Source organism: Erpetoichthys calabaricus, chromosome 2 (genome assembly GCF_900747795.2).
Source record: "Erpetoichthys calabaricus chromosome 2, fErpCal1.3, whole genome shotgun sequence".
Classification (NCBI taxonomy): Eukaryota; Metazoa; Chordata; class Cladistia; order Polypteriformes; family Polypteridae; genus Erpetoichthys; species Erpetoichthys calabaricus.
Window position 1 is genome coordinate 206,270,108 of NC_041395.2, and position 144,179 is coordinate 206,414,286.

At 40.0% G+C, this 144,179-nt stretch overlaps 2 protein-coding genes across 2 annotated transcripts; both read left to right on the plus strand.

The window, feature by feature from the left end:
* Positions 1–22,059: 22,059 nt before the first annotated feature.
* them4 (thioesterase superfamily member 4) lies at positions 22,060–69,051 on the plus strand. Its single transcript, XM_051922262.1, has 6 exons — positions 22,060–22,546; positions 31,428–31,584; positions 32,062–32,224; positions 62,094–62,204; positions 64,492–64,616; positions 66,525–69,051. The coding sequence occupies exons 1-6, from the start codon at positions 22,424–22,426 to the stop codon at positions 66,566–66,568; spliced, it is 723 nt and encodes a 240-aa protein (XP_051778222.1). The 5' UTR covers positions 22,060–22,423; the 3' UTR covers positions 66,569–69,051.
* A 10,226-nt stretch (positions 69,052–79,277) lies between these two features.
* On the plus strand, positions 79,278–83,615 carry LOC127526540 (C2 calcium-dependent domain-containing protein 4C-like). The gene is made up of 2 exons (XM_051922246.1): positions 79,278–79,583; positions 80,927–83,615. Exon 2 carries the CDS (start codon positions 80,968–80,970, stop codon positions 82,336–82,338), a length of 1,371 nt encoding a protein of 456 aa, XP_051778206.1. The 5' UTR covers positions 79,278–79,583; positions 80,927–80,967; the 3' UTR covers positions 82,339–83,615.
* The last annotated feature ends 60,564 nt before the right edge of the window (positions 83,616–144,179 follow it).

Genomic DNA, 144,179 nt, shown 5'->3' on the forward strand with positions numbered 1-144,179 from the left:
TTTATGGGCTGCAGTGACATTGACAACAGCCTTCAGATGATGGCTCAGTGATAGCAATCTATCACCATGAAGAAAAGTTGGATTGGTGGAGTTTATTTTTTACCCTTGTTCTGGAGTATTGCATTCCTGTTCATAGGATTTTAATCTTCATGACTTAGACTCTTTTGTTTGGTTTTCAGTATACAATCCCATGTAAAGTACAGTACAGTATTCCCCCAGTATAGTGATTTCAAAACACTGCCACAAAAAAACACCACCCCGACTCTCTGTGGTCATAAAGGATTGCTGGGCATCATTCATAAAGAGTAAGATGTATCATGATGTTCTGGCTAAAGTGCCTACCATGGCATGGTCATTCTCGCCTCCTACTCATCCACTTTCTCTAACTGGCTAACTATCTCTCACCACTTCACCACCTAATAACTAATGTGTGGTGAGCTTACTGACACAAAAAATGGCTGCTGCACATTGGTGACGATTGAAGTGGCTCCCTACTCTATGTAAGCACTTTAAGTATCTTGAACAGTTCTACATAGATGCAATGTCTTCTTTTTCTAGAGAGAAGGAAGAAGCAACTTAAAATCTGCCACAGTCTATAGCAGTCTCAAGTTGAGGTTCACGATATGGCTTACCACAAGCAGAGCTGGAGAGACAGGCGAAGGAATGGATCAGACAGCGAAGGTGGAAGCGAAAAAGGAAATGTGGTGGGCACTGAAAATTCAATGCTCTTGAGTGGCACATCTGAACCAGGAAGGGCCTCATCCACAACACGGCCTGTCCTGTATGAAAGGTGCCATATGAAAGAAAAAAAATGCAGAAAGTGAGAAAGAAATGAGAGTAAAGGAGAATGGTGATGACAAACAACAGAAGACAAAGTTCATATCATGTAGCTCTCTTGTGGTTGAAATACAAAGATGCAGTTCATAAATACTGTAAAAAGATGTACCTATGGTAAAAAAAAAAGTCTCTCAAATACTCAGCATATCATTGTGTGCTACAACTATACAATAGTGTCCACTTTGATATGCACTATATGAAAAAGAACAAAAGTAAAAAAGAATGATAGAAAGGACATTTAGTGTTATATAATAGTATCCAGTATAAAAGATACTATATGAAGGAAAGAAATATTAACAGTAATTAAGAGATAAATAATAGTGTCCAATATGAAAGGCAATATATTTAGAAAGAAAGAAAGAACGGCAAATGGAGATGATAAATAACAAAAGGTAAAGTTGGCGTCTTTTCGCCCTCTTCTGGTAGCCGTAGAAAGTTCCAGTATATAAATATTATTTTTAGAAGATACGCTTCTGGTCAAAAAATACGTCTCTGTCTAACTAAATATAACTGCATGCGATACAAGTGTCATACATTAGTGTCCACACTAACAGGTAACATACTGAAAAAAAGAAAGTAATGAAGAATGATGGAACAGTAATTAAGTGCTATATAGTAGTATCCAGTGAGAAAGAATCTATAAAGAACAAAAGAAATACGGATTTTTTTTAGAGCGCCATAAAATTGTCCAATATCTAAGACGCTATATGAATGAAAAAAAGAACGACTATGCCTTCATTAAGTAGTATATAATACAGTAATAATAATGTCAGTGTGCCAAATTTGCATTATGTGGGAATAAACCCTGATTGCGGCTCTGTGCAGAAAGAAGCCTCATTATGTAATATTGCACTGTTTAACTCGAGGTCTCTTAATGGCAAAGCATTGGTGTTGTCAGAACTCATCACTGACACCAAACTTGATATTCTGTGTTTAACGGAGACTTGGCAAAAAACCAAACGAATTTGCGTCTCTCACAGAGGCGACTCCAATTGGTTTCACTTTCCACTCAGAGCCTCGCAGCTCAAGACATGGCGGCGGGCTGGCAGTAATTATCAGAGAAGACCTAAACGTTAAAAGAATCCCAATTGACTGCCCATTGTCTTTTGAGTGCCTGGCTCTTAAACTAACAACGGAATCAGGTCCTGTCTCACTCATTGTTCTTTATCGTCCCCAAAATACAATGCATCCTTCTTATCAGATCTGATTGAACTTTTGACCCACCTAAGCTCTTACTCTCAGAGAATTATCCTTCTTGGTGATTTCAACATCCATATTGACACCCCCACATCTAAACTGAGAAATGAATTCCTGTCCGTACTGGACTGTTTTGACTTGACACAACATGTTGATTTTCCAACCCATTGTGGCGGTCATATATTGGACCTGATCTGCACTTCTGGACTATCTGTTGCCAACATTTACAGCACTGATTTGGGACTCTCTGACCATAAAGCAGTATTTTTCACTGTCTCATTACCTCTCCCACCTCTTACCTGTAAACGACAAATTTCTTACAGAAACCTTAAAAATATCTGTCCCTCTATCCTTTCTGGATCCATTTCTGATCTTTTACTGTCTGCACCTATTCCATCAACACTAGATAGTTTTGTTCACCACTATAACACAGCCCTTCACTCAGCATTAGATAAAACAGCTCCTTTAAAACATAAGGAGGTTTCCTTTAAACGTTCAGCTCCTTGGTATAACTCAGAATTGCGATCTATGAAAGCAGCTGGCCGACGCCTTGAGAGAATGTCACGTAAGACTGGCCTCACCGTGCACATCCAGGCTTTCTCTGACCACCAAAGAGCTTACAGAGAAGCACTAACTTCTGCCAAGAACACCCATTATGGCAGAATAATAGAAAGTAGCCATGATAACCCAAGGGTTTTGTTCTCTGTAGTTAATAAACTACTCGAACCAGCATCTGGTCCAACTACCTCTTCTACTGAAGTCTGTGAGGAATTCCTCCACTTTTTTCCGTAACAAAATTAAAGATCTAAATAATTCAACCAACATAAATACATCATCTGTTTATATCTCTCCCTGTTTTCCCACTCCATCCAGCTCCTTCTCTAAGTTCTCACCAGTCACATCTGCGTTTGTTAATGACCTGCTTTATAAGATGAGGCCGACTACTTGTGTACTGGACCCCATCCCCACCACACTACTTAAATCCTGCCTTCATGCCATAATCCCGACTGTTACAACAATAATAAAACTCATCCCTTGACACTGGCTCTGTGCCGCTCACTTTTAAAATTGCTTCTGTAACCCCAACATTAAAAAAGTCTGGCCTTGATGCTGACAATCTTAACAATTTCCGGCCTATTTCCCACTTACCTTTCCTGTCAAAAGTTCTTGAGCGTGTTGTAGCTTCCCAACTCACCAATTACCTAACCTCTAATAATTTGATGGAACCCTTTCAGTCTGGTTTCAGGGCGCGGCACAGCTGTGAAACTGCTCTGCTACGGGTAACCAATGATTTGCTTATGGCAGCAGACTCTGGACAAACCAGCATATTAATTCTGTTAGACCTCAGTGCAGCATTTTGACACTGTCAGACATGACATCCTACTGTTCAGAATGGAGAACATGCTGGGTATCTCTGGCACTGCCCTCCAGTGGTTCAAGTCCTATCTGACTGATAGGCAAGAGTTTGTTAGTCTTGGCAACAGTAGATCCAGCTCAGCGCCAGTCACACAAGGAGTCCCTCAGGGCTCTGTCCTCGGTCCTCTGCTTTTCTGTATTTATATGCTTCCCCTTGGCCATATTATCCGTAGTTATGGATTGGGTTATCATTTTTATGCAGATGATACTCAGCTCTACTTCAATGTTAAAAGTGGAACTTCATCAGAGCTTTCTCAGCTCACAACCTGCCTTAGTGAAATTAAAACCTGGATGGAGCAGAACTCTTTAAAATTAAATTGCAATAAAACTGAACTCCTGCAAATTGGGACTAAAATGCAACTTAATAAAATGAGCTCCTTCCCAGTCCATCTTGGCAGTGATCTCATCAGACCTGCCTCTACTGTAAAAAATCTTGGTGTCATTTTTTGATTCCTCCCTCACTTATTCCACCCACATAAATCACATTAAGAAACTTTCTTACTTTCACCTCCGTAACATATCCCGTGTTCGCTCCTTCCTCTCCTTCTCTAATGCTGAGAAACTTGTCCATGCTTTTATCACATCCCGCATCGATTATTGTAATTCCCTACTGGCAGGTGCCCCTTCTAATCTTATATCACAGCTCCAGCTTATTCAAAACTCAGCTGCAAGAGTCCTTACTCGAGCCAGCAGCAGCGAGCACATCACACCCATCCTGCTCCGCCTTCACTGGCTCCCTGTGTCCTACAGAATCGAATATAAAATCCTACTAATAACCTACAAAGCTTTAAATAACCTCGCGCCAAACTACATCAGTGACCTTCTCCATCACTATGTGCCTGCCCGCCCACTAAGGTCCTCGGATTCTGGTAATCTTGTTGTGCCCGTCACTAATCTACACTCCATGGGTGACAGGGCCTTCAGCTGTATAGCGCCCAGACTCTGGAATGACCTACCAAAATTAATCAGGTCAGCTGACTCCATGAATTCCTTTAAAAAACAACTCAAAACTCATCTGTTCAGGAAGGCTTTTAGCTCTACTTGACTTTATTACCTTTCTCTCAGTTTACTTCTCTGTCAAGATGCTCATGTAACCTGTATGTGTGTGCGAGACCATCAATTATGTTGTCTGTTTTTTTTTTTTCAGAATTTACTGTCTTAATCTTCTTTGTTTATTTATCTGGTTTGTACAATGCTATATACTGTATATTCTGCCGTTCTTTATTTATTCTGTAAGTGCCTTGAGCATGGGAAAGGCGCTATATAAATAAAATGTATTATTATTATTATTATAAATGATGATAAACAACAAAAGGCAAAATTGCCATATTGTTGCCCTCTTGTGGTAGAAATACAACATTGCAATACATAAATAACAGTTTTTCGTTTTGTTTGTTCATTTGAAGATGCGCCTGTGGTCAAAGCCTACTGTACATCTCTCTCATTGACTTGGCATACCTGTAAGAGATGTTCAGTATTTTATGTACATGGAATGGTTTTAGAAATACAATGTGGAAAAACTGTCACCTTTATCTCTGCTATTATTGTTAGCACAGTTCAAGTAGTGACTTCAACGGTATTTAAAAAAAAAAAAAAAGCAAAACAAGAAATCCATGAAAAAATACACTTTTAAAGTTTTAGAATGGATAGATTAAGTACAGTCTACATCAGGTCTAAAAAAATCTAAAATAAGAGTTTGTGTGGACGGTGATCTTATGTTTCCAAATGATAGCTCAAAAAAAAAAAGTCTGCCAGGCCACATACTTGCTGGTGTCTCCAGCTATAACATCTTTGCCAGTTCGAAGTACTGCGATAAAAGACACAGAGAGAAGGTGGGAGCCTAAGAGATGAACAGAGACCATCCATCGTCTACACCTGCTTTATCCTGGCCAGAGGAGCTGGTGCCGATTGCAGCAAGCATGGGGAGCAGAACCATCACAGGGTAGGATGGGGGACCTAAAAGGCAAAATTTAAAAATCTGTGAAAGTGCCCCATTCGAATGCAGGACCCCCCTTTACAGCACGTGATACACTCACTCACGTCATTAAATAGAAAATAAATCACCCATCCACGAGCTCATAAAAAAAAAATAATAATAAATCAACAACACGTCACAAGTTGTGGCAACGCTTTTGTCGGAACACTGAACGGGCCTGTTAAAAGAAGATGGTCCTGGGGGATCCAGGTGAAGTGACACCCCTGACGGCCGGCCCAGAATGCATCATCTAAAAGGAGATGTGAATTCAGCCGAGTGTCAGCCGCGCGGAGTCTTTAAGGGGCTTTAGCTCAGGTATGGTGGCGTAGGGGCTTTGACAGAACGACCCCCGACAATGAGCTGTACCTGCAATGGAGCTCGAGTCGAGGGGGGTCCAGAAGAATGATGGTAAGGATTAAACGCTTTTTTATTTGCGTCAACAAATAGTTCTTAAAAGTGTTGCACCTCCAGTGTAACGGGGGTCCAAGGAGCAGCTCTGCACCAGACCACCAGCCAGGACGGAAGAAGCGTTGGACTCAAATCTCACCTTTAAGCCTCATCAAAAGAAAAGCTGCTTGCGTCCTTTATTGGAAGAAAGAACAGATACCAATTGCTTACTTTTAATAATAATAATAATAGTAATAATAATAAAGAAAACTGACTATTCTGCATTATAAAGGGAAGCAAAATACTTTAATAATAACAATAATACATTTTATTGATATAGTGCCTTTCCCATGCTCAAAGTGCTTTACAAAATAAACAGTAAGAAATATATAAAATGGGATACAAAACAACATCCACACAAAATACTAAATAAACATAAATATATGAAACACAAAGATGAACAATGGATTAAAAACAAAAGCGCCAGGCTACTGTTCTTCAATCATTATTAAATCATTAAATTATTAATATTTACTGAACTCTTGTAGGCGAGACTCCATTGGCTCCTTATCTTTGTTTCAGTTGCAGCACAGGTGTATGTAGTAAAAGACCACTTATTTAAGGGGTCCGCTGACCTATCGCTGGTTATAAAGCATGACTGGCCGCCAGCGTGGTGTGTCAGCGGCGGTAGCTCAACCAGGAGGACCACTGACAAAACACTTCAGTGCACGAGATGTGCAAGTTCGTATCCCAACCCGATTAGATAGGTGTTAATATAGAAGGTTTGTTACTTTATTTGAAGGGGTTGACGATAAAAATAATTTATAGTGTACGCCACTAAAGGGCCCGGCAGTGCGACATCGTTAAAAGACAGCGACCCGATGCCGGCTAAGCGGTTCAAACAGACCGACCACCCCCGGTCAAAAAGGGGCAGACCCGAGCCGAAGGAGTCCGTGAGCTCAAGGTCCAGGATTTACCTCATACAAACTGCCGGTTATTTGCAGCGCACTCCACTCTGTCAATGATATAAGAGATTTCTGATTACTTCCAGCCGGAGGATTAGCTCACCGGGATCGCCGAGCCGATTCAGTTCTCCCACTAAACAGCGGAAGTGCAGGGTTCGAGCACTGTCCTCTCCAGTCGTGGTAAGGGGCCAAAAACTCGTGTAAAGTAGAAGAGTGCGGGTTCGCGTCTGCCCCCAAGTCATAGGAGCCATTACAATAGAGAGCACCCTCTTTATTTGCTGTGGCCATCGACGAGTTAACGGTATAAATGACTTCTATACCATTCTTCTAGCGAAGACTCCGTGGTGGCGTAGCGGAACAAACAAGTGAGCCTATATCAGCCAAAACCAAGCCAGTCCCGCGATCGAAAACGACCAACCCCGAGCTGAGGCGCGCCCGACGAAGGATCTGCTGCCAAAAGTGTAAACTGTCCGTTTATTTATAGCGCCCTCCATTCTGCCAATGATATAGAAGATTTCTTGTACAGTACAACAGGAGGATTAGCTCACCGAGCTAGACATGCCGATTCAGATCTCCCGGTGAAAAGGTTCAGGGTTCGAGCACCGTCCTCTCCAGCCGTGATAAAGGGCCAACCCATTTATTTAAGGGGTCCGCAGACCTGTTGCTAACATTAAATGCGTCTGGTCGGCTTACTCGATAGGCAGACTCGGTAGCTCAACTGGGTGGACCACTCGTGTAAGGTTGAAGAGTGCGGGTTCGCGTCTGCTTCCCCGAATCATAGGAGCCATTACAATAGAGAGCAGCCTCTTTATTTGCTGTGGGTATCGACGAGTTAACGGTATAAATGATTACTACACCCGTCTTCTAAAGGGGACCCCCGTGGTGGCACAGTGAAACAAGCAGCACGACCCCATAAGCCAAGACCGAGTCGGCCCCGTGATCACATCCGAAGGGGCGCCCCGAGTCGAGGAGAACCCAGAGGAATTGACAAACAAAAAGACTCTTTTATTTGAAACGTGGAAGGAGAGACGAGTTGCTAAAAGTGCTGAAACTCCGAGGTGAAAAGGGCTCAAAAAGTAGCTCTTTGGAATAAACACCTTCAGACCCAACAGGCAGTGGGTTCGAATCTCCCTCCTACCATCAGAAGAAAATATGACCTGCAAAGGAAACAGAAACCAATAATTAGTTTTAATAGTCAGTCATAATAACAAAACAGCATTATGCATTTGTAAAGCGAGGTAAATACTAAGAACTACAAAAATATAATTATAATAGTACGTTTTTAATTATATAGCGCCTTTCTCAACCTCAAAGAGCATTACATGAATTCAGAAAAAGCACAGGGAATATACAATATTAGATACAAAATTATATCCACATAAACGCTAAATAAAAGATAAATACGTAAAACAAGCTGTTTGCTGAACAAACGCGTTTGGAGGACTGAGTGTTCTCTTCTTGTTCTTCTCTTCAGTATGATCAGGCGGCCCGGTCTTAGGTATTATGGGGCCCTAGGCGAAAGGGGGGGTCCAGGAGCCCCCCTGGAAGGTCTGCGAAATGCGTGAAAATTTGACCAAGGAGACGTTTTTCTTGTAACGTTACGAGGTCATCACCCTGCGTCCCTTTTTCGCCTGGAGTAGTTAGCTGCTACAATTTAGTCAGTTTGAACTGTTAAACATGAGAGGGGAGGGGCGGGCCGGGGCCCTGGCCGCCGTCGATCCGGGGCCCCCCGGACGCCTGGGCCCTAGGCGGTCGCCTACTTCGCCAATGCCTAAGGCCGGGCCTGGTATGATTAATTAACAAAACATAACATCCAGCTCGATACTTCTCAATTTGCTCATCCTTGTTAACTTACTCATTACAATATGTTTTTGTAAAACGAATATCAACAGCCGCCCGATTGAAACATTTGTTCAAATCCCAGCGTTTCGCTGTTTTTCGCCTTTTTTTTCCGTCGCTTAAAAGCAAAGGGGAGGTGGTGCAGTCAGCGGTTTACTGACTGCTAAAAGAGGCGGAGCAGAAACGCCCATTAGTCCAGTATCCAATAGAATTTAGAAGCGGGCGGAAGGAAACGCCCATTACTCGAATCTCCAATAGGCTTAGCCGATGGACGTACACAAACGCCCCTTTCTGCACCAACATCCAATTAATCTTTGACATAGCACGCCGGGCTGAGGTCCATTATAGGCCCCTAATGGCGCAGAACACTCATTACAACAGGTAGGAGCCATTACGTAGGTACAGTTGCCGTTGTAACATTTTTTTTTCTTCTTCTAAATTTAAACAGCATCACACCACAATATGTGTTTTTTGTTTGCAATGTTTGAATAATAAGTAGTGCCATGTATTGCGTGTTAGTTCTATATGGCAGGTAATTCAATTGTAATTTTTTACCATAAAGCTTTCTTTTTTGCCCCTAATTTTTCCAATACTTTTGCAATAATTTCTCCCTCTTTAAAAGTGTTTTTTGAGCTCTGAGCGCAGTACTGTACTGTTACGTTTGACTCTCACGGGCAGGTGCCCCTAATTTAAAAATAATAGCATATATAAAGTTCATATCGCAGTTTTATAAGTTCTTAATATTCTGGTGTAAGTCTTTTTAATAGGCCAAAAATGCTTTTACGTGATCAAACGAAGATGCAAGGTAATAATGAGGACACTTCATTTAAAACCCCATCGGAAGGCCATTTAACTTACAATTCTTGCCATTCATCATTTGCTACTTCTGTAAACTTCAGAAAACATGAAAGACATTATTCTTACAACTGAAATGAACCCATATGTTGCATTGATGTAGCAAATGCTATCTTTTTCACTTCAAAACCAAACAAAGGTGTCAGGGTTCCAATTCATCAACCTCACAGATAATTTGCCTGTGAAGTGGCAGACTGCAAAGATTTCATGGCTCTAGCAAAGCCAAGTGGGCAACCTGGTGTGGAGTGTGAGCACTGCCTTGAGTTCCCTTTGCAGATGCTTATGTTGAGGCCATAGAGTATGCTTTGGAGGAAGGGCTCATTTCTAGGCTCAGAAGAAATGAGTGTAGTGAGTTAAATAATGCAGCATCCAGGGAAGGTGCAGGTATAGTGTAACCGGTTTTCTACAAAAAGTAGGGCTATTCTTAGTATTTACAGGAAAAAAAAGGAAGCCTGGACTTATTTGGTGCGGACAATGGTCACATTTGACATGAAGACAGAGAAGTGGTGGTGTCTTTATAAATGTTCAAAACAGCTGCATCGCTGCCCTCACATTTATTTGTTAATGTGGTGGCTTTCCCAGGCCCCTAATCCTTGACTACCCTACTCTTATCCTTCTTCAAAATATCGATACACCTTCTGTCCAAATGTAAGCCATGACAGTGGGACAGGTGCCATCTTTTCCAGAAAAAGTCCCAATGTCCCATTAACCTATTCCTGTCTATCCTACTCCAAGGTGTTACCTGGATGGCTGTGCAGTACAGGAAGACCTTCAGTGTAGTCCACCTTGTCAATTCTACATTCAAATGCAGAACAGATAACCTACCTTCATTCATGTCATTTGTTCCAACATGGACAATGACATCTAGATCTATCTCCACTCTGGCCAAGAGCCTATCCACCCTTATGGGGCATTCCTCCACCTGTGGACCCAGAAGACAATACACCGTACTGCAGTGTCTGCTCCCGGAGGAAACCTGCATATCAATACCTCTACAGACTAAGCCCACAAATAGTGGCCTACCACCTCAGAGTTTTCAGAGTCACTGTCCAGTTCCACAAGTTGCTGAAAATGGTTTGACATCTCAAATTCTGGGGCCTCATAATCCAAATTTGCATTAGCTCCCTTTTTAATTAAAAAATAAATCTTGATTCAAATTAAGTATTGCCGTTACTTAAAACCTGTAATATTTTCTTCCCTTGTCTGCCTGTGTCTTTATTTAGAATTTCTTTCCCTTTGTCCAGATTTCCTACGTAGATGTCTGAATTCCAAACATGATGCCCCTTTTTAGTTTCACCCCCAGTGCTGCCCCATAGGCTGTATTTAAAGAATATGTTCCTCGTTATGAATGGATGCTTCTGCTCTCAGTCTTATACGACCTTTACATAGAATCTCTGTGTTGTACTTTATTTAAAAAGGATTTCGATGGAGAAGGACTGTTTTGCCTATGTCCTCTGCGACTCTTTTGTACTCTTTATTATGTAGACTTTACCAGAAGGCCTCAAATCCCACAGACTTCCACTGTTTATCAGGTATTGTACTTTAGCATTTCTCCCCCTTCTTTGACTTTTTGTCCATCCTGAAAAGAGCTGACCAGAAACGATTAATTGACCAGAGACATTTGTGCGTTGCCTGAAACTACACATCTAACATTTATTTATCAGGTCGTACGTTTATGGTTTGCCAACATTCATATTATACTTTGATTCCATATTATTTTTATGAATAGCTTTTTATATAATACGCCACCGTGGCTGTCCATTTATCTGTCCAGGATTTTAAATCGCCTGTAGCTCATAAACAGTTTGAACTATTGACCTGAAATTTGGTACACATATACTACGTGATGTTTACTGTCCACTTTCCGGGTGATGATTGACCTACAAGGTTGTTCCTCATTTTATGTTCATTTTATTTTATTGTAGAATCAACTCTCAGCAGCGGCCAGCAGGGTGTACAGGCACCGTTCTCATCCCTACCACCTTCGCTGTCACTTCCCCTACCTCTTCATATCTTAAATCATTCTTGAGGCAGATTGAAGACTTAAGTGCCAGCTTAAGTTAAAATTTAAGGAAAACGTACTAAGTAATTGCAACCAAACACTGACTTAATCAGTTTTAACGCAAAAAAATGCCAATGAAAGAAGAGAAGAAGCGGGCCGCTAGGGTAGAGAAAAGAGCTGCTCAGGAAGCAGCAAGCACATCAACCTCTGAGCAAACGAATGCTAAACGTACAGAGAAAGAAGATGAAAACTAGGAATGCTCAAGTCAAGTGTATTCACTGCACGTTATTGTGCAGTGCGCCCTTACTGGGTATCAATAATACATTATTAAATGTGCAAGTTGACTCCTGCTTGTTCTTTTATTGTGTAGATTGCCTGAGGTTATAGACATACAAGTGAAGCGAGAAGTGCTAAAGTACAATACCTGATAAAAGTGCTGAAGTGTTTGTGGAATTTTTTAAAGTCTACACAATAAACATTTTGGGAATGTGTCAAATTAACATCATTGTTGACCAAAACTCTGTGAATGTTTACCAGACAGCACCGGGGTCTCAGTCTTTCCTAACCCATCATCGGCTGCATTTGGAGGACTCAAAGGTGGGCTTACAGTGGAGGATTCAAATGGATCGTACCAGCCTATACCACACTACTAGCATGTACAATTATCTTGCGTAACTGATAGACTCCCAACCCACCTTGTATAACTGAGAAACTAATATTATTGGAAATTGGAAAAAAATCAAATTCTTGCCTAGACGGTCTGTCCAAAACGTCTTTAAAACATCGCAGCACTTCATTTAAAAAATCTTAGAATAAGCATACATACTGTGTATGGGATCCGGTGTAAAATTTTGCCAAATCAATATTCAGAGATTATTCGCTGTGGCAACCCCCAACGGGAACAGCGGAAAGAAGAAGATTGTGTATGGGAAAATATAGGGGGGCTTTCCTCCCTTTCTCTTGGGTGGGAGTTGAATTTTTGTTCAAGTTTTGTTTCTTCTCTGTCCTGTTATATAATTACAATTTTCTGTTTGTTCTTCTGGATTAATTTTGAAATTATTTGGTGTACAAATTGTACCTGTTTTATTGTACAGTGTTACTTTTTGAAATAACTTCAATTAACAAAAGATATCTAAAATCTATTATTTCTACACCCTAATTCCTCCTCAATAACAAAACATGCCTATTCTTATTAGTCCTTAGCTAAATGGTTATTTTCTGGCTGTCCTGAAGTCTCTTACCGCTTTCGCCCTTCCGCGCCGCCAACATGCTGCAAAATGTAAACCCAATTCGCTTTTCATAATACAGGCATGAAAAAATAAATAACAGCAAAAACTTTTTAGATGCGCATTGGTCCGGGATAGGAAACAGCACTGACGGGTTCTGTAACCCTCTTTATTTTTTATTTTTGCTTTTGTCTTGTGTCCAGTTTAATTGCAAACGTTATGTATTGTGGTGTAATGCTGTTTACGTTCAGAAGAAGAACGAGAAAGAAAGGTTACATGTTAACAACGGCAACTGCACTGGTGCATTAATACCCCCTGGGTATTGTAATGATCGTCCTGTGTCATTAGGGGGTCTCTACTGCACCTCAGCCCGGAGTACTACGAAGTGCGAGAAGGCACCTCGGTGACCAGTAATGCAAGGCGAGGAGGCATTGACTCGCAGAACCGACACACCGACGTCTGAGCGCGCGCAAAATCCAGGTAAAAAAAAAAACATTTAATACTCTCTGGTACAGGACAACAAAGGCACTAGAGCATGACAGGGGGGCTATAAAATTGTTGTTTATGTCAATAGCGGTTGATCATGAACATTCGACATTGTAAACATTGTTTACCATCCATGAGACCCATTCAAAGAAAACAGTCACTTAAACTTATTAACATTCTAAACAGTCCCGTTATTTAAAGTTCCTAACGCGGCGAAGCAAGTTGAATAGAAACAAGTCCAGGGGATCTCGAAGGATGCAGAACTCATGGGGTCTTGACTCGAACACACCGTGTGATCCGACTGCAGTCCGCATGTTCTCCCGTAACTTCGTGGTGTGCTTCACAAATCTAAAGACGAGCGGTGAGCTCAACTGAGGAGTCCCAGTTCGTGGTGACTGTCCTCCCCTTCGGTGTGGGACCTCAAAACGGGAGATGTCGCATGTCGATTGGATTACTACCTTGCAACAATAAATTAACTACAGTTTTTAAGGCAGTAAGTAACCTCGGCCTCTGCCCTCGTATGCCAAATTGGGAACTGTGGGTACAAACCTACCTTAAGTGTCTCGTACAGCAAAGCAGGGTTACTGGAATCTGGAAAGATCACTTCAAAAACACAACTCGAGATCTAACAGCTCGACTTGTCCACTGACACACACCTATCTTTTGGGCAGCGTCATCACGATTATAACTCTGAATTTCAGACTTCGGCATCGTTACCAAAAAGAAGCCTTCCTTACAAACACAGTGGGTACGCAGATACCTCACTTCAAAACTAAACGACATGCCTGCCATGCACATCACATACGTCCAAGTAAATGAAACAATGCGTGCCAGTCAGAAGACTCCACATTTGTCCACTTGTTCCAGTTTTACATTTTAAGCTGAGTTGCAGCTTTGTGTGGTCTGTCACCTGATCTTCCCTGCTGATGGCTCATTCGGAGGATGCCTATTCTTTTAGCTTCAACAACCACAGTAGCACAGGCGACGATGCAGAATTCCATCTGACTCACTTACTGTAATAATACAAAATAATACAAATAATAATAATAACAGCAATTACCTGATTCGCGGTGCAGATGTAACCCGAATTCTTTTTGCTTCTGGCTTAGGTTTAAAAATTAGGAAAGTAAGCCTCTCCTTAACTAAACTTTAATAATTTTGTAAACCCACGAACGTTCATCGCAAAAACATTAAAAAAAACTCCTAGCGTTTCTTCTGACCGGTCAGCCTGAAAGGACGAAGGCGACGCCCCCACACAGGTGAGCCCGTTTTCCACTAATTTTCCAGATAGACATGACTGCACCCAATGGACGAAGAGGGGGCGGACTACACCGCCAGTACTAGAACCCGATAGGCTGCTAAGACTATCCAATAGGATTTAGAGGAGGTGGAGAACGCTGCCTGTCATCTGCCGCTGGTATAGACAACGGGATTCGCATATGCCATATGGGAAGCCTTTTCAGAATTGAATCGTCTTTTTTGAATCAAATTTTTGATATTGTATGTCTTTGAAATTTGATAATGACAAGATATCGGCGTTTTAAAAATTGGTATTAAGTTTCTCAATTCTGATATCTGCATTTTAAAATGTGACATCCGGGCTGACAAGACAGCACACTGGCGCAGTGGTTGCGCTGCTGCCTCACACTAAGGAATTTACCTGTTCTTCCCGTGCCTGCATGTGTTTGCTCCGGGTGCTGCGGTTTCCTCCCAATTTCCAAAAACATACAGGTTAGGTGAACTGCCGACTCTACGTTAGCCCCAGTGTGTGTGTTTGTTAGCCATCAGAGCACAGCAATCCGTGTCGCATATATTGTATATGTCAGTGGTTACTACACTACTTAACCTACATCTGATCACTGAAAAATTCCTTAACTTTTTCCGTGGTAAAATTATCCACCCACTCTTTGATTTTCTGCAGCGAATCTGGTCTGGGTCATTGGGGCAGCAGACTAAGCAAAGACACACAGAATTCTCTTTTCCTGCTAGCTGCTCCAAATCCCCCAAGGGGAAACCGACTCATTCCCACCCAGTTTGGTCTTCCCTAAGGTCTCCTCCCGGTTGGACATGGCTGAAACATCTCCCCAGACTGGCGTCCAGAATGCATCCTATCAGATACATCTCGTCTGCGCTCCTCACCCCTTCTCGAAGGCTGAGTCCAGACCCATTGAAACTGATTTTCACCGCTCGTATCTGCGATCTAGTGCTTCGGTCACTACGTACAGCTCATGGCCATAGGTGACGGCTCAGCACCCTCTCATAAATAAACGAAACTGTTTTTGAAATGTACAAATTGCTCATATTGGGATAATATTTGGAGGTTTTGTTTTCAGAATTGTGATATACTTAGAAATGAAATTAACATGCCCTCAGTCCTCTATAACCAATTGATATTACATACTAAATGGAACCCCAAGTTAATAAAAAGCAATACATCATAATGAAATCCCATAATAATACATGTACATATATCTTCTTGTTAAACTTTGGGTACACCTTCCTGAAAATAACTAACAGAACATGGACTCCTCTATGGTGCTGTAGAGAATAAACCGGATCTACTGCCGCCTCGTGGTCACTGTCTGTTCAGACTGGTGTATGACAATAACCTCTCATTGCCAGGTGTGTCACCACCGACCTCTCTAAGCCTCACAACAAGTCGTTCTCATGTCCCATACCACCCTGGTGCCCCCTCACCAGCCGGTCAAATCTCTTCAAGAGAAAACCCAGTAAAGCTCTTTCAGAGAAAACCAGCAAATGGAAATGCAAACAGCAGAGGCTACGATTGGTCAGAAATTAGTTGTGCCAAGGGTTCAACACAGCATTAATGTTTAAAAAGACTGGAAAAGGACTAAAGAATGCAAGATTTTTTTAAATTAAAATTGCCTATGAGACCACAAGAGGGCAGCATTTACACATATCCAGTGTCGGAGGTTTTTCATTTGCATATTGACTGTCCTTTTTCTTAAACTATTTGTATAAATATGTTTAGATTTAGATAATGTTATTGTAGATGTCAGTGCAGATGAGGATGACCACTGTGTGCTGGATGGTCACTGCCTGCAGGTTCTGACTCGATATCCAGTGTGATGGAATAGAAAGTGGCGACCTGAGCTGAAGCAATAAGCTCTCAGCAGTGAAGTGACTCTTGATGCTGTGAGTCTTGAAACGCGAGTGTCAATTGCTTTTTCGCAGAGTCTAGAACGGCCCACAAAACCCCGGAGATGACGCGTTTTGTTTCATTTCGAAGCCAGTCATGCCTGGTTTAAGTCGAACGCAAATATATGTTTGTAGCTGTTTCGTTTCACCAGCAGGATGAGACTATAGGGGCCTATTTTGTTTCGCACACTCCTGTCACATGCCATCCTGTTTAAAGCTTTAATGGCCGCGTTGACTCTAAAGAGGTAGGACCCAGAGCTAAACAAACTAATTCCTGCTCTTCAGCAGCAAGCCTCCTCTCAATTAATGTCTTTGTTTTAACTGTGAAGTCGATTCTCCCTCTTCGGCCAACAGTAGCTCAATTTCCACCAGCACCCTGTTGGCTAACAGTACTGTTGGTGGCCGTTGTTAACCCGGGCCTCTACTAATCCGGTATGGAAATTTGTATTGTTGTTCGCATATTGATCTGGCAAAAGTTTACACTGGATGCCCTTCCTGACGTAACCCTCCCCATTTATCCAGGCTTGGGACTGGCACGAAGAAACAGACTGGTTTGTGCATCCCCTGTGGCTGGGTTGATTTAACCCTTTGCACCACAGTTTAATATTATAAATCAAACAACTCAGACATTGCAGACTGTAATAATTTAAGGGCATTTGCATACATTTCAGTTATACCATGTAAAAATTACAACACATTTTCTACATGATCCCCCCATTTCAGGGCACCATAATGTCTGGGACATAGCACTGACAAATATATTAAAGCAGACATATTTAATATTTTGTTGCAGATCCCTTGAATGACTGCTTAAAGTCTTCGATTCATAGGCACCACCAGGTGCTGAGTATCTTCTCTGGCAATGCTCTGCCAAGACCCTAATGCAGCCATCTTCAGCTCCTGCTTATTTTGGGGGGTTGTCCCCTTAAGTTTTCTCTTCAGCATATGAAAGACATGCTCAATTTTATTTAAATCGGGTGACTGGTTTGGCCATTCAAGAATTTTCCATTTTTTAGCTTTTAAAAACTCCTGTATTGCTTTAGAAGTACTGTATATTTGGGACCATGATCTTGTTGTAGGAGGAAGTGCTGTTCAATGAGTTTGGAGTAATTTACTGGATATGAGCAAGAGAAGATGTTTCTATATACTGTACCTCAGAATTTATTGTACAACTGTTGTTGGCAGTTACATCATCAATGAAGATAAGTGTGCCAGTGCCTGTGGCAACCATACATGGCCAAGCCATAACACCCCACTACTATGTTTAACAGATGAGGTGGTATGCTTTGGATCTTAAGAAGTTCCTTTTCATATGCACACTTTGCTCTTGCCATCAGTCTAATACAGGTTCATCTTTTTCTCATCTGTCCTGAAACCCTTTTTCCAGAATTCTGTAGGTTCTTTAAAGTACTTTATTGTGAACTGTAATCTGACCATCCCGTTTTTGTGGCAAACTATTGGTTTGCATCTTGCAGTGTGACCACTATATTTTTGTTCATGAAGTCCTCTGTGGGTTGTAATCACTGATAAATACGCATATTTGCCTCCTGAAGACTGCATCTGAGCTGTCGGACAGGTGTTTGGGACTTTTTCTTTACTACAGTGAGCAGTCTTGGCCTACCACTCGCTTTGTGATTACTGAGCTCACCAGACAATTCTTTCTTCTTAATGATATTTCAGACAGCTGATTTAGGTAATCCTAATATTTTACTGATGTCTCTAATGGTTTTATTCTTGTTTTTAGCCTCATAATGGCTTCATTTACTTTCATTGATTTTCTTGTCCTGATGTTGTACAATGACAATTACAGACTCCAAAGGGAAGAAGCAGGCCTAGGTGTCTGATGCCTGCACTAATCCATATTACTAACCGAAGGTTGTAAACCGGATGGTCCACGGGTGCACGGTCACGGACGTAGGATACATTGAAGCGCACGCGCACTGCGACTCAGCTCCCTGCCCCAGGGTCAAACCCAGCGCGCACGCGCACTGCGACTGAAGACGACACAGGCTATAAGTCATAAAGTTTACAACCGCTGGCTGAGATAATATGGAATCCCCAGCGCTGCCCGAGAGAAAGACGAGACAGGCTATACAGTGCATCCGGAAAGTATTCACAGCGCATCACTTTTTCCACATTTTGTTATGTTACAGCCTTATTCCAAAATGGATTAAATTCATTTTTTTCCTCAGAATTCTACACACAACACCCCATAATGACAATGTGAAAAAAGTTTTCTTGAGGTTTTTGCAAATTTATTAAAAATAAAAAAATTGAGAAAGCACATGTACATAAGTATTCACAGCCTTTGCCATGAAGCTCAAAATTGAGCCCAGGTGCATCCTGTTTCCCCTGATCATCCTCAAGATGTTTCTGCAGCTTAATTAGAGTCCACCTGTGGTAAATTCAGTTGACTGGACATGATTTGGAAAGGCACACACCTGTCTATAGAAGGTCCCACAGTAGACAGTTCATGTCAGAGCACAAACCAAACATGAAGTCAAAGGAATTGTCTGCAGACCTCCGAGACAGGATTGTCTCGAGGCACAAATCTGAGGAAGGTTACAGAAAAATTTCTGCTGCTTTGAAGGTCCCAATGAGCACAGTGGCCTCCATCATCCGTAAGTGGAAGAAGTTCGAAACCACCAGGACTCTTCCTAGAGCTGGCCGGACATCTAAACCGAGCAATCGGGGGAGAAGGGCCTTAGTCAGGGAGGTGACCAAGAACCCGGTGGTCACTCTGTCAGAGCTCCAGAGGTCCTCTGTGGAGAGAGGAGAACCGTCTAGAAGGACAACCATCTCTGCAGCAATCCACCAATCAGGCCTGCATAGTAGAGTGGCCAGACGGAAGCCACTCCTTAGTAAAAGGCACATGGCAGCCTGCCTGGAGTTTGCCAAAAGGCACCTGAAGGACTCTCAGACCATGAGAAAGAAAATTCTGTGGTCTGATGAGACAAAGATTGAACTCTTTGGTGTGAATGCCAGGCGTCACGTTTGGAGAAACCAGGTACCGCTCATCACCAGGCCAATACCATCCCTACAGTGAAGCATGGTGGTGGCAGCATCATGCTGTGGGGATGTTTTTCAGCGGCAGGGACTGGGAGACTAGTCAGGATAAAGGGAAAGATGACTGCAGCAATGTACAGAGACATCCTGGATGGAAACCTGCTCCAGAGCGGTCTTGACCTCAGACTGGGGCGACGGTTCATCTTTCAGCAGGACAACGACCCTAAGCACACAGCCAAGACATCAAAGGAGTGACTTCAGGACAACTCTGTGAATGTCCTTGAGTGGCCCAGCCAGAGCCCAGACTTGAATCCGATTGAACATCTCTGGAGAGATCTTAAAATGGCTATGCACCGACGCTTCCCATCCAACCTGATGGAGCTTGAGAGGTGCTGCAAAGAGGAATGGGTCGAAACTGGCCAAGGATAGGTGTGCCAAGCTTGTGGCATCATATTCAACAAGACTTGAGGCTGTAATTGCTGCCAAAGGTGCATCGACAAAGTATTGAGCAAAGGCTGTGAATACTTATGTACATGGGATTTCTCAGTTTTTTTATTTTTAATAAATTTGCAAAAATCTCAAGTAAACTTTTTTCACGTTGTCATTATGGGGTGTTATGTGTAGAATTCTGAGGAAAAAAATGAATTTAATCCATTTTGGAATAAGGCTGTAACATAACAAAATGTGGAAAAATTGATGCGCTGTGAATACTTTCCGGATGCACTGTAAGTAATAAACTTTAACAGGTCCTTTACTAAGATCATTCTCCAGAGTACATGTTACACAGCTCCCCCCGCTGCCCGAGATACTACAGAAAACCCAAAGGTCCAGACTACACAGCATATTTGAATCACATTACAGTAATACATTAACAGTACAGCCACAGAAAACACAGAAACGAGACCAGATGGATAAAAACAATAAACGAACGCTCCGTATTAAAAGTAAGTGCAATATAATTCCTAACAATTAACGATGTATAGCTAACGACACAGCCACAGAAAAAACAAAAACGAGACCAGATGGATCTATATTACTAGCCAAAAGATGTAGATAAAAACAATAAACAAACACTCCTACCACGCGCTTCAGAAACACCACAAGCAAACAAGTCACGGCTCCAAACAAAAACAGCTCAACTAACGGAAATACAAAAACGAGCCCGTATGGATAAATACAATGAACGAAGGCGCCTACAACGCGCTTCTAAAACAGCACAAGCAAAGGACTCACGCCTCCAAAAAGAAACAGTTCAACTAACGGAAATACAAAAACGAGCCCGCATGGATAAATGCAATGAACGCAGGCGCCTACAACACGCTTCTGAAACACCACAAGCAAAGTATATATGCATTTAATTAAATCCATACCTTCCCAAAACCCTCCCACCCTCCATCATTTTTCATCCCTCCAACGATTAAATGGAACACAGAGTGACTGCCATTCGTTCATTTGCGATTCGTTAGAGAATCGGGGGTTTACTGGTGGAACAATGAAACACACTTGAGTAAACACACTATGGCCGCAATTGTCATTAGCCCTGAAATGGGGGCCATGTATTAAAAGTGTTGTAATTTCTACCTGGTGTGACCAAAATGTATGCAAATACCCTTAAATGAAACTCTGTAATGTGTACTTTAATCACGTCTGAATTGTTTGATTTGTAATTTAAATGGTGGAGCAGAAGGGCCAATCAAGGAAAAATGTGTCTTTGGCCGAATCATTATGGAGTTACCTTTTCTCACAAATAACTTACCATACTCCTGTAGCAGCGTGCTCTGCCTGTGCCTATAAAATTAATGGCATCAATAATTTATTAATTATGTAGCCTGACCCAAAGTTCTTTTTGGCATTACGCCTAACCTGTAATATTTAATTAGAGACTGAAAGTCTGTGCTTGTGATTTCTTGGTTTGGTTTTTTTTCCACTTGTATGCTGCCAGTCCATTTTGCGGATTGTTTTAACCACTCTATGGTGGTTTGGGGCGGCGGTTTAAGAACTTTGCCCTTTTATTGCAGCGAGTTAGTTCATGGGTTGCTGTTGCTGAGGGAATTCTGTCTCCGTGAACATCTGGCGCTCCATCCATTTATATCTATACGCTCCTGGTTACCTAGTCCACTGTCGCGCTGCTCACCTTGGCTCAGAATTAGTACTGTCTGCAATACTTTCCTAGCTACCTGAGCTGACTGAATGCCAGGATCTTGCACAAGACTCGCCGATGTGCACATACCAAGTCTATGGACTTGAAAAGCGCTTTCGATTGCACGTAGACAAGTGCTTTCTACCGAGCCCGTTTCTCCCATCACTCTGCGTTGGCTGGTTTCTGCAGAAGGTTTCGCCCACTTTGATAATCCGTGGATACCTCGGCAACGTGTCTCTCTGAGGTCCAATCCACGTTGCCATATTTAGTTAAACTTGAAAATGTGTCAAAAATGGCCTACAGTAAATGATGGGGTCTCTAGACTGATTGTCTGGAATTAGCGAAATAAAGAAGGAATACTTTAGGATTATAAAATAAATGATAAAATTGAAAAATTTTACGGAATCCGAGATAGGACGTGCACTATCGTACAGTTGTGTACCATCTAGGCAGGATTGTTCACAAAAGTCGTTTGCGTGCTTTTTGATCCAATCGCCTTTCCTTAACAGTGTAGAGGCGTGTTCTTACACCTAATCACGGACGTCTTGCCGGTTTTCACTTGGATGATTTTACATTTGTATACAAGCCTCAGTTTGAAAAAGGAAAAGTGAAACTTTTTTTTTTTTTTTTATTCTCGACCTTTATATCGTTACTTGAAGCGCGTCTGAATTGAAGATGTAACAAGGGTTTTAGAAGATTTGCAAAAATAATTAAATTCTATCTTTGAGAATTCATAGATTAATAATCTTAATCCATTATTGACGAGCACAGTCTGGTTAAATGGCTTCAATTAGATGTCTACATTTAAGTAACTACATTTATTCATAGTTAACAGTCGTTTATAATACAGAGAACGTTATACAATCCAATGTTTTTATTGTTCAGTTTTTTATTCTTCGTTCCTGCATACTTTTCGAGTTAATACGAGTCAAAATGCTTAGTAAAATACAGCCAATCGCTAGGGTTATCTGCCAAAATATAACTGGACGTTTTATCCATAACCCATCAGCAAGGAGAACAATGAAGAGTGGTATCCGGTTCTCCAAAACTGCCAAGGTAAGTACACTGACAAGTCCTTTTGTCAAGTCATTTAATGTTGTAATGTATTGTCGTTTCATATTTTTTATTCCAATAATTTCGTTTCTATTTAGTACTATTACATGTTCACATAGGTAATCAAAAAATCGTAGCAGCAGCAGTAGTACTGGCATGCGTGTCGTGCATTGCATAGTGAAATGCTGATAATGCTTTTAGAGTGTGCATTGTTGACCTCGCATCGTGGATTGATGACTTTAAACTTCGAACTTCTGATGTGAGCGAGTTCAGTCCTTCAGTGCAGCGCAATGTTGGCCTAATAATCCCTTCTGTCACATCTCAGTAAAAGCAGCATATTCTGCACCATCCAATGCAGAATATTATTTGTGGAACTGATAAAGGCTTCCCCGATAAGCTCGTTTTTCACACTTGCAGTTATCAAACATTGCTTTAACAAGCTGGCCTATAGCTTCAAATCCTGTTTGTTGTGCAGTGAAAATACGAGGGTAGTTCAAAAAGTTTCCCCACTTTTTTTGACTCTATAATTTCAAAAACATATTACATCACTTTTCCACATACTGTAGTCACTTTCATTTGCGATGCAATTTTCCCAGCGTCGTACCAATTTTTTAATGCCCAATTATAATTCCTCCCGCCATCACCGTTTCCAACAAAAAAATAAAAGTGCGGAAACGTCCCTTGTACAAGGTCCAGCCAGTCCATCATACGCTGTTAATCTTATGTTTAAAAAAACTATTTTTTAAGAATATCTCGTCATCTGGATGTTCCAGTTGTTGAGCAGTGCAGTAGTCACAAATGAAGAGCCTTCTTACACAACACTGATTATTTTCTTTATTAATCTAATTTATTTCCTTACCAACCATACAATGTGCACTTCGGAACAGGTCATCCTCCTGAAGCTGAGCATGTTCGGGCCCACCCAGTACCATCTAGGGCAGTGGTACCTAAACTCGATCCTGGGGACCCACTGTGGCTGCAGGTTTTTGTTCCCACCAGATTCAAAATCTGTGATAATAATCAATAACAACGGATCTCATTTAATTAGCTTGTCTTTTTTATTCTTCTGCATTTAGGAAAACAACATTATGGTTTTTAAATTTATAAGACATTTAGAAATATTTCTATTTTATTTCTAAAGCTATAAATGCTTAACCCTCTTTGTTGTTTTCCTATTATTTCCCCTTTTTCTGTGTAGTTTGCACCCTTCATTTGACCCTAATAGTGACAATTAACAACCAACGCAGCAGACACCCCGATGACGAAAGCAGCAACGACATCAGTGTCAGACCCGCTAATTTGTAAATAATCAATTAAATAACCAGAACACCTGGAAAAGCAGAATGAAAATTAGGTTGAAAATACTGTTAACGACTTAAACCCCCCCCCCCCCCCGACATATTCCCCATATAACTGCTTATTAAATTTTAATAAAAATCTACCAAACTTAGTTTGTAATTTCTACATTGACTCCAAAACACAGCAACTGGGAAATAATGGCTCACTTAATTAGGCTAACAATCCAATGAAAAACAGAAGTTGGTTGGAACAAAAACCTGCAGCCACAGTGGGTCCCCAGGATCAAATTTTGGATCCACTGATCTAGGGAAAACTAGGTTTATTCTTGGAAGAAGTGTTGGTGATACCAGCAGGGGACATTTTCCCTGTGCCTTGTTTGTGAATTCCAATGCCCCAGTGTAGAGACAGGAACACTGTGCTGTAAATATGGTGTCATCTTTCGAATGAGGAAACCGAGGTTCTGACTCTATGCTGTCATTAAAGATCCTTGGGCATCTTTCGAAAACAGTAAGATTTATCCTAATATCCTGGCTAAGAATAATGCAGTACAGCTCCATCATACCTCATCCATCCTGGCCTCTTAATCATCTTGTGTTTCTGTTTGGCTATCTTTCTCTCCCCTTCACCATCTAATAGCTAATTTGTGCTGAGTGTCCTGGCACAATAATAGATGTTGTCTCATCATTCAGGTGGGTGCTGTACACATTGTATATGGTTGAAGTGGTTCCCATCTTTCTATATAACGCGCTTTGAGTAGCAAGAAAGAGCTATATAAATCTAATTGATTATTATTTATTATTATTACCATTTTAAATAATACTATGCTGTGACTTTAGCAAGAACAACTTAGTGTGTCTAAAGCCAAGTGGTTGTTGGGCCTGGCTTCAAAAAAAAAAACATCTGAAATTACCAACAAAATTTGAAAGTAGCTGCATTTCTAATTGGTATCAGGTGAGTTTTGGCCTTCTTCAAAACAGACATACAAACATTAAAGGTTTACTGACAGAGATCTTGTTATATTGAATTTGAATGAACTGCAGCTTATGGGGATACTTTGGTCAGTGCACTGAAATTACTGTGTTCAGAATTAACTGACTAAACTGTGTCAAACTCCACACAGAGTCATAGCAAGGTTTGGGGCAGCCACCCGTATATTTGGTATCCTGGCTACAAAGTCGCAAAATGTTATACAGCACTGATGTGCAGAAAACAGAGTCCAAAACAGAACTGAGGAAATAAGGAAAAGGTGGAGGCTTTTAAAGGGGAAGACAGGAAGTGAATTAGAGGGGTCGGGCTCATAAGGGTCTTCAGCTATAGGCTCGAGGCCGGACGTGACATCAAAGGGGCCGGATCCGACAAGGTCTTCCTCCATAGGCTCAGACCCGGAAGTGACATCAACAGGGCCAGCTGGAATCTTCCATGGATTGTCTGCAGGAAAGCGAGAAAAAGAGTCTGTGCACTCTGCCATATCCCGGTCTGACTCGGTATTGCCCCTACTCAAGCCCTTTAGCTGCCTCCCATGCACACGTGTGTGACAACTGAAACAAAACCATTAAAACAATGACAATCTGGAATGTTGCTGCAGCAGTGAGAACTGTATGTATTGTTGGAGTTTCAAAAGACAGCAAGGGAAACAGCCATAGTGCATTATTCTGGGCTTGATTAAAGTGCCAGAGATACTATTGATTATCATCTTGAAATGGATTACACCCATGGTTCCAATGCAGGGGCTGAGTAGCAGACCACGAACATATATTGCCCGCCTGATGTGTTCCCAAGATAAACAGATAATGCTAACAGCACACACATTTTGTTCAAGTCAGCAAACAAAATAGCAACATTCAACTTCAATAAAGTAAGCATAGAGAGGCTGAAATGTATTACTGAATACTGTATCTTGCCTGAGTTTAATGCTTAAAGAGTTAACATATTGTGAAAACCCACAGTTTGTGGCTTTTTCCTTGACCTTACATTAGAATATCATGCTGTTGTATCTGTAGGTATGTTTATTTTTATATGAATGTTTTATAAATTTTGTGGAATAGTAGTATAAGTGCATCAAACAATCTTTTTTAGTTTGATATGTTTGTCAAGATGTCCATTATGTGCCAACATTGTCCTATTCTTGATAAGTGTGAATTGTACATTAATCCTTGAATAATAATTTACAGTTTGCAGAAATGCTGACATAACATTCTTGCAGTCTCTCTGGGGAATTGCAAATTTATGTCAATTTGAGGAGATGAGAATTCAGTCTGGTATACATGTATATGCTGCACAAAAGCCTCCTAATGCCACTCACAGCTCACTTTTGAAATAATAATTTTGATACAGTCTGCCAGCTAACTGCAAGTGTGGTGGGCAGTTTATAGAGAAATGTTAATTATACAGTATTCTGTGAAGTTTTAATATACCAGTATATTTTTCATCTCATGGCACACACAAACTAATTACTAAAGTTTTGTGGTATACCAAATAATCTATTTTTTGACAATTTGACAAAAAAATTTTATTATTTTGAATGATGTACAAAAATAAAATATAATTATCTAACATTTTTGTTCCAAAGTGGCTTTTTAAAAATCTTTTTGAAACTGTTTGTTTATGATACTTTGTAATAAAAAAAATAATATTCAAAATTATCAGGTGCCTTTACTTGTATTGTGAGCAGGCTACACAGTGGTAGTGCAACTGCTTTGCAGTAAGGTGATCACAGATTTGCATCCTGGGTCCTCCTTGCATGCTTTTTGCAAAGCGCTTTGAGTACTTAGAAAAGATCTATATAAATGTAAAGAATTATTATTATAATACATATGTATGCATGATCAAATTCAGCCTCAGCGTAGTAGGAGATAAATAGGGACACTAGATGTGTTTGACAATAAGACACGTTCATTGGAATAATTACACCGCACAGTGTACATGCAACATAAACATAATGTGTATATTATTGAAGTAAATGATCGTTATATAAATTGATTATACAAAATAATTTTTAGTATACAATTAACAAGTTGAGACATGTAAACTAGCTGTAAGTGCATGAAATTATGCATATATTGCTTTATATATAGTTTGTATATACAGGTGCTGGTCATAAAATTAGAATATCATGACAAAGTTGATTTATTTCAGTAATTCCATTCAAAAAGTGAAACTTGTATATTAGATTCATTCATTACACACAGACTGATGTATTTCAAATGTTTATTTCTTTTAATGTTGATGATTATAACTGACAACTAATGAAAGTCCCAAATTCAGTACTTGGATGGGAGACCATCTAGGGAAAACTAGGGTTGCTACTGAAAGAGGTGTTGATGAGGCCAGCAAGGGACGCTTACCCCATGCCTTGTGCTAGGATCCCAATACCCCTGTTCAGTGACAGGGACAATGTACTGTGAGTATGGCTACATCTTTTGGATAAGATCTTAAACCAAGCTCTTACACTCTGATGTCATTCAAGATCACTGGGCATCTTTTTAAAAGGTTTATTGTGATGTCCTGGCTAAATTGCCCATCATAGCCTTGTCCATTATGTCATCCTAATCATCCCCTTTCTCTAATTGACCTTTTATAAGGCAACATTCACTTTGTACCCTTGTGACGCTCCTTGGCTCCAAAAATAACTGAAAAGTACATGCGTTTTGCTGCTCATTACTATAGATGGAATACATTCTTCTCCAACCATCACTGTAATAGTTAGTTCAATTGGCCCGGCATTACACCCATTAACCATCTGCTAGTGTACTGCTGTGACTCACACCAGGAAGCATAACAGTTTGCAAATTTATAGTTCAGTGAACTGTTGGTGGTCAGCGCAACAATCTCTGGCTTTGAAGCAGTCATCTTACAGCAGGAGCTAATAGAAGAACTCCTTCTGGGCCAGTCATTGCAGGTTTGTGATTGGCCACTGGCAGTTCATCACAGTGCAGTCTTGAAATAGATACGCTTGTTGTGTGAGTCAATGGCGAATGCACGTGGCGACAAGTGCGGTGCACAGGGGGAGGTGTAATGGCAGTATTGCACTTTAAAGGTGTGGGCTGAGCTCAGTTGATATCACCAGGAAGCACTTCACTCACAGTGTTCAGAAGCATTTTCTGCCGGACTGCGACAAGGAGTTCTCATATTAGCTCTTGCTATAAGTAATTATTTTAAAGTTTTTTTTTTTATTCCCAGAAAAAACATAGTGCCAAAAATGCTACAAATAATACATATAATAACTGAACTGAATATAAACAATAAGAGCAAAGCTTAATCTCCTTTCCTAGTCTAGGATATAAACAAATGTTTTTTTTAGGAACACAAGGATATCTGCATTTTCAGGTAGCAACTCTGACCTTTGGGCATTCACAATATCTCCTGCAGTCAAAAAAACACATTCACTAGGAACAGAGATTGCTGGAGTTGAGAGGTATGTTTTGGCCGATGGGGAAATCAGTGGGTACTTTGGAGAATTTTCTCTCCACCATTCAGTGGATGGCATGTGAATGCAACAGGGTACTCTTTTCTGTATGTGTCAATTTCTTGAGGGCAGTGCCATTGATTCAGTGAAGTAATCTCCAAACAGATCTTCCAGAGCTGACTTTTAGGGAGGTGGTTGTTCCAGCTCAGCACCATGTCGTTCTGCTACCCTATCTCCTGTTCACTCTGTTTTCTGGATCTACAAATAGCAATAGTTGCCAGTTTCTTTAATATAAAAAATGACTAATTGCAATTAAATTTTAATATCTTTAAATATTAAAGAGTAGGGAGTTGTACCGTGTTTGCTGTTACGGATGCAATGAGAAGTCGAGCTAAATGACACATTTTATTGGCTAACTAAAAACATCACAATATGCAAGCTTATGAGTCCGCTCAGGCTCCTTCTTCCTCAGAGAAGTCTGAGCTGCCCCAAAAGCTTGCATATTGTAATCTTTTTAGTTAGCCAATGAAAGGTGTAATTTTTGCTTGACTTCTCATAATATCTATAGGTAAACTCTGACTAGTGTGGAACAATTTTTGGTCAGGTTATAAGTCATGATATGTTCAACATTTAATATTTGACAAGCATCAGTTCCATTACATATCAGTATTTGAACTGTCTCTAGTCTGCTTTCTATCTCATATGCTATTGTGAGTAGTACTAGTAGCACTTTATAAAACATACTTTTTATGATGAGCACAGACACAAGCACAAGTACACACGCACCGGGTAAATAAATACTTGGCTATGCTGTAACTGCTTTGCTTTATTCTTCTGCCTGTTGAACACAGAATCGCATTGGTTGAGCTCCAGATGTGGCAGAGTTTTAATTTTTTTTGAATCCATCGCGGTGCTCTCCACACGAAAATCATAGTCCCCACTGTTATCTGCCCGTGAGGTCTTTTAAAATTGCACTCTTTATGCTTGACACAGTGGTTCAGTCTTTCTTGTTTGGTGGCATTCTTTGCTCAATCATGTACTTATGCAGCACAATGAGGGGAAAAGTGGGGATATGTTCATCAAATAGCACTATGGTGGCTGACTTGTGTTTAAGCAGTTGTACAATGTCCTCAGTGTACAAGCTTGCCTGAGTAGCTAAATTCAGTGTATGTGCAAAGCAACTGATGTGACGGCAAAGTCCAGCCTCACTGATTTCTACATCCATGCTATTTGCATTATCAGTAACAACAGTGATGTTGCGATTAGCCCTTTCAAGCTTCCATTCCAAAACAGCCAATTATATATAGCACCTCAGCAATGTTGCATCCAGAGTGGGTTTCAAAAATTTGTCTGAGTTTGAAGCATAAAACTCTACATTTCCCAGTTGCTAGTTAAACCATGGGCTATGATCGTGATATAATTTTGGTTCACCCTAGAGGTCCAGCTGTCTGCCGTTGCTGTGATGTTCTCTGCATTTTTCAGAGATTCCATCACACTCAGCCTCATTGTATAGGGCCGGCAATACAGTGCCTCTAGAATGCATGCGTGAGAGAATGCTGTACTTCGACTCTAGCTTGTTGACAAGCAGCCGAAAACCCTGATTCTCAATGGCTGAAAACGGTCTCATGTCCTTCGCAATTAAAACACCAATACACTTTGTTATTTCTTTGGCCCTTGCATTCGACTGCGGAAGCAGTGCTGCAAATAGAGATGCCTGGCCTTTAGACAATTTCTTCTTTGCAGGTGGCAACTTGTATTTGTTACTGTGAATGTGTTGTACTTGGTTGAACACATGCATAGTGTTTGCTATTAACGTATGTCAAACCTCTCTTGCAGTGCTTGCAAATGGTCTTCGTCTTGTCAACTATTTTCCCGCTGTTTTCTCTTTTAAACGTTAATACAAAATACTGCCAGACAACACACTTAAAAGACAACAGAACATCCTCAATTTCTACTTTGCCTGACTCCATTATTAGTTAGACTATTCCGTGCTTAACCACAGGCACTCGGACTAAGGCCAGGGCTTGTTAATGCATGTATGACATTGACTGCACCCTCTATTGTTAAAAAAGAACATTTAAGACGAAGAGAGAATGCATTACATTTTATTAGTGTTTAGAGAAACAGATTCCACGTCATTCAGATAAAAATCTATATACAGTATCCACTAAGCATATCATCATTTTTTATTTGCAAAATTTGTGGCATGATATATTCCTAGTTTTTATACATCAAGTAGATCAGTAATACAGAAAGGCAGAATATATGGGCTATGCTTGATATTTGACATTTCTCCATTGTGATACAGCACATATACTAATATAACATTTTATTGGGAATCCACAAATGTCATGCTTTTTCATGAGAACTGAAATGTCTTGGTATAGTAAACCAATCTATAATAAAATAATAATTATATTAAAGCGAATATGGCAATTGTGTTGGAGCTGAGAGGCTTGGACAAATAGGGTTAAGGCCATTTTTTGGAATTTTTGGTTTTATTTGGGTTTCCCTACAGATAACAATGTTTAAAAAGCCACTTCTTTTCAAGGAGTAAAGCATTAAAATGCTTATGAAAAGAAGCACACAAGACTTTAGTTGGGTAGTAATATAAAAGCCCACAGTTTAGTGAAACTTACTGCTGAATTGATTCGATGGCAAACCTGCTGGTGTTGCTTCGTTTTTTCCCTTTACGTTTTCTTTGTGTTGTTTTAGTTATTTTATCATCACTTATAATAATGAAGTGAAATATTCTTTAAATTGGGTGCTGTTGTTCACTATCCCATGCATAGGTGACATACAGTTAAACTTTCAGGAAGTATAGTGATGGCAAACCCCTCTGTGAAGTAAGTTTAAATAAGTTAAAAAAATTTCACTTGCACAATCGTAATTGGACAGTAAATTGTGTAGCTGATGTCATAACCAGAATAGCTTTGTTTTTTTTTCCAATGAAATGAAGTTCTGATAATTTTTCTGTTTTTTTCAGTGTATAGTTTTACTGTATTAGAACAAAGACTTTTTGTAATGTTTTGAGTTTCATATTAAATTGTTAAATTTAATGATTTTAATTTTTAAAGATCTTATAACTATTTTGATTCAGACATCTGAAAAATGTTGTATTAATGTTTTACAGTTTAAGCAATTGGTAAGAGAAATAGTTTTTTCTATTATTTTTTGCAGGAATTGCCAAAGGTGGTTGCATCAAAAGATTACAGTGAACCTAATTCCAGCTGGTCTCAGGAAATGATGAAACTATACGAGCAGTACATTGAGAAGACGAAAGATGGCTCTTGGAAGAAATTGCCAAGTTATAACCGATTTCTTGTATTAAATGAAGGTAATGGTTCAATATGCGATATTTGATAACATATTTGGGCCTGGAAACCTCTTCCCTTAGTAAAATTTTGACATTCTCAAACTCATTACTAGTAAAGTTATGGTTAGAGTCCCCCTAATTATACATAATAATGCTTGTATCACAGGTTATTTGTTCATGTATTGCAAAAAAAAAAATCATCCTTTAAAAAAATGCAGATTTCATTCCTGATGGGCTTTTATCAGTCAGACCTGTGATTGTTGCATACATATATTGTACTTTAGAATAGATTAAGTCATTTTTTTTTACCTAAAATTTTCATCTGTAATATTGTGAAATGGATCTTCAGTAAATGGTGCATACAGTATATACAAGTTTTATGGAGTCTAAGATTCAAGAATATGGTCTTTCTTGTAATATTAATTTAAAATTTAATGATAATAATCCTTTTGCCATGCCTTTAATTTTGTTTCAGTTATGCTCTCTTTTTATATACAGATGGGCATTTTATAGACAAATTTCCACCATCTAAAGCAAGACTGTTTACAAGAAACACTGAAGAGGAGGGTTCCATGTTTGAATATGTAGTCTTTGCAAATAAAGTTGAAAAGAAAGCAGTTGGCCTTTTCCAATCCGGAGACCTGCTTGAGGGGCCTTCAGGGTAAGGAATGAGAGCTTTCTTGTGACACAAAGCCTCTCAGTTGTTTTAATGTTGTATGCACTGTATGATATTTCTGTATCGTCTGTGTCTGTATGTAGTAGTAGTTTCTTATGCATGCTGAGCTGTGCCTATTAGATGATATTTCACTTAAATTATATAATTGTTTCCTGAACAAGTTTTTAATCTGAAACTGATCTGACCTGTTACTCTTAACCTTGCAAAGACATTTTTATTTTTTATTTTTTGAAGTTCATGTAATAATAGTTCTAAGTTAGTAAGTATGTTGAAAAGAAAAAAAAGATCCCTAGAACTTGGAAAATTGCAAGTATTTCTTGAAGTCATAAATTTTGAAAAATAATCAAGTACAGTATTACTAAGTCGTAACATCTTTAAGTTAAGCAATTGAGCTGTCAGAATCCACTTAATTCAAATTTATTAAAATAAACAAAGTATGAGAAATCATACCAAGTTTTAGGTTTTCTGTTTGAATAATTAACTGTATTCTGTCTGAAATAGTTTACAAGGTACTATACAAAATAGAAATCAATTCAGTTTACTTAAACAAAACTGTGTACTGGAAGATGTGTGTGATTCGGAAACAGAAACACAATCAGATTTTTTTTTGTGTATAGGTATAGTGACTTGATTATATGAACCAATGGAATGTTTTGTATGATTCTAGCATATTTCAGAAGAAGTGTTTTGTGGTTCACTGTATCACAGGCAGTGAAAAGGTCTGCAGACATTGCCCCTGTAATTAGTTTCTGCTCAAACCCATCTTCAATGTATTTTGTTAGGTTCAAGACTTGACTGCACAAGATCGACTGAGGCAAAAGCCCGCTTGGTCTGGTGACATTTGATCTTCGATGGTCAGGGATATGCATGCCATCCTTTCATATACCTTATATAAGATGCATAACAGTGAAATTGGGTGGTAATTTTTTGCATCTTCTGAGTTTTTTTCAGGTTTCAGTAGTGCCACAACTTTTGCTCTTCTCGAGGTCTTCGGGATGCAGTATGATGCGGCACAGATGTTAAACAATGAGAGAAGCCACTCTTTAGTTTTATCACCAAAGTGCTATATGATCTCTGTTGTAATCCCATCTAATCCAGCAGCTCTACCAGGCTTCAGATGTTTTAAAGCGTCATTCAATTCTTCTATGACAAATGGGTCAAAGTGGTTGTCACTGGTGTTCATAACTCGATCCATGTCTTTTTTCATTTTCTTGAGATGACCTTTTTCCTTACTTGGTGGCTTCCCATTGAGTAACAACTGGTGTGCAACCTCATTAGGTGTTACAGCTGCCGTGCGTTTCGGAGGTTTCTTATCAGAGTTTAGTTCCAAATTGTAGCCCAGGCCTTTTTGCTACTACAGTAATCCCTTGCTATATCGCTCTTCGACTTTTGCAGCTTCACTCTATCGCAGATTTTATATGTAAGCATATGTAAATATATATTGCAGATTTTTTGCTGGTTCGCGGATTTCTGCGGACAATGGGTCTTTTAATTTCGGGTACATGCTTCCTCAGTTGGTTTGCCCAGTTGATTTCATACAAGGGACGCTATTGGCAGATGGCTGAGAAGCTACCCAACCAGAGCACGTATTACGTATTAAATAAAACTCCTCAAATATATTGTGAGCACAGGGGCTGTTCGCACCCCTAGAGGATACGGCCGCTCCTCAAAAAACGCTGAAAGATTACCTTCACATTGCTCTCTTCCTTGCTGGGCTTACTTGTGGCTGCTTTGTCAAGCGATATGCTTCCCACACGGTGCTTTGCATACTTAAAAGATCAAACAGCACGTATTGATTTTTGATTGTTTGCTTTTGTCTCTCTCTCTCTCTCTCTCTCTTGCTCTGACATTCTCTGCTCCTGACGGAGGGGGTGTGAGCAGGGGGGCTGTTCGCACCCCTAGACAATACGGACACTCGTCTAAAAATACTGAAAGATTATCTTCACATTGCTCCCTTCTGTGCAGCTGCTTTGTCAAGTGACATGCTTCCTGCATGGTGCTTCGCATACTTAAAAGCTTGAACGGCACGTATTGATTTTTGATTGTTTGTTGTTCTCTGTCTCTCTCACTCTCTCTGACATTCTCTGCTCCTGACGGAGGGGGTGTGAGCAGAGGGGCTGTTCGCACACTGGCCTAGAGGATACGGACGCTCCTCTAAAAAATGCTGAAAGACTACCTTCACATTGCTCTCTTCCTTGCAGCTGCTTTGTCCGGCAATGCTTCGCATACTTAAAAGCCAAACAGCCCTATTGATTTTTGATTGTTTGCTTTTTTCTCTCTTCTCTCTCTGACATTCTCTGCTCCTGACGCGCACTCCTTTGAAGAGGAAGATATGTTTGCATTCTTTTAATTGTGAGACGGAACTGTCATCTCTTTCTTGTAATGGAGCACAGTTTAAACTTTTGAAAAAGAGACAAATGTTTGTTTGCAGTGTTTGAATAAAGTTCCTGTCTCTCTACAACCTCCTGTGTTTCTGTGCAAATCTGTGACCCAAGCATGACAATATAAAAATAACCATATAAACATATGGTTTCTACTTCGCGGATTTTCACCTTTCGCAGTTTAGGGTCTGGAACGCAACCCCCACGATCGAGGAGGGATTACTGTACTAGTCATATTGATGTTCATTATCACTTCCTTCCAACAATCTTTCCTTTCCCCACTTAACAACGTCATTAGGGTTTCCCCAAGCTCTATGTATTCTCAGCAAAGGGGTCCTCATTACAGAGATTACATCCAAGGATATAAAGAGCCTTGCTTTCTTTGCTGAAGCCTAGGATGTACTCTTTCCTACAGCCCCTAGGGATGCTACTTTTATGCTGGAACTCTGCATAACACTGTGGGACGGGTCTGATATTTAAGATATTAGCTTCTAGGCCTGCTGTAAATTTCTCCCAGTTGGCTTTCCGAAAGTTAAACCTTGGTTTAGATTATGTCTCTCTATGTCTTATTATGGGCTTGATGTCAATTGGGCTGAATTGGTGTTGGGATTTAGGTATGGGATTTGTGGTGGGCTTTTTGAAGTTTGGGTAGTGTCTTGATGAGGCAAAAACCATACCCTCATTTCCAGTGAGCACTTTGGAAGGATAGCTTGTCTTTAGCATTGTAGAGAATTGTGAGGTTATTAGCTAGTGTCCATTCTTCCACAGCTTCACCATCTTTATTGGTCTGACTGTATCCCCAGATGGTATTGTGAGCTATGAGGTGAGCTTTTGGTTCAAGCTGGACTGCCTGAGGCCAATTAAATGGGGTTGGAAGTGGCTTGTACACCGAAAAATCTCTGCTCGTCAGGGTGGTGAATTTGCCCTGGACATATATCACACTTCCATGAACCGAGCTTGGGTGGAAGATGACAAGGTCCATTCCTGGTATTGTGGGAGGTTCAGAGGTCTTATGGGTCTCCTGCAGGCATATAACGTCAGCATTGAGTGATTTAAGGAGTTGCGCTTTGTTGGCAGACATGCCTTCATTATTGAAGGTATGTCTGTGAAGATTCTCAGTCATCCAGGTGAAATTATCTGGTAGTTGAGTCATGGCAACTAGACTTCTTTCTTGTTAGGTAGATATATTTTACTTCTCATCCAAGCAGCTTCGTCAGTCTGAGGAATGTTGTTTGAGACCACAATTTTATCCTCCAGGTTAGTTTCACCTGCCCTGATTAGGCTTGTTGAGTAAAACAAAGGAAGGGGGAGGTGTGGGTAGATGTAACCATCACACCTTTTTAACAGCCCCTCCTACCCCCATAGAGTGGGTTGTTAAGAGTGGTTCACCTGGTGGAGGTGTGAATTGGGCCTGATTTTCCTGGGGATGGATGAAAGGGCAGCATGATAATTTAAAAACAGGTTATGCCTAATTCCTCCACCTCTGTTGAGTGAGGGGTTGTTGATTTGCACATGCAAAGCTTCCCTCACCCCTCTCTCAAACCACTTGTCTTCTCTATCCAATATCTGGACATTAATGTGCTCAAAAGAGTGTCCTTTGTCCTTCAAATAGAGGTACACAGCTGATTCCAGCCCCCAGGTGTTACTCCTTCTGAGCTGGGCCATCCTCCTGTGTAGTGGCAGTTTGGTCTCTCCAATGTATAGTTCAGGACACTCTTCGCTGCATGGAATGGCATATATTACATTGCTCTTCTTCTGTTTTGGTATCCGGTATTTGGGGTGGACGAGTCTCTGTCTCAGTGTCATCCCCAGGAAACTCAGACCCAATTCACACCTCCACCAGGTGGACCACTCTTAACAACCCACTCTATGGGGGTAGGAGGGACTGTTAAAAAGGTGTGATGGTTACATCTACCCACACCTCCCCCTTCCTTTGTTTTACTCAACGAGCCTAATTGGGACAGGTGTGAACTGAAGCTAACCTGGAGGATAAAATTATGGTCTCTAACAACATTCCTCAGACTGATGAAGCTGTTTGGATGAGCAGTGAAACGTATCTACCTAACAACAAAGAAGTCCAGTTGTCATGACTCAACTACCAGGTTATTGAAGGTAACAACTCTAAACTTGGACATCTTCAGGGCCAAGGGTTTATCCTTTTACCACCCCTGGATGAGTGCAGTGGACTGTGTAGTGTAGCAATTCATCTCTGTCTGGTAGGGCAGATTAACAAATATAGGAATAGAAATAGGAAACAAAATGAGAAGGATACAATGTAATATAATTCACCATGTGATTTGGTGTAGTCATTTTGATATTTGAGTTTGTGTGTTGAGTATTTTGTCTATTGCACAATTTCTACTCTGTTAGCGGAGACAGGAGACATAAATTGGCAGATAATAGGTGTTTATTTTCGTTTCCACATCCCAACCATTGGTGCTTTTACTCTAGGTTTTTTTTATACTTATTTTACAGCTCTGTTGTTGCAAATAAATGCTAATAGAATGCATATAGTAAATAGTATACATAATAAAAAATGTAAGTTCAAATATTGGAAATATACAGTAGATAAATAAATCTAAATAAAAAAAATTACTTAGTGAGATGCCAGCAAATATGAAGCTTACAAAGATATAATTCTTTATTCTAACAAACACAAAGTTATGATATGCATACTTTTCAGATTGTGATAAAATAAGGCATGAGCATTTGGATTAAACCATCTTTGTTGGTGATGCTGTGTGAAACCTTTTAAACATTATTTAGCACAAAATGGGGAAAATTCTAAGAGAGAGGTGTGTCATTTTTCAGCCCACTAATTAAAATGATGTATTTCCTTTTTATTTGTAGACATCAGAACAGCTTCTGTGGCCCAAATGCATATCTCTGGGCGGTCTGGTAGCAATAAAGTGACCTGCTATTCACCTGGGTTGAAATGGCATCTTACATAGGTCTGTTGTCTTCTGTTTCACCAATTACTGTAGGTGGACTGACAAAAAATGCAGGATTACTTTATTAGCATAGCTTTAAACATTGGCCAGAAGAAATTATTCTGTGAGAACCTTTTGCAAGACAGTTGGAATCAGGACAACACTCAAGCACTACTGTATTTTTCCACTTCATCACCCGAATAGTAAACCAACACACCAGAAGTATGTCTAGACAAATTAGTTATATTACACACCAAATATATACATCTGTTTCAAGCAGAAGAACTAAACATAATAATAAACATATAACATGTACACCTTGTATCACTTGCCCAGATATTTACAGTCCTATAAGTTCTTACTGCGATCCGTGGTTATGAGTCCCAAGGTGCAATGAGTAATTTAGTTAAAAAAAAAAAAAAAAAAAGAGAACACCTTTTTGAACTGCTTACCAGAAAAGGATAATGCATTGCAGTCCTACCACCAGTGTCCAGATTATTTATGCTGTCTTCTGAGGTGCCCTTCTCCCATGATGAGCATAAAAGGACAGGACTGGTAGAAATGCTTACTGCCAGCCCTGTATCTGATGGCAGTGCCATGCAGTTAAAAAACGGTTTTCATGCTGCTTGAGATATTATGTACAGTATGTAGAAAAGCCAAAAAGTCCCACTGTATTCTTCTCTTGTGGGTTTTATATGCAGTGTCTGCAATCACAAACAATTCCCATAAGCCCCTCCACATCCATGCAATTCTTATTTAAAGCCACAGACTACATATTTACAACCCAATAATCAGTACCATTGTAGCGGATGGCCAGGGCCTTTACCTGACCAGGATGCCTTTATACTGAAAGGACCAGGGAAGAAAACATGCACAGGGCATTACTTCCCCAGGAGTGCTAGATGGCAGCCCCCCTGGGTTGCTCCATGGGAGTTGGTGTTCGGTACAGCCCTGTTGTATTCCATGGGTCCTGCCAGGGGATGCTACAGTGGCTGCAGAGCCCTACCTCGTTGTGTTTCTGGACTTGTGCCTCGTGTTTGTCTGTGTTGGGTTTGCCACAAGAAAATAAAATGCAGGTTCCTGCCTTGCAGATGGCCAGGAATCCTGTCAACTACGCCATGTGTGGCCTGCAGGGAGCGTTCAGCTCCCCTACACCCAACACAGACACAAGTTCAGCACACCATGCGGCTTTTATTTAGCTGTGGGAAACACTTTCCAAATATTTCCCACCTAAACAGCACAGTACACAAGAACAATGAAATAAAGCACACAGCAATTCTCTTTCTTCTTTTCTCTGTCTCTCCTTCATCCCTATCATCCTCCAGCAAGCTTCGTCTCTCTTCCTGCAAATTCTGGCTCCTGCCGCAATGGCAGCTGGCTTCTTTTATGTTGCACCCAGGAGTACTTCCGCTACTTTTGGTGGGGCCTGAGAGCACTTCTGGGTGAGATGGAAGCCCAACAAGGTAGGGCTCTGCAGCTTCTGCAGCACCCCTTGGCAGCACCCACGGAACCTAACCGGGCTGTGCCGAACTCCAACTCCCATGGAGCCCGTTGAGAATCCACAATGTCGTAGCAACCCAGGGGGGCTGCCATCTAGTGCTCCAGGGGAGGTAATGCCCTGTGCGTGTTCTCTCCACCGGTTCTTCCAGTATAAAGACATCAAGGCTAGGTAAGGACCCTGGCTGTCTGCCACACCCTCAGTATTGATAATAACGCATACCTAACATTAAATAGGACATACTAAACAAAAAGAAAACACCATATTCAACAATGCTACAAACTTACATGAGAGTTCTTTGTGAAATTCCTGGTGAATGTTACGTAGGATAGCCTACATACAAGCCATTCTTGGTGACTGGCTCTCTAAACTGGAACTGAAGATCAGAAGTGTAGGGATATCAAGGGCTGCCAATGGAAGTTCTATGGTTGCTAGCTCTTGGGTTTTGATCCAAGGGAGTAGTTTTGCTACCTCCTGCCAGTGACCCTCTTTAGCTTAGAGTTAGTAGGTGAGTTTGGGCAAGGACTACACTAACAAGCATGTAGTGTAGCCAGAAACAGATATATAGAGGTGTGATAAAGAGAGATGATTGGAGGCGAATTACAGATTGTCATTTGTATTTGGAGTGGCAGGAAAATGACCAAGCTACTGCACCTAATAGTGAAGAGGCTGAAACGATGTAGTCAGGCTGAGAGACGCAGCAGGTTTTTTCTATATTGGCTTATTTGATATTTAGTGTACTCCCTGTGATTATGCTTGACTTCTGTGCTTTGTGTAGTTCAAGACTACATTTGACTTTGTACGCATTGTTAAGTGTTAGGGTGACAAACCACCATTATCAGTAAAACTGCCTGAAATTATCAGTTTACTAATGATAGGCCTATGAGAGTGAAGTCATCAAGAATTGCTCATCTTGCACTAGTGTATTGAAAACACATTTTGTCACCAACAGTAATTTTATTCATGCTGTATAAAAGAGAAAAGTTTGAAATTCTGCATTTCATAACCTTTGCTTTGTTTCTGAAAGACCCCGTTTACTCTTTTTGCTTTAATAGGGAAAGATAAATATTTGGTTGCTAGCATTCTTTTGTCTCTGGTGCTTTGTAGCATCACCTCTTTGTCACAATCATGAAGATGTCTCGCTATGAATACTCTTGATTTTTGAAAACCTACAATGATAGGTTTTGTCAGTCTCTGAACTTCTATTAAAACTGCCCTCCAGTATTTAAGTTATGTGAGGGATATTTATTTCACCTTCCACAGAGCTTGAAATTCAGTTCGGGGTTGTGTGTATCCCGCAAAAAGTTAGTAATTCCCATATATTCATATTTTTAATGTGAAGACTACATATTTGCTTGGTAAACACTCTTTCTTACAAGAATAGTCAACATCATTTTTTTAAATCGCTATTTTATAATTATGCCAAATTTGTTATTTGTTATTTGTTACATTGTTTACATTTTGTTAAGGTCATATGCATTGGATGTCACCTTCCTGTTCCCATTGCTCTTGACCGGAAAATGCAGTTCTGGAATACGGTAATCGGCTCCTTAGCAGAGTTGCACAAGTGAGCAGCTGTAGTCCAGGGCACAGGGCTTTTGGCGCCTTTTGTTTAAACTTCCCTTTGTAATTCAGACTATCTAACAGGATTAGTTTTACACAAGGAGATATCTTAAAATAATAATTACAAGAGGACCTCTGTAATTTTTAAGTTGTACTTGTATGGGATTTTTACACCAGAAGGTGGTGTAAAGTCTGTGCTTGAAATGGAGTAGTGACACACCAGTAGTCTGCACTGGCATTTCCCCATTCCCTGTAGTTAATGGCTGTGTACCGTTAGTTCAGAGCTCATTAACAACGTCTTATTTACAAGACCAAAATGTGCATTCACCCCTCCAAGAGGGATGGCCTTGTACCCACCGCTTTTCTATAGAAATTATGTGTGTTAGGGATGAAGGGGAAAAAATCAATTCATTTACAAATCACAGTCCCGAAGTTTGGTGATTATTGAATTGCCAGGCTGATTAAATAATAATTTTTTAAATGTAAAAAAAAAGTTCACATTCCATTTAGCAAAATGTAAATATGTGTGCAAATACATATAAACCAGTGTTTCCCAAACTCGGTCCTGAGAACACCCTGTGGCTGCAGGTTTTTGTTCCAACCAGCTTCTGTTTTTAATTGGACCCCTGGGCTAATTAAGTGATGTGTTATTTCCCAAGTTCTGTGTTTTGGGAACAAAATAGAAATTAGAAAACTAAGCTTGCTAAAAAAAAAATTAAAATGTACCAAGGAGTTATATAAGAATAATGTTTTTTTTTTTTTTCTTTTTAACAGTATTTTCATCTTGATTTTCATTCTACTTTTTAAGGTGTTCTAATTGTTTAATTAATCCATCATTGACTAATTAGTGGGTCTGATGCTAAAGTAGTTGCAGCCTTTGATTATTTAGTGTTGTTTGCCTGGGTGTCTGCTCTGCTCGTTTTAAATTGTCATTAATAAGATTAAACAAAGTGGGAAAATTGCAAAGAGAAAAGGCAAAATATAATGAAATCAACAAAAGAGAGTTAAGCATTTAAATCTATAGCAAAAGCAGAAACATTTATAAATGTCTTATAAATGTAAAAATCATGCTGCTATGCTTTACTGAATGTTGAATAAAAGAAAAATTAAATGAGCTTAGTGCTATCAGGTGTTGTCACTGATTAGGAATCTGGTTGGAACAAAAACCTGCAGCCACAGTGGGTCCCCAGGACCAAGTTTGGGAAACACTGGTATAAACCATACTACAGTATGTAATTAAATACCACACACAGTTAAATATGAGTTGCATACAACCGGCATTTGCTGTTGCCATGATAACAGTTTATTGATGTAGTTATTGTAATCAGAATGCAAAGTACATACATTTATTTATGCTGCTACAATACTGTCCATACGTGGTTGCTGCACACACACATTTTGCTGATGGAATGTGCACTCTGAAAACAGTGGAAAGCAAGAATATGAGTGGTCAAGGTTGTCATCAGATTTATGTGGCGCTATCACAATTTAAATCTAAAGCCTGGACTCGCTTTGGATTTCACAAAGTAACTGGAAATGTTGAGATGACTACAGCCACATGAAAAATTTGCCATAATATGGTCAAGTATTGTTAAAATACTACTAATATGTGTGCAAAACCCATTTGACACCCTCCAAAGTTAAACTCTGATGGTGCCATGCCCACAGCAATGCCAAGTAACCAGCAAACTCTGGACACAACTTTAAATTAATTTCCCAGCAGCTGTGATAAGGTAATGCTGAAAAATGAAGTCAATTGCATATTTTATTTGCAAGGACCTTAATCCTTACATTGCGGAATGCATGATTTCATAACATGATTCATACCCTACAGCCATGGAATGTTATTCCATGTTAAGGCTTTTTCTTATACACAGCAATTCCTTAAATATACCATGAGGCTAAATCGGAATTAAAACAGTCACTTTGTAAAGCAGGGACAGTTGCCCTAACATGTGATCCATGGACTTCAAGTGCCAAATTTTATGTTACAGTAACATCACATCATATAACTGAAGAATGATGCTTATCCTCTTATGTCCTACAAGCCTTGGCAGTGCATGAAAGTGCATGGGGCTAACATGGCTATGCTACTTCGTAATGTCACTGAGCAATGAGGAATTGAAGTAAAACAGCCAGTGTAAGTCGTGGGTAATAAGGCAAATATGCTTGTTGCAATTTCTTAATTTATCTGCTATGAGCACACATTAAACATAGAGTTACTGAGTTTTTCCACAGAAGCACCCAAGGTCTATAAGCTTTGCAGCAAAAGCAGAAATTTTTGGATCTTCCATAGAATAGACTTATTATCGATGTTTCAACCTGAAAGAACATTGCACATGATATGGCACTGCCAGTATGAAATTTCTTAATTCCATACATTTGTACTGTTATGGATACAGTTATGAAGTTTACTTCTTGACTTAATAAAAACATTTTAAAAATATATTTTTATATTTATGTTTCATATGTTTAATTGTATTACTCATAAAGAAAATGTCAAATTGGACAGAAATTCACATTTCAATAAAAAATCAGCAATAAATCACAATATTGAATCGCAATACATAGACAATCGCATTACTATAAGAAACTGCAGCACATATTGAGTTGACAGGCAAAAGTTGTGATATCAAATCAAGAGGTCTTTGCCAATTCCCACCTCTAGTGTATATCAGTGCACTTTCTGGCCCTTAAGGAGATATAACTCCCCCATTATTCAGCATGCACAAAAAGGAGTACAAAAAAGTTCTTTATTTTCCACTTCAACCACTGGGTAAATATTGCTGGAGGACCTCTGTAATTTTAGTCCCATTTGAATCGCTCAAATGACAGATTTACTGGCCTGTCCATTTACAGAGGACTAATCTAACCTGGAGTTATTTTTTACGGACTTTTTATACAAGGTGTCTCTGTAATTTTTACCGACATGAATACGCAGGTCGTGAAAAGATACTGACATGAGCGCTTTAGACTAAAATTGCAGAGGTTTTCCAAGAGTAATTACTTTACTGCACCTCCTGGTGTAAGACCAATCCCTTCCAAATAGGGCTGAAACTAAACTTTGTTAAACTGCAGGCCCAAAACAGGCTGTATTTTTCTGCACCAGTAATGCAGAAATTCAGGAAACTGACTTGGATTGTTTAGTGAATTAGTATGCGGGTTCATTCTTTTTTATTTGACAAGCCAACAGCTGACAGGTTGTGGCTGTGTTGAGGAATTAAAAAAACACACAATCATACTCTTTTAAATGCTTATAGTGGGGTGACTGTCTTTAACCCTGAATCTGAAAAGTAAAAATCAGTGACACATACAAACAAATTACAGACTATGCTCATGGATAATGAGCATTATGAAAATCAACTGTAGAAGGCTGCTGCCTCTCTAACCTTGACAAGAAGGACAATCAAGCAGAAAAATGAGTACTTTGTAAGACACCTTTATCTATTATGCCACAATTCAGTTTTACATTCATCTTATGGTCTTCAAGAAATGTCATTTGGTTTTGGCAACAGTTCATGGTAACCCGAAAGCAAATATGTTCACTGGCAAACTATTAATAGTTATTGTTCTTCTCAAACCCGTTTACTCTAGTTAAAAAAAGCAGAGAGGCACAAGCAGAACATGCAAACTCTATATAGACAATCAGGTGCTGGACTTGAACCTAGTATGCTGGATCAGTAAAATGGTAGTGCTAATCGGTCTGCACTACTCTGCAACCTAAGCTAAAACTGAACTAAATATCTGAAATTTCATAAGTTAACATTCATAATTACAGGTTTATTTTGACTTCTCAGCTTCTGTTAAAGCTGCAGAAAATTATACTCTAACAGGAAAACAGTAGAGTATTGATGAAAAAATACTGTCTGTTTTGCATTCTGTAGTTTTTTTTTAATTGCTCTACTGATGCAGTCTTTTCTCGGTAAGTCTTGGCTAAAACATCAATAGAAATATCTACATGCAAAATTAAAATATTATTTAAAGTTAAAATTGCAGTAATAAGTTATTTGAATGACTGATAACTTTATGTACTGAACATTGGTTATCTATTTCATAAACTACTGTAAAGATCAGAAAGAATTAATTGAAACATTAAAAAAATGCCTGAAATATTAAAATTAAAGTACTTTTTAAACTGTGGGCTTTTGAATCCCTCCTCCAGCACACTTTCACTTCATCCTAGAGTCTGAAATTCCATTTTGTGTTAAATTCCTAACCCTTAAATTCAAAAATGAATTTCAAGTCCTGTTCGAGTTGTGGTTCCAAAAATATGAAGAGATCTATACAGTTTATGAACTAGGTTCATAAAATGGTGAAAGTCTACTTTAAAAAACTTTGTCTTCTACTGTTGTTTTTCAGATGTGGTAATAGTGTTTCTACAAATAGCCCTGAAATAAACCAAATAACGCAATTTATTTATAACATAAAGATAATACGGATTCATCTCTATATACAGGTAAAATTCCGTTACAACGAACTGCCAGGGACCTAAAAAATATTTCATTGTAATGAAAATTTAATTGTAATGAGATTCTGTATTTGTCACTATAGTGCTTTTCTTTCACTTGCGTTCAGGCATTTGGAATTTCTATAGCTTCTTTTGAGTTAATTTTCATCTCCTCCTGTCTACAAGTTATGCTGACGAGAATTTTTCTTGGCATTTCCTTGCGATAATACACTTTCAGGGTGCGAATGATGCCCAAATCCAATGGCTGAAGCACTGCTGTGCAACTGGGTGGGAAGAATTCAACGCGAACATTATCTAAATGTAGAAGTATGTTGTGGGCAGGGCGGCACGGTGGCGCAGTGGTAGCGCTGCTGCCTCGCAGTTAGGAGACCCGGGTTCGCTTCCCGGGTCCACCCTGCGTGGAGTTTGCATGTTCTCCCCGTGTCTGCGTGGGTTTCCTCCGGGCGCTCCGGTTTCCTCCCACAGTCCAAAGACATGCAAGTTAGGTAGATTGGCGATTCTAAATTGGCCCTAGTGTGTGCTTGGTGTGTGGGTGTGTTTGTGTGTGTCCTGTGGTGGGTTGGCACCCTGCCCAGGATTGGTTCCCTGCCTTGTGCCCTGTGTTGGCTGGGATTGGCTCCAGCAGACCCCCGTGACCCTGTGTTCGGATTCAGCGGGTTGGAAAATGGATGGATGGATGGATGTTGTGGGCAACACAGTTATCAATCAGAAGCTGAATCATCCTTTTCTTCTTCATATTATGAGGTTTCTGAACTCTTTTGGGATCCCCACCCACCCAACAGGGCGACACGCCGAAGTGCATCCCGAAGCGTGATTGCCGCGTCAGTGAAAGATTGTTTGTCTGTTGTCGGGGCAGGGCAACAGCAGGCTCACAGCGGTGCAGTGAAGCGCCACAGAAGCAAATCATAAAAGATCGGGGTCGCGCTACAAGTCCCTGTCTTGCACCCTAAAACACGAGGCTTAGTCTCAGTACTTTAGCAAAACCAGCTTTATTCAGCTTAAAAAAAAAAACCAGCACAGTTATTTATTGTAGCAGGATCTGCCCCTCTCCTATACATAGACACAGCAATCAGGCAGGGTCATGGCCAGGTTAGTGGCCAAGTAATCCAGTGCCCTGCATTTACAATGTGCCTTGCATCACCCATCAACTTTTTTGTTTGCTTTGGCAGAGAGATGCAGCAGAGCTGTGAGGCTGCTGTTGCTCCGGCAACAGATAAACAGTCTTCCACAGACTCGGTGATCGCACTTCGGGACGGTCTTCGGCTTGTTGTCCAGTTCGGGGAGGTCCCAAGAGAGTTTAGAAACCTCACCTTTTCTTGAATGAGTGCTGCATTAATAGGAATGTTTCTTGAACAAGCATCACTGAACCACATAAAAATGGCTTTTTCGACGTCTTCAAATGCAGCAGTTTGCATACGTTTGCAACTTGAGATTTTTCTTCTTTTTTAATTGGTCTTTGAAGAAAGTTGACAGTATCGATGGCGAAATTCCGAATTCACTGGCAACATCTTTTTTCATTTTGCCGCAATCGAGAGCTGCAAAAATGTAAAGTTTTTTTTCTTTTTTCTAATATGAACTGTTAACGTTTTTTAGTGTCTGCTGTTTCTATAGGAGGGTGACAATAAGTTAAATTCCAAAGGATGTTTTTCAAATGTTGACGAGCAATAAGCAAAAGGTATCACTGAAAACCACCAAAACAAACAGTACGAGGAAAGTTCAAAGAAAGAAAAAAAAATTACAATGTTTCTGTTTTTTGGATCGCTGTGCACAACTGAGCTGCGACCACAGAACTAACTACTCTGCAGATGATTCATTCACACATTTCAAGGTGTTTTGGGCACTTCGTTGTAATGAAAGTATCTGCTGAATGTATTTCTATAAATTCGTGTCATTTGGGGACACTGTCGGGACCATAAAAATACTTCGTTGTAATGAAAATTTCATTGTAAAGATATTCGTTGTAACGGAATTTTACCTGTATATAAAATCCATCTTCTATCTGTCTGTCTGTATATCTGTCCACTTTTCATGAGAGAAGTACTTAACGGATTTAGATCAAGTTTTTTTCTATAATTTGCTTGAACATTCCCGTTGATTTTGTGACTTCTCTCATTGTGCTATGTATCATACTTCACTTGTGGTACCGATTTATTTGCGTGAATCCAAGTGACACGCTGTAGGCTGAGGGGCGGGGCCATCCTCACTGACGCACCAGCCTCAGGGCATGTACATTACCTCCGCTTAGCTAGCGAACGAGAGAACTACTTAACGGATTTAGATCAGGTCTTTTTCTATGATTTGCTTGAACATTCCAGTTGATTTTGCAACTTCTCTCATCTCACTATGAATCATAGTTTGCTTGCAGAACTATATTTGCTCTAATCTGAGACCGAGGCTGCGGGCCCATAGGAGGGGGAAGCATGATGTCAGGAGTGGGGAGGCAAGCAGGGCCCTCCTCACTGTCCTGTTTCACTGCTACGCAGGCGGAGCCACGGGGGACAGCTAGTGCAAATAAAAATATATAAATGTATACAGATATACAGACAAATGATAATAGCAAACAACAGTATAGTATAGTATAGTTGAACTTTCTTCTCTTCTGTACCATTAGTCACCTACTTTAAGAAATCTGATCCTTAAGTTCTTTATCAAGTTTTAAGGTTTCTAAAGTTCTAAAGTTTGATTTGCTCACAGCTAGTTTACACTGGTTTACCCCCTACATGCAGTTCGTGTGTGTGTGAGTGATACTGCTCTGAATTTTCTACTGGATTTAGGGTGAAAAATCTATAACAGCTAACTTATCCTTCACAAACATATTTATTTTCAGTTACAGTGAAACCAATACCATATCAGCTGGCTTTATCCTAACTACTAAGTTACACTTAATAGTTATCTCAATCAAAGTTGGTATACATATGATTTGGTGTAGGCAATGTTTTGTTCCTTTCTTGTTTTTGCTCTCTGGCACACATAGAAAGATTTTCAGCGTGCTTTTCTTTCTTTGTTCAGGAGATCTTCTCCTTCTTCACATTGGAAGCACCTTCCAGTTGAGGGTGGCACTGCAGTTTTCTCTTTGAGGTTTTACACACACAGTGTCCTCTTCTGCTAGCAAAGTTTACATCTGCTGGGCAACTGGTGATCAGTCATCTCCCGTCTTTATCAAAGACAAATGTGAGGCTTTTATATTCAGTCTCTCTCTTATTCATGTACTTAGTACTCCTTAGCAAAGCTTGGACTAATGGCACTCTCATCTAAATTCATTACACACAAGTCTTTCACTCTTACAGTCCATCACCAGGTTATCCTTCATAGTTAAAGGGATTACTCCAACCTTTGTTCCAATCACGCCCTAGGCAACAGGGTCCCTGCTATAGACCGCAGAAATTACAGCCAGGTAAAAGCAGTGTGTAGAGAGAGTATAGATCTAGTGTTTGCAATGGTTTTTAAAGGAAGGAGTAGACATTTTACCATTGGTTTCTTGGGTGCACACAAGCCCAAACCTTTGGTTGACAATTGGTGAAGTGTTTTTGTCACTGAGTTATGGACCTTTGCCCCACAACAAGTATTTAGATGGCTCATTGAGGAGACATCTCTGGAAGTCACTTTGTGATTGATCATTTTATCAGATAAGGCCTAGAAGTTGTATTCTAAAGAGGCCTTATGGAGAAAAAACTGACACGTGCTGAAATTAAGAGTGTTTGGCAGCTGCTTTTTAAACAAAGGACATGTGTGCCAAGACATAGCAAAATACATCATGCCAGTCTGTCCTACAGTATCCTGCTTTAAAAAAAGCATGTTGTCAAAACATTTTGCTTCCTCTTTCTTTGCAATTTTGATGATCCATGGGTTGCTTCTTCCGTGATTTTTTTGTATCTTTACTTTTTCCTCAGATTATCCAGTCAAACAGGAAATATACCTCTTGGTTACTTTTGTAATTCATTTTGCTCCGGTGCTCCTCAGACTGTTATCCCATGAGTTTATGTTTTAAGACATTCTTTGATGCATTCTTTAAGGCAGTTTTAAGATTATGCTATTATTTTCAATTAAATTGTCACTTACAATGTTACAAGTTTAGCACTGATGCAGTTTAGCAGTGATGTTGACAGCTGCAGTGAAGTTGTTAATGTAAGTTCTTACTTCAAGTTTTGTATCCCAATGATCATTAAGCGCTGATTTACACAATATCATTGTATCTCTTTCATCAAATGTCCGATTATGGTTACAGTGTCAATGTTGGTTCAGTGTTTTATGGGTGATGGTTTATTTTGGATACACCCATAACACTGCTACTTGTGCAGTTGCCTGCAGGAATTAATACAGACATTAATACAGAGACATTTGCACCCACTACAAGCCTCGTTCATCTCTTAAATCTTCAGCCTTATCCCAATTAATCATCTGAACCGCAGTTCAGAGTCAACTTTTGTCACTTGTAGTCAACTTTTTGTCACTTACCTACAGTACTTGCTTTAAATCAGGAGTTGGGAAAACTCTGTCCCGTGGGTCAACTGTGGCTCAAAATTTTTTTGGTATTAGCCTGTGTTTGTGTCATTTCTTCTTTGCCTTTCTCCACAATAGCACAATGTCACATACTGTAATTTACTTTCTCTTTATTGCTGTGTTTTTTTTGTGGTCATTGTTGCTGTAAAAAATGAGTTACATTTGAATGCCCCATTACAGTGAACTGCTCACCTAGCGAATATAGCTTATTTGTGTAGATATTATAGGCATAGTGCATACTGCTAGATTTCTGTCATGTCAAAGAAAAGAAAGATTAAAGCACAGTGTTGGAAATTTCAAGAAAAATGGTCAGAAAAATACTTTCATGTTCCCTGGAAACAAAAATGTAATTTGTCTGATCTGCCAAGAAACTATTGTAGTAGTTAAATAGTACAACATCAAAAAGCATTTTGCGACGAAACATTTTAGCAAAGTTTTCAGAAAAGACGGGAGACAGGAAGAGGGAAAAATTTGAACAACTAACAAATACCAAACTCTATTTAGAAGAAAACATAAAGTATCCCAGCTTATTTCTGTGTCAGGCAAGCCCTTCTTAAGCAGTTACATGCAAGAGACTGAGGAGGAGGAGGTATGCCCAGAGAAACGAGACTTGTTCCAGTCGGTGAGTTTATCTGCAAGAACAGTTAAAAGACAAGTGAAAGAAATGGCAGACAATCTCTTGCAGCAGCTCAAAAGAAAAGCACAGGGATTTGTTAATTATCTTATTGCCTTTGAGAGTACTGACATAATGGTCACAGCACAACTGCTGGTGTTTTTACAGGGCTTAGATGAATCGTTCAGAATTACTGATTAGCTAGCTACACTGCATGGTTTGAAAGGCAATGTAAAGGGAGATGGATTATTCCTATGTGTATGGGAGAACTTAAAATGTGTTAAAAAAGTTTTTTGTCATGTGCACAGTAAGGAAACATGTTTCCCTGTACAATGAAATTCTTTCTTTGCTGTCCACACCAAATGACAAAACCAGCGTATAAAGATAAACATAAATAATAAGTAGCAGATAGATAATAAGTAACAGAGGCAGCATAAAGTATAAAAGCAGAATAGAAATGTAAAGTACAGTGTGCAGGTAAGTGTGTGATGGACAAGTCAAATACAGTTACAGTTATGTGAGGTAGATAGAATGAGATGAACCATGGTTATAAACTCCAGTCAGTTATTTTGGAGTCTAATGGTCTTGGGAAAGAAAGAGTTCTTTAGCCTGGACGTCCTGCATTTCATACTTTTATACCTCCTGCCTGAGGGTAGAAGTGTGAACAGTTCGTGTTGGGGGTGGGTGGGGTCCCTGAGGATCAAGGCAGTTCTCCTGCGGACTCTGCAGTTGTAGATGCTCTGCAAGGAGGGCAGTAGGGTCCTGGTGATCTTCTCATCTGTCTTTACCACTCTCTGCCCTCGTTTGCAGTCCATAGTAGTAGTGTTACCGTACCACACGGTGATGCAGCTGGTCAAGATGCTCTCAACAATGCAGCTGTAAAAGTTGACGAGGATCTTGTTTGACATACCAAACTTTCCCACCTCCTCAGAAAGTACAGCCGCTGTTGAGCCCTCTTGACCAGCTGTGTGGTGTTAAGTGTCCAAGTGAGGTCCTCACTGATGTAGACGCCCAGGTATTTAATGCTGCTCACCTTCTCCACTTCAAGCCCTGAGATGAACAGTGGCTGGTGAGGTCTCCTCTCCTTCCTCATGTCCACTATCATCTCCTTCGTCTTGTCTGTGTTGAGGGTGAGGTTGTTGTCTTCACACCATGGCGCCAGACTGTCCACCTCCCTCCTGTAGGTAGCCTCATCCCCGCCAGTGATGCGTCCAATCACTGCAGTGTCATCTGCAAACTTTAGGATAACGGTATCTTTGTGGGAGGCGACACAGTCATGGGTGAACAGGGTGTAGAGGATGGGGCTGAGGACGCATCCCTGTGGGGTGCCTGTGTTTGTGATAATGGTGGCTGAAATCCTATTACTAGTCCTGAAAGACTGGGGCCTGCCAATCAAAGTCCAGGAACCAGTTACAGAGGGTGGGGTACAGGCCAAGTGCAGACAGTTTACGGGTGAGTTTATGGGGGATAACTGTGTTAAAGGCGGAGCTGTAGTCAACAAAGAGCATCCTGATGTAGGAGTCTTTGTTCTCCAGATGGGAGAGGGAATGATGTAGTATGGCCACAATGGCATCTGAGGTGGATCTGTTGGGCCGGTAGGCATACTGCAGGGGGTCCAGAGTGTTAGGTATGATGGTCTGAATGTGGGCCAGCACCACTCTCTCAAAACACTTCATGATGATTGGAGTGAGTGCTACCGGCCTGTAATCATTCAAGCAGGTGGGTGGGCTTTTTTTAGCAAGGGGACGATGATCGTAGTCTTAAAGCAGGACGGAACAATGTGCTGACTGAGGGAAAGGTTGAAGATGGAGCAGAGAACATCAGCCAGCTCGTTGGCATATGCTTTGAGAGCCCGTCCAGGGATGTTGTCTGGTCCAGCTGCCTTACAGGCGTTGATCTTCCTTAGTGCTTTGTGTACCTGACCTGAAGAGACCATTGGGGGAGGGGAGGGTGATTGTGTGGTCCAGGTGTGTGTGCCTCCACTCTGTGCTTTTGCTGTATGTCTCAAAGCAGGTGTAGAAAGTATTGAGATCATCCGGCAGACTGTCAGTGGAGTTGATTGTGCTGGTGATGGTCCTGTAGTCTGTGATGTGCTGTAGGCCCTGCCACATACGTCCAGAGTCAGCAGTAGAATAGATGCCCTCCAGCTTCTCTCTGTAGTGCCTCTTGGCTGCTGTGATGGCTTTTCTTAGTCCGTACTTTGCAGCTTTGTACTCCGTCTCAGTGCCTGATCTAAATGCAAGAGAGTGGGGATGCAGCATGTGGCGTACCTGACTGTTTTTCCAGGGCTTCTGGTTGGGGAACTTTCTGACTGGTATTGTTGGCACGATGTTGTCAATATAGGTGCTAATGTACCCAGTCACGTACTCGGCATAGTCCTGTATGCTGATAGAAGAGTCCTCTAGAGTGGCTGCAACCTTAAACACATCCCAGTCTATCTGAGCAAAACAGTCCTGCAGGGTGCTCTCAGTCTCTGGGGTCCAAAATATAACTTGCTTAATGATAGGGTTTGTTTGTTTCAGCCTTTGTCTGTAGGCTGAGTACTGAAAGAGAGTGACATGATCTGATTGTCCGAAGTGAGGGGGGGGTGCAGCCCTGTATGCACCGCATATGTTGCTGTAAACTTAATCCAGTGTGTTTTTCTCACGGGTGGGATTGTTCACGTGTTGGTGGTATTTAGGAAGTACAGTCCGTAAATTGCACTGATTAAAGTCGCCAGCTGCAATAAAAACAGCATCGGGATGACCCGTCTCTAAGGCGCCGATGACATCATGGAGTTTGCTGAGTGCTGCCATGGAGTTAGCTCGCGGTGGGATGTAAACAGCGGCCAAAAACACAGCAGTGAATTCCCTCGGTAGATAATGGGGTCAGCATTTCAGCAGTAAAAACTCCCCATCTTGTTAGCAGTGCTTATGAACAGTCCGTACATCTCCACACCATGAGTTGTTAATAAACACAGACACACACCCCCTTTTGACCTTACCGGAGGCTGCGGTGCAATCTCCTCGGTGTACGGAGTGAGTCTCCTCCTGATGAATAATCAGACACAGTGTCTTCATCAAATATTTGACCTTCGTCAATATCTCGTTGGTCAGACACAGGTTCAAGGGATATGACATTCCCTGCAACTGACCCAACAAAAAAGAGGGCTATATGGAACATACCTATGGCACACATGGAGGACAAATATATGCAATGACCATCCTTTACCTGAAATGAAGTGACCACTGCATCCTGCCACTGGTTCTGAGGAGGAGCTTCCCCCTGGAATGCCCTCAGAAACAGGGCGATGGGCATTTTGCTGGAGAGTCAACTCTTCTGCAGGGGTTAGGTCTGGACCGCGTGGACCTCCACCTGTTTTTTGCTTGTCTGCCTTCTTATTAGCTTTAAAATTAACGTTTTTTATATTATATATGATTATTTATATCAACAATTCTTTAAATAGTTATACACCAATATTTACCAGTTTGAAGTCTATTCTTGTACTTCACTTTAACCTGTTCCCATGTTCTCCTTGTGCTCACGTTTGATCTGGAATTATGACATATTAAATAACAATTAATCTGACACATAGGAAATGAAACGCTGCATTCAGTAAGTACAATGCACACTACTTAGCGTTTAATTTGTCGGCCACTTTTTGCCAGCCGTCTTTTCTGGTCTGGGCTGCTTTTGCAGTGTTACCCCTTGTGCATATTAAATCTTGAAATTCTTCATGTCCTTCGAATAAAAGGTCTTGCGCTGCATGTGTAAAAAAAAATGCACCCGTTCTTTCGTCAGCCTATCAAAGACTTGCTGATCATGTTTTGTAGACTCAATGTATATGGGCTTTTCACTCAGAGCGGGCGCGCGCATTCATCTCGTATGATTAGATCCAGCTCGACTAATCTAATACACGGCTGCGTTTGAAAAACCGACCTATCCCAGATGCGTGTCACCGGCATTAACTTATCCAAGATGAGGCACCTGATCTCGGATGATTTAAGCGACGTACGAAAAATACCCCCCACATCTGCCACGGAGGGCGCCATGTTGACAAAAAAGAAAGAAAGAAAACCTCTGGGTCTTGCAGACATAATCACAGTTGTCACATCTACTGTAAATTTAATTCGCTGACGTGCCCTAAATCACCAACAATTTCAAAGTTTATTGGATGAAACTAGTGCACATTACAGTGACATTCCGTATCATACCGAAGTGAGGGGCTGATCAGACGCAGAGTGCTGATGAGATTTTTAAAATTATACTCTGAAATTACCACGTTCATGACAGGAAAAGGAAAGCCGATCAAAGAGATGTACAATTCTGAATGGCTTTGGAAGCTGGTGTTTCTCACCGATCTCACTCAGCATATCAGTGAGCTAAATTCTAGACTATGGGGTCAGGGAAAAACATATATAATTGGTATAGCAGTATCAAGGCATTTGAAATGTGTGTGAAGTTGTTCAAGGAACAGATAACAGAGGGAAAAACTGGAACATTTTCCAGTCTGTGCACAATTTAAAAAAACACATTAGATACATGCTTCCGAGAAGACCTAGTTGTCCAAAAAATTGAATTTTTGTGGGAGCAGTTTGCTCAGAGATTTCAGGATTTTATTGAACTTGCAGATGCCATAAGGCTTTTTGAAAATCCTTTTGACACAGCTGTCAGTTCAGTATTGTCTGCCCTTCAACTGGAGCTCATTGATCTGCAAAAGCCAAATACAAAGAATGTGATCTGAGTACATTTTACAAGGGACTTTCAAGCAAAATTTTACTACTCTGAAAGCAATGGTACATGGTTTTATTACCATATATGTAAGCACATCCACCTGTGAACAGACATTCTCATGTACAAGTTGAGATCCAGTCTTTCTGATGATCATCTGCATGCTAGTCTACAGATTGCTGTCTCCAAATTAACCCCTTAGCAGCTGAGAGGCAAGTACACACATCTCACTAACAGTGTTGTGATGGATCAAGTTTGCTGACTTCTGCTTTAAATGATGTTATCTACACATGATTAGTTGATTTAGTACTTATTTACAGGGGAAGTGTAGATGGACCTAATATAACTGGAATTGTAACCAAGTACATATGCATATCATATTAAGGATGCTTATTAATGCTTTTTAAGAGTATTCTTTGGAAGTTTGTATTTCTGTAATTTTGCATTTATTTAATGCCAACATTTAAAAAAATAATTGTTTTGGCACAAATAAACATAGTAGCTGCAGACATGTTTTTCCCTGCATCTTTTTCTTTGTTATTGTTACTAAATTTGTTGTAGGTTTGTTTGTTTTGTTTTTTTTCAGATTCATTAATTCAAGACGATTAACTGGTATAACTATGTGAATCAACAAAATATTCAGCATTATATTTAAATTACATAATTGCATGTTTAAACTTCTGTTTTATTGATGTGATCTTATTGGTAATGCGTTTCCAAATGAATGACTAAGAATCCCTCAATTCCTCTCTGGTTTCTTCATTTGGATGCATTTGAAACTGCTCTGAGGAAATCTCCAGTGTTTCCCACAGAAATCTGATATAGCAGTGAGGATGCCCCGTTTTTAGGAGGCAAGGTGGAGGAATGGCTAGAAAATGCAACTCTTTTGGTCACATGACCATTTCCACTCTATTTTAATTAAATTTTTATGGTTAATTCATACATATTTTAAATAGTTGCTTAATGGATTTGAGGATAATAACTATTTTGCATAGTGGTAATTGGATTTATTAAAAAAACTAATGAAATTGAACTTTAAGGTTTTTTTATGCTAGTTTTTTTATTCACTTAACAAAAGTGTATCAAGAGTGAAAGAAATCTTTATCTGTTAAGGATTCTGATGTTGTAAAAGGGTCATCTTATTATTATTGCTTAGACTTAGACATAATATCTTGTTACAATTTTTCACGCAGTACAATATAGTATTTCTAAATATTACTTTTCTTAGCTGATTCTCAAAATTCTCAAAAGCATTTTACTTTAGGATGCACTTCATCAAACTTGTATAAAGAAGTGTGGTTATTTTTGGAAAAGTTTTTGTTTATTTTTTAGGACAGTTGTTTTCAACCTTTAGGCTTGGCAAACCCACATTTATGAATTTGATTGCTCCAAAGCACCCAAAAAATATTGTGTTTGATAATTTTTCAAAAGGTATTTTGGATAGTTTTTATGCATGTGTGTGTTTTAATTATGTATACCTAATAAAATACATTTTAATGTCTGAACAATAGTGTAGTTTGGTGTGGAATATAAATCAGAAACCTTAAACATCCATACTTTTAATTTACAAAAAATGTAAAGTTCAGAGCTTGAAATTCATATGTTGTGGAGGGGATTGGGTTCCCCTCAGAGCAACAACAAATGATGGGCTTTTTATTGGCTTTGGAGGAATTTCAGCATGGGGTTATAAACCGTGACATTCTAGTGGACTATCTGATTTATCTTATTATGTGTATATACTAAATTTGATCACTTACAGTTGCTGTCTATTAATTGAAAAATAAGTACAGCATAAAGCTAATACAGGTTGAGTATCCCTGATCTGAAATTTATTTTGGATATTTTTGGAGTTTAGAAAAAATTGCATATAAATAATTAGATATATTGGTGACACGCATACTCAAGTAGGGAAATAAAGCCAAACTAGCTAAATGACAACTCGCACGTATAATAATTCATATCACTGAGCTGTCATTAAAATGCACGTTGATATGACATACATATTAAACCTCAAAAGTGATGAATATGATTTGTAAACTCTATTTCAGTTCCTTTTAAGAGGCCCAGGGCTGCATTTTGTTGCACTGAAGAACTTTTTTGTTTTTTCATCAGGTTAAGTTTCTTCTTGTCATTTCCCAGTGATCTGGCCGACAGGTCAGGAATATCTCAGCCATCCTTCACTCTGTCATGCCAGCTGAGGGGAAGTCATTAACCAGCTGACGAATGCTACATTTTGTTTCCATAGTTTTCATTTTCATTTATAAAACCAACAAAAAAGGGCAATTTGTGGCAGCATCATGTTTTCCTAACATATTAGGAGCAGTTGACAGTACTCATATTGCAAAGAGGTCACTTAGCAAGAGTAAAGCTGCTTTTTTTAACTGTAAGTCATCTGCAATGTCAATATAAGTTTTGAGACGCGTTCATGTACTGTACGCATATTTATGAAATGATTGTTATTATTAAAGATAAACTGTGTAGAAATGTGTGCATGCTGGTTTTATAAATTAGATTTCTTTGGTACATGCATATTTTTACATTGAAATCTAAGCAAAGTTTTAGAAGTAAGACCCCTGGGGTCACAAAAGAGGCTAGAATTGTGCATACACAACTTCCTACACAAATGTTGGGATTTATAAAAGAAAACTTGACGGGAGAGCATGCATATATATACTGTATATGCCAATTCTAACCCATTTGTATGCAACATTTCAGAGAAACTGGGAAATTATGATACCCTTGATCAAGTAAGGAAATATAGTCCAACTAGCTAAATGACAACTTGAGTATAATAATTCATATCACTATGCCTTTATTATAATGTCTGCTGTGCATTGATGTGACAAGTATTACATCTCAGAAGTGATGAATATGATGTACAGACTATATTTTCATTCCCTTTTAAGAAGGCCAGTGCTGTACTTGCAATGAATAACATTTTTGTTGTTTCATTACTTTACAAGTAACCCCGTGATTTGCCAGCGAATTGGAAATCCTAGAATGGCAATCAGTTTCTGTTCCGTCCGATATGTGGATGGATGACATATCATGGAGGGCGGGTGCATCTGGGGAAATGTCATTTAATCCAATAAGCATATCTGTACTAAAGCGGTTTCGTTTTGTGGAGACGTGAGTCTGTTGCCTTCGCTGACACCGACTGCTTGAACAGGTTGTGTTGTTTGGGGGCCACCTACTGACTCTGGGAAGCCGCCGCGTCTGACTGTGGGGCGAGCGAAATATGCACCTCGGTGGGAAGCCGCTGCGTGAAGACATATCATGGAAGGTATATGCGGTGGTGTGGGCGGCTCCTTTCGCAAGCGCGTTGTAGGCGCGCGTGTTGTCACAGCTTCGGTTAGTAAACCTCTGGGGTTTCCGTACTGTAATACAACCTTCGAATCCTCTCGTTTCTTTTTTTGCTCTGTGGCGGGCGGCAGTGCGCGTGCGCCTCGATGTGCCCAGCGCCCTGCGTCCATATCCGGTTTACAACCTTCGGTTAGTAAGATGGATATCAGATACCTGTTGTTACTTCTCAAGAAATTATATCTCAGCCAAACTTTACTCAGTCATGTCCGATTAACCAATCCTTGAGGCACTACGTCCAATTTTCTTATGGTGTGGGTGTACATGTGTGGTGGACTGATTTCTAGCATATAAGTTGATAAATATATTTTTATTTGTAAATTAGACAAAGCAAATATAAAATTAGATAGTGTTTTAGGAAGCATGTTTTATTTCATTGATGAGGAAAAAAAGGTGCTTTGATGTTTTCCTAATCACCTCCCCCACCCCAGTCTTTAGGACGGACACAGAATGTGAAATTTATGGTGAGGGGATGGAGCATCAGACCAGCTTGGAAAAAAGGTGGCTGTGTTTGAATTTAGTCTATAAGCCTTCCACCACAGGAAGGCCATAATCTGACTAAACAAAGCAACTGGGGTATGAGTTGTACCTGAGTATTTTCATTGGTAACTGGCCCAGGATGGCACAGATAAATTCATTCTACATATTTGTCTAAAGTATGGCTGTTTATGATTGGTTCAGAATAGTAAAACATTCTGTACTATGACACCCCACTGGTTTGTGTTTTGTGGTAAGAATGGCATAAGGTGGTCACCTTGCCTTTACCTCTCTCTTTCACCATTTGGCTATGAAGAAAAGACCATGATAAAGACAACTCTGTGTCGGCAACCATATTCAGACAGGCATGTGACCTGTTTCAATACTCCATTTAAATGCCATTAGGTAGCAATGCAGTCTAGACTGAAGGTTAGCCAAGAGCCGCCTATGGATGCAAGATGCACCGCCAGTTATGATGGTGGTTTGTTGTATTAACATAGTATTCTGCTTCTTTAATTTTTTGGGCATTTTATCAACAATACATAATTAAATGTGTAACTTAACTCTTGCTTGTTCCTTACTGTAATTGCCTGAGGATATAGATATAGAAGGGAAGACGGGAGGAAGTGGTAAAGTACCTGATCACAGAGTGGTAAGAATATGGGATTTTAGACATTTTATTAAGGTCTACACAGTAAAGAATATAGAGGGGAAAGTAGGATCACCATAGGGCCTTACATGTTTAAACAACATGCATAAAACATAACATGTTTTTGCCAATATAAAAAGACATTTTGCAGCAGTGTTTGGTTCTCCTAATGTAATCGGAGCAATTTACTCCACTCATATTGCAATAATAGCACCCAGTGAGAATTGTTGCTTTTTTAACCATAGGTAGTCACATTCCATTAATGCACAAGTCGTCTATAATACCAAGAAAGACTGACAGACTTCATGGCACAATGGCCTTGGTCAACCTGTGATTAATTTATTTTGAGGCACAGTAGCTTCGATAGACATGATGATATTGTACATGGTAGCTGGCTTATTGGTAAAGTAACTGGCTGAACCCTCTGTTCTTCATATGGCCTATACTATTCATTGTAACAGCAATCATGTCATTGTAGGTGTCAGGTAATTGCAGCTACCTGCTCAGACACTGGAGCTTTATGCCTTTCTCTGATGTCCAGGATGCAGAGGAGAGGCACTATGATGCTGTTCATGATTTTGCGCTCTCAATTGTGGACTGCAGCCAGATACTCTTGAATGCAGGTTGCAGTGTCCTGAAGGCAGCACTGTAAGTGCATATATATGAAGTTTATTAACCACGTGATTGTGATTTTAAAAAGGTAAATTGCATTAGAATGTGTGTTCACATTGGTTTTTTTTTTTGACATGTGCATATTTTCATGCTTGAATCCATGCAGAGTTTTATACATGAGGCACCTAGACCCATTTTGCTCCGCCCTCACCCCGCACACGGGGTTGATACCTAATGGTTATATGAGTTACAGTGCTTTGTGGCACTTGGTGCTTCAAGGGGGACCAGACACCCTAATTTGTGCCCCCCACAAGCCAACCCAATGCCGAGGTCCACTTTTGAGGCTTACCAGCAACCTTGCTCACAGACTAACAGGCCTCAGCAACAGGAAGATGTTTAATAAAGTGTTTCTCACAGTTCCAGATATGCAGTCCCCTCTGCAGATCCCTGGACAAGTCCTCTGGAGATTGTTTCTCTCTCAGGTCTGGACCAGGGTCACTACAGTTTTATTAGTGAAATGTTCATTATTTAAAACAGTGTGTGCAGTGCATTGACTACATTGTGGGTTGACACTGTTTAGTATGACATTTTGCATCACACTTTTCAGAATTACAGCAATGAGGCTTGAACTGGTTTCTCTGTGTCCCTTCATGAAACAAACTTGGAAAAACATTCTATGTGAACTCACACTGTGTCAAAATGGTGTGCTTGTTAACCCTTTGAAATACATTCATCTTAATTTTCCTTATTTTTATTGTAAATACCTTTTCACACCTGTCAAGTTCTGAGCCCTTGGAGGACATTAGGATGAGCAAAGGATAAATGCTTGGAAAGATCTGATGTGTTGCCACCTTTTTGAGATCGTTTGCACTGTAATACTTTCAGGTTTAACTTTTTCATTGGGCTTATAAGCAAATTTTTGCCATATCTCACTTTGATTGCATTGTTTATGTTCTCCATTTTTTTTTTTTTTATTTTTTTTTTTTAAGACAGTGCTTACATTTAAAAAAAGGCAGCGAAAAGCAATTTCAATCATATTTTTCATATATAAGATTACCAAATTTTGCCTAATGCTGGTATACTGTAGTACCATTTTAAAAATATGGTAGTTTTATACTCACAGCACTGCTGGAGACAGCGCCGTAGTCACTTTTATATTATTTAAATAATAAACATTACTTCGTTTTTAGAAAACGCAGTGAACACTATGAATTTAGTGTTTGCTGATTGTTTTCAGTAATGAAGTATACTGTTTCAGTCACCACTCTAAATGCATCTTGTGCATTTTTGTTAACACTTTATGTTGTATGATTGGAAAGATTTGCACTGTTTCAAAACGTTAAGGAATGTCTGACCAATGTGAAAATTTTGCAACACATTTCATTTTGGAATAATGTGTACCATAGTCAGATGTGTGCGATTTTGGCTCCCCATCCAAGATTTAATTCCTATTTTGCAACCAGTGCAGCGATTCTGAATTGGATGTGCAACTCATTGTGGTTGAATGGACAACTGTGGCCTTGTTCATAAACAAACCGAGAATGAGTGCAAAACTTTAGTGGTTGTGTATGATGCTGTATTAAAAAGTGAATACTCTTGCTGTTCACTAAACAGACAGTTGACTTTTTCTCAACATCGCACTCTCAAAGCATGCACAACTTTGTGTATTTTTATTTCTAATTCTGTAATGGTATCAAAAATTGAAGGCCTTTTTTTGCTGTGAAAGCGTAGCAGGACTCTCCCGCTTTAATAAGTGAAACCATGTGGGGTTTTTATGTACTAGAAGGGATATCAGTAATCTTGCAACAAAATTCAAACCCTGGAAGCACTTCTTGAGGTGTAACTGCAATTGAGACAGCTCCTTTCTTTTTCTTGTATACAGTGCATCTCTCTCTCTTTGCCACTGTTCACAGTTATCACTGTTGTCTCATGTCCCCTGAGTGACACCCAGTAATTCTTCACGTAATGCCACCGGTATGCATACCAAAGGTTGAGAGCCACTATCCTAATGTGCATTTCTTGATTGTCTGCAATAATGTTTATATAGGTATGTTTCTGTTTTTGTCCTTATGTTTTGTTTTGTTTTTTTCTAGTTTTGTTCATGGGGGAGCAATTGCCACAATAGTTGATGCAGTGTCAGGAACATTAGCCACATATGTTGCAGGCTTTGTCATGACTGCCAGCCTGAACCTTGACTACAAGAAGTGAGTTACTTTTTACTACATCAGATGTTTGAATGTATCAGCGTAACAACTTACATCCCTGCATTTTGAGCTTAATTTTAAAGTTAGCAGTTATGCACTTTTCTTACAAATGATACTGATCACAGGTACAAGAAGCTAGGAGCATGAGAAAGCACTGATATTCCATCCTCCTCATGAATGCAGTATTATAGAGTGTATAATCTATAATACATAGATTATACAATCTATCACTATTGACCAATGTTAACAAAGTAATATAGGCTGATGGAAATTAAGCATATTTAAATACTTGAAGCAAAAGTCTCCATGCCTTAAGCACCTACCCTCAATTTCTATCACCAGTGTCACACCTTCAAGCAACCCAGTAATAAAATATTGAAGCCTCAAAATGATGACATAACACACTTAAAATTAAATGGCAAAAATATTTGTATATATACCAAACTAAATTATTAATACCAAACACTCATAAGTATTCCTTGGGGTTAGAATTCTCAAATAATGTATAACAAAGGAATGGAAATATTTAATTTGGCTCAAACTTTCTGACTTGTTCCTGTTTTCATTTCGGGCCCTTTATAATATGCAGTGGAATTCATATTTACTACGTTAGAAATTACTTGTGCTGTAGCCTATTCTAAAATGCAAAATAGAAGAAAACATAAAAAAATAATGTTTCTTTTTGAAAATAAATTGAACTCGTGTACCTCTCAGAGGGGAATTGCAGTTCAGTCAAGTCACAGGTTTATTGTTTGGCTCGGTTAGGATCATATTCTTTAAAACTCATAACACATCATAATTATATGTACTTCAGTACATTGAGACTGTTTAGAAACGGCACACAACACATGCATGGCACACAGGTGGCATCAGCTACCTCCCAATAAGCCTGTCATCATGCAGCCACTGCTACATTGATTGCTGAAATTGGAAATGGAAAAAATATGAATATATATAATACTGAATATTACGCCTTGCCAGCAAACAGTATGTCAAATTAGCATCCCAGATATAAAACATCCTTCATTCTTCTGGGATTTTGGAGTATGCCTGTTTGAATTTGTACCCTTTCAGGCAAAAGAGCATTTCTGAGGTCAGGTACTGATATTGGATGAGACAACCTGGTAACATCACAAAGGTGTTCAACAGAGTTCAGGTCAGGGCTCTGTACAAACCAGTTGAGTTCCTCCACAACAAACTTTTCACACCATGCCTTGGCTTGGTACATAAGGGCACAGACGTTCTGGAACAGAAAAGGGCCTTCCCCAAACTGTTACCACAAAGTTGGAAGCACAAAATTGTCTAAAAGTGTTTTTGTTTACTGTAGCATTAACACTATCCTTCATTGGAACCAAGGATCTATGCAGAAGCATTGAAAATCAACCTCAGACTATTGTCCTTCCTCCACCAAACTGTACAATAGGTACTGTGCCGTCTGAAAGGTCGTGTTCTCCCGGCATCTACCAAACCCTGCTTCTTCCATCCGGTTGCCAGGTAGTAAAATGTGGTTCATCATTTCAGAGAACATGCTTCCACTGCTCCAGAGTCCAATGGCGGTGTGCTTTACAGCACTCCAGCTAATGCCTGGTATTGTCCATAGTGAATGTAGCCTTGTGTGCAGCTGCTCAGCCATGGAAACCCATTTCACGAAGATCCCAATGCACAGTTCTTGTGCTGATGCTGTTTCCAGAGGCAGTTTGGAACTCTTTTGTGACTGATGCAGCAGAGGATAGGCAGTGTTAACATGCTATGCACTTCAGCACTTGGTGGCCCTACTCTGAGTTTATGTGGTATACCACTTCATAGCTAAGCTGTTGTTACTTCTAGATGTTTCCACTTCACAATAATAGCACTTACAGTTGATTGGTGTACATCTAGCAGAGCAGATGTTTCATGTACTGACTTGTGGAAAAGGTGGTATCCTATGAAGGTGCCATGTTTAAAGTCAATAAACCCTTCAGTACGACCCATTCTACTGCCAATGTTTGTTAATGGAGTTTGAGTGCCTATATGCTTGATTTTATGAACCTGTTAACAATGGGTGCAGCTGAAATACCTGAGCTTACTTATTTGGAAGGGTGTACACATTCTTTTGTCCATTATGGTGCCTATATTTTTTCAATTTTGTCTTTTGTCAGGGAAACTGACTTTTTTTTGGGAAATTGGAAATCATCTTTCTATAATATTATAAATAATATGCTTCATAATAGTTATATACTTTACTGCAGGCCCTTGAATAATCTATGTTTTTAAGCACTCAGACTTAAGGTTGTATTTTCTGTTTTAGTCCCATTCCTTTAGGAAGCACGGTCATCATAGAATGTCAACTTGAGAAAAAGGAAGAAAGAAAGTCATATGTAAACACTCGAGTAATAAGCCATGATTGTACTAAATTGCACACTGAGTCCACAGGTAAGGTGAAATTTGGAGTGGGATACTCTTCTTGTGTTCATTATCTGAATAATACAGTATAACATCTTTAAAAGACTGCAATATGAATGTCACATTGTTCCTCAGAGCTGGCTGCAGTAAATAAAGGAAAAAGTGTATTGGTGACAATAACAATCATGCCATCTAAAACACAAATAATTTTGCCAGTGATCCAGTGTATTCAGAAAGTATTCAGGCTCCTCACATTTTCACATTTTGTTATGCTAAAATCATTTAAATTCATTTTTCCCACATCAAATAATACTCAATACCTCAGAATGACAAGGCAGATATTTGCAAATGTGTAAAAAATGTAAACCCGAAGGGCTTTTGTAAGACAGATGACAAAGAGTTCAATGGTCACTCTGGCTAAGCCCTAGAGAACCTATGGGGAGATGGCTAAAAACATCCAAGAGGACAACCACCACTACAACACTCCTACTATTCTGGGATTAATGACAGAGTAACAAGATGACACATGGAAGCCCTCTTGGAATTTTCAAAAAGGCGCCTAAAGAATTCTTATATTATGAGAAACAAGATTTTCTGATCTGATGAAACCAAGATTGAATTATATGGCCTCATTTGTAAGTGTCAAGCCTAGAGAAAAGTAGGCACCACCTCTCATCTGCGCAATACCATTGCTGGGGTGAAGCATGGTGGTGGTAGCATCATTTTATAGGGCTATTTTCAGCAGCAGGGACTAGGACAGTAGTTAGGTTTGAAGGAAAGCTGTAGTAGCAAAGAACAGAGATATCCTTAGTGAAAACCTGCAGCAGAGTGCTTTGGACCTCAGACTGGGCCCAAGGTTCACCTTCCAACAGGATAATGATCCCTAAGCAGAAAGCAAAGACAACACAGGAGTGGCAAGTGGCTTAGCCAAAGCCCTTACTTGAACCTAACTGATCATCTCTGGAGAGACCTAAACACAGCTGACTACTGAGAGTCTCCACCCATCCTGACAGATCTTGAGAATATTTGCAGAGAAGAATGGCAGAAAATGCCCAAATCACAACTGAGGAACGGGTCTGAATATTTGTGCCAGTGTGATAGTGCAGTTTTTTATGTTTAAGAAATTTCTAAAATCTTGTTTTTGCATTTTCATTCTGGGGTATTGAGTGTTCTTTGAGGAGGGAAAAAATGCAGAATAAGGCTGCGACATAACAAAATCTGTAAAAAAGTGAAGGGGTCTGAATTTTTTCTGAAGCCTTGTACAGAATAGTACCAGTTTAGCAGCCAACATGTAAAATGCTACAGTATCATACAGTGATATCCAGAGTGTTTATGCAAATATATGTAAAGATATTTAAAAAGTTCAGCTAGCCATCTAGAGTAAAGTGTATGTTTTTGGCATGTTCCAAGTGTGTTCTCTGTAGACTCTGGTTTTCTACCCACTTTTTAAAGAGGTTTTAGGTCTTGTGGTATACGTAAACACACATTGCAACAGAATTTATCTTTTAAGTTAACACCTTTAGTAATCTGACCAACTTCAGCAGCTGTGGTTGCACTGGAGATCATTCACTCAGCACCAGCAGAACAGTTCAGTTTTGAGTAGGTGTGCTGTCTGTGTGGAGCTTGCTTCAGGGACCCCACTTTACTCCCATAGCTTAAAAGCCTACAGCCATGTTGATTGACATTTTCAAACAGAATGGGTACACCTAAATGTGTGTACGAGTGAGAAGGAGAAAGGAATTGCAGCCGAGTTTGTTTTACAGTGGATTGACATCCAGTGCACTTCTGGCCTCTGACTGCCTTCCTATGTTGTCTTGATCTCATTACCCCGAAATTCATAATAGGGAATAAAACATGTAAAATGATTAAAACTTTTTTATTTGTCATTCTGTTAAGTATAAGATGTATATGAAATTATTTTTCTGCTTTATTTTGCAGCTCTGTTTGTGTCTGTTAACCAGAAAAATCCATACCAGGGCTAAAATGCTCTTAGATTATTTCTGTTCTGCACAATCATTAACTAACCCATCAATATCAACATTAAAAAGTGAAATAAAAAAAAATCTTTGAAAGTCAAAGGTTTATAGAATATTTATGTACAAATGATATAATATAAATCGAAGTAAGTTATGTCCAAACTTTACAACATACTTCTCTGTAAACATCTGTAGTATTGTGTGATTTTCTCTGTAACATGCTGCAAAAGTTATATTGGATGCACTACAATAAATATAGTAAAGTTAAACCATATATGTACCAAGAATGAAGGATTTGCCAAACTTCAGCAGGATTAAGAGTCTTAACACCGAGCACTGAAAGGCATCAGCAAAGTGACTGTAGTGATTAGACCTGTTAGAGGACATCTCTGGAAGAGAGTACACATGCATTTATTGTTTTGTTTTGTTTTGTTTCTCTTTAAAATCAGTCTGATTTATGACAACATTTCATTTTCTAATATGGTAATGTCTGATTAAAAGAATGTTTTACATAGACATACCTCACTTGTACTTATCTAGACATTTTTTCCTCAGTTTTACTGCAGACAACATTTAAAGCAGTCTGCAGTTTGTCTTAAACAGGCATGATGCACAAACTAAAAGCTGTATACATTAAACAGTTACTGTACTTAACAAATCGGAGAAGCGCCATTAGTAAGTGAGTTAAGACTATCATGGTCACATCAGTATAAATAAATGTGTACCCCAGCCTGAATTTTCAAAATTGAATAGAAAGTTTTTAAATCTTTACATTTAGTTATGTGTTTCTACCTACGTCACTATGTGCTATTTTGGTATTTCTTGGCTTGCCATCTAGCTTTGCTCTTTTATATTTATTTACATTTGTGGTTGGATAGCTTGTTGTCCTTGACAAAAGACAGATTTTACAAATAGAGGCTTTTTTTGCTGAGGTTTGGCCTGCACTCCCTGTTGTCATGCATAGTGAGGCACACACATTTTTGTGACCAGATTTATACTTCATGTAGTAATATCTGCAAGTGCATAGTTTTCGTAGTTAATGTGATGTTATGTGAATGAGGCATATGAGCACTCCAGACCTGTTAAATTATCACACATAATAATAAAAGTGCAACACTCAGACGTGTGTAATGTGTAAGGACTCTAATAAAGATTGCTAAGGAATTAAGCATTCTGGCTGATGGAAGCATAGAGAATTATAAGCTTCAAAAAGGATAGATGACTATTTATAACATTGTTGCAAAATGGTAAAGTATGTTGTTTGAGGTGTGCCTATTCACTGATTATTGTCTAGTCATGAACAGTGTTTCTTATGCAATGACATTTCATTGCCTCCATAATGCAAACAGTTCCTCCATGTGAAATTAACATTTCTTCACTTTTTCTGTATATTGTCATTTGGCAGACAAAGGTTGTCCTCTGTGAAGTGCAGACTATCTGTAAACTCACTCATGAAGTTAGCTTAAGGAGTGAAACCTAAGTTGCAAAAAATAATATAAAAAAGAGAAATTGAAAAAGTATTATCACAGGATAAATTTTGTTTTTTGGATGGTTGACTGACAAATTAGCTTTGTGAACACCTTAATAATCTTCTGGACAGTTTTACATTCTTCAAATGGAAACTTGCACCATACTTTTCAACCCATATTTGCGTGAATGCATTTTTCCAATAGGAAATATCCATCCATCCATTTTCCAACCCGCTGAATCCGAACACAGGGTCACGGGGGTCTGCTGGAGCCAATCCCAGCCAACACAGGGCACAAGGCAGGAACCAATCCCGGGCAGGGTGCCAACCCACCACAGGACACACACAAGCACACCCACACACTAGGGCCAATTTAGAATCGCCAATCCACCTAACCTGCATGTCTTTGGACTGTGGGAGGAAACCGGAGCGCCTGGAGGAAACCCACGCAGACACGGGGAGAACATGCAAACTCCACGCAGGAAGCGAATCCAGGTCCCCAGGTCTCCCAACTGCGAGGCAGCAGCGCTACCCACTGCGCCACCGTGCCGCCTAGGAAATATTCAACTCCTAAATATTGTTTCAGGTAACAAGGCAAAATTGACTCTCAATTAAATCAGTCTATTTCCTTCCAATTTAGTATACTTCCGTGTACTTAAAATGCTTTGTTCCATTCATAAAAGAACAAATCCTCTGAATGAAACTTGATTCAGATGAATTGAGGGTTGTGGAGGCAAGAAATAATTGAAAGCTAGAACTTGTCCTGATGTTGTATTAGTTTACATTGCAAATAAAATATTTTAACAAGTACAAACTTTCTGTTATTTATATTACTGTACATGCTGACTACTTTTTTCTGGAGAGCCTGTGTATTCTGGGCCATCATTATCATATTCATTATTTTCTCTCTGTCCACATTCTAATTATCCACATATTGATTACCATTTGTATTCTTTGTACATTTATGTTATAAAATTGTTTTTTTAGAAATGTGATTAAAATAAACATATCTTTAAGTCTCTTCTATGCTTGTAAAATTTTAATGAATACATTTTGGTTTGAGGTTTAGCCCATAGTTTCTTGTAATTGGCAGTGCACACTGATGTTCTGGGGTTTAATTTCAGTGAATTACAGCATATTAGGGGAGATGCTACTATCAAGGTATCTTAAAATCGAGTAATGTTACAGATAGGCAGTTTGTGTATTTAAAAAAAAAAGCAGTATTTATATATTTTTAATCATTTGCTACCTGTTCATTTTCAAAAGGGATGTGAATCAGACAGTAAGAAATAAGAGAACTGGTAGGAAGAAATGGAGAGACAGTTCCGGAACATGTGGGGAAATGTACCAGGAACAGTGGGAGTGCAAAGCAAACAAAGGACTAGAGGAGTGACCCCTAACAGATCGCATGAGAGGGGTGATACTGACTTAATGGACAATTTGCAATTAGGTGGGCTGGGAAGATATTTCTGATGAAGAGATAATATTTTTTAAAACAGTATTTCAGGATATAGTAACATTGGATGGGAGATTACGCTGCCAATTTAAGAATGTAGGGATTTGTTTATAGCAGATTTTACATAGTGCAGAATATATAGTGAAAAATTGTTTTGTTCCTTTTTTCTCTAATAAGACAAAGCAATTAGAGGTGAAGGGGAAGATAATAAAACTCCATACCTTCTGAGAACTGACATCAATGAATAAAGACATGAAAGAGGGAAATGAAGAACCTGAATTTCAGAGACTGAAGGAGTGGATACCACAAGTTATCAAATATAGAGATAGAGGGAAATTAAGCCCAAAGGTGCCTAAGTCAGAAGAGATACAGAGTGTTCACCAGTTTTGCTACGAGTGCCGTTTTAGGGCTTGGACCAGCACTTGATGCCAGGTTTGTAAAGCATAGGGAATGAGAGTCCCAGATTGAAATGGAATTGCTTAGATTTCAATGTGTTGAAGGAAATTGAGGATGAATGATAGCTGGGCCACCAGATTCAATTCAACAGAGGGCCAGAATGGAGGATTTGAGGAAGTATAGTCCAGTTCCATTATAGATGGTATTACCATCTGGTATAATTTCTACTGTTTCTGTCACAGATGCTGGTGTACATTATTCACAAAAAAAAAACAACACTCATTGTCCTATTGGACAGCTACCTGCAAGTTCATTCTCTTCAACCTGGTCTCCCAAGAGGGTTTCCTGTAGAGACCCTTACATGTGGTCTTGCCCCTTCTTGATTATTTTCCCTCATTTCATCCTGTAACCATTCTTTGCTAATCTCTCCATTAACAGCATCAGCATTGGACTTCTTCTGGTCTTATCTTTCTCTTTGATCCTGTGTTGCCTTACGTCTACATGGGAGTTGACCATAGTGGTGTTGAGAAAAGAAGAAAAGATGCCCATTTGTTCCATATATGCTCTATTCTTTCTAATGGCATTATTTAATCATGTACTGTACCAGTGATGAAGCAGTCAGTCATTAACCAATCCGCTATATCCTAACACAGGGTCACAGGGGTCTGCCAACACAGGATGCAAGGCAGGAACAGACCCCCGGGCAGGGCACCGTGATGAAGCATTTGCTTTCATAAATCCACAGGTTTCAGCCTAGATCTCCAACTGTCTCTCTGCAATCTCATAACAGATGAAAGAAGATAACCTTACATTTAAGACCCTCCATGTCCATGTACTTGCCTTCTGCTTCTCCATCTACAGGTCTTTCTTTAAGCATTGTCCTCAATAATGTAACCTTCTTGCCATGAAATTAGGTGAGAAATGTGATGTGACCAGGGAAGATTCAAAAGATTTCTTCAATAATCAAGCACTGTTATGTCAGTAAGGCATTTATGTGATTTCACTCAACATCTATGCCAATCAACTTAACAGTTCAAGGCCTTGTTCTGTCATGTCTGGACAACTTAATTTTTTTTTCCTGGCAGGTCTCCCAACAACTGCTATCCAGCTTTTCCAATTCCTCCAACTGGGGTGTTCTCAGTCTGTTCAGCAAATCTCAAACAAAGCAGGGTGTTATTTCAAAATTTGTGTCTTAACCTAAAGGATCATGTTTCCTTCTGCTCTCCCCTTGTGCATGTCTAGCTGTGCTGACCCAATTAATGATCAACACATTGTCAATTTTTAAAAACTTCTTGGCTCTATTTTAAACTTTCCAATCACTTCAATATATTGGATATTTAATAATTGTATATCTTACCTTAGACAAATATTAAAATGCAGGAAACAATGAAATGTCAACACACAGCTCATGTTGGAAGGAATGAATCTTTCAGCTCACTGATGAGTGATCAGATTATTTATTGTCTTCATGGCCAATAAGTAAAAGATGGTTCTGTGCCGTGCCTTTTTGGGTATGAAGGTAAAAGGATAAGTAAAATCTAGCAGACTGATGCTGGAACGATGTAGTTTTTGTTCAACTTGCTTTTTAAAGTTCTAGATTTTTTGTGCATTGTAGATTGTCAATTTCCATTTTGGAAGAAAAGCAGGAATCGTTAAAAATTCAATAAGAAAAAAATAGGAATTGTTTTAAGTCCACGTGTCAAAAATGGTGGACTTCCACTTTTACATTCCCAGTTAACTGTGTCCATGTAAACCAGTCTTGACTGTGTATACAGTCATTAATGACACTGGCATGTATGTAGCAGCAGATCCAACTCCTCGGGTAAAGTACCTGAAGCCGACCAGAATTCCAGTGAAACGCGTTATTTGTTTAATTGACGAACACATCCAAGGATTTGAATGCTGTTAACTTTGTTGAAGGGATGTATGTGCTGTATACAGTTTGTGAGTGCGTGGTATATAAAATAGAATGTAACAATTTTTAGTTACTCGCAAAGAAAAAAAAATATTCAGTAGTCTTTCTCTATGTCCGTCGGTAGGTGTCAGCATAGAACAACAGCGTGGCTGGTAAGAGGCAAAAGATTACAAAACAAATTCGTCGTTTATGGGCTTCTGGAAATTTAGCCCCCGATTTTCGAGAGCCGAGCCCTTCTTTCTGCGTTCTGACAATGTTAGCGGACTTCCTAAAACGGCCCCTCAGCACCACCGCTTCTCTAACCAACACATGTTGGAGTAACGTTGTCAGAGAGAAGCCCCTAAAAAGTGCTGAAGCTAGCAGCGCCCCCTGACAGCCTATTGCCTTTTTTGGAACAAGTAAATCAAATTAAAGAATGGCAAAATAGCTTATAAAAACTTCACAATATATTAAAAGTATGAGGGGTCCTGCAAAAATTTTAATAAGTTCTTTTAAGGATTTAACTGGAAAGTTTAACACGATCTTGGTGCCACAAATGATTGGGCAAGTTTTTTTTTAATACATTTATGGATAAAATATAACATTATTACATCAAAAATTAATATTTATCCTTACCAATACGACCAACTTTAAAACCTCTGAACTTAAATTTAACTTTCTATGATTCAACTTAAATTTGGCATGCATTATATTGTTTAAAAATATCTGACTGTATGTCCAAACCCAATTATATAGCGGAGAATCACAGAAGAGATGGAGTCTGCCCCACTAATGTAGGAACAATCTTTGGACAAGACACCAGTCTATTGCAGGGCGAACACACACACACGATAAGTGTATAGATCAAGCAAAAATGCAAAAGAATATTCACAAGTGATTTACAGTTTTGATCTCTTTTTTTTTAGACAAAATGTGCAAATATTATCATACGTTCCAGATTTTAGTCTTGCAAATTGTTTACAGGGATGTATCCGCCTTAATAAAATGAAACGTGTCTGTGTATCTGTCTGTCCGTCCAGTTATTATGTCTGTCGTTTCAACAGATGTTGCATCACAAACATTTGAAGTAATACATTTTATTATTACAAATATTTATGAGGTGCCATCTGTTACAATGACAGATGCAATGTATAGTATTACTACAGTCGTGGCCAAAGGTTTTGAGAATGACACAAATATTAATTTTCACAAAGTTTGCCGCTGCAGTGTTTTTAGATCTTTTTGTCAGATGTCTCTATGGTATACTGAAGTACAATTACAAGCATTTTTTAAATTTCAAAGGCTTTTATTGACAATTACATTAAGTTTATGCAAAGAGTCAATATTTGCATTTTTGGCCATTCTTTTTTAAGACCTCTGCAATTCACCCTGGCATGCTGTCAGTCAACTTCTGGGCCAAATCTTGACTGATGGAAGCCCATTCTTGCATAATCAATGCCTGGAGTTTGTCAGAATTTGTGGATTTTTGTTTGTCCACCTGCCTCTTGAGGATTGACCACAAGTTCTCAATGGGATTAAGGTCTGGGGAGTTTCCTGGCCATGGACCCAAAATTTCGATGTTTTGTTCCCCGAGCCACTTAGTTATCACTTTTGCCTTATGGCACGGTGCTCCATCATGCTGGAAAAGCATTGTTCATCACCAAACTGTTCTTGGATGTTTGGGAGAAGTTGCTCTCGGAGCATGATTTGGTCCTGGAGGGCTGCAGTAGCTGCAGGTTTTCATTCTAACTTTCTTCTTCATTAGTGACATGTTTTTTTTTTCTGCTAATTAACTTCTTTTGCCTTAGTTTTAGTTGACGGGACTCAGGCCCCTTAGTCATCTGTTTTTCCTTAATTAGCAGCCAAACAATAATGAGACACAAAACGAGGTGCTACATAACCAGCTCCCCTGTGTCCATCACACAATATCTGAAAATAAAGAAAGGTGAAGGTCTCAGTAAGGTTGATCTCTCAGGTCACCATCTTGACGGTGTTCTTAGAAAAAACAGAAAAATCAACAGTTTTGGAAATGCCTCCTGTGGCAGAATGAGAGCAGCAACAAGCCAAGGAATTAAATAATGAGTTTAATTAACACCAAGAATCGGATTCTCATTAAGAAAGTGATTGGAGTTTGAAATCCCAGCTTAGCTGGTCATCTGTTGGCTCGTTTCACATCTCATTTCTGTTTGGCTGTCATTTAATGAAGAAAGGAATACATTCAGAGGACTGAATCCTTAAAAACAGGGCTATTAAAATGAAGGGAAAAGGAGTTAATTAGCAGTGAAAACTGGTCACTGATTAGGAAAAGGGTCAGAAAGAAAACCTGCAGCCACTGCGGCCCTCCAGGCCCGGAGTTCGACACCCCTGCTCTAGAATAATTATTGAGAGTAAATCTTCTTAAAGTACAATATAAGGCTTCATTTGTAACATGTTTTTTTATAAAAAATATTTCAAATCAAGAAAAGAACAAACCTTAATAAACAGCGTGCATTATAGCCACAGACTTGGGGTACTTTAAAGATCTCCAAGCTAATTAAAGTGCAAGTGGGGGTATTGAATTGGTTATAAGATTGCATTCCATTAAATTCAGACTTTTATATCCTTAGCTCAAAGACTAACACGTTTCTCTCAGTAGCCAAATAGTAACACACTGTCCAGATGCCTTTGTCCATCCAGTTTCCGATAACAACAATGGATTTATTACTCCAAACTGGGGGCGTTGTGTAGAGTAAAGTTATTTTTCTATATGAAATCCTTGCTGATGAAAGGATGGACGTTTACTAATTAGTATCTATTTGTGCCAAAATCGCAGTTTTAAAGAAAACAGGTGAAACCAAAAATTTCATAAAATTAAAATGGAAGGATTGTGACTTTTCATTTCAGAGTACTACCGAATGAAAAAAGGCAAAATGCGTCGAAAGCAGCCATGCTGAAGTTAACAGCTTTTTGCAGCTACTTACATATCTACGTGGACACTAGACAGACACGGAATATACACAGTACAGTATGCTAAGCACATACATCTCTACCAGGCAATATGGCTTGTAAACGTTTTCATTTTTCCATAGGTTTATAAATTTCGCTTCTGCCTTACGGGTCCAGTGAATCGGGTTTGATTCCGGCGCTCGATCGTTAGTCACCATGGAGTCTGCACCTTCTCCTCTATCTACTTGGCTATTTCTTTGAGTACTGGTTTTGTTCCCACGTTCCAAAGACGTGTATGCTGGTCAACGACGAACTCGCCCCATGTGTAGGGGTGGGCTTACGTGTGATTCCTGCCTTGTTCCCGATACTGCCGAGGTATGCGAGATACGCTCCTGCAAGCTGTGATGCTGAATTGAAGTTAGCGTTTTGCAAAGGTAATTTATTGTAGACGTTGGCCCACTCTGTACACACTCGCACAAATTTAATGAATGACACTACAGAATAAATTTGGTTAGTTACATAAGTACAGACGCACAGAGACTCAACAAACAACTCGGTGACAGTGAAGAGCTAGACTTGATCACAAGCGGCAGCGCTGTAGTGCGAGAGACACAGACTGAGCATGCGTGTGTTCGTTCGCTTCACGTAAGCCTGGAACTGTGCGCTGGGACTTCTGTGCAACACGAGGCGGTCTGTGCGTGTTACGTAAGAATGAGTTCTAGTGCCAGTGCAGGAGTTACTACTGTCACGCGTCTATATTGTAGAGAATTTCTTATTTGCTTGTTGGTCCAACACGCAACATGTAGACACTAATCTGGCTCCGTTATAAAAAAAAAAAAAAAATGTATGAAAATAGAATATGCGTAAGAAAGGAGCATACATTTCTGATAAGATGTGACAAAATCGAGATACTAAACATCGTTGAGAATTTGTTGACATTTAGATGTTCGTGGATGTCCGGTATAAAAGAAGCAACACGCGCTACAAATGTAATGTCCAAGGCATATCATTTTACAGTACTGGATCATTTAGAATCATCGTAATTGAACCTTATTCTGACCTCTGAAAGGTCACATCAAAAGTTAACTACAATGGCACGTGCCAGAATACGCTTGGCATTTTAAAGTGACTGTGGAAGCACTGTGCCAGTGGAAGAAAATAACATGTAATAATTGTATTTGACAACAGATTCACAGCCTTAGTGTGGCGGCAGCAGCCGGACATGGAGATACAGACAGACTGACAAAGGCCATTTAATCAAATCAGGAAATCAATGTAATCCAAGCAGCTAAAATGGAAAAAGATGACGGCAAGAAACTATGTTGATGATTGCAAAGGGTTAAGACAAAATTAGTCATGGTCACCAGAAAATTTATAAAGTCATAGCTAAAGATAAGTTCGGTGAGAAAATCAAAAACGTCAGAACATCAGTGATGCCCCTGTGATAAATAATCTTACAATGCAAGAGCCAAGCTTAAACGGGCTTCAGCCTGTTGTATTAGCAGTAGTGGGCTACGTGTACAGTTCAGTGTAACTCATGTATGACCAACATGTAACCTCTCTCTCTGGCACTATGATAGATGCAAATAAAATAAATTAAAAATAAAAACTCATTTTAATTAATAGAAAAGAGAAATTGTCTCACCCGATGCATCTACAGGTATGTTCTTATTACCTGCGACCTTGTAATCACATCCCAATAACTACTGTGACCAGGGAAAGGCAAGAAGAAGATTTGAAAAGAGCGAACTCAATGCACAACAGTAACAAACAGGATAAAAGTAAACTTGTATTTGAAAGTGTGCATCACATTTGCCATTCATGCATTCCTCTTTAGCCATCAGTCAACTATTTTATGTTGCCAAATTAATTTTAAAAAATGTAAAAAAATATTTTACATTGAATATTAATCTAGAGAGTTTTGCTGTACTTTGAAGACAAGTTAGTTACAGTGCCTGTGAAAAGTTTTCACCTTTCGGAACTTTGGAAATTAATTCTAAGTATAAAACACAAAATATGTGATCACATTAAGTATTCTCCTCCTTTATTATGACACACCTAAATCATCACTGGTGGCCCCAGTTGGTTTCAGAAGTCATATCATTAGTTCAATGGAGATCAACTGTTTGTAATCAGGGGGTTTCTATTGATTGTAAATGCACCTTACCTAGAAGGTCCAACTGGTGGCGAGACAGTAGGATGACATAACAAACAAGCAACAAAAACACATTCTTCTGTGAAAAGGTGATTGAAAAGCACAACACAAAAAGGGTTGGAAACAAGAAAAACATTCAAGTCACTGAAAACCCCTTGAAGTCCAGTTAAATCAGTCAATAAGAAATGGGAAAAGCAGGGTATAGCTATAAATCTGCCCAGAGTATGCCATCCACAAAAACAGACTGATCGTGCAAGAGGAAGATGAGTGAGGGAGGCCATTAAGAGATCTACATTAACTCTGAAGGAGTTACAAGCTACAGTGGTTAGCTTGGAGAGACTGAGCATACAACTGTTGCCAGGGTGCTTCACCTGTCATAGGTTTATGGGAAAGTTGTGAGTTCAAATCCTGCTACTGACACTGTGTGACCTCGAGCAAGTCACTTCACCTGCCTGTGACCTAGCTGGAAACACAATAGAAATGCAACCAGTTGTAAGTCGTTTTGGATAAAGGAGTCAACCAAATAAGTTACAAAGGACACTGGGAAAAATGTCAATGTCCATATGTACAAAGCTATACAGAGAGACCCGTGCCCACAGACTCAAGACTGCCATGTTAGTGTAAGGTACATCTGCTAAATACTGATGTGAAGGGGGCAGTACTTATGAGATTAATTATATTTTGTTTCATATTTGTATTTAGATTAGATTAGATTAACTGCATGGGAAAATTCAAAATAAGACTAGAAATTTGTTTCAACATTAAAAAACCTTTTTCTTTTGACAGGTGTCAAAAAGCTAAATTACATTAATTGTGATTCAATGTGGGCGGCACGGTGGCGCAGTGGGTAGCGCTGCTGCCTCGCAGTTGGGAGATCTGGGGACCTGGGTTCGCTTCCCGGGTCCTCCCTGCGTGGAGTTTGCATGTTCTCCCCGTGTCTGCGTGGGTTTCCTCCGGGCGCTCCGGTTTCCTCCCACAGTCCAAAGACATGCAGGTTAGGTGGATTGGCGATTCTAAATTGGCCCTAGTGTGTGCTGGGTGTGTTTGTGTGTGTCCTGCGGTGGGTTGGCACCCTGCCCAGGATTGTTTCCTGCCTTGTGCCCTGTGTTGGCTGGGATTGGCTCCAGCAGACCCCCGTGACCCTGTGTTCGGATTCAGCGGCTTGGAAAATGGATGGATGTGATTCAATGTTGTATAACAACAGAATGTGACAGCTTTCAGAAGCTAGGCTCTTCCATTCAGAAGCTAAACTAAATGCTCCTGTGTAATCTATGTAAATCCAAGTTTGGGGGGGTTTGGGGGGGTCCCCCCCCACACTCCAGATCTTTTATCAATCATAAATCAATTGAGGCACTCACCTCCAAGGTAGATCCCAACCCCGGACCATAGATTGATTGTCAGTAAGTGTCTTCTCACTTTTCCTTACCCATTAATATTTGCTTTCAAGTTCCTAGTGGTAACTTCACTGATATCAGTTTATTTTAAACATTTAAATTACTTAATTCTACCAGTTTTAAGACATTTGTTGAACTGTCAGTTATTTTCTTCCATGATGTTTTATTTATTACTTTCTTGTGATAAATACTATAGACATTAAGATGCTACATTAAATAGACATTTTCTATTATTTGATTGACAATGACCATGCAGAATGTATTCTGTTGCACTATCAGCACATGCTCCCAACCTACTTATGCACTTTCCTTTAATTATTTGTTAACCATATTTACCAAATCGTTTATTTTCTTTTTTCTGTCTTTTTGATATATACAGCCGACAAGCTGCACAATTTAGATTCACACTGTATATTAATAAAATAAAATACACTTTTCATAATTATGGAAGTTAATTGCCATCCGTTCATGTCATGAACATACTCTGCCCAGCTGAAGGTCATAGACTATGGAGGATGGAAGCAGCCCTGAGTGCGGCTCTAGCCCATCACAGAACACATGCAGTCGCTAACCCACCTAACCCAAACGTCTCATGTCCACCCTCATAAAAAGAGGTGTGGTGCGTAGGCCACTGCTTGTCTTCTACACATACCGTCCACGCCCACGAATCCTCTTTCACTGATGTGCTTATGCGTCCCCTGATCTGTAGACTCGCTGTCCCTGTGAGTAATCCGAGTAGCGGTGTAGTGCATCTGTGACCTTCTTGTGCGGAGAGGTCCTCTAAAGCCGGCCATGTTTGTCACATACGCGTGAGATTGGCTGTTCTTTCAGGTAAAGGGCATACAAAAATGAGTCACAGCCAGCAGCAGCAGCATCCCAGGCATTGCGCTTTGCCTACCTTGAGATGCTGAGTAAACGCAGCATGTTTAAAAATACACTGGCGCTAGCCTAATGACCCTTTAGTTTTGATGAATGCTTGCCTTGTTACAATTTTTGTGAAAGCTGCACTCCATCCACATTTCATTTTCCTCAAAGTGTCTTCCCTCGTCTCAGTGCGTACAATGGGTTGCCTCCCATGGCCAAGCCGCGCGGCTTTTGTTTTCCGCTCAGTCCGCCACCCGAGCCGCAACATGCGCTGAGTCACACGTGCGCAGAGCATCTGACGCTCTCCGCTTGAGTCGCTATAAAAGCCTGGACTTTAAAAGGCTCGCCCCTGGCACGTTGCCTCCGATCGGCACCTGACAACAGCGGCGAGCACAGCATAACCGTGCAAAGCCTGTGCGACTGCATTTAGCGGCAGCTACAAGACATTTGAACTACTTTCCCCGACCAGGTAAGTGCATTAGCTTAATGAGTTCGCTTATAGAAAAATTATATATATATATATATATATATATATATATATATATATATATATATATATATATATATATATATTTGTTTGTTTGTTAAATGCGTCATATATATGTAATAATCATAACCTGAATGGTTTTGTTCCATACGAACAACTGTTATATATATATATATATAACAGTGTGTGAGTCCAGGCAATACAAGTCCCTAAAAGAGCTTCATATTATTTTAAGACTTTGATTATCAAAAAGTAGGATAAAGTGAGTAAAGAAAAGACGAGCAGAAAAAAACGTACAGTATATGGTATCAAGCACATTTCGTACGTCAGAGCACGCAAGAAAGCTGTAAAGCCTTTTTTTTTTCTTGGAGTGAAATAAATCTGCCGATCCTTCTCTTTTTTCAATGAGAAAGGACGTTACACAAAATTATCCCTCTACGCAGTTAACCCAAAATTAACCACTACGGAAGGATAGCAAATTAAACACAATTACATATGAAGTAAGATGAAAATAACGGATTAGTTTGATCTCCTTAAAACCATCACAAAATCTTAAATCGTCTTCTAGAATATCGGCACATATTTTGTAGTAAACGCTTACAAACAATGGTTCCAAATATAACTGTTTTGAACTGTGAAGCAGTTTAAGTAATGCGGGGACTTGTCTTCAAACGAAGTAAAGCAAAGAAACAAGGCGCTAAAATAATCTGCAACCCTTCAAACCGTTTTGTGGACAGGAATTGTCCGTTAGGGCTGCCTGAGGGGGGCAAACCTGCAACTAATCCCAGACGGAAAGCAGTACCGCGCAAATTAAACTCACGCATATTGGGCTAATTTAAAAAGAAATTCAATTGAAAAGAAAACGATACCTCAATGAAGACATCCGCTTCACCCTGAAAGATGTTGATAACGATTCGTTGTTAATTAAATGCGACTGAACTGAAGTATAGCAAAAATCAACTAAACACTCGCTAGCATAAAATACAGTGAAGTTAACTAACTGCACTACACATCCGCACGTTGCTAGCATCACTGTTATTTTAAGCTGTGTTTTGAATCTTTTTTTGTGTTTAGCATACTGTCCCAGTATACAGTATGAGTACAGGATGTAAGACTTGCCCATGCTCAGCCCCCCAGTCTTTACAGCCACTTTTCTTGTGTCTTTGATTCTTCCTCCAACAGCAAATCTGTAATTTTGATCTTTTTAACTTATCACCCTATCCAGTGAGTTTTAAATAGTTTAATCAGAACAGTGAATATTTGATTTAACGTATACTGCATGTTACTACAAGACACTTTGATGGGTTTCTATTTTTCTTTTCAAGTGCTGTTTCATCACAACTTGGACTCTGCTTCATATCTATGTATGTGGTTTCTAGACAACATCTTCCTTGTCAGGGAAAATCAGGAAAGAAGATTTTTGGGAAGATACATGATGTTTACAGTTCGAAAATCTCTAATCCCTGGCTCACATCGTGCCACTGACCACACAAAGCTGTCCATGTGTCCCAATGTGCTCACCCCAGATCGTATTCCTGAATTCTTTATCCCTCCAAAACTAAGGTCAATGCACACTGATGACAGAGACTCAAAAGAAGAAAGTGGCACCAATGCTCCGAATCTTCCTAAGAGGGATTTTAAGAAACAGTGGAACTTCCAAGAGAGATACAGCAGTAACCAGTCTGCCTCAGAGCACGATTTGATCAGAGCAGCACACCGGCATGTCATTCAGATCGAGAGTGCCGAGCTGGACACAGGATATGGCTCACAGTATGCTGGTGAAGTGGACACCAACAAGGAAGAGGAAGAAAGAAGGGAGAAGAAAACATGTGGTGTTCAGTCTGCTATCTCCATGCCGCAGCTTACCCAGGGTGGACTGGCATATCTGCCAGAAAGCCCTCACACACGACGGCGGGAGTCCTTGTTCCACTCGCCACATGTGGCCCGTAAATCTCCAACAGGGGAACATTCTTCATCTCTGACTCTTCAGATGCCTTCTCCTGAACCAAGGCAGTGCTTTGCAGGCCAAAGTCCTCAGTATCTGGACAGTGATACAACTTCTTCTGCTGAGTCTTCTCCTTTCAGTTCCCCTTTGCTTGGCCGTTCATTAGCTGGAACATTAGTGTGCCAAGCCTATGCTAGTAGGCAACGTCTCTTTTGTAGAACTATTAATGCCAAAGCTGTAGCCCGTGCTAGCTCTCTATCAACTGATGAGGCGAGTTCATCTGATAATAGTCCTATTGTGCCCAGAAAACTGAACGAAGTGCGCTCCTTGTCCAGCGCTCCCAGCGGGGCCACTTTGGCACCTCCACCCCTCTTTCACCTCGACTTCATCTGTTGTCACGAGCGACTCACCAAAGAGAACACCATATTGTTGGGTGGCCAGGAAAGGGGGAAGCTGAGACTCTCAGCAGAGTACATTCGAGAGACTGCCCGCCTGCGAGTAAGGGTGGTCAATGCAGAAGGCTTATACCCACCCAGCTTTGAGTGCAAGCATGTGAGCTGCTGTGTCCTCCTGCACTTAAAACCAGGCAAGACTCAACGGCAAAAGAGTACGATCATCAAGAAAAGCCGGAACCCCATTTTTAATGAAGATTTTTTCTTTGAGGGCCTTGGTGAGAAAGATTTGCAGACCCGATCACTACGGATCAAGGTGGTAAATAAAGGTGCCAACATGAAGAGGGACACTTTACTGGGAGAGTGTGAGCTTTCACTTTGCTCCATACTGCCGCCCTAATGACCATAATATGTATTGGGTAAACACTTGGAACACTCAGAATCTTGGTGGATGTTTTTGACTAAAGCACAATTTAAAAGAAATTCAGCAGTAACATCAGTAGATAACTGGGCTCCTTCTGTGGTGGCATCACAGTGCTCTGTTATTGAACAACCGAAGACATTATCTGAAGCTGAAACCGGTGAAGAGCAGGATATAGTCAGTGTGTTAAATTTGAGATTCTGTGACGCTAATTTAGTCACAGATGGGGCATATTCCATCCGGTTTTACACCCCGTGAATGAATTAGATGCTCCTGGATTATTGGATGGTACTTCAGTCTAGTTTTCTTGCATGATCAAGATCCATGATGTATACAGTGACATGAAAGAGGATGTGCAAAATGGTTACAAATACCGGGAATTCTATCTATAATTAGTCTGTTGGCCATTAGACTCTGAATCTCAGTCAGCCATTTGACACCAGACTCACAGCTTTAAGGTTTGTTTTAAATATGTAATTTTTAAAGCATTTTGTTAATTCAGTGTTCTTTTATTCATACAAACTTTTGCAAGGACTCTGTATTCATTTTGGCTTTCAAAAATAAGACCTTTTGTTTAAAGAACTGGACGTCAAGTCAGGTTAGGTTCTCATATTGCAGCATTGACCCACTGCAGGACTCTGAAGTCACTGACCTGGCCGGACCCACATTCTCACAATAGGAAAATACGTATTTGTAATTTTAATTTTACATGTGAAGCACTTTGGGGTAGCGTTCACTATGAAAGGCACTGCTTAATAATAATTTTTAAAGTACAGGGGGTCCTCGGGTTACAATGTCTCAACCTACACCGTTTCGAGTTTACAACGCTCACTCCCATAAAAACTTAAAAAAATTGAGACATGAGAAGGAATAAAGGTAAGGATTTTTTTTACACTCATTTTTTCTGTTACTACAGTGCAGTGTACAGTACAGTATATTTATGTCCTTTTCATGTGGCTTAGTTGTGTTTTTATGTTCTAGATTATGATTTTGCAAATGTGTTAGGATAGGTAAGTGACTTAGGCTAGAGTGTGTTTCGACTTACACCAAAATTCGGGTTACATCACTGTTGTAGGAAAGGAACTGTGTCGTAACCTGAGGACCCCCTGTATACAATATCTTTTTTCATACCAGTCTCTATTAAAATTATTGTGTATGTATTTATCCACATTCATTTATTTCTTGCTCATTTGAAGTGTTTGTCTGCCTGTAGTCCTCATTCAATTTTATATAGATTTCTACTTTTGTAATAAAAACAGTCTCAAATGGCATTGAGTGTGTTATTAAACTGTCTGTGAAGGTGTTTCATATTAGATAAGCATGTAAACTAAAAACAGCTTGGAAGAATGGAATGATTTTATTTACCTTAACCTACACCTCTTTTAGGATGTTTCAGGAACACTGCAGTATTCAGAGCAAAAACTAAACACAGACAGGACTGTTTGAAGTATCAGCACTATTCACTTCATCCTGTGACTGTGTGCAAATTGTTTGCTCTCTTCAAGGCTATTGGAGGTTTTCTCCCCATCACAAAGATGAATGTGTTCTGTCAATTGGCCCCATATTAAGAGTGCGTGTGTGTTCTGGGTGTGCTCTGCCATGGAGGTTGGTTCCTGCCTTACATTTGATATTGCAGTCACAAGCTGCACCTCTGGTCCTAAAATTGGAGAGGCAGGTGTAAAAAGTAAATGGATGGACGTATTGGTGAAAATGAGGTCAATTTTTATCAGTATATGTAACCATCAGGCTCAGAGTCTATTATGACAACACTTATCATGTCAAGAAATTAATATGGAAAGGGACGTTACTTTATCACAGGCCACACATCCAGACCCACACTCACTCATATTGGATATATGATGAGCCAGTTATAAACCTATTCTGCATGTTTTAGGGAGGAAACAAAATGTTAAAAATTCATTAACGCATTCTAAAGGAGACTTTGTTTGTGTTATGTCCTTTGAAAGTCTTTAAAAAAGAAAACTACGAATAGATTTATAGGGTCATTACTTGTACATTATGGTGGTCAAAAAAAAGCTAAGCTAATTTTATTCTTTATCATTTTTATAACAAACACAAAATTTTATTGAAAATAAACATTTAGAGGTTACTCCATTTGGCATTTTTTTGTCATCTGAGCTGCACAGCAAAGAACTGTTCCACACTTGCAGGTCTACAACATTAATTAGCACTGTCCTCGATGAAGCTGGAAAATTCTTTGGGACTAGTCGAAGAATAAATTTTTTCAGTTCTTCATCCTTTGTCAGCATGTCATTATACATTTCGAAGAGACTTATTCCTGTTTTAACTGCGCCTTTTATTACCATCATGCATGGTAATTCACAAAATTAAATGAAGATTAGATCATCTGTCCACTGTTCTGGTGGGTTCTTGAGAAACAACTGAGAACTTTCTTTGTTTTTTTCCATAAGGGCATCAAAGAAGTATGTTGTTCTTTCAGATCCTCCAGCTTCAGCTGTTCAAATTCATTTTTCATCTTAAGATGTCCAGGAATGTCAGGTAGCGGTGGCTGCTAAAAGGCTTTGCACCATCTTTTCTTGTGTTTCTCTCTGTCATGCTACTAGAATGTTCTGGAAGTTTTCACTTACTATTAGAATGTTCTGGGAACTCCACTTTAGCATAGTGTACTAGAATGTTATCTTTCTTTTTTTATTGTTAAGAACCCAGTGCGTAGTAACAATAATAATAAAATGTTCAGAATGAATGACCTCTATACATTTCACAATCAGGCAAAAATTTCGCAGGTAAGCAAGCTATCCCTAATGGACAAAAACAGGCGGTGTGGAGAAATGGTTCTACCAACATCAACTCTTTGCATTGGTTTCTGGACCACCCTATTGTACATACTAATCCATTTGCAACATGTTGCAAGTCTCCAGTACCATGATTAGTGATAATGAGTATAACTATCTTACCTCAAAATCTCTGTCTTTCATACCTGGCATTTCTCATTACCAATGCAAGTTAAACACAGCATAAATGTTTACATAAAATACAGGTTAAAATAGATATATTGGAAAAACAAAGATTTCTGTGATTGCAAAATTAATCAAATCTATATATTTCAAGTTTTTACAGAGAGGAATCGAGATTTAGTGTAAAGGAAATGAAAGTACATTGATGAAGTAGAAAAAATACCCGTTTATATACTGAATCTTATTTAGTCCAAATTTAGGACAAACTCTGGTAGTATGAGGCACATTTACACTCATACCAGAACACTGTGGCGTCCTAAAAAAGTAACATGTTCCAAATGTAGTATGTCAATTTGCGTCTATATATATTGATGTGTTGCACCCCAAAATAAGAGGCTGAGTCTCAGTACTTTAGCAAATCCAGCTTTATTCCGCTTGAAACAGGAACAGCACGGTTATTTATTGTATCTGGACCTACCACTCTCCTATACACAGACACAGCAATCGGGCAGGGTCGTGGCCAGGTTAGTGGCCAAGTAATACTGTTCCCTACATTTATAATGTTCCTTGCATCACCCATTGATAACGGTGCTTATAGTGCAACATTGGTTGGCTTGGATTTGCTTTCACGGCAAGCTGCTGCAGCGCTGGGAGCCTGTGGTTACCCTGGCAACGGATAAGCTGTCTTCCACAGACATAGCAATAGTACTTCAGGATGCTCTTTGGAGTGTCATCCCGTTGTGGGGAGTCCCAAAATAGTTTAGGAACCTTACAATATTTAACATTCTGTTTTAATTATAAATTTGAGGTAAGGTAGTTATTTCAATAACAATGACAAGGGTTTCACCTGTGGAGTAACGAGTGCTGGCAATCACCACCACACAAATGATGAACAAGCTCCTCATTGGAGTTTGGGAATTGTGGCTGCGCAGCACTTACAAACTGATGTGTTCGGATGGCAGTGAGCAGTACTTTTGAACTGCCGTGCAGCTGTGTACTGTGGCTCCAGTGCAGCAGTTTTTATGTGGGAACACACAATGCTATTCAAAGACATGGAGAATGGCTGATAGCACTTTAACAGTCAGCTAGCCAAGACTCTCTGTATGCTGAAAATGTTAAAATTAGAGAAAATGGTGAAAGCTGACCCTGCGCTCTGACCCCAAAAAGGTCATGCAAAAAGACAATTTCCGCTCAGGGATTAACAAAGCATATCAAAAAAGGTATACCATTCCATCCACTATAGTGTTAGCTTAATCCAGTTTAGAGATGCTGCTGTCCTAGCAGCTCTGGACATAATGCAGGGCCCAACCTGTGGGGCATACATGCCTGCACTCACTCATGCACAGTTTTGTGTCACCAACCAATCTATTGTAGCCTCCACACTGTGCACCGCAATGGATGGATTCTCTGCTCTTTATAGGAATCTTTGAGGTGGCTCGCTGTCTTTAAAAGGACTGCTTGCCTTTTGCCACACTAGGTGGAAAAGCATGTGCGACTATGCAGAATTGCCATTTTTATAGGTGTTCCTGCTTTTAATGATGCAATGCCAGATCATTCTTTTGGTGATCCATCCTTGGCTGGTATAACTTGTCCAGTGCCACTGCATAGCCCTCCCTTCAAAGTCGCTAAACTCTTTTTATGTGCACACAAACTTGTCAGAACAGCGGGGTGGTCTTCTCTCCCACTTCAGTTGTGCAGCCAGTGTTGAGGGCACAGCAGCAGGGTGTGTTGTCTGATGGCACAGCAGGGATATTGCGTGCTGTATTGGCAGATGGCACAACCAGGATGTTAAATCCTGTGCTGATGTTCGGTGCGACACAGATAGGCATGCAGGCAAACTTCCTTGTTTGGTGACACAGGTGTAAACCGCCTTCCAGGTCTGGATCTCAGCTTTGCGACTCTCCCTTCACCGCCTCTTCACAACGCTTCTACGATCTGCCTTGTCCTTTGCCTGCACATTTTTACCACCAGCACTGCTTCTCATAGCTCACTTGGAGTCAGTGGCAACTCTGTCTGAAACACTTTTTCCCATTTTCATGAGCCTGAAGCTCCACCAGTATCCATGCACCCAGGCTATTGGAGCTTAGCAGATGTAGAAACGGTGGTGGAGCTGCAGGACTTCCCTGTACTGCTGCTGCTGCTACTCCAGATTACAGATCCAAGTCTCGAGACTCTCCAACACCTCCTCCAAAGACCCAAGCAGGTTCTTTTATGTCTCCAAAGCACTCGGCATTCTGTTACTGTAAGTCAGACTGTAGATTTTCTTCATGTCCCACTTCTGACACCCATTTAGTGTCAGCGCTGAGCGCTACAGTGGATGGATTCTCTCTCCCCTGTCATGGCTCTTTGAGGTGGCTCACTATCCTTAAAAGGACTGCTTGCCTTTTGTTGCACTAACTGGAAAAGCACATGCGACTATGCAGAGTTGCCATTTTTATAGGTGCGCCTGCTATTGATGATGCAATGCCAGCTCATTCTATTGATGACTCTTCCCTGGCTGATGTAACTTGTCCAGCGCCGTTGCACTATATTGAATGTCATTGGGATGCTGGAGGAAAAACTGAACACCGGGAAGAAGAAGAAAAGAAATAAAAAACAGACAGAACATGCAAACATCACATTGGTGTTCCTGGCCAACAGCAGAACTCATTTTCAGTTATTGGCATTAATAATTGCCCATCCTTCCTACAAGGATACAAACAGCTGTATGTATTCATTTTGCCATTGGAAATAACACTCACCTACTTTAAACTTGAAGAAATTCTTTTTTAAAAATGTCATTTCATCTACTGGATCGTTTCCTGCAGACTGAAAGCTCTTCATTTGTAAATACTCTATGCCGTTTTCAGCATCAACTCAGCCACACTACACCACACTGACACATGAGCTCTTGTCCACATCTGTTAATGGAAGCAACACCGCCAACTGAACTCTCAAAAGGCAAGATGGGTGCCACAGCACTTTAAACGGTACATCTCTGCGCATAAAAATGACCTGGAATGAGCTTTTCCAGTACAAATCCATTTGTACTGCAACTGGAAAAAGTAAAAAGTGCAGCTTATTACTTTCTTCCCCAGAAATATCTGTACATACAGTATTATCCATCCATCCATCCATTTTCCAACCCGATGAATCCGAACACAGGGTCGCGGGGGTCTGCTGGAGCCAATCCCAGCCAACACAGGGCAGGAACCAATCCCGGGCAGGGTGCCAACCCACCGCAGGACACACACAAACACACCCACACACCAAGCAGACACTAGGGCCAATTTAGAATCGCCAATCCACCTAACCTGCATGTCTTTGGACTGTGGGAGGAAACCGGAGCACCTGAAGGAAACCCACGCAGACACGGGGAGAACATGCAAACTCCACGCAGGGAGGACCCGGGAAGCGAATCTGGGTCTCCTAACTGTGAGGCAGCAATGCTACCACATGCGCCACTGTGCCGCCCCATACAGTATTATATAACAAAAAATATGTTCATAACCCTGCCCGGGATTGGTTCCTGCCTTGTGCCCTGTGTTGGCTGGGATTGGTTCCAGCAGACCCCTGTGACCCTGTGTTCGGATTCAGCGGGTTGGAAAATGGATGGATGGAAAAATATGTTCATACAGCATGGCCAATTATATATACACAATTATATAGACCCAATGTCTGTGTGTGTGTGTGTGTGTGTTAACAAAAGAAGTCAACATTTTCTTCACAAACTATTGCAGCAGTAGTACCCAACGAGGTACACAACACGGCAACAGGCAGGCAGCTATTGTTCTAATTCAACAGGCTGACAGGAGGTTTGGTGTGCAGCTCAGTTTTCAAACTGCAATGATTTGGGTGTGATGCCTGAGCCTGGGAGTGACCACACACTCATATATATATATCAGGTATATAAGGCTGCCCTTGGCCATTGATTTAAGACCTCAGATCTTTAAAACTGATGATGACTTCAGTATTACTCAAAATGAAATGTCTGACACATTATTTCTGAACTGGTCATGTGGTTTCATACATACAAATTACCACAGTGAAGTTGGTACCAAAACCATGAATGTTTCTTTGAAGACTTTACCTGGTGTTTCATATAATTAACTGCTGGGTGGCACTGTAATTAGCACTGCTTCCTTCCAGCTTTGGTTTTCCAGGTTTGTTTCTAAACCACTGTTTTCTTCGTATGTCTGCACTGGTTTTCTCTGGGTAATCCCAAGCCCAGTATATCCAGATTAGAATGCCCCAGTGTGTGTGAATGAGTTTGCCCTTTTAAGTGCTGGCATTTTATTCAGAATCAGTTCTGACATTGTGCTGGATTAAGGCCTGGACATTTCTAAGCTAACTACATCCCACTAAGAAATATTAGAAAATGGATCAATTGTAAAACAGTGAATGAGATGGTAAGGAATAGGCTCAGCTTTTATTTATTAAAAATATTAGACAGTTTTGTCTGTTTCATATACTGTGCAGTTCTGAATTTTCCTTAACTTGTAAAAATCTATACATACCACACAGAACTCTTAAATATATAGCATTGCTTGTAAATGCGGAATGGAGTGATTTGCCTAAGCACATAACATGCCGATTTTGCACACTAATGCCGATTTTGCCCATTATTTGGTAATCTTGTACAAGAGAGAGAGATTTATGAAAGATAATACCAGGTAGAGCAGTTTTTTTGCAGGATTCAGAGATGACCTTGCAGGACCCATTTCAAACAGTTCTTGCAAGCCCATGTACAAGTTCGAGTATCTCGAAATAGATAAAGGTGATGAGCACGTTTGGTCTTCACTATTATTTATTGTCAGAAAATGGAAAAGAAAAAAGCTAACAGTAAATTTGAATTGAATTCATGATTAACAATTGAGGCTGCAGTTTCTGAAAGAGGTCTTTGAAATGGAGAACAGATGAATACATTAAAGAGGGTCTGCCCCCTGCTTTCTCTGCTTGCTTCAATTATTTATTTACTCATTCATTAAGGTTTTCAGTGAAAAGCTCCGTATGTCCGGTAATTGAGCCCACAGTTCAACGCTCAGGCACAATGCTTCATTGCCGCATTCTCTGTTCCCTTAGCAGCCACTGGTTCCATTAGAGATGCACAAAAACGGTCTCGTTAGACTTGGGACTAATGGTATGATTTGACCCCCATTGCAGGCAGTTCACTCAGAGTACATTACAGCGAGGGCTGAAATTGTTCGATCTCATTTCAATTTTCAGAGGTCCTTTGAATGCCAATCATTCCCTGGGCTTTGATGCTGCTCTGTCTCTTTTTGATTATACTGAATAGGTAAATATACACATAATTTTTGTTTCTATGTATACGTAGACCACAAGGAAACACACACACTGAGGTGTAACAGAGCCAGTGCAAACAAAAATCACATCACAGGCTTACCTACAGTAACACAACCATGTAGAGAACTGGGCAGCTTTCGTAATTCTAGTGTCTCCAGCTACCTGTTCTCTTTTATCATTAGGCATATTCTTTCCATTTTTCGTTTGCCCATCCCATCAGTATAACTTTGACCTATGACACCAGCTCCAGACTTATTATTCTACTAAATCAGTGTATTTTCAGTGTAGCAGTCTTCTAAGAATACATGCTCCTATAAAACTTTCTATCTTTAACAATCTCTAGATGATAATGTCTGCTGAACAAACAGGTATTGCTAGCTAACCAGAGACAAGGTGCACTCGAACACGTGGTGAGAGGTAGACCTGGGGCCTCATGCATAACGCCGTGCGTAGAACTCACACTATAACATGGTATAAGCACAAAAGCGGGAATGTGCGCACGCACAGAAAAATCTAGATGCAGGAATCTGTACCTACGCAAACTTCCACTTTCTTCCGCTACATAAATCCCGATCAGCGTGAAAAGTAATGCACGTGCACGTGCCTTCTGTCCCGCCCCAACTCCTCCCAGAATTATGCCTCTTTGAATATGCAAATCAATATAAATAGCCCTTAAGCTCAGCCTTCTGTGAAAAGACAATGGAAAAAGCATGGGGGAAAATATAAGAATTTCAGCGAATACCAAATGGAGGCAAAGGAAAACGTACTATTTGTTGTTTTAAACAGTGGTATTAATCAACAAAATGAAGTTGATCAAGTGACAGAGTGTCGGAGAAACTCGAAAGCTCAAGTTCACAAAGTCGCACAGTGCCCGAAGTAAAAAAGAAACCACATATTAAAGTCGCCGTGAAAAGGCAAGTCGTAGCCCACCGTCTGAGTGTCATATGAAAGCTTATTAGGGTACAGACAAAAAATATAAGCGCACAGTGGGAAAAAAGCACGAAATGTCAACTTTAATCTCGAAATTTCCACTTTAATCACGTAGTTTATTTTGCCATTAAAGTAGAACATTATAAACTTCATCTTAAAATCGTTTAATTTGCTAGATTCTCAAATCCCATTGTAACTAAAGTAGCACATTAAATGCTTTGTTCTGTATTTGATCTTCTATGTGTGTGAATCACTACCTGCTTCTTAAACGGGCTTACTCTTTCTCCGACAGGACACAGAATCCATTACATTCGTGATATTACAGCTCTCTGAATAATTCAAATACTGAGATGTATACGTGATATCTTTTTCATGATGATAAAAATGAAAGCATGTTATTAAACATGGGAACACTGTGGCGCAGTACTTGTTCATATCTCACGCAAGAGGCTTGCTACGCCATGCGCGACCTTCGATGAAATAATTTATTGCATCAGTACTGTCTCTTTCAAACGTACTAACCTCCAATTCCTGTCCTTACTTTTCTTTCTCCAAATACCCAATCACCACACAATCAGCTCTGTAATAGACGTGAAGCCATCTGTAAGCTTAGAACGCAGATTCTTCAAAACTTTTAAGCAACATTGAAATATCTTTGTAGTACGTGTTTAATTATTCTATCCGTCTATCCTTCCAGTGTCGCGTCAGCACCAGCGAGAATACAACGCAATGCAGGAACAATTCATGAACTAGCTAGCGCTGCGGCACCGTGTGCTCACATGTTTAATTATTAACAATACAGATTATTTAAATGAAGTTAAAGTTTTATCTGTATAATATAATCAACATATTTTGCTGCATTTCATCTTAAAAATGATATCGTCATCATATGTAGATACGCGCTTTATACAGTGCATCCAGAAAGTATTCACAGCGCATCACTTTTTCCACATTTTGTTATGTTACAGCCTTATTCCAAAATGGATTAAATTCATTTTTTTCCTCAGAATTCTACACACAACACCCCATAATGACAATGTGAAAAAAGTTTACTTGAGGTTTTTGCAAATTTATTAAAAATAAAAAAACTGAGAAATCCCATGTACGTAAGTATTCACAGCCTTTGCTCAATACTTTGTCGATGCACCTTTGGCAGCAATTACAGCCTCAAGTCTTGTTGAATATGATGCCATAGCTTGGCACACCTATCCTTGGCCAGTTTCGCCCATTCCTCTTTGCAGCACCTCTCAAACTCCATCAGGTTGGATGGGAAGCATCGGTGCACAACCATTTTAAGATCTCTCCAGAGATGTTCAATCGGATTCAAGTCTGGGCTCTGGCTGGGCCACTCAAGGACATTCACAGAGTTGTCCTGAAGCCACTCCTTTGATATCTTGGCTGTGTGCTTAGGGTCGTTGTCCTGCTGAAAGATGAACCGTCGCCCCAGTCTGAGGTCAAGAGCGCTCTGGAGCAGGTTTTCATCCAGGATGTCTCTGTACATTGCTGCAGTCGTCTTTCCCTTTATCCTGACTAGTCTCCCAGTCCCTGCCGCTGAAAAACATCCCCACAGCATGATGCTGCTACCACCATGCTTCACTGTAGGGATGGTGCCAGGTTTTCTCCAAACGTGACGCTTGGCATTCACACCAAACAGTTCAATCTTTGTCTCATCAGACCAGAGAATTTTCTTTCTCATGGTCTGAGAGTCCTTCAGGTGCCTTTTGGCAAACTCCAGGCGGGCTGCCATGTGCCTTTTACTAAGGAGTGGCTTCCGTCTGGCCACTCTACCATACAGGCCTGATTGGTGGATTGCTGCAGAGATGGTTGTCCTTCTGGAAGGTTCTCCTCTCTCCACAGAGGACCTCTGGAGCTCTGACAGAGTGACCATCGGGTTCTTGGTCACTTCCCTGACTAAGGCCCTTCTCCCCACGATCGCTCAGTTTAGATGGCCGGCCAGCTCTAGGAAGAGTCCTAGTGGTTTCGAACTTCTTCCACTTACGGATGATGGAGGCCACTGTGCTCATTGGGACCTTCAAAGCAGCAGAAATTTTTCTGTAACGTTCCCCAGATAAGTGCCCTGAGACAATTCTGTCTCGGAGGTCTACAGACAATTCCTTTGACTTCATGCTTGGTTTGTGCTCTGACATGAACTGTCAACTGTGGGACCTTATATAGACAGGTGTGTGCCTTTCCAAATCATGTCCAGTCAACTGAATTTACCACAGGTGGACTCCAATTAAGCTGCAGAAACATCTCAAGGATGATCAGGGGAAACAGGATGCACCTCAGCTCAATTTTGAGCTTCACAGCAAAGGCTGTGAATACTTATGTACATGTGCTTTCTCAATTTTTTTATTTTTAATAAATTTGCAAAAATCTCAAATAAACTTTTTTCATGTTGTCATTATGGGGTGTTGTGTATAGAATTCTGAGGAAAAAAATGAATTTAATCCATTTTGGAATAAGGCTGTAACATAACAAAATGTGGAAAAAGTGATGCGCTGTGAATACTTTCCGGATGCACTGTAAAGTGGCGCAGGTTGTGCAATATTATAACTGTAGTGCAAGTTTACAGTGAGGTGATTGTACTTATAAGTCCAAACAGTTCTACAAGGAACACTTGATGGACTGATTTAGTGCGTTTATAGTTCTTGGGATGAAACTTTTTCTAAACCGCGAAGTCCGTACAGGAAAGTCTCTGAAGCGTTTTGCCTTGGCTCAGGCAGCGTCTGCTTCATGCTGTATACCGATAATTCTCTTTCCGATCAGCTGCTGCTGTGATTCCCCACTCAGATACAGTGATATAAATACTCCGAGTGGTGCAGTGAGAGTAATATGGAAAAAGATGATCTGCTGTGGCAACCCTTAACGGGAGCAGCTGAAAGAAGAAGATGATGCATTGAGAGTAACAACGCTAAAGCAGTTATGGTATTTGGAATACTATGGCTATTCCCTGGACCATTATATTGCTGCAGGTTAATTACAATCAGATGCATTACACTAATACAGTGGAACCTCGAGATACGATCACCTCTGTATACGAGAAATTCAAAATACGAGGAAAGTATGAGCGAAAAATTCAGATCTAAATGCGAGCATTGGCTCGCGTAACGAGCCACGAGCCAGGCTGTGGGTATAGCTCGCGGCTTAGCGAGGGGGCGTGGTAGCAGTTGCGAGCCGCGATCTGCGGTGTCTGCGTTTCTCACTTAAGTGCACAGGTGGGAAACTGCCCACATCCATGATTGTTCCTGTGGCTGATGGGCTGCAGCTGCCATGTCCTCCCCGCATATACAGAGAAGCGCGAGCTGGTTAAGGGGGAGAAGAAGTAAAAGAAAAGAGAGGAGAGAGAGCGCAGGCAGGCAGGCAGGCAGGAAGTCGGTGCGGGAGAGCGAGCGAGCGAGTGCAGGCTCGCATGTAGCTGAACAGTGAGCTGAACAGGCGAGCCAAACAGCTGAAGCAGGACGGTGTAGAGAAGGTCAGCTGCATTAAGAGTGTCTCGCCTGTTGCAGAGCCCGGATGTGAGACGCTAACAGAGAAGAAGCACCGGGGATTGTCATCTGTTTTTTAAAGACTGCATCCTTTTGACGTTTTAACCTCGTGTTAAAGGATTGTTATTCTTGTGTATTTTAAACCTCCACTTCACAACTGTTTTAAGGATTATTTATTTAAAGATTTATTGAATGCTCTACTGCACTTTGGACACCTGTTTTGATTGTTTTAATAATCAGTTATATTATTTACCAGTGTTATTTATTAAAGGTAGACTACAGTATATATAATTTATCAGTGTTATTTGTTAGGAAAATTGATTTTTATGTTAATATATTTGGGGTGCGGAACGGATTAACTGGATTTCCATTTTTTTCAATGGGGAAGTTTGTTCTAGATACGAGAAATTCGCTATACAAGCTCAGTGCTGGAACGAATTAAACTCGTATCTAGAGGTTCCACTGTAAACAATATGCAGTTAGTTTCAGTGTATTTATAAAGCCGCGTCAGGAATGTGGATCTAAGAAAGAAAGCGTGACCACGCAGTAACAGTAGCACTGCTTTGACGCTGGGTGCCGCCAGTCTGCAAAACCAAACGGAAAAATTGCGTACGCCAGGGTACTGTGGAAAAGTGCGTGGCTTTACGCCAAGTTTAGGTTTTATACATCGCGATTTGAGCATGGAAACGTTCGTACGCAACATTTCATGTTTATACATGAGGCCCCTGGTGCGTGAGTGAGGAGGGCCCCGCCCGGCTCCGTACTCTTGAGGTCCTGCCTACCCCTCCCCTCGGCCCACAGCCTTTCTCTCAGATTCACGTAAATAAATCGGTGCCGTAACCAAACTATAACACTTAGTGCAATGAGAGAAGTCACAAAATCAACCAGAATGTTCAAGCAAATTATAAAAAAAACCCAATCTAAATCCGTTAAGTAGTTCTCTCGTGAAAGTGGACAGACAGACAGACGTTGGATTTTTAATATATATATATATATATATATATATATATATATATATATATATATATACGAGGGGGGACCCAAAAATAACTGGAAATATTTTTAAAACGTGTTTAATTTAATTTTCTGTACAAACTACAATTAGTCTCCTTCAAAGTACTCTCCATTGGCAGAAATACACTTATCTAACCGTTTGTTCCATTGTTCAAAACATTTTTTAAATTCGTCTGAAGTAATGCCCATTAATGCTCTGGTCGTTTCTTGTTTTACCTCTTCAACGTCAGCAAAACGCCTTCCTTTCAAGTCTTTTTTCATCCGAGGGAACAAAAAGAAATCTCACGGAGCTAAATCCGGTGAGTAGGGTGGGTGGTTCAGGGTTGTCATACCGTTTCTTGCCAAAAATTGGCGAATGCTGAGAGCAGTGTGAGATGGAGCGTTGTCATAATGAAAGAACCAATCGCCCGACTCCTACAAATCAGGGCGTTCCCTTCTCACACTGTTCCGCAAAACTACTTTTACAAATAAATTCACTGAACACAAGCACAACCTTCCAGACTGATGGCACTTGGCAGACTGACTTGTGAGGAGTGTAACTAGATCGCCCTAGAGGCCCAACCACGTACTACAAGTACCAACCTAACAACAACAAAATTCCGGTTATTTTTGGGTCCCCCCTCGTGTGTGTATATATATATATATATATATATATATATATATATATATAGTGTCACACACGTGCACATGGGAGGCATCTAAAGGGCTTGAGTAAGGGCAATTCCGAGTCAAACCGGGAGGTGGCAGAGTGCACTGATGCTTTTTCATCTTGGCCTGCAGACCATCCACGGGAGATTCCACCTGGTCCTGTTGACGTCACTTCCAGGTCTGAGCCTATGGAAGAAGACCTTGTCGGCTCCGGCCCCTTTGATATCACGTCCAGGCTCAAGTCTATGGCTGAAGACCGTTATGAGCCCGACCCCTCTGACTTCACTTCTTGGCTTCTCTTTAAAAGCCTCCACCTTTTCCATATTCCCTCAGTTCTGTTTTGGACTCAGTTTTGTGCACATCAGTGTTGTAAACATTTTTGCAACTTTGCAGCCAGGATGCCAAATATACGGGTGGCTGCCCCAGACCTTGCTATGGCTTTGTATGGAGTTTCTGACAATATATATATATTGCGTATATAATACATATATATATATATATATATATATATATATATATATATATATATATATATATATATTGTGACGGATGGGCGGGGCCCATGCCTGGCCAGGATGCTCCTTCACCACATCTGCCAGGGGGACAAGGGTGAGAAGCCAAGTACCTCCCCCTGGACGCTAGATGGCAGCCTCCCTGGGTTGCAGCGGTGCCTTGGACTCCCCCAGGACTTCATGGGGGTTGGAGTTCTGTGCAGCTCTGTGGGGTTCCGCAGGCGCCACCAAGGGGTGCTGCAACAGGAACTGCTGGCCCCTTTTGGGCATTGGTTTCGCCTTACCCGGAAGTGCAGCCAGATGTTGGCAATCAACCACCTGGAGCACTTCCGGGTACCCAGCGACCACCACTCAGCGGCCAGAATCGGTAGGAAGAGGACGAGGTTGCCAGGGAGGAGTGGTGGAGGAAGAGAGAGTGCTTGGTGTTACTTGTATACTGTGCTTGGAACTGTGTTGTGGCTGGAGGGATTATGGGGAAGACGTGCCCTCCAACTGAAGAAAAATAAATAGTTATTTTATTTTACCCATGCCTCCCATGTTACTCTCTGTATATATATATATATATATATATATATATATATATATATATATATATGATTTTTTTTATAATCTATTACTGACCTTGTGTTGTTTGTAGTGATAGCCAAGAAAAAAATTTACACTTTTGTTCTCATTGGGAACAGAGATGACAACCTTTCAGATACAATAGACTTCAATGGGGTCTAGCAGTAGGCCAAGGCAAAATAGCAGAAAACAATATAATAAATCTCAGTTATTTGTGTTGCATAACCGATATGTCAGTAATCCAGTTGTATATTCACAATATCCAAAACGCTTGCAGTTTTTAATTAAAATATTGTTAAATAAATGCTTCTGGAAATTGAGAGTAGTGCATGAAAGGGCAGCATGTTGAAGCAAACAGAGCTTCTGAAATTGAATACAGGGTTGTTGAGCAGTGAATGAGGGGAGAGGTAGGTCTCCACTTCAACACATTTGCACTACTTTAATATATTTACATTATTTAGATAGATAGATAGAAGAAAATCTCTCAGTCCAAAAGTTCATTTTAAAATTATTTAGTGAACGTTAAAGGCAAATAATCCACACAAAAATAAAGGAAAAATAGTTACACATGTAGAATAAAAAGCAAAAAAAAGAAAAATGTATCTTGTCTAAACTTAGCTTTTCTTGAGGAACTTTAGTTATTTCTTTATGTCACAGGTGTCTGGTCACACTTATAGGTAATCTAACTTAGACACCATTAAAATATCCGACTATGCCACCCAGTTTTATTAAGAGACTGGGAACTCCTGAAATTTACTAGTAATAGCACACAGGTTTCTTTAAATTGGGCGGTGAGTAAACACACAATGAAAGACACAACAGTAATTTAGAAAAAAACAACAGTAAGTTCTATTGTACAAGACAATATAAGGTATATTAAAAAGATAAACGAACATAACAGAACCTAAACATATCAGGAATTAATTTCCTTTTTTTTTAAAGGAAAATACACAGTCCACACTCTAAAAGTCAGTAAAAACAAGAATTGTAGGATACAACCTTTAGTGGTGCAGAGTCCAGTTTGGGCACTGTGTTACCCCAACACTTAATTGTTCATGGATGCACTCTGTTCCCCGGCAGAAGTTGTGTCAAATTGTTGACTCCCTGTCAGCGTTTCTTCGTTGTTCCTTTTTCTTCCACTCTGGGCTCCTTGTGTGGCTGGGGCCTAGACACGCCTCATTTCTCGTCTGTCAGCTTCGCTTGGTCCTCTCATGCGGCTTCCCTCTCTCGCTGAACCCACATCCGGCGTCTCTTTGTGGAGCTGTCTCTTCCTCCCTGGAAGTGTTGCCGTCCTTGTGCCTCACGTTGTGCCAGCCAGGTACCCTTGTCTGCCTGCGAGCCCCTGTGCCCTGTCCGAGTGTCTTGGCAGCGTTTCTTGTGGACTCTCCCTCCTGCCTTCTGCTGCCCAGAAGTTTATATTTACTTCAGTCCCTGCTGTTGTCAGTCCTGGACAAACAGTTTAATCAATGGCACATCTAAATTGCCTGGGTTTAACAATTAATAAAAACACAAGTTAACAAAATGTATGGTTACCAAACATTAATAAGTACAGATATGCTGATTAGGAACCAATATTTCCAAGCCAGGTAAATACAGACATTCTACCAAGGCCAAACTTCAAAGCAGTGATTCCCTTGCAGGACAGCAAATACCATTAATAAGTACAGATAGCCTTTTAACTTCTCACCCCCCAGTCCCAACAGTGGGTGCCTAATGGAACCACCCAGTGCACAAAAAAAATGTAAAAGTGTCCCCCTCTGACATTTACTTAAAGGTCCTTAATTTCTTCTTCTGTACGCCTTAAGCGTATGTTACAGTATTTAAATAAGCACTGTTTTTTTAGTTATTTCACAAACTCAAAAGGACCGTAGGGCCTCAGGCATGGTCAAGGTTTAAAACCGTATGCCTCTACACCTTACACATGGCAAGGCTGTCACTAACTGAAGAATAATGTTTACTCAAAGCTGTTAGAAATGGCAAGAATATAACAATTCAATTCTACTTATGGGGGTTATAGGAACCTCCCACAAATTATGCATTGTCATCTAGTAAAATATTTATGAATCTTATATAATTAAGAAATGGCTCTTACAAACAATATTAATTAAAGAGTGATAAAAACATAGTAAAAGTTAAAAAGTGCAAGGTGGAGAGTGCCTGTCAGGTATAACAGTCAATAACATTGTATAAAGTTACCGTTTACCCTCCTCCAGTGGAATTGAAGAGTCGAATAGCGTGGGGGAGGAACAATCTCCTCAGTCTGTCAGTGGAGCAGGACAGTGACAGCAGTCTGTCGCTGAAGCTGCTCCTCTGTCTGGAGATGATACTGTTTAGTGGATGCAGTGGATTCTCCATAATTGACAGTAGCCTGCTCAGCACCGGTCGCTCTGCCACGGATGCCAAACTGTCCAGCTCCGTGCCTGCAATAGAGCCTGCCTTCCTCACCAGTTTGTCCAGGCGTGAGGCGTTCCTCTTCTTTATGCTGCCTCCCCAGAACACCACCGCGTAGAAGAGGACGCTTGCCACAACGATTTGATAGAACATCTGCAGCATCTTATTGCAGATGTTGAAAGACGCCAGCTTCCTAAGGCATCAGTATTGGCAGTCCAGTCCAGTTTATCATCCAGCTCACTCCCAGGTATTTATAGGTCTGTACCCTCTGCACACAGTCACCTCTGATGATCATGGGGTCCGTGAGGGGCCTGGGCCTCCTAAAATCCACCACCAGCTCTTTGGTTTTGCTGGTGTTCAGTTGTAGGTGGTTTGAGTCGCACCATTTAGCAAAGTCCTTGATTAGGTTCCTATACTCCTCCTCTTGCCCACTCTGATGCAGCCCATGATAGCAGTGTCGTCAACGAACGTTTGCACGTGGCAGGACTCCAAGTTGTATTGGAAGTCCAATGTATATAGGCTGAACAGGACCGGAGAAAGTACAGTCCCCTGCGGCGCTCCTGTGCTGCTGACCACAATGTCAGACCTGCAGTTCCTGAGACGCACATACTGAGGTCTGTCTTTAAGATAGTTCACGATCCATGCCACCAGGTATGAATCTACTCCCATCTCTGTCAGCTTGTCCCTAAGGAGCAGAGGTTGGATGGTGTTGAAGGCGCTAGAGAAGTCCAGAAACATAATTCTTACTGCTCCACTGCCTCTGTCCAAGTGGGAGAGGGATCAGTGTAGCATGTAGATGATGGCATCCTCCGCTCCCACCTTCTCCTGGTATGCAAACTGCAGAGGGTCAAGGGCGTGGTGGACCTGTGGCCTCAGGTGGTGAAGCAGCAGCCGCTCCATGGTCTTCATCACATGTGATGTCAGGGTGACAGGCCTGAAGTCATTCAGCTCACTAGGATGTAATACCTTTGGGACTGGGGTGATGCAAGATGTTTTCCAAAGCCTCGGGACTCTCCCCTGTTCCAGGCTCAGGTTGAAGATGCGCTGTAGAGGACTCCCCAGCTCCAAAGTACAGGCCTTCAACAGTCGTGGCGATACTCCATCTGGAACCACTGCTTTGCTGGCACGAAGTCTCCTCAGCTCTCTTCTTACCTGGGCTGCTGTAATTGTGGGTGGGGGAAACTCTCTCCTATGCTGGTATCAACAGAAGGATGGGTGGAGGATGCAGTACTCTGAGGTGAGAGTGAGAGAGGGTTAGGGTGGTCAAACCTACTAAAAAAAAGTGTTCATCAGATTTGCTTTCTCCCTGTCTCTCTCGATGGAGGCACCCTGCTTCGAGCTGCAGCCAGTGATGATCTTCATCCCATCCCACACTTCCTTCATGCTGTTATTCTGCAACTTTGCTCCAGTTTTCTCCTGTACTGCTCCTTCGCCGCCCTGAGCTGGACTCGGAGTTCCTTCTGCACTCGGTTGAGCTCATGCTGATCACCGCCTGTAAAAGCCTTTTTCTTCTGGTTCAAAAGGCCTTTGATGTCACTTGTAATCCATGGCTTGTTGTTAGCATAGCAGCGTACTGTTCTTACTGGAACTACAATGTCCATACAAAAGTTGATGTAGTCAGTAGTGCAGTCAACAACCTCCTCAATGTTCTCACTATGTGACCCCTGCAGGATATCCCAGTCCGTAGTTCCAAAGCAGTCTCTCAGAGCCTGCTGTGCCTCAGGGGACCACTTCCTGAATGAGTGTGTGGTTTTAGGTAGCTCCCTCACTCTTGGTTTGTGGTGAGGCTGAAGCAGAACCAGGTTATGATGTGCTTTCCCAAGCGCAGGCAGCGGGATGGTGCTGTATGCATCCTTAACGTTTGCGTACAGTAGGTCAATAATCCTATTTCCCCAATAATCCTATTTATTTAGCAACATATAGGGACTTTATGAGCATACAGCCGGATTGCTGACATGTGGATTATGCAATAAATGTTTTTTCACAAATGTTTTATTATTGTTTGCTGTTTGTCTGTGTTGGTTCCTACTCACCACATTTGAAGCTCACTGTACCAGAAAGTTTTTTTTATATCTGTTCTACATGAAAACACGAGATTAAAAATTTTTCTCAGTCATAACTACAAACAACAGGTTACAAGTAACAGATTAAAAACTATCATTGTTGGGTGGAAAAGTTTTTCAAGCGCATTAGGATCTATCTCTGATTTTCAATAATAGTCTTACAAAAGACACTTTTAGTATATTAATATTACAACTGTAATTTCAAAGTGCTAGAGCAGTGTTTTTCAGCTGGTGTGCTGCAGCTCAGTGGTACGCCATGAGAGCTACCCAGGTGTGCCATGGAAAAAATAATGTAGCTCATCTGGGTCTGAGCCTGAGAGGGACATACTCCACAGGTGGTCGAGACCTGTCAGAGGAGGGCAAGACTCCCTGGAGAAGCTGGCATAGAAGCAGCTCTGTGATTGCTATTTAAGAGTACTTTTGATGCGTCTCCAGGCTGCAGGAGTCCATCTGCCTGGGTGAGCGGTTGCCAGCATGCCCCACTGGGCTGGTGAATAGTGGGCATACTAGTTGCCTCTGAGACAAAGGAATGAAGCAGCTGGGAGATGCCTCCAAAGTGCTCACTAAGTGCCGTGTCTGCAAAAGCTGATCTCGGAGCTGCTTTTTTACTAGCATCTCTGGTAGTCCCGACACTTTAGACTTTGAGCACATGTATAAGATATACAGGGTGGTCCAGATCTAATTATGCAACTGTTCGACTGACAACCGTCTCCCTGCCATTTTGGAATTAGGGCAGGTGCTGCCATCTATCGGCAACAAATAGAATTTTAAGTGAAATCTCTATGTGCAGGGCAGGTGCTGTGAGTTCTCTATGTAATAAACTTAATTAGTTATAGCGTGATGAAAATTGCATAATAAGATCTGGACCACCCTATACTGTGTTTGGGGATAGTAGAACAACGGTGTACTTTGGGATGTCTTTGGTTACAAAAAGTGTTGCACCCCAGAAAAAAGTTTGGGAAACACTGTACTAGAGAGTCCCACAAAATGCTCAAAAACACTTCCAAAAATTCACACTCACTATTTACCATCAAACCCCCACTAGATATAAAGGAAAATGCAGGATTTTTATGAAATAAAAGATTTATTTCACAAAAACTCTGTGACAATGCGAAGCCATGAAGAGCACAAAAGACATACAATTCCTGCAAAAGGTATTTCCAAAAGCACCCAGGTTCCAGTACATAATCCATCCATCCATCCATCCATCCATTTTCCAACCCGCTGAATCCGAACACAGGGTCACGGGGGTCTGCTGGAGCCAATCCCAGTCAACACAGGGCACAAGGCAGGAACCAATCCCGGGCAGGGTGCCAACCCACCGCAGAGTACATAATCCAAGGAATGAAATAGTGCAAAAAAAGGTCAGGAATCAAGAAAAACACCAAAATCACAAAAGCACAGTATAACACATGAAACAGAACAATCCCTAGTGCATTCAAGATAAACTGCATGGAACTGTGGGAAACCCTTGCCTTTATAGGGCTGAGGGCAGAACCTGGTGGTGTTGGACAGGTGGTCCTGCCTCTTGAGGAACCACCCACAAGACACGTGGGATATAACACAGGCATAGAAAACAAAGCATATAATTAACAAATGTAGCATAAATAATTATAAATAAATAACACAAAAATAAACATTAAACAAGGAATTGAACCCCAGCCAGGGTTTGACTTTCTCTTTTACAATTCTAACCTCTTTCATTGTCAACTGGCCATAGTTCATTCAGTAATGGACAGATATTGTTGGTTTCCATTTATGTTAATCATTTTCCATGTTGTCTTCTGTATTTTAACAAATCTGTATTTTCACATGTACTAATCTGTATTTAGCAATTAGTGTAATCTGTACTTGAAATTTACCTGAGAATGTGTTCACAGAGCTCTGCACCTGCACTCAATGTAGAGCATCATACAAAATACGTTGTATTGTAAGTTGCCTCTAAGAAACAGCTGGGCAGCTGCACAAGGTCATGGTTCTGGAGGAAGTATGCTTGGATGCTTATGTACGTTTGGGAGGCTTGCAGGGATGTGCATACACCCAAGGGAGAAGGTGCTGATATTCTGGTGTTGCCTGTTGCTATGGTTAAAGAACGCCAGTTTATAAGAAAGAGCCATTAGTTCATTAAAGGCATAGAGTAAGTGTAGGAAAAGTTACTTGAGCAGAGTTCAGGAAAGTTACCTGGACAGTGGATTTGCTGTCATGGTTGCATGCACGTGCACACAAGTCCAGACTTCATAATGTAGAAAGTTTTGGATTGAAGCATGTAATGTCATGAATCTGACAAAACATTATGTGAATGTTTATGTTTCCTCCAGGTTTTTTCCCCGGCTGGTGTTCAAATCTTGTTTTACGTCTTTTTGGTTCATTTTTGATTCATTTGCTTATGTGAATATTACTTGTGTTAATTATTTGCATTACACCTTTAATTTTGACATATGCTTTTATTTATGCTTATCTACGCTTGTGTTATGTTTCATGTCTTTTGTGGGTGGTTCCCCAGGAGATGGGGCCACCCATCCATCACTGCCAAGGAGACTGCCCTCATTTTTCACGGTGGTTCAGATTTTGTGTTTGTCAGATTAGCAACTGTTTTTGTTTTATTTTTTGTCCAGGAAAACAGCTTTGCCATAATCTGTCCACTTTGTATGACCTGTAAGTCTGTTACTCTCCATCTTTGCTTTTAGACATTTAAGATCAGATCATTAAACTAAGGGGAGGTTCTAACTACTTTTGTTTTGAGTTGGGCTTCTGTATATAAATCCCAGACACATTATAATTAAGATAGAATATGTATTTTTTATATCCTCACTTGAGTCATCTTAAAAGGGCTATGCATCAAAGTCAAATCAAATCAAATCAAATCAGTTTAGTATTCTACAGTTACAAAACAAGTCAGATTACTTTGTACAAAAAAATCTTGTTATATTTGAAGCTATTGTGTGTTTTTCTTAAAAACAACCTAATTTGAATTGCCAGCAATTTCCAACAAGTCTAATGATGTGGACCTGCAACCTTGACTAAACATAGTGACACTGGAGGATATAAGAAACAAAGACATTTGCTGTTAAACGTATGCTCGTAAATTAAAACTGAATTGCTGGAAAAGGAAAAATGGAATAAACCATGACCATAAACAGCAAAAGCAAATATCAAACTGCAGGAGAATAATGAAGGGAATTTCCTGTGGTGTCACAGTATGATTTAACAGCTTAAGGCAGGTTAGCTAATGCTAATTTCGTCTGCTAAGCATCAGTACTTCTCCAAAGTTCATTTGCTCAAAATTCATTGATGGCTTGAAGCTTTCCCATTGTGGGTCATTGGTGTTTCTACCTTATGCCTTTTTGGCATAATGAAAGCTGGATATTCTAGAAAAAGGAATAAGATAGTTTAGGATTGATGTGTTATGCTAAATTGACATTGGTTTAAGAATGTTTTTTTTCAGCCAGACCAAATTCCAAAGTATTGGGACAAATGTGAGCATCAAAAGTTATAACAGATCATCAGATCAGAGCTGTGGGTTCTGTTGTGGATGAATGTCCAGAATCTGTTAATGCTAAATTGCTTTGTTTTGTTTTGTTTTTTTGCCTGTTCATCTTCTACTTGATTTCAGTTCTTACATATTGATAAACAATCTTAGCAGAAATACATTTAAAATATATATTTTCATAACTTAAATTTAAACCTTTTCAGTCAGACTAAATTATTTTTTTTCCTCCTCTGGGCAGGGTGCTTCTATGTCCACACAGCCCATGTCAAATCCCCCTACAGCATCTCAAAGAGATTCAGATTTGGACTTTGATTTGGCCATTCCAAAACCCTCCATTTATTCCTATTTATCCTTTCCTTGGTGGATTTATTAATATGTATAAGGTCTTTGTCATGTTGCCAGGTCCACTTTCAGTTGAGCTTCAAACTTCTGACAGATGGCCTCACATTATCCTCAGGCACCCTCTGGTACAATAACAAATTCATAGTGGATTCTGTGATGGTGAGCTGCACATGTAATGATGCAGCAAAAGAGCTCAAAACCATAACATTACCATCACTCTGCTGTTCAGTTGGAATCAGGTGTTCTTTCTGGATGGCAAGGGTTTCCTCCTCCTATGTAGATCAAACTTATGCAGCCTCTTTGAAGAGGCAGACTCATGCATTTTGACATCAACAGTGGTAAGAGCTACCTACCTGTAAGTCCTGTGTTGAAATTCTGGGGTTCTTCTTTCAGCATTTTGCGTTCTGCTCTTAAGTTAAACTTGCTGGAGCAGCCTGCTCTGGATCGGTTGGCAGTTGTTTGAAATCTTCCACACTTGTAGATGATCTTCCTGACAGCAAAATAGTTGATTTCCAATTGTCTGGAGATCTTTTTAAACCACTTCTCAGACTCGTCGACATCTATAACCTTCTTCCTGAAGGCCTCAGAGAGCTATTTTGATCTGGGTATGATGATAACACACACTTCATCAACAAAGAGCAAAAAAAGCTAAATCTCAGTCGTTTAAATGACAGGTTCCTCCAAGATCCTTTCTAATGATATACTAATCATTTGTTCCTGATTCTAATTTTAGGTACTTGAGGAAGAGGTGTACTTACTTTTTTAATGCAAAATTTTAATTGTACAATGCACTATAACAATGTAAATGTGGCATTTTTGTTTTATAATATTATAACTAACTATGGTACACATCTAAGATGAGTTGAAATCTAAATAATTAAGGTGGACCTCAGTATGAACATTTGCAGTGCAGCATGCACTCTGCTATATGCCATGTGGTATGGAATTTGTAAAAGCATTGTTAATGTTTGTGATGCACCATCTATTGGAATGACAGAGACATAAAGTGGATGGGCACATAGACAATTATCCCTAATTCTTCTTCTTTCAGCTGCTCCCGTTAGGGGTTGCTTCAGTGGATCATCTTCTTCCATATCTTTTTGTCCTCTGCATCTTGCTCTGTTACACCCATCACCTGCATGTCCTCTCTCACCACATCCATAAACCATTGCTTAGGCCCTCCTCTTTTCCTCTTCCCTGGCAGCTCTATCCTTAGCATCCTTCTCCTCATATACCCAGCATCTCACCTCTGCACATGTCCAAACCAACGCCCTCTCTGACTTTGTCTCCCAACCATCCAATTTGAGCTGACCCTCTAATGCACTCATTTCTAATCCTATCCATCCTTGTCACACCCAATGCAAATCTTAGCATCTTTAACTCTGCCGCCTCCAGCTTTGTCTCCTGCTTTCTGGTCAGTGCCACCGTCTCCAACCCATATATCATAGCTGGTCTCACTACCATCCTGTAGACCTTCCCTTTCAATTTTGCTGATACCTGTCTGTCACAAATTATTCCTGACACTCTTTTCCACCCATTCCACCCTGCCTACACTCTCTTTTTCACCTCTCTTCCACAATCCCCATTACTTTGTACTGTTGATCCCAAGTATTTAAACTCATCCATCTTCGCCAACTCTACTCCCTGCATCCTCACCATTCCACTGACCTCCCTCTCATTTACACACATGTATTCTGTCTTGTTCCTACTGACCTTCATTCCTGTCCTCTCTAGAGTATATCTACATCTCTCCAGGGTCTCCTCAACCTGCTCCCTACTATCGCTACAGATCACAATGTCATCAGTGAACATCATTGTCCATGGGGACTCCTGTCTAATCTCGTCTGTCAACCTGTCCATCACCATTGCAAACAAGAAAGGGCTCAGAGCCAATCCCTGATGTAATCCCACCTCCAACTTGAATGCATCCGTCACTCCTACCGCAGACCTCACCACTGTCACACTTCCCTCGTACACATCCTGTACAACTCTTACGTACTTCTCTGCCACTCCCAACATCCTCATACAATACCACAGCTCCTCTCATGGCACCCCGTGATATGCTTTCTCCACGTCCACAAAGTCGCAATGCAACTCCTTCTGGCCTTCTCTAAACTTCTCCATCAATATCCTCAGAGCAAACATTGCATCTGTGGTGTTCTTTCTTGGCATGAAACCATACTGCTGCTTACTAATCATCACCTCACTTCTTAACCTAGCTTCCACTACTCTTTCCCATAACTTCATGCTGTGGCTCATCAATTTTATTCCCCTTTAGTTACTGCAGTCCTGAACATCCCCCTTATTCTTGAATATTGGCACCAGTACACTTCTTCTCCACTCCTCAGGCATCCTCTCACTTTCCAAGATTCTCTTAAACAATCTGGTTACAAACTCCGCTGCCATCTCTTCTAAACACCTCCATGCTTCCATAGGTATGTCATCTGGACCAACTGCCTTTCCATTTTTCATCCTCTTCATAGCTGTCCTTACTTCCTCCTTGCTAATCCGTTGCACTTCCTGATTCACTATCACCACATCATCCAACCTCTTCTCTCTCTCGTTCTCTTCATTTATCAGCCTCTCAAAGTACTCTTTCCATCTGCTCAACACACTCTCCTCACTTGTGAGTACATTTCCATCTTTATCCTTTATCACCCTAACAAGCTGCACATCTTTCCCATCTCAGTCCCTCTGTCTAGCCAATCGGTACAGGTCCTTTTCTCCCTCCTTAGTGTCCAATCTCTCAAACAACTCATCATACGCTGTTTCTTTAGCCTTCGCCACCTCTCTCTTCACCTTGAGCCTTATCTCCTTGTACTCTTGTCTACTTTCTGCATCTCTCTGACTACCCACTTCTTCTTTGCCATCCTCTTCCTCTGTATACTCTCCTGTATTTCCTCATTCCACCACCAGGCTTCCTTTTCCTCCTTCCTCTGCCCAGATGTCATGCCAAGCACCCTTCTTGCTTTCACCATTACTACATCTGTTGTAGTTTTCCAGCTGTCTGGTAACTCTTCACTGCCACCCAGTGCCTGTCATACCTCTTCCCTAAACTCAACCTTGCATTCTTCCTTTTTCAACTTCCACCATTTGATCCCTGGCTCTGCCCTCACTCTCTTCCTCTTCTTGATCTCCAACGTCATCCTACAGACCACCATCCTATGCTGCTTAACTACACTTTCCCCTGCCAGCACTTTGCAGTCTTCAATCTCCTTCAGATCAACTCTTCTGCATAGGATGTAATCTACCTGTGTGCATCTTCCTCCACTCTTATACGTAACCCTATGTTCCTCCCTCTTCTTAAAATACGTATTCACCACAGCTATGTCCATCCTTTTGCCAAAATCCACTATCCTCTGATCTTCATTCCTCTCCTTCACACCATACCTACCCATCACCTCCTTGTCTCCACTATTCCCTTCACCAACATGCCCATTGAAATCCACTCCAATCACCACTTTCTGTCCCTTGAATACACTGTTCATCACTTCATCCAAGTCACTCCAAAAATCTTCTTTCTCACCCATTGCACACCCAACTTGCGGTGCATATGCACTAACAACAGTCATTATCACACCTCCAGTTTCCAGCTTCATAATCATTACTCTGCCTGACACTCTTTTCACCTCCAAAACACTCTTGACATACTGTTCCTTCAGAATAACTTCTATCCCATTTCTCCTCCCATCCACACCATGATAGAACAATTTGAATCCACCACCAATCCACCTGGCCTTACTCCCCTTCCATTTAGTCTCTTGCACGCACAATACATCAACCTTCATTCTCTCCATCATATCTCCTAACTCTCTCCCCTTACCAGTCATACTGCCAACATTTACAGTTCCTACCCTCAGTTCCATTCTCTTTACTTTCCTCCTCTCCTCCTGCCTCCGGACACGTCTCCCCCCTCTTCTTCTCCTTCTTCTTCTTCGGCCATCAGTAGCCCAATTTCCGCCAGAACCCTGTTGGCTAACAGTGCTGGTGGCGGTCGTTGTTAACCCGGGGCTTGAACGATCCGGTATGGAAATAGATCTATTTATCTATTATCTATCTATCTATAGATAATGTTTAAATGAAAATCAAATATTGATATGTCCATATATGTTAAAAAGGAAAAAACATTTCATTGGGTGTAGGTTACTTTTTCACATGACTGTAATGTTAGCAAGAATTAACACAAATACACTTCATAATAAGAATACCAGAAATTGCTGTTATTTAGCAATTTAGTGGTGTTTATGCATTAAAGGCAAGTGGGGTTCTGCCTCCATTCTCAGCAGATGAAGCTGTTGTGCAAAAATTAAAATAAGTAGTAAAGTTACCTCAATAATTAAATATTTTGTTAAAATATTTATACCAAACTGAACTTAGTTGTCATAACCATGTTTTTTCTGCACTTAATTTCCCCAACTCTGTGAGCCGATCCAAGCCAGGATCGTTCCCTAGGTTCGCCAGCAGCTACTATTCAGGCCAGTCTCTCTCTTTCTCTTGCAAACACATTCTCTCTGAATGGGTTCCATTTATGGCTGGCCTCTCAAAGTGTACCTTCCCAGGTCCATAGGCCAAATTGGGGTTGAAAATAGCCTTAAAAGAACCTTCAGATAACTGAAGGCCTCAATTTAAAAGAATAAATATAACACTAAAGCTGCCAGGGTAACAATCGTCTTCAGTCTGGTGTTCATATGGGTCATGAGTGGCAGCCGACCCTGCTTTGACCTTTTGTACTTTGAGGGGCATCCAAATGAGCTCCCAGACAGCACAGCAGCCCTCCGACAAGCGAAGAGGAAGAATTTCTCATTTTCTCTCCACCAGATGGCCAATTTACTGTGCCAGTTGGCTAGATACATCACTGCAGGTTTACATAAAGCCTTGTTCTTCAAACAGAACAACTCTTTAGCGCTCATCAAATAAGCTTTTATTTTTTTTAAAAGGATGAAAGTTCATTGTGCAATTTCCCCTTTAATAAAAGCCACAGCTTTTTCTACTATGTAGCTTAACAGAGTTTATCATCCTGTGGTGTTGTGATTGTTTAACTTGCCAAAAGGATGACGTGGGGAACGTGTGCTGCCACTTCAGAATGATGGCTTTCATCAGATGGAGAAGGATGATCATATAAATAGGCATTTCTCTGAAATATTGAAGCATAATATACACAGAATATGGCAGAAGAATCATGCTAAGAAAAAATGATTATGGTCTTGATTCTCAGTGATAGTTACAATCATGGTCCTTTGCTATCTGGGGTGGAACAAAGGAATGGAAGCGGTTTTACTCTTGTGTGAGAGTGGGATCAAAGGAGTGAATGTATTTCTGTGATATGTGAAGTGAGAATTAGAATGTATATTTCCAGTCTCATTCAGTGTTTTTGTTTCTCAAGACAGCCTGGTTGTGACTCCCTTAAGTGGAATATATGTTTAACGACATGGGCTCTTACCATTACAATCTCCATTCATCTCTGTGAAACTTTCTTTCTGCCTGTACAGAAATTATTTAAAAAGTTAAACAGTTATGAAAGGCCATGTACAATTAATGGTTCTTAGGGTGGTCCTCACTATAAGGAATGTGTATACAAGTGTGTGTATATGAAGGTAACTGATTCAATAACAGACTAACAATACCAATCTGAAAGGGTTCATTTTCCACAATCAATAGTTTTTTCAAGCAGGAGCCATGTTCCTTTAACCTAGGAAATTTAGGCACTCATGTAAAGAAGGAGCAACACATGGTGGAGGCTACCCCAATTCAATAATAGGTCAATATCATGACTTTTTAACCCCCTGGGTTAGTAGGTAGGCTACTAAGTACCTGAAGTCAGTGATGGGGTTATGGGAACTATAACATGTTGCATGTTGGTCAGACATGCAAATAAAGAATTGCCCTGTGCTCTTTACATGTGACAATACTACTACTACTACTACTACTACTATTACTACTACTACTCTACTACTACTACTACTATATTGAGGGTCTCCAATTAATGGAATGGTTATACATCAGCAGCACATACATTTGGGTTGTCATTACAGTCACCTTTCTTGTTAAGTGTTAATATATAGGTATAATCTAATATCCATAGACCCTCTCACTTTGAATTGTACAATCTACTCTATCTGTATACTGTGATGGGCAGCTGGGTCCCATGCCCGGCCCCTGCTGCGTATGTTTCGGGGGAGCAACCATGGGCAGCCTAATACCTGCCCCGGGACGCTTGGTGGCAGCCTCCCTGGCCGACGGTGATTCCCCAACCTCACGCATGGCTCCATGGGAGATGGAGTCCTCCACAGCCTGGTTGGGAGCTGGGGTGGCCGCTAGGGGGTGCTGCCTGGAATTAACAGCCCGGCTGGATGAGTCTGCAGCCCCACCCGGAAGTGCAATTGGGACCAGGTTTTTTTTATAGCCCACCTGGAACACTTCCGGGTGGGCTATAAAAGGGGCCAGCCACCACCACTCGAGCACCAGAATTGGGAGGAAGAGGACGAGGTTGCCTGGGAGGAGTGGTGGTGCCAGAAGAAGGGTTGTTTTGAGTACTGTGAGTGTTTTTGGGACTGTGTATTGCCTGTGGGGTTCATGGGGAAGACGTGCCCCACAGGTGAAGAAAAATAAAAAGCTTGTGTGTTTTAACACGTGCCTCTGTGTTAGTCTGTGCCAGGTTGGGCGCTATATAGCGCCTTATTACAATACATATAATATACTCCTGAAATACTCCTTCAAAGACAAGCTCTTGTAATTCAAAAAAATAGTCACCATTAATTTCAACAGGATAAAAATGTATGACCTAAATTGGCAAACATTATTCCTAAAGCAATGGCAGATTCAATTGAAATGAACACATTAACATCAATAATTCATAGTAGTTATTGAAACACACTCTAAAGTGGAGTTTTCATTTATTAATGTTTCTGTAAATTTGGTCTTAGTGACTGTTATATGTATGAAAATTTGGAAACAAAGCAAACATTTGATACTCCTTGCTTATGTGCCTAATATTTGTCCATTCATTTAAAACAGCAGCCATATTAACCAATATTAACTGTAAATTAAAGACAAGAGAAACTGTGAAAATCACACTTGCTGAGCAACTTGAGAGCAAAGAAAAAAGGTGGGTGTGGTGGTATTTTTGCTATGGACTGGTAAGTGATTGTGGTAGCAAGTGAGAGGGTGATAAAGGGGGTGCAAATGAAGAGGAAGAGATGCCAAAGAACTTCATTGCTAGATCTTCCTAAATTTTATGCTTCTTTCTCTTCCTTTGTAATGGGAGGGCGAGAGAAGATAGACGTTGAAGGTGAGGAAAAAGGAGCAAGAGAGGCAGCAAAAGGTGGATTACCTGTTAAGCGATGAGATCAATTAAGATCTGGGCCTACTCAGCTTCTTGTACCTTCTTTCTAACAGCTGTCTGTAGCAAACAGTAAAAACTGCCACTTTCAATATTGTTATTGCAGAAAAGATGCCTTGTAACTCGAAACAGTATATTAAATGAACCCCCTTGTAAACGTGAAAACTTGCAACTCAGTCCCTCATATCTTAGTGGATACCTGTATTTGCTGGCCTGAGATTGTGGTACAATGGTCCATTATATTGTATTATGCAAACCGGTTCAATAACTGGAAGAAGTGCCTTACTTGTGGTATTTGCATTTGCTGTATTTTGCACATGACTCTGTTTTTTCCTACAATGAATTTTCCACTGCTGTCACACCAACTTGGGTCTTTAAATTACCTTGTGGTTGGGTTTGTGTGTGCACCCTGTTACAGAGTCACATGCCTTTCATTAGAGCACATCTGTGGCTGTTTTAATAATTTTTCACTGACTTTACCCTCATTTCATAGTGGAAGTGGTCTAATAGATATATTAGAGTATGTCTTTAAATGAATTGGCGTTTGTAAGAAAGTAACTGTGTCATGTAACATTTATTCAATGTATTTGTCTCGTGTACTATTTTCACCATTTGCTTATTACAGGTATCCTTAAATGGGTAATAGCAAATAAGCACAAGGAGGATGGTTTCAGGTAAAAGAACTGTATATGACATGATTTACCAAAATCAAGCAACATTGCAGGATAAGATATTAGGAATACAGTTAATTTAATTGAAATGCAGCCTTTCTTTTACAATGATGTACATCAACTTCAGGATACAAATAATAGAAAAAGCTTCTATAAGTAGGTGCCACCAAACTAAGGAATTGTGCAGGAGTTTATCCATGACACTTCAGCTGAGTGCTTCAGAGAGTTTCAAGCAGTGCAGAGCATTGCACAGCCATTGTTTAAACACCAGCAAATTCCACTCCAGAGAGAATGCACTTAATTGCTGGCTGCCAATTCTTTATCATCTTTCTAACTGTGCATTAACAAGAGATAGAAAGCATGTAAAGGTTTTAAAATCTTTTTTTTTGTCTAGTCATTTATTAACATAATTGCTCCTATCCAGAATGGAAGGCTATTTTTAACGGGGAACGAAAGCAATATCCTCTGCAAATTTTGCAACTGCCGGTATAAAGCAGTATTTGCACAGAACTCTGTCAACATCTGCCATCTGTACTGGTGGCTTTGTTCTTGCCAGTGTCCCCCAGTGGACAAAGGTGTGCCTGGTACCCATTGTCATCCCATATTAAACTGAAAATTAGGTAGCACATTTCAACTTCACTCCTAGTTAAAAAACAAAAAAAACTTTATGAAGCATGAAACTGGGTTTCCCTTAATTCATCTCAATGAATTGCTATTACGTGTGTTACGTGACCAGACAACAGACATTGAAAACAGCAGTGAGACTGTAGTAGCCAGAGATGCTGTTCAAGAAATCTTATCTTAATATTTGTTTTGTTTTTAACCCAATATCACTCAAAGGCTAAAACCTAAAAATAACTCACAAGGTTGCAGGAAAAAACACAGTCAAATTCAATAACCTTGAGTGACCCAATGTACAGAGCCTTCCTTCCGGAGCTATTGTTTTATGCATTCCCATTCTGGGCCAAATCTCTTTACAGTAATAACCGTGTAACCCATATAATACCTCAAGAGAAGTAAATCATGGGTTTTGGTCATGATTAAAATGAATAAATGCATTGACAATTATGTCAATTTCAGAAAATTAATACATGAGCCACATGTTAAAAGCAGAAACCCCCTGCCCTGAGCAGTACACAAACACAAATTGGGGAATTTAGAGTTGAGAATCAGCCCAGCAATAAGCCGGTGAAATATGGGAGGAAAGGCATACAAACACAAGGTGATGCAAACTCCACACAGAAGGCAAAGATTGAATCCAAGACACTGTTGTGCATATGATGTCCAGCAAATATAATGAATAAAAGTGAATCTTTTTTTCAGCACATTATATACAGTATAGTATAACTGAGTTCGGGAGACCACTGGAAAGGCTTCTTCCTGGGCCTTGTGTAACATTTCCTATTTTTATGATCACCCTCATTTACTGTATGAAGAGGAAGATCTCACCTTCCCATTTCTGCTAATGTCTCCATGTAAACTGCAACTTTCTGTATAAGCATTGTCATGTTTGTTGAAGCACCCTTTAATCTGTGGCATCCTGCATGGATCTGCATCTTGTCTTTTGTTCTTCAATAGGCACATGCACTCACTGGATAGCTGGATTTGCCTACCCGTCAATAGACAACCAACTTTAAATGAAGGTCCCTCCTGGAAATACTTCAATTCCTGCTGATGTCAATCCCATCAGAGCCTCGATGAGTGCAAACATTTTTCAGACATAACAATCAGAGCCACCAGCTCTTGTGCAAGTGCAAGTGATCGAAAGGTCTATGAGGGGGCATAATGGTGTTATTGCTGCTTCATGAAAATTTACATTGTTGATGGTCACCTGATGTGGTAACTTTCTATTAGATAGATAGATAGATAGATAGATAGATTAGTGGATGCAGTGGATTCTCCATAATTGATAGGAGCCTGCTGAGCGCTCATCTCTCTGCCATGGATGTCAAACTGTCTAGCTCCATGCCTACAATAGAGCCTGCTTTCCTCACCAGTTTGTCCAGGCGTGAGGCGTCCTCCTTCTTAATGCTGCCTCCCCAGCACACCACCCCATAGAAGAGGGCGCTCGCCACAACCGTCTGATAGAACATCTGCAGCATCTTATTGCAGATGTTGAAGGACGCCAGTCTTCTAAGGAAGTATAGCCGGCTCTGTCCTCTCTTGCACAGAGAATCAGTATTGGCAGTCCAGTCCAATTTATCATCCAGCTGCACTCCCAGGTATTTATAGGTCTGTACCCTCTGCACACTGTCACCTCTGATAATCACGGGGTCCAGGAGGGGCCTGGGCCTCCTAAAATCCAGCTAATTAATGAGCAGAGAGATGGCTTCAAGTCAACACCAGTCACAAGGATAGAAAAGAAAAAAAATAAAAGCACGAAGAAGCATCCTGTAGTAACTACAGGGGGATAAAATTGATGAGATATAGCATGAAGTTATGGGAAAGAGTAGTGGAAGCTAGGTTAAGAAGTGAGGTGATGATTAGTGAGCAGCAGTATGGTTTCATGCCAAGAAAGAGCACCACAGATGCGATGTTTGCTCTGAGGATGTTGATGGAGAAGTATAAAGAAGGCCAGAAGGAGTTGCATTGCATCTTTGTGGACCTGGAGAAAGCATATGACAGGGTTCCTCAAGAGGAGTTGTGGTATTGTATGAGGAAGTCAGGAGTGGCAGAGAAGTATGTAAGAGTTATACAGAATATGTACGAAGGAAGTGTGACAGTGGTGAGGTCTGTGGTAGGAGCGACGGATGCATTCAAGGTGGAGGTGGAATTACACCAGGGATTGGCTCTGAACCCTTTCTTATTTGCAATGGTGATGGACAGGTTGACAGACGAGATTAGACAGGAGTCCCCATGGACTATGATGTTTGCTGATGACATTGTGATCTGTAGCGATAGTAGGGAGCAGGGTGAGGAGACCCTAGAGAGGTGGAGATATCCTCTACAGAGGAGAGGAATGAAGGTCAGTAGTAACAAGACAGAATACATGTGTGTAAATGAGAGGGAGATCAGTGGAATGGTGAGGATGCAGGGAGTAGAGTTGGCGAAGGTGGATGAGTTTAAATACTTGGGATCAACAGTACAGAGTAATGGGGATTGTGGAAGAGAGGTGAAAAAGAGAGTGCAGGCAGGGTGTAATGGGTGGAGTAGAGTAGCAGGAGTGATTTGTGACAGACAGATATCAGCCAGAGTGAAAGGGAAGGCCTACAGGATGGTAGTGAGACCAGCTATGTTATATGGGTTGCAGACGGTGGCACTGACCAGAAAGCAGGAGACAGAGCTGGAGGTAGCAGAGTTAAAGTTACTAAGATTTGCACTGGGTGTGACAAGGATGGATAGGATTAGAAATGAGTGCATTAGAGGGTCAGCTCAAGTTGGATGGTTGGGAGACAAAGTCAGAGAGGCAAGATTGCGCTGGTTTGGACATGTGCAGAGGAGAGATGCTCAGTATACTGTATTGGGAGAAGAATGCTAAGGATAGAGCTGCCAGGCAAGAGAAAAAGAGGGAGGCCTAAGAGAAGGTTTATGGATGTGGTGAGAGAGGACATGCAGGTGATGAGTGTAACAGAACAAGATGCAGAGGACAGAAAGATATGGAAGAAGATGATCCGCTGTGGCGACCCCTAACAGGAGCAGCCGAAAGAAGAAGAAGAAGCATCTCATGCTGCACTTGCAGGTGTGTTAGAAAACAAAATTTGTCTGTCCTCCTGTAAGCTAGCTAATTGCCATTACAACTGAAGTTTACAAAGGGTAATAGAATGTCATTATATGTAACAGTTTTGATATCTAGGGTTTTACAGATATTATTTGATATGACAATACCTGGCTGTTACATGTTTGAAGATTATTTATTACCACCATATAGATGTCAGGGTCTCTACATGTTGCTAAAGGCTGCTAACGTTAGTCAACAGATGAAGTGCTCTGAGTGTTGTTGCGATGAAAAAATGTTTTCAAATTTCACCAACACATACAGGCTATTGTTCTTACTTTTTACATGTTGGCTGAATCGTAGAAAAGCACCTGCAAGCAACTTTGACATAAACAAAGAACAATTAGCGCAGACAAACTTCAATTTTTGGTTAATTTTATTGGTAGCTAACATGACTAATCTAGTTAAATGTCTTAGTGCTGTCTGCTGTCATTGGAAGGACAAAATGAATTTTAGATAAATTCTTAAGTGTAGGTGATATATTCACTGTTCATTATTTAATTTCCAAATATTTTGATTCATTTTGAGCCTGTGTTTACGGCTTTAAGTATGTTTATAAAGCATATTCGGTAGAAGTAGTGGCAGTAGTAGGAGTAGAAAATTCTGCTCAGTTTTTAGTCATACAGTGGCTGCACAGATAAGAAAACAGTTTATTGTTGGATCTCCAGCTGAGTTCACAATGCCTGACCTTACAACATTAAATATTAAATCCTGTCAAAGCACTGTGCTCTCTCCGTGACCAGTCTTAATGTCCTACTTGACAATTATATCAGTTCTGAATCACACTTTGTTCATTATCTTTAAAATATAGCATTGTGCTTCGGGATTGGTAACTTCTAGAGTATTAACTAGAGAGAAGATAAAAGACTAATGTTTTTTAGAAATAAGAAGATTAGTTTGAATGCATCTTAGCTGAACTCAATTAGCTGCAGAGGAGTAGACTTTGCTTAAGAGGTAGCAATGGCAGAGAAAATGTGATGAACATGGAGCAACCTAGTGAAAGAAGCAAGAAACACTCCGTATGTGTGTGGTGACACTGGCACATCTAATAATGACAGAAAGGGTAACTGAAAAAGTGATCAACTATGGAAAAAAGTAATTACTGTAAAAAAAAAAAGGACAATGAAGTAGAGCAAATGGAGCAAAAGGGTAAAGGGACCTATGCTTTTGACCTATAGGAAGAATGAAATGGTGGAGAAATAAGTTTTTAAAAAGAGAGTAAAGGACACATGTAAAGGAGAAGAAGTTATCATTTTGACTACATCTTGGTTCATAGATTTATAAGATTTCTAAGTTCAAAATGTACAATGATGGGAAACTGTGTTGGAGCCGAAGAAAATTAAGAAACCCAGAGAAATTCTCTATGAACTTTGAGAAAAGACTAGAGAAGATGGGCTTAACAGACACAGAATGTAAGTCAGAGTTGTAATTACAAACACATAGTGCTTCAAAAAGATAATAAAAGAGTTGTGAGTAATGGTGGAGATTGTGCAAAAAATGCAAAATAATAGAGAGCAAGAAATTATGTGGCATCATTGTCTGAAATGCATTCATATTTTATTGTTTTGATATTTCCCTTATGTTCTGATATATATATTTTTGTTTGTTTTGATTTTTTATTATTCTCTTATTTTTCAATGCACTGGCATTGTGTCTGAAGATGTGGTCTATTCATGAGAAACAGAAATGTAATTTTTTTTTATGTTTGGGCATACGTTTCATTTATTAAAAATGAAGTTTAAAACATTTATTACATTTTTATTTTTTAATTACATTGGTATTACACCATTTTATTTGCCTCTTATTTATTTTTTGCTTGTGGTGCCACAATTTTGTGTAGTTCTTTGATGGCCACAGCCAATATGACTGTGGCTTTTCCACCTGTTGCTTAGCACGTGATGGAACTTCTACATGATGTATGACTTTATACATATTTGGTAATTTAGATAGCAAGTTTTGGATAAAATAAGAAATCTTTGACAAATTTTTCTTAGTTCTAGCTTAATTGGGGAAATATATTTAGTTTGCTTAGGATCTTTTTGGTCATGTTTTCTGACTTTGAATTAAGGGCTTCATTTTGGTTTGACACTTATGTTTTTGTTCTTTCAGTTTAGACCTTTAGTTCTGCTTCTTGACTCTCTGTTCTAGTTTTCCCCTACATTACTCTTCTGATCCATTCAATCCTATTGTCTTTGGAGAAGCCAGGTTCTACCTTGGCCACAACAGCAATGTGGCATACATCAGTGCAGCATGTAACATCAGCACAATTGTAATTTGCAAGAAGGCCATGCACAGCAAAGTGTACAACACTCAACTAATCAAAGGAAAAACTTGTGTTTGAATGACAAAAAAAAAAGAATTATGTTCCATTTTTGGTTTCATCATAGTAAAGTACAGACAGATCAATAACAAATTCTGTATGCCTACTCATCTCCAATTATTCTTTTACCAACCCCAAAAGTAAAGCTTCTAAAATCTCTGTTCACACAACATTTTAAAAAATTTACTTGTTGCTTCCAGCTCACCCTTCCTAAGAAGCTATTTATCAAGCACATAAAAATATCAATTTACACAAAATATGTTACACAGTTGTCAAAAATTAAAACAGGAGTAAACAGCACATAACATTAAAATGCCCTGACAGGCCCTGACATTAAAACAGATGCTACTCATGCACTGAACCTGTGCTTTCAGTGTAAGACCCTGTCTATTTTTATTCATTCTTAATGGGTTTAAATACCACAATACTGAAAGCAAACAAGCAAAATAAACAATTTGCAAAATTCAACCAGATTTAAGCAGCTAAGATGAAAGAAGGCAAACAAATTGGAACAGAAGAAAATTGGACTCATTGTGATAAAAAGGCTGCTAGTTTTCACGTGACAATTTATTCTTGATAGAATTGATGATGATTATGATGATAGAAGATGCAGCTGTAGCAGCAGAATCAAGTGTATGTACAGTAAAATTCATACCTTACTCCATTGTTTTTATCTTAATATCGCCACTGTGATTACTGGCAAGGAAAATATTTGTTGTAGTATGGCTATTGGTGATTATTAAAGAAATTATTAAAGCACCAGTGAGGAGTATAGGACTTCATGAGCCAAAGGCTTAGATTTAGAGGATAAGGGTGTTTGAAATGTGTACTGGCATGAAAAGAGAAGGTATCAACTCCAAAGACGAAAAAAAGTGTTGTTAACAGTTGGTGAGGACAGAAAATTTCTGAAAAAAAATACTAGATGGAAAGAAGAAATGTTCAGGCCCATTGTAAGAAAAGAATGTCCAGTGAGACAAAAATACACAAGGGTGAGTTAGAAAGAACACAATTCAGTTAACAAGAGTAAAGCAACATAAGACTGAGGACCCGCAGGGATGAACAATAAAGGAACATATTATGCTGCTGAATCACCAAGGAATTTCACTGCAACAATAAGACAAATAATGGGGAAGACAAGTGGTGCTCTATCCATTGCAAATCTTTACTAGTCATATTTTCAGTTTGTGCTGTAGAAACTATTGATCAGCCTTCTCTGTCACAGGTACTGAGTTCCATATTAATCATCACAAATAGTCCCAGTCATAACTTTGAGGAATATCCATCTAGCAAGCAAACATTCATGATGAACATGTTTATAACAGATTGTAAGGTGACTGATAAAGTGGATTCTGATCATTATGTGACTGTTCTTCTAGAAGCTTGTTTTCTTATTTTGTTTTGAGTCTTGAGGAATCAGTGAGCTTTAGAAGAGTGACACCATAAAACTTTGTGCATAAACTGATCAGCACTGGATTAGAAATTCTTGCCCAATATCGATCTCACCAACTATGGAAAAACCTAGTATGTCACATCTTTTCAAGTTTTCTGCAAATTGAGAAAATTATGTCGCCCTTATAATTAATGATCTCTAGATTTCATTTTTCCTTCACGTACACAATATTGTTTTTTCACGAATCAACAACACCTGCCATTTAAATCACACAGTCACAGCATTTAAATCACATGATCGTAATCCAATGTTTTCATTGGTAGGCAGTCTTTCCTCATTGGTCAGTGGAGTTCCTAGGTTTTTGTCTTGCAGTATGTAAAATACTGTGTATATACTAGCTTCTTCCATCGTGCTATGACTGGAATGAAGACATAATTGGCCATCACCACTACCGTATAACATCAGGAAATACCTAGTAACTCCAAAAGCTAAAAAAAACTAGGTTACTAGGTTTTTTCATTGCACATAAGCAATATCCCCAAGCCCTTACATTCCCGTTATCTCAAAATCATGCTGTTTCATCTTCTCCATATTTCCCTACTCTCTAACGGTAATGCATACATTCCACATTTATGTTTTTATCCCAGAGAAACATAACTTCCAGGACATGTATTCTAAAATGTCAACTCCTTTTTGTGTGAAGTATAATTTTGGTCCTGAGTGGAGTGTTGCTTCCTCACAACTCTTGCATCCTAGTTTGTCTCCTGGATGGGTGGCTTCATTGTGAAGTCGGAATGTTTTTCCTTTAATCATATTGCTCCATTTGGGGATTTTGCCATCCTCCTACTCCATCCAAACAAATGCCGTCAGATTCAATGATGATTACCTAATGACCTGATCCTCAAAAGACCTGAACTTTACTGCACCGTTACACAAACCTGGTGCCCACTTTGCACCCTATAACCATTTTATCTGACTCCTTAGATTGAGTAGATTTGAAAATGAATGTGAAAGTAATAAGAAGGCATTTGTGGATTTTGGCTAGTGATAATATTTGCCCCACATCCTTCTGTTCTGTGCAAAGAAGAGCACTAATGAGACAAAAGTATCTACAAAGCATATGTGCTTTCCTTTTCTATGTATTACCTTGTCTGATGCTCAGTGTGTGTAATGCATGCTTCTTAAGATGTGACTTTCATCACTTACTGCTTGGACTTTTTAATGATCTAATCTGGCCTGCATTAATTATGATTTGCACTAATAGAGTAGGAGGCATTTGTTTGTTTTAGTGGTGTTATATCTGTGTTACATTATGACATCAATTTTATTATGCATTGATTATGTGGAAAAATAGACTTGAAAATACGAAAATAATGCAAATGTAAATGTCATTAGTATAGAATTCAAAGGTTTGGGATGTCAGGATGGTAAAAGCCAATTATTCCATAAGGGGGCCCTGCTGACAAACTCCATTTCCAAAGCATTTGTGCATGTGTTTTAAGCAAATGACTACAGCATAGAATTACATGTTCTTTTCATGGCGCTCCTTTGCTTGATCTCAAGGCTGTGATCCTAAATAAACACTCCACCCCCTCCATGGCATTTATAGATTGACATCTTGTTCAAATTCTAGTTATGAATGCATAATGAGGAGCAAACAAAAATGAAAAACCCTACCAAATGATGTCAGATAGCTTTAGATAAATATGAGACATCACTTTCCTACTGAAATTATAGAAGGTGGGTTAGGACTCTTCCAGTTGAATAAGAAAAGCTGCCGTGTAGGCAGTGCATTGTGGGATATCACAATAGAGGTTGCATAACGTTATTCAATCCAAACGTATTGTAAATCTCAAAATTAGGGTATTACGCAGTCAAGAGTGTTTGAGAATCCAATACTATTTAACAGATAAGCAACTACTTTTTCCAAAAATGGTCCAAATGAGGCAGGCATATGATGACGTGGTTTACAGTATGGATTTTGCCTCTGATAGATTTTAGATAACTTGAGCCAAGATAGATCTGTATGATGTAAATTTTAATCTGAATTACACAATGCATTGCACGGATTGAAGAAAAGTACATTTTGCCTATGACTGTATTCTATTCGTTATCATAATTTTTAACTAAAAGTCTCTATTCCAGTTATTGACTAAGATCATCTAGGGCTTTGAGATAAGCTGATAGAGTCTGAACATAATTCCAATATCTTCATCAATGCTAGCTAGTATTTTATTGAGCTGGTTTCTTTTCTTGTACATAGAAGCTTCTAACTTGTATATAGAAAAAGTACTGTTATTGGAAGATTATATTGGAGGCATATCTGATCAAGGGATGTGTACACAGTTCCTATATAAAGGTCTCTAAGAGCCTGGATTCCTAGTGACTTCCACAAATGAAATGCTCTGTAAAAGTTTATGAAGACTGGGATATATAGTATTCATGCATGCATCTTGTCCTGAAGTGTCTTCTATGTTGGTTCATATTTTGAGAGAATGGTGTATCTGTGTGTGCAGAAAAAAATTTTCACAGAGCTGAAAGGGGATATCTGTTTGCTGAGTTTGGTCCCAATATATGTACCTTGAGAAAATTATTTTTATTACAGTCAGAAGCTTCTGTTCTCATAAACATATACATTCTAGCTATTTCACACTAACATCTGGAAACAGACAGGGCTCTTCATTGTCATCAATGCTTTTTATACTTTCCGTTAGATAGATAGATAGATAGATAGATAGATAGATAGATAGATAGATAGATAGATAGATAGATAGATAGATAGATAGATAGATAGATAGATAGATAGATAGATACTTTATTAATCCCAAGGGGAAATTCACATACTCCTGTCTATGTGACTCCATAAGCAGACAGAGATAAACGGGATGAACTTGAAAAAAAAAACTCTGTCTGTGGCGATGACATTGGATGAATTTCATAATATGTCTTGGTTCAAAAATAACAAAGTAGGAGTGTACTTTTTCCCCCTGAGAACAGTTTTGCACATCTGACTAAACTTGAGCAATTTTTGCTGAAAATCTCAGAACAGTTTAAATATCTTGAAGTTTACATTGGTTCCATAATCTGAGTGAGTGAAGCACAATTGGGTTATTAGTATATTGCCGATACCTTGCATTAGTATCTTAACATCATTATTCAGAAGTGAAATTGGTCTGTATGATGCACATTGTAATAAGTCCTTATTTTGTTTAGGAAACACGGTGATTAATGCTTGGCGAAAAGTTTGAGGTAGAATTTGATTGTCTCTAGCTTCTGTAAATGTTGCTAATAGGAGGGGAGCTAGCTGAGTGGAGAATTTCTTATAAAATTCTGCAGGATAGCCATCAGGGCCTGCTGCTTTCCTGCCTTGAAGTGACTTTATAGCATCTAGTAATTCTGATAGCGGCAAAGGTTTATCCAGTTCCTCCGCACTAAAAGTATCTATTTGTGGTAACTGTAATGTATCCAGAAATCCATTAGATTGTGTGTTGTCTTCTTTAAACTCAGTAGAATATAAGGATTTATAGTACAGTAATCCCTCGCTATATCGCGCTTCGACTTTTGCGGCTTCACTCTATTGCGGATTTTATATGTAAGCATATTTAAATATATATCGCGGATTTTTTGCTGGTTCGCAGATTTCTGCGGACAATGGGTCTTTTAATTTCGGGTACATGCTTTCTCAGTTGGTTTGCCCAGTTGATTTCATACAAGGGACGCTATTGGCAGATGGCTGAGAAGCTACCCAACCAGAGTGCGTATTACGTATTAAATAAAACTCCTCAAATATATTGTGAGCACGGGGGCTGTTCGCACCCCTAGAGGATACGGCCGCTCTTCAAAAAACGCTGCGCCAAATTAACATAATTTTGGACCAATATTTTTAAGTGCCTCTCAGACAGCCTTGGTGTCATAATCCCTCCTAACCCATTAACAGCTGTGTTTGATTGCAAACTGTGATTGCATTCACTACACTTTTGGCACGCAGACTTATTTTGCTAAACTGGAAGAATCCTAACTCTCCTCTTTTAAGTCAGTGGGTAACCGATGTTTTATACTATTTGAAATTGGAAAAAATTAAATATTCATTTAGAGGATCTGTACAGAATTTTTTAAAATCCTGACAGTATATAATCAAAAAATATTTTAGAATAAGCTCTTAAAGCACCGAGGAAGTAATTATCTCCGCATTTCTTTTTCCTCTCCATTCATCTCTACTGGCCTATTAAACTCATCAATTTAGGTATGTTTACAAGCCTTAAGTTTTACCCCGTTGGCCATGCTCTCTCTCTCAGGGCTGGTGATCGACTTGTTTTTCAATCCTATTTTTTGTAAAAATTCATCGATTTGTATGAATGATTACAATAATATTAATAAAATTAAAAAAAATATCTAGAAGTTTAAGTCACAGAAGAACTTAAAGATCTATTCAACAGCATCAGACAAGACATTAGTAGATGGTCTATTCATCACACTGTAGCTGGGAGAAATAATATTGGTAAAAAGAATACCCTTCCTAAGCTCTTATGCCTTATCTCTTTAAAGTAAGACTATATCTTAACAAATCCTTTTTGATGCACTTATATTTTCATTAATTCAGAACACAAACATCCTATGTATTGAAAAAATGATGTAAGAATTAAAGCAGACATGACCATGGCAGTGACACATCTGCTTTAAGGGCATAGAGAGCACTGCCCCCCTCCATCCTACAGTTGCTCAAAATATAAATAAGTAGTAAACTTCAGTATTCAGCTTATTCTTAAAATGATTGTAGCATACACAGGATGTAGCTGAAAGTGCTTTTACAATCTGTCAAAGAAATATGATGAAGAAAAGCAAATAAAAATTAGATAATAATAATAAATAAATAACATGCAAGCAACTTGCAGGGAAAACTTGGGTGTTGGTAGCAGGATTGGCACTCCAACCACAGTTTAAAAAAACCTCATACTGGTCCAGTGTAGTGCTGAGGTGTCACCCATTGCATGGCTGCACTCGGTCCCAATCCAGGTGGTTTGTCATGTGGTGGGTGCGGCTCCTCTCTCTCCCTCTCAAGATACAATAAAATAATCTTTACATATGATAAATATATAATTAATGGAGAAGTAGAGTCTTATACATAGAATTCGTGTATATGTCTCTAACAATGAATCTGATAAGGTAAAACGGCTGTAAGGGCAAAAAAAAACCAAAAAAAAAATCAAAATAAGCCAAATATGTAGGGGTTCTAAGGTCAAAACACTGCCAAGGACCTACTGGGAATTCTACTTAACATTAATGACCTTAAGTAGTTCTATATTGTTTTTTTAGGCTTTGTCTTAGAGAATTCAATACAGTTGGTCTCGTGTGAAGTTGGGGTATCCGCTTTCATTCAAAAATCACAGATGGCTATACAGGACTTTCATCAGGTGGTGATGGCTCTCATGACCAGAAAAGAAAACAGAGCAAAGTAGAGATTCATTAAAAAGATTGTAAATTCACTGAAGACTATGATAATGCTGGGCATATTGTGTCCTGTAGGGGTTATTACTGCACCACAAACCCACAGATGCAACTTCATCACACTGTCCTGGGTTTGAGTTAAAGGTGTTTATTTCAGACAATACCTTCACAGGGTTTCACTTTCCTTCCTTCTAGACTTAGTGTCTCCTCCTACACCCCCCTATGCAGTGTCATCCACCTCCTCCCAACTCTGACCACCCAGTAGACAGATGCTGCCCCTTTTATGTCATACCCAGGAATGTTTCCTACTCCTGAAAGTAGGGACAGTCCTCCCCAGAAGCTCACTCTGTCAGTGTGCAGGGAACCCAGCAGGGCCCCACAGGACCGCAATTCCCAAAAACGCTTTACAGATGTAGGAATGGGCTATGCTGGCTCAGGAATGCTGCATTCCAGTGTTTCAGGTGCTCTTTGGGGGCAAACCTCCCAAGTCCATCCATTACATCCCTGCCATGTAATGGTATGGAGTTTATCCTGGCTGAGATGCTGGCTCAGCCCTGCCATCCATCACAATATCTAGTTTATTAAAAGTGGAACTAGTTATGAAAAAGTGAAATTAAAAAAGTTTGCTTTTAAAGTTTTTTCCAAGGTATTAATTTGTAAAATATTTCCCATTTTTGGTATATAACTACAAAGGCCATCTCACCACTTCTTTTATGTTTAGTTCTTGGAACAATAAGCTGACCACTATTAGAAGATCAAAGGTTACAATTTGAAATGCAAGGGGGGCAGGCATTTCAAAACATATAAAGGAGCAAGATTATTTAAAACTTTATATATTATTAGTAATATTTTAAAGTTCATTCTAGAGGACACACATAACCAGAATAACCACTCTAAAACTGGTGAGATGTACTCTGATCTTATTTTTCCGGTTAAGATTCTTCCTGCTGCGTTCTGAACTACTCTGCAGCTGATTGATGTTTTTCTTAGGTAGACCAGTTAGGAGTGCATTACAGTAATCTATCCATCTAAAAACAAAAGCATGAATTCATTTCTCAGGATCTTGCATTGTTATAAGAGGTCTATGTTTTGCAATGTTCCTTAAATGGAATAAGTACGGACAGCTGCGGTAATTGCCTCCATGCATGTTAAACGCAATTAGAAAATTTTCTCAAAAACATCTTCACGGCCTCACAGATTTTTTTAATCAAACACCTACACTCATGGACACGGCACAAACACCATCATCAAGTTTGCAGACGACACAACCATCATAGGTCTTATCACTGACAACGATGAGACGGCCTACAGAGAGGAGGTGCTGGCATTGAGTAATTGGTGCCTGGATAACAACTTGTCTCTTAACGTCAGCAAAACCAAGGAGATGATCGTGGACTATCGGAAACAACACCAGGCCATCATCTAGAAGTTGAAAGGGTTAACAGCTTCAAGTTCCTCGGAGTAAGCATCACCAAGGATCTCTCGTGGACCCTTCACATAGACACTGTGGTTAAGAAAGCTTGCCAGCGGCTCTACTTCCTGAGGAGGCTGAGGAAGTTTGGCATGAATGCCAACATCACCTCAAACATTTACAGGAGTGTGGTCGAGAGTTTGCTGACGGGCTGCATTACCGTCTGGTATGGAAGCTGCTCTGTCAGCAGCCGGAAATCACTACAGAGAGTGGTGAAGGCAGCAGAGCACATCACGGGCAAGAGTCTCCCTGCCATTGAAGACATTTACCGCCATCGGTGCTTGCGTAAGACAAGCAGCATCATAAAGGACCACAGCCATCCAGCACACCAGCTGTTCTCCTTGTTACCGTCTGGCAGACGATACAGGAGTCTGGCTGCTCGGACTACAAGACTTAAGAACTGTTTTTACCACCAGGCCATTCAACTCCTCAACAGCAACACCTGAACACTTACACACACTTACATTTCACCTACATTACATTACACCTACATTGCACTACTCACACACAAACTGTACCTGCACACACTCTGAATACTGACTGGAACATGCATCTGCACTTTATGGAATATGCATCTGTACTTATAAAACATTATCTGTGCAATAACTGTTATTTGTACTTGCTGCTCATTCAACTCATATTGCTCTATAACTTCTTTTAAAACTTACACATTTTATTTTATATGGCTTGTCTGTTTTTAACTTGTAATTTTTTTTTAATTATTTTTTAGCTTTATTGGATCTTGGCTGATTGACTTGTTTTTCTCGTCATACACATGTCATTGTATGTTGAGCCTGTGTTAACCTATATATGACAAATAAACCTAAACCTAATGCACATCACCACACTTGCCATTACTCTTTTTGATGTACTGTATTTTTTATTTAGATTTTCATGTCCTTCAGTGAATGTTTTGTCCATTTCAAACATATTATGGAGGCATTGTGTGTAATGCAAGAACCAATTTTGATGGTTTTCCAGTCTATCAAATGGCCCACTCACTCCAAAAGGGTTCAGTTTAGGGTGGACAATTAACCTCTCACACATGTCTTTAGATAACAGACCTGGGCACAGTTTGTGGGTGTAATGTGGCCCATGGTCAGGCCCGTGGAAGGAGATGACAGCAGGTACTTGCCTGGGTATGTCAGTCTCCATCACAGCTAGATGTGGCTCTGAAGACACAGTACCAAAATTGATTATGCATGGGAAACTGCAGGAGATTGCTTCAGAAAGGACGAGATGTAAAAGAGGGAAACTATGAGGGACTGATTCAGAGAAAGAGATGATAGAAATTGTTCGTGTTATATTGAATAAAGTAAGACAACACCAGTTGTTAATCTGCATCTTGTGCAGACACAACACAAATGAGTGGTAAAAAACAAAGTTGATGAGGAAAACAGATCATTCAACAAATCCTTGACTCCTAAGTATTTTTTCACTGAGGTTAGCGGTAGAGCAACCAGTTTGATATGTAAAGAACACATCACTGCATTTAAAGACTGCAACTTGAGCTATCACTTCAAGACCAAGCACACCAAAAATACAGAAATTTATCTGAAGAGGAGAAGGTGAGAACTGCAGTGGAACTGTTAGTTAGAATGCAAAAACAGCAAAGTCTTTCTACAAAGCTTTATACAGCAAAGATACAGTAATAAACATCTATATAATACCTATCAAAATTGTCAAAAGAAGCAAATCGTTTTCTGGTGTAGAATTTGTTAAAGACTGCTGACTGGGGTCGACAGCAATCCTCTGCCCAGAGAAGAATGATACGTTTGGTGAAAAATGTTAACTTCTTCTCCTTGGCCTTGGATGAGAGCTGTGATGTTTGTGATGCAGCACAGCTGCTAATTCCTGTGAAAGGAATAACAAAAGATTTTGAAATGATGAGGAACTGTAGGCTTCTTTGCAGTCAACGGAAGGGACCACAACTGCTAAGGATTTATTTACTGAAGTCAGAACATGCATGCAAAAAGTAGGAAAAGTTAGTTGGTGTGACAAATGATGGTTCTCCTTATTTGACAGGGAAAAATGTTGGACTTTTAAAAAGGATGCAGGAAAAAGTGGCTGAGATTAACCCAGCCCAAAAACCCATTTATTTACATTGTGTAATTCACCAAGAAGTGGTATGTAAATCAGTGCTGAAAATTAATCATGTGGTTGATGTTTTAAAAAGTACTGTGAATTTCATCAGGGCTAGGGTATTAAATCACAGTTTGTTACACTGTTGGAGGAGTATGAGACTGATCACACTTATCTGGGCTACTGCATAGGTCTCAGGTGGCTCAGCTTGGGCTAAGTGCTCAAACAGGTCTGGGATCTGAAATCAGAGATTTGGGAGTTTTGTCAAATGAAAGAAACACCTATCACTGAAGTAAGCAGCACTGAGTGGCTATCAGATTTAGCATTTGCTGTTGATGTGATTGCACTCATAAATTAACTGAATTCAAAATTGCATGGCAAAGGCCTCGTTTCACATGATATGCACAGCCTGGTCAAGGCCATCATGATGAAGCTGCTGCTTCTCTTTAAATAAGCAGCCTTCCCACAGTGACAGGGAGAAATCTATCTGCTGATCAGCTTAACAGATATGCAGCGATCCGGGCACTGCATGGTGATTTTTCTAGGTGATTTGAAGACTACAAAGCAGTGGAAACTGAAATGTTCACCATTTCTTCTCCTTTTATATGTGATGTGCACAGTGCCCCCAGGAAGGTACAATTCAAACTTATGGAGCAGATTGAGGAGACCCTGGAAAGGTGGAGATATGCTCTAAAGAGGAGAGGAATGAAGATCAGTAGGAACAAAACAGAATACATGTGTATAAATGAGAGGGAGGTCAGTGAAATGGTAAGGATGCAGGGAGTAGAGTTGGCGAAGGTGGATGAGTTTAAATACTTGGGATCAACAGTACAGAGTAATGGGGATTGTGGAAGAGAGGTAAAAAAGAGAGTGCAGGCAGGGTGGAATGGGTGGAGAAGAGTGTCAGGAGTAATTTGTGACAGACGGGTATCAGCAAGAGTGAAAGGGAAGGTCTACAGTATGGTAGTGAGACCAGCCAGGTTATATGGGTTGGAGACGGTGGCACTGACCAGAAAGCAGGAGACAGAGCTGGAGATAGCAGAGTTAAAGATGCTAAGATTTGCACTGGGTGTGACGAGGATGGACAGGATTAGAAAGGAGTACATTAGAGGGTCAACTCAAGTTGGACGGTTGGGAGACAAAGTCAGAGAGGCGAGATTGCATTGGTTTGGACATGTGCAGAGGAGAGATGCTGAGTATATTGGGAGAAGGAAGCTAAGAATAGAGCTGCCAGGGAAGATAAAAAGAGGAAGGCCTAAGAGAAGGTTTATGGATGTGGTGAGAGAGGACATGCAGGTGATGGATGTAACAGAACAAGATGCAGAGGACAGAAAGATATGGAAGAAGAGGCAACCCCTAATGGGAACAGCCGAAAGAAGAAGAAAGCCTTGCAGTCTGATGCATTGCTGGCAGAACGCTTCAAGTCAGTGCTGTTATTGGCATTCTAGAATTCTCTCAAAAAGGAGAATTTCCCACACTTGAGAAGAATAGCTCAGAGAATGTTTGTCAACTTTGGATCAGCATACACATTTGAACAGACATTCTCACTAATGACATTCAACAAATTCTGGTAGACGCCTTCTCTCAGTGTAATAAGTGTATATGTTTAATATGTCACTGTGCTCTGTGAAAATATATGTTATAAATCTGCCTTTTTCTACTCACAAGCACAATTGACACAGAGCCAGATTTAGCACAGGGGTTCACCATATAAGAAGACAAGACAGTTAGGGACAACTGTGAAATGGGCAGTCAGAATGAAGACCATTGCATGTTATTTTCGTGTGTCAATGTCAAAATGAAACTGTATCTTCTTTTGCCTTGTTTGGAATGGCATGATTAACCTAAATGGGGGCCTTCACATGAAGAAAGAGTATAAAGCCTTGGAACATTGCCTGGCTCACCTTTGAAGCAGATGGACAGATGGGGGATAATGTCATCTGATCCTGAAAATCCATCCAATGCAGCGGGGAAAATGGCAGACTCTATACATCGGGGCCCTCTCCCGAACTGGGTTCTTGCCATTGTCTTCCTTCGTCTGTTATGCAGCGTAAGCCATCATTAAAGAAAGCAAAGTTATTTTTGCTATGTGATTTCTTACCTATCACTAAGGGAGGCCTTTTTATATTATATCTATATAGTTTTCGGGTTATGTAACATGCTGCAATTACAAAAGAACTCATTCCAACAAGGGAGATAACGCCCCCTGCTGGATACAAAAGTGACAACCATCTGTCTCCTTTACTGCAAAGAGCAACATCTGGATCTACACCTGACTTCAGTGCATTGGTTGAAACTCATCAAAGACTAAGTTGTCAAAAGTACAAAGACAGTAAAACATACTATCAGTGATTTATGCAGTTATTTATATATACTTCTTATTTTGTTTTGTTTTTTTTGTTTAACACAATCAGGAATTGTAGATTGTGTTAGAAAGCATGCTGTAGTGTGTATATGTTCCATGGTTCAATAAATCAAACAAAATCTGAGATTATGTGGTTTATAATCATTTTATTATGGTGAAAAAAAGAAATATAACATGTTTACCATAATGTAACATTTGACAGAATGTGTTCAGCCATCCTCAACAAGATGGTTTTCTCATGTAGCCCCCATAAAAAAATAGTTGCACACATCTGCTTTAGAATGTGGGAGAAAACTCATGTGGTGAGAAAGCTGTGGAGCTGTGAGGGAACAGCATTATCGGATAAACCACTAAGCACTCTCAGTAACATGAGCTGACTTTCCACTTATGCAAAACTGAATTTGTTTAAACACCATGCCCTTACAACCCTGACCATTAGGCAGCTTTAAATGATGGATCTGTATAAAGCATGATGGAGTTATATAAAGCACTCTGTTCTCATGCTCCCTAGGAGCCATTTCACAATCCGCTTTTTCACTTCTGTGGTCACAGATAGCCGGAGTCCACTTGACAGCACCAGGCACAGTTCAGGATTTGATACTGGATGGGTCACATTCAGGGCCATATTAACGCATGGGTATGCTGGGCAGTTGCCAGGGACCCCATGCTAATCTATGTATGTTGTGACTTGCTGAGTGGTTGTGTAGGTAGGGGCCCCAGTGCACTGCTGCTATAGTGCTGTTAAGATGGCCCTGGTCACACTCAAAAATCACTCAGAAACATTCATACTACATGCTGCACATCACTAGTCAAGTTAAACTGTACATCTTTGAGATGAAAGTGTCTCTTAAATGTGAATAATCCTTGATCATTGTGAAGTTGTCATTTCTTTCTAACCTATTGCTAACTTATTTTGCAGAAAGAATCATTAGCCTGTCAAATTACAGTTACAATATCTCAAACGTCATTAAGTTCTACCACTCTGTTACATTTTGTCCTTATTTAAAGGAAAAAAGATAATAATGCTGTCAAAATGTAATGTGCTGAGTAGAATCCATTTGTCAATACATTTTCTGAACATACCTTTTCTAGCCAGTAGCCATAATGACCAGCAGCTACTTCCATAGAACTATGTGCAAGGCAGGAAAAAAACACTAGATATAATGCCAGGCCATTGCTTGGCATACAGCTCATATTTAGGGTTGCGAGTCAGTCTATGTTTCCTGGGGAAGGGTGTCAGGGCTCCGGTTTGGAGGTAGGGTGAGAAGCACAGACGTTCGGGAGGAACGCTTAAAGGCTTCTGCATTAAAACGAGCCAGATGAGTTGGTTGAGGCATCTGATTAGGATGCCTCCTGTACACCTACCTGAGGAGATGTTTCAGTCATGTACAACTGGAAGGAGACCTCGGAGCAGACCCAGGACATGCTGAGGAGTACCTCAGTTTCCCCCCTTGAAGGAGTTGGAGGAGGTGGCTGGGAAAAGGAAAGTTTGGGCATTATTACTTAGACTTCTGCCCCTGCAACCCAGATCATAATAAGCATCAAAGTGTGGGTGGATGGATGGATGGATGGATGGTCAATGTCACTGCATGTCTTGGTATGGTGGGATGAAAGGCAGCAGACCCATAAGAGAACATGTAACTTCTGTACAGAAGGTTGTTCGTTGATGGAGTGAATCAGGTCCAGGTGTTAGTGCTACACTTTGTATCACCATGAATACTAGCAAATGAAATAAACTGACAGACCAAGAGGGGTTAACATGATTTTCATACGTATGTTGAAGACAGATGTGCTAGCTTTATTATACTTTTTCCTGCAAATGACATCAGAGGAGCTGTACAAATACCTGCTCTTTCAAACAAGTGCTTCCTTGTTTAGCTTGAAGTGGGTGAATAAAAAAGAACAGAGCAAAGTGTTTCTGGCCTTCCTTGACAAAGGAGTATGCAGGGACTTAAAGAACTCATTCAATACAGGCCTCCTCCTCCTCCTCCTTCTGTGCTCAAGTGTACTCTAAATGCATAGATGCATTCAGCGCATGGTCCATGTGTATTGAAATGGATATCAGGCAGCACATGGTGCTGCTCTCATGATTTAAAAATCAATATCTATGTAGACATGATGACAAAGGCCTAACAAGCCTCAGGAAATCGTCTTCTAATAGTTGGTGACTTCAAATTTGTCAATCAATTAAGAGAAACAAAACAAACTAATTTTCACAATGGCCTAGATAGTTGGATTGGTAGGCATGGCAATACGTTGCTAGTGTTAAGGGACATGTTGAATTAGAGATGAACTGCAGGGGATAACAACAGTATAAATATTTTTATCTATGGATTATTTCCCTTAAATTTAGACAAGAATCGGACCGTACTACTGTGATAAAAGATATTCAATTCATCAATCCAAAACAGGATCAGAGTGATCCCAAGTATATCCTGGCAGAAGTGTATTTTGGGGCACCAGTACATCTCATAGAAAACATGTATTGGGTTTTTTATATTGAAAGTGCCCATGTGCACTCAAGTGAAATGGATTTTTTTAGGGGGTAAAACAAGTAAACCTGAAGACAGAGCCAAATGATTTTAAAAAATTTAATAGCGGACTCCTGGTTCTATTTAGCTAATGACACAGAAGGCGAATGCATACACCTACCTTGGAGGTTAATATTTTCCTGAAGGGAAGGAGAAAATCTACACTAATAATACTACAAGGGATGTTCAAAAAGTTTCCTCACTTTTATATTTTCATTGGAAACGGTGAAGGCGGAGGAGTAGTAATTGGGCATTCATAAATGGTATGACGCTGGGAAAGCTGACTATGTAGAAAAGTGATGTAATTTGTTTTTGAAATTCTTAATAAATAGAGTTAAAAAAAAGTGCCAGAACTTTTTGAACACCCCCCATAATATAGAAATATTCATTAGGCAGTAATTGAATGACAAGACAAGCTAAGTCAGCAAAGTAATGAGTAAAGAATAAAGACAGGTATGCTTTTATAAGGAAAAAATGAAATGAAAGCAACTAAAACAGTATAACTAAACAAGAGCTAGCTGAAATCAGTGCAAAAAGGAAACAATGAACAAAAATAAATCCTCAAGTGTCAAAGACAAAATGACACCCACAACATCAATGTTGTGAATGTTTCTTATTTACAGCAAGCATTTGGTTATGATTGAATTTTCTGGTTTCAGTTTTGTTCTAGGAGTTTGCTTTATGGTTTTGGTTTGGCCATTTTCAAAGACTCTGTCCTCCAGTTAACGACTTTCACTTTGATCTTCAACCATTGTTCATTTCCTGGTTTCCAACCTATCTTAATTTCTCTTGTTTCACTCAACCATAACAATAACGCCCAAAGAAATAGCATTTTTTTGTAAAGAATAAATCTTTTATTTTATGAAGATTCTATGAGGCCCTTTTTGTGTCTATCCAGGGTTTTCGAAGGGATTTCCCCCTCTAGTGGGCATTTTTGGAAGTGCATTTGAGACTTGTGTGCTTTGGAATTCCTAGTTATAACAACATAGAGCAACTTTCAAAGACTCTGGAAAGCTACCATAGAACCAGGAGATTTCAATGCCACATGTTTTGACCTTAATTGTTTTGAATAGGGGCTTTATTTTCTGTTTTCCTTTTCTCTTTTCACAAAAATGAGTACTCATTTTACAGTTTATTTAGACCCTGTTTCTAACTCTGACATAAGTTTTGTGGTCAAAGTTTTAGTACCTTTCATATCTATCTATCTATCTATCTATCTATCTATCTATCTATCTATCTATCTATCTATCTATCTATCTATCTATCCTGGCTCTTGCCCGGCTGGGACACCTCCACGCTGGGAGGACCTGGGGAGCAAGTGTGGCCAGAGCATTACCTCCCTGGGATGCTAGATGGCAACCCCCCTGGGTTGCAGCAGTGCCTCAGACTCCAACAGGGCTTCGTGGGAGTTGGAGTTTGGTGCAGCCCTGTTGGGATCCGCAGGCGCCACCAGGGGTTGCTGCAGCAGGAGCTGCTGAGCCCTTATAAGCAGTTGTTCCACCACACCCGGAAGTGCTGCTTAAAATGAGTAATCAAGCACCTGGAGCACTTCCAGGTGCATTATAAAAGGAGCCAGCGGCCACTACTTGGGGAGCCAGAGTCGGGAGGAGGAGCGATGAAGCTTGACCCAAGGAGTGAACGAGGAGTAGGAAAAGAGTAAAGGAAGGGATTCATTGTTTGTGCTGTGCTTGTGCCGGGACTGTGTTATACTTGTGGGGAATGGGGAAGGCGTTTCCCACAAGGGAAAAAGAAAATAAAATCAAAGTGTGCATTGAACTTGTGTCCCACGCATGTCTGTGTTGGGTTCGGCTGGTGGTGCCAGCCTGATGGGCCACACTATCTATCTATCTATCTATCTATCTATCTATCTATCTATCTATCTATCTATCTACATTGTAACCATATTTGCCATCCCATTGTTAGTACAACTCCAAGTTGTCGGGGGTCATGTCCTCAGAGGTGGTTTTGGGCATTTTCTCATCCAAAAATGTATATTGAAAACACCCTTTTTTCAATTGCTTCTGTCTGTCAAAAGTCTATTTTCATATAACCTTTTTTATTTTAGCCTTTCCTGGTTTTGAATCTGCTTTAATTTTTTGCCTTTTTTTTGGCTTTGGTAACAGTGTGGTAGATCTCCTGATTTAACCTTTTTTATTTCTGATTATGTCTTTTCTCACAGTTACTTTTAAAATATTCTTGCTTGGGCTTCTAGCATAATACTAGGAAACTTTAAAACACAAAACTGTTCAGCTAAACAATTTTAACAGGAATGATTTTATTCAGGGATCAGAAGAAGAAATACAAGTCAAAACCAAGGCAAGTAAACCATAAAAGGAAATCAATCTGTTGGCAAACCAGAATCAAAACCCTAAAGTCATAGTTGTTAAGTCAAAGCAAAGTCTAATAACTAGGAAACATTAATAGTTACATTGCAAAGCTCTTTAGGGTTTTTTCTGGAAATGCATGAGGGTGACCTTTTTTGCCTTCATGGTGGTTGGCATCATGCACAATGCATGTTTGAACTGTTTCCTTTAGCAGCATAGTAACAACAATGCCATAAAATGGCAGTACCTGTGAGAAATACCAGACATCATGATACGAAATGATACGAAAACTACACTGAAACAACCAACAACTGACAGAATTAGATTCAGTGATCTCAAAAACCATAATAATCAATAAATATCCAGAACAGAGAAAAAATGAATAACATGAAACATTCACAACAATAACTCTAATAAAGATGGAGGCTTCTTTATTTTGTATTTTTATGTGGACAACTTCCACACATCTTCCTTCTGAAATAGTCTTGTTACTACTTAGACTTTATTCGTTTACTAACTTCACCATTGAATTAATACTGTTGTATGCCTGGATGCATAATGCCCTTGCTTCCTTGTCTCATTAAAATTTGTATTATGTGCATGATGCATTTTCTTGAAGGGAATTTTATTTATAAACTGCTTTTGCCTTGCTTTTGAATTAGAAGTAAATAAAACTACTTGTTATGATTGGAGGAAGCCCTTGACACACAGGGAGCAAGATACAAATATTTTTTTAATTTACAGAAAATGCGTAACTTTAGAGTAATTTCTCATGGAAATAACATATGTACCATGTTTGGGGAAAAATAACTATATCCTTTAAATCCTGTCTGAAGTCAGGAATGGCTGTAAATGTGTCACAGAGACACCAATCTAGAACTCCTTCAACTGGTGTCACCATACCCTTGAGCCTATGCGTATTCATAGACGGTCATGTCTCCCAGGGAGCTCCTGACTTGCCTGCTCTAGATGCACAGCATGCCTCCTATGCTGCCATCTTTGTGTCCTCAAGAGACCATGAGGTGTTGATCTTTCTGGTATTTCCACCCTGGCCAGCATTAAATAGTAAATGCTGAGTAATCTTTACAAGGTGCATATGTCTGTCTTCTGAGGCACATAACACACATTCGGAGCTTAGCACCCCTATTTCCCCCTGTGCTCTCACAGTTTTCTTTATCATGTCTTTGTTTTGTCAGGTATTTGGCTGAACTTAGCTCTGTCCTGTGCCATCCTGGTGGTACCTTCATCCCTAACAACTTCTTTTGAGCAGACCTGCTCTCTACCCCCCACACCAAACCATCCAACCATGATAGGTTCATTTCTCAGCCAGTGTAAATCACTGGGTCCTCTGCTTAATGCTTTTAATGGCACTCATAACATAAGGTCAGTAATGATTAAAACCAAAATCACATTTTGTAAAATGCAGAAGCCCTGTTTCCATGACAAAGGGAAAAGAGAAAGAGAAATGAGGCCAAGTGAAACACACAGCACCTATTTGTTTGTCTCTTTATGTGTTTGTCTGGTTTTTTTGCCTACCTTTCTGCATCCGTCTGCATGTCTGGGTGCACATCAGCATTTCTGTTGTGCTTGGGGTGAATCCATCTCTAATCATCTCCCTGAACAAAAACACTGTAGATTGACAGAAATGAAATCCAGTAAATGAAATAACTCAAAGATAGATAGATAGATAGATAGATAGATAGATAGATAGATAGATAGATAGATAGATAGATAGATAGATAGATAGATAGATAGATAGATAGATAGATAGATAGATAGATAGATAGATAGATAGATAGATAGATAAAAAATAAAGGAAAACCAGGGAAATACATTGATGGACTGAGAAATGAAATAAGGCAAACAATAAAATATGGTTACATGTGTAGTAAAACAAATTTACAATCTGCCACTAGAGGGTGACAAAATAAAGCATTTGTACTTATGTAAGCCAGATATAGTTGTCTCCTGAACAGATGTGACCAAGATGATTTCATCATAAAGCAACAGTGCTAAATATTCCTGTTCAGTGTCTTTTTGAAAAGGTCACTAATTACAGTTTGTGATCTTATCGTGTAAAATGTTTCCCATTGTCATGCAGTTCTTAAAAGGGAGCTGTCAAGATGTCACAGACAGACCCCAGACAGTATGTCTTGGAAAATACACCACTGAGACTACCATCATGAATGCTAGGGTTCCCCAGGGCTGTGTTCTAAGCCCCCTACTGTTCTTGTTGACTCACGACCGCTGTGCCAATTACAACTCGAATCACATCATAAAATTCGCAGACGACACAACAGTAGTGAGCTTCATCAGTAATGACGATGACTTCACATACAGAGAGGAAGTCAATCAACTCATTGCCTGGTGTGGAAAAAACAACCTGGCACTGAATGTCAACAAAACAAAAGAGATCATCATTGACTTCAGGAGAAAGCACATGCCACACCAGCCACTTACAATCCATGGAAACAGTGTGGAGTCAGTGAGAAGCACCAAGTTTCTGGGAGTGCACATTACAGATGACCTGACATGGACCACAAATACCACTTCTCTTGTCAAGAGGGCACAACAGCGACTTCATTTTCTCCGAAGGCTGAAGAGCAAACCTTCCCTCTCCTGTCCTCACAACTTTCTACAGAGGCACTATAGAAAGTATATTGAACAGCAGCATCTCAGTTTGGTATGGTAGCTGCACTGTCGCTGAACAGAAGATACTTCAAAGAGTGGTGAGGACAGCGGAGAAAATCATCGGGTCCTCACTCCCATCTGTTCAAGAATTACACTACTCACGTTGCCAGAGCAGATCCATTAAGATCATAAAAAATCCCACACACACAGCACATGGGCTGTTTGAACTTCTGCCCTCTGGAAAACGTTACCGCAATATGCACTGCAGAATGACCAGATTTAACAGGAGTTTCTTCCCCCAGGCCATCAGAATACTAAACTCTGTTAAATAACCTTTGTCCTTTTGCTCTCTTACTTACTGTGCACTGTATTACCACAAATAGGTCTTAAGTTTACATTATATTGTATTGTAATATCGAACAATATTACATTGTCTATATTGTATATATTATGTATAAATATTGTATCCATATAGTGTAATAACACAATCACTGTGAAACAATGTGCAATATTTTCTTTCATATTATATTTCACCCACTGACTGGCTTACATTTATATATATCTTTTGTTTTTATTGTTTGTACCGTGCTGCCTTGTGCTGTCTTACCTACTTTCTGTGTAAGAAGTGAAATGTTTGTAATGTCTGTATGTTGTCTTGCGTTCACTTGTCTTTTATGCACCTGTCTTTTATGTCTGCACATTGAGCCTGGAGAAGCGCAATTTTGTTCAGCTATGCATCCATTGTTGTACTGTTGTATGGTATGAATGACAATAAAGTTCACTTACTACTTACTTACTTACTTACTTGTATGTTGTTGACTTTCTGGACATTCCTTGCAGGAAGTGTAACAGGGAGAAGCAGATGCACGGCACACTAGATGGGTTACATCAGGCATGTCAAACACGCGGCCCCTGGGCCGCATGCGGCCCGCATGACAAATCCTAGCTAGCACTGAACTTGTACAAAATGATTACTATCGTTTGTGATTGAATCATTCTGCATCTTCGGTGTTACTTATTGACTTTTCTTACTTCTGCCTTCTGACAAAAGTGCGTTTTCCCATGGCATTACGGTACCGGAAACTTCATTTGCTAGTATAGCCTGTCGCTACCCGATCTGCGGTGCCTACCCGATAATTAACTATTACGACCCTGCACGATCTGCTTTTTTTTTTACTTTGCGACACGAGTCCCCATCCGATTTGTCTCGCGCACGCGCTCTCTGCTTAATTAAAATTCATTTCACGACGCTGCCCGATTTGTTCTGCGCATCTCGAATGTTTTACGACACACGAGAAAAAAAGTTACCTCGGGATTTTAATTTCTCGGTCTGCATTAACAAATAGAACTTCTGCCATTCGAGTGAGAAGGAGAAAGGAGAACGCTGTAAAGAATAGGAGCATATTGAATTTTTCTCCGGGCAGAAGAACATTTTTCATTTCTTGAAAAAATGAAGACTTTTCAATTTTACAACGACTTGAAAGAATATCTTTTACGGGAAGAATTTAGCAACAATTTAACAGTCAGAGAGCGAAGTGAAATACGACGTGTGTCCGTGAATTTTATGATTAAAGGTACTGTACGTAATGTTTATTGAATGCTTTTCAGTTTTTGAGAATACAGTATATACTGTAATATAATCTAGATATATTTAGGATTATCTGACGTTTTGTTGGGGCGACACGGTGGCGCAGTGGGTAGCGCTGCTGCCTCGCAGTTGGGAGACCTGGGGACCTGGGTTCGCTTCCCGGGTCCTCCCTGCGTGGAGTTTGCATGTTCTCCCCGTGTCTGCGTGGGTTTCCTCCGGGCGCTCTGGTTTCCTCCCACAGTCCAAAGACATGCAGGTTAGGTGGATTGGTGATTCTAAATTGGCCTTGGTGTGTGGATGTGTTTGTGTGTGTCCTGCGGTGGGTTGGCACCCTGCTCAGAATTGGTTCCGTGCCCTGTGTTGGCTGGGATTGGCTCCAGCAGACCCCCGTGACCCTGTGTTCGGATTCAGCGGGTTGGAAAATGGATGGATGGATGGATGACGTTTTGTTTAATAATTGGAATATTACAAAATTTACCATTTTAAATAGGCTGGTGATTTCAATGAACGCGCATGAATATTTTGAAATATGCAAAACTTTTAATAAATTGTGTTATTAAAAAAACTGCTCAGGTGGATGGAGTTGATGGAGTACAAATGCCTCACCGCGTAGTAAATATCAGGGGAGATGGTGCTTGCTTATTCTCATCTATAGCTTATTTAGTGCATGAAACTCCGTCTTTAGCGGTACAGATTCGGGCTGACATTGTATGACATGTTTTAAGTAATTGGTCAAGGTTTCAGCCATTTACAATGATGCCGTCAGGAATCTCTTATACAAATGAGCTTCAGTATCTCACTGAAATGTCAAAGTCTCAAACTTATGGTACCATTTCTGAGCTAATGGCAGCGGGAGAGTTGTTCCCCTAGGAGTTTCAAGTATATTATTATGGAGTCCTACACTCCAAGTTTGGACAGGCACTCTAGGGCAGGGGTAGGCAACGTCGGTCCTGGAGTGCCACAGTATGTGCAGGTTTTTGTTCCAACCCAGTTCTTTAACGAGAACTCAATTATTGCTGATGAAGCACATATTGCTTAAGTGACATTTTAATGCTTCATTTTAGTGGTCTTGCTTGTTAAGGTTCTCCAACCTTAATTGCTTATTTCAATCTTAAACTGCTGCATTCAGTGTTTTAATTGCTCCTTATTAGCAATAAGATGTAAAAGACAAAGCAGCCTGCAGTTCTCCAGCTAGCTTTTTTCCAATTACATCTGTGTGTGTTCATCATGCACGGTTTGATTTAATAAAACACTTAATAGAAAAATGTGACAGACTGAAAATGATCTGTTTTAGGCTTCAAATCATTTGGATGATATCCTTGGAAAGGAAAAAAATCTACGATATAAAAGCCTTAAATTGCACAGACTAACAAGCCATAAAATTAAATAAGGTCTGAGATTGGCAATGATTGGTTTCTAATTAAGCAATTGGGTTGAATGAAAACCTGTAGCCACTGCGGCTCACCAGGACCGACATTGCCTACCCCTGTTTTACATCTTATTGCTAATAAGGAGCAATTAAAACACTGAATGCAGCAGTTTAAGATTGAAATAAGCAATTAAGGTTGGAGAACCTTAACAAGCGAGACCACTAAAATGAAGCATTAAAATGTCACTTAAGCAATATGTGCTTCATCAGCAATAATTGAGTTCTCGTTAAGGAACTGGGTTGGAACAAAAACCTGCACATACTGTGGCACTCCAGGACCGACGTTGCCTACCCCTGCTCTAGGGGATAAAAAAACTTAGGTTTTTGGGAGATGTTATGAATGGGCACTTTGTTCTCATTCCCTACACTTAAATGCGTGATGTACACATGGAGCGCACACAAATTGAGGATAAATGTCGGTTGCCTTAAAAGGCGGGTGAGCCTAGTAATATAATAAGGACCTATATAAGAGGTTAAGACTCTAATTCTACACGGTTGTATGGAGACTGCATGGAAATAAATTGCTTTTCTTTAAACTTTAAACTTTAAGTGTTACATTCTTTAAAGTTTTCAGTATTGGAAAGAAAGCTACAGTAACTTTGTATAATAGTATAATAGTATTTGTTACAGTACGGCCCGCTGACGCACGTATAGCAGTCGAAGCGGCCCACCAATGGTAGTGAGTTTCACATGCCTGGGTTACATGACTAAAATAGCCTGGAAATTCTGCAGGTTTAGGGTCAGAAATTGACATCTGATCTGCCCTATACAGTCAATATGCCACTAAACTCTAAACAGAACAATAGTGATGGTAAGGGATATAAAATGCTTTTGAACATTTAACAAAAAATATAAACA

Excerpts from the sequence above, each read along its gene's own strand:
- them4 (XM_051922262.1), top strand. The coding sequence starts at position 22,424 with ATGCTTAGTAAAATACAGCCAATCGCTAGGGTTATCTGCCAAAATATA. Across the intron at positions 31,585-32,061 it reads ATTTCTTGTATTAAATGAAG|ATGGGCATTTTATAGACAAA; the intron begins GTAATGGTTCAA and ends TTTTATATACAG. Across the intron at positions 64,617-66,524 it reads ATTGCACACTGAGTCCACAG|CTCTGTTTGTGTCTGTTAAC; the intron begins GTAAGGTGAAAT and ends TTTATTTTGCAG.
- LOC127526540 (XM_051922246.1), top strand. The coding sequence starts at position 80,968 with ATGTGGTTTCTAGACAACATCTTCCTTGTCAGGGAAAATCAGGAAAGA.